The 144,179-nt window shown below is 41.6% G+C and overlaps 3 protein-coding genes across 5 annotated transcripts; 2 read left to right on the top strand and 1 right to left on the bottom strand.

Moving 5' to 3' along the window:
- Nucleotides 1-42,847: 42,847 nt before the first annotated feature.
- On the top strand, nucleotides 42,848-69,746 carry CTSO (cathepsin O). 3 transcript variants are annotated; one of them, XM_038755141.1, is made up of 8 exons: nucleotides 42,848-43,039; nucleotides 51,656-51,764; nucleotides 53,965-54,104; nucleotides 55,251-55,418; nucleotides 56,264-56,385; nucleotides 63,066-63,229; nucleotides 66,156-66,248; nucleotides 67,897-69,746. In XM_038755141.1, the coding sequence occupies exons 1-8, from the start codon at nucleotides 42,863-42,865 to the stop codon at nucleotides 67,929-67,931; spliced, it is 1,008 nt and encodes a 335-aa protein (XP_038611069.1). In that variant the 5' UTR covers nucleotides 42,848-42,862; the 3' UTR covers nucleotides 67,932-69,746. The 3 variants fall into 3 exon arrangements, with proteins under 3 accessions (XP_038611069.1, XP_038611070.1, XP_038611071.1); XM_038755142.1 differs by lacking the exon at nucleotides 55,251-55,418; XM_038755143.1 differs by lacking the exon at nucleotides 67,897-69,746 and having other exon boundaries at nucleotides 63,119-63,229; nucleotides 66,156-66,241.
- Nucleotides 69,747-72,040: 2,294 nt separating this feature from the next.
- TDO2 (tryptophan 2,3-dioxygenase) lies at nucleotides 72,041-88,871 on the bottom strand. Its single transcript, XM_038754958.1, has 12 exons — nucleotides 88,775-88,871; nucleotides 88,397-88,490; nucleotides 86,878-86,968; nucleotides 86,002-86,072; nucleotides 83,721-83,848; nucleotides 80,923-81,109; nucleotides 80,072-80,179; nucleotides 77,340-77,451; nucleotides 75,940-75,997; nucleotides 75,016-75,095; nucleotides 74,398-74,488; nucleotides 72,041-72,582 (listed from the first exon to the last, which is right to left on the bottom strand). The coding sequence occupies exons 1-12, from the start codon at nucleotides 88,807-88,809 to the stop codon at nucleotides 72,429-72,431; spliced, it is 1,209 nt and encodes a 402-aa protein (XP_038610886.1). The 5' UTR covers nucleotides 88,810-88,871; the 3' UTR covers nucleotides 72,041-72,428.
- A 19,156-nt stretch (nucleotides 88,872-108,027) lies between these two features.
- ASIC5 (acid sensing ion channel subunit family member 5) lies at nucleotides 108,028-135,619 on the top strand. Its single transcript, XM_038754957.1, has 9 exons — nucleotides 108,028-108,324; nucleotides 114,412-114,649; nucleotides 115,931-116,056; nucleotides 121,907-122,056; nucleotides 122,689-122,836; nucleotides 124,607-124,663; nucleotides 126,249-126,417; nucleotides 131,466-131,557; nucleotides 135,256-135,619. Exons 1-9 carry the CDS (start codon nucleotides 108,032-108,034, stop codon nucleotides 135,444-135,446), a joined length of 1,464 nt encoding a protein of 487 aa, XP_038610885.1. The 5' UTR covers nucleotides 108,028-108,031; the 3' UTR covers nucleotides 135,447-135,619.
- Nucleotides 135,620-144,179: the final 8,560 nt, after the last annotated feature.

Raw genomic sequence — 144,179 nt, 5'->3', positions numbered from 1 at the left:
TCTTCACTGATTCATTTCTCATCTACTCACACTCCTACCCCCACCACTACTGTCAATTCAGCCCTTCTGCTAATGCTTTTTCAGCACTTGTGCCATTCCACTTCAGCACTTCCAGACCAGTTAACACTTGGGTACTTTCTTCCCTTATGAACTTATTTACATATCTTAAACCCTGTGCCTACTTTGTGCTCCCTTCTTGAGGGCAGCAACTGTGACTACTAACCATATTGTACTAGATTCTTAGCATAGTGCTCTGCACTTAGTAAACGTTCAATTAAGTACAATTTAGTTCAGTGTCATCCCTTGATTTGATATCCTAACTATTGGTCATTTTGTGTCACCAATTTAACAATACAAAAATACATCTCACACTTTTTTTATAGTATTTGTTAAGCAATTACTATTTTCCAAGCACTGTACTAAGCTCTAGGGTAGATATTATTTACATATGTTAAACCCTGTACCTGTGCCCACTTTGTGCTCCCTTCTTGAGGGCAGCAACTGTGATTACTAACTGTATTGTACTCTGCACAGATTCTTAGCATAGTGCTCTGCACTTAGAAAATGCTCAATTAAGTACAATTTAGTTCAGTGCCATCCCTTGATTCGATATCCTAACTATTGGTCATTTTGTGTCACCAATTTAACAATACAAAAATACATCTCACACTTTTTTATATTATTTGTTAAGCATTTATTATGTTCCAAGCACTGTACTAAGCGCCAGGGTAGATACAAGCAAATCAGTTCGGACACTGTCCATGTCCCATATGGGGCTTTCAGTCTTAATCCCTGTTTTACAGATGAGGTAACTGAGGCACAGAGAAGTTAAGTGACTTGCCCAAGGTCACAGAGCAGATGAGTGGTGGAGCCAGGATGAAAACCCAGGTCCTCTGGCTCCCAGGCCCTGCTTTATCCACTAGGCCACACAGCTTCCCCTAGTGAGATTCCTTCTGTATCAATCTGTGATTCCTTTAAATATAGGCATTTCACTCATTCATTTATTCAGTCATATTTATTGAGTGCTTACTGTGTGCAGAGCACTGTATTAAGCCCTTTGAAGAGCACAATACTACAGTTATCACATTCCCTGCCCCCAACGAGTTTAGAGTCTAAAAGCAGGGAGAGTGATCAATACAAATAAAATTACAGCGTGGCTCAGTGGAAAGAGCATGGGCTTTGGAGTCAGAGGTCAGGGGTTCAAATCCTGGCTCCGCCAATTGTCAGCTCTGCGACTTTGGGCAAGTCACTTAACTTCTCTGTGCCTCAGTTGCCTCATCTGTAAAGTGGGGATTAAGACTGTGAGTCCCCCGTGGGACAACCTGATCACCTTGTAACCTCCCCAGCACTTAGAACAGTGCTTTGCACATAGTAAGCACTTAATAAATGCCACCACATAAGTGTTGTGGGGCTGGAGGCGAGAAGAGCTAAGGCGACGCAGAAGGGAGTGGGAGATGAGGAAAAGAGGGGCTTAGTCTAGAAAGGTTTACTTTAGAAATTTACCTTGGTCCCTTCTACACTTGTGGGGCAAAAAGAGGCTTGACATTTTAATAATCACCTAATTGAATATTTAGGCAGAGTTAATGGCTCTATATTATCAAGAAACAATACATTAACTCAGAAATCAAGACATTTTAAACAAAGTGCACCTTTCGAAGGTCACCTACCTAGCAGCTTTGGCACTGTAAGGAGCTGTTCTGAATGCCACCTGGATGATTTTTGTTTATCTAAGAGATATTTTTCTGTTTCCAAGTACTCAGAAGCAGGTTGGCGGCCCCAGCAAGACTCCTGAAAAATATGGCAGTGAAGACTGCAGCAGTAACTATGGCAACCACCAGCTGGGTTACCCTACTGTGCATAGGCACTCTGCTGCAGACACTTTGGCTGTAAACAGATTCTGCACATATAAAAAGAACCTTTGTGTTCACTTTACAAGGTGCCATGCCCCTGCTTTTTTAGTCACTTGAGACATTCCAGGCTCTAATCAATAGTATTTATTGAGTTCTTACTCAACACAGAGTACTCTAAGCAGCTTTTGGGAGAGTACGAGAGAGGTAATGGACATAATATCTGCCCTCAAGGACCTTACAATTTAGCAGAGAGGTACCAAAATAAATTATTGTTAACCATGTTATATCTTTGTCCTCCCTCCTGCTTCTTCAATCTGAAGTAGTTGATGTCTGTATGCACTAGCTCGTATGGATTGGATCTCTTACACTTCTGCTGTACTCTCCCAAATAACTTAGTATTCATTCATTCATTCAATTGTATTTATTGAGCGCTTACTGTGTGCAGAGAGCACTGTACTAAGCGCTTGGGAAGTACAAGTTTGCAAAATATAGAGACGGTCCCTACTCAACAGTGGGCTCACAGTCTAGAAGGGGGAGACAGACAGCAAAACAAAACATATAAACCAAATAAAATAAATAGAATAAATATGTACAAGTAAAATAAATAGAGTAATAAATATGTACAAACATATATACATATATACAGGTGCTGTGGGGAGGGGAAGGAGGTAAGGCGGGGGGATGGGGAGGGGGAGGAGGGGGAGAGGAAGGAGGGGGCTCAGTTTGGGAAGACCTCCTGCAGGAGGAGAGCTCTCAGTAGGGCTCTGAAGGGAGGAAGAGAGCTAGCTTGGCGGATGTGCGGAGGGAGGGCATTCCAGGCCAGGGGGAGGACGTGGGCAGGGGGTCGACAGTGGGACAGGCGAGAACAAGGCACAGTGAGGAGGTTAGCGGCAGAGGAGCGGAGGGTGCGGGCTGGGCTGTAGAAGGAGAGAAGGGAAGTGAGGTAGGAGGGGGCGAGGTGATGGAAAGCCTTGAAGCCGAGGGTGAGGAGTGCCTGATGCGTAGGTTGATTGGTAGCCACTGGAGATTTTTGAGGAGGGGAGTAACATGCCCAGAGTGTTTCTGCACAAAGACGATCCGGGCAGCGGCGTGAAGTATGGATTGAAGTGGGGAGAGACAGGAGGATGGGAGATCGGAGAGGAAGCTGATGCAGTAATCCAGTCGGGATAGGATGAGAGATTGAACAAGCAGGGTACTGGTTTGGATGGAGAGGAAAGGATGGATCTTGGCGATGTTGTGGAGGTGAGACCGTCAGGATTTGGTGACAGATTGGATGTGAGGGGTGAACGAGAGAGCGGAGTCGAAGATGACACCAAGGTGGGAGGGATGGTAGTGCCGTCAACAGTGATGGGAAAGTCAGGGAGAGGGCAGGGTTTGGGAGGGAAGATAAGGAGTTCAGTCTTGGACATGCTGAGTTTTAGATGGCGGGCAGACATCCAGATGGAGATGTCCTGAAGGCAGGAGGAGATACGAGCCTGGAGGGAAGGAGAGAGAGCAGGGGCAGAGATGTAAATTTGGGTGTCATCAGCGTAGAGATGATAGTTGAAGCCATGGGAACAAATGAGTTCACCAAGGGAGTGTAGATAGAGAACAGAAGGGGACCAAGAACTGACCCTTGAGGAACCCCTACAGTAAGGGGATGGGAGGGGGAGGAGGAGCCCGCAAAAGAGACTGAGATAGTATAGTATAGTATAGTATAGACCTATGTACCCAGCAGGGGCACAGTGAATATTGCGGCTGATTGATCAGAATTGTAAATCCTAATTGATGACTGTAACATGCCGTCATTTTCATTGTGATTTAATTCTACAGTCAGCCAAAAGTATTCATTGAGAGCTCAGTGAGTCAGCACACTAGGCTACACTATAAGCATTCCATTTAGAAAGGGTCTCTCAAATATCTATTTTTTTTCTAAAGAAAGGAGTATAAGATCAATCATCAGAAGGTGATTTGTGGAGAGAGGAAATGCAACATTTACAGCTTTGCTAATCAAATTGGTCAATTGCTTTGTTAGCCAAATTCATCTGAATCTCATCAGCCCACCTGCACTTATAAAAATGTAACCTGCACAATTTGTGTTGAGCTAATTGGTTATCAGTTGCCTATTCTTACCTTTTTTATATGGTATTTGTTCCGCTGGCCTCTCAGGGTTGCACCTGGAGAGTTTCCAGTTCACTACCAGTCTCTACTATGGAAGGGAGAGTCAAGCAGAGGCATATTCATTCCATTCCTAGATTGGGCAGTGGCTAGCCAGTGGAATGCAATCTTCTCCCAGTCAAAACTCACCAGTGCTGGGCAGCAGCGGCATGAGTGGAAACTCAGGTTTATTGCGCGGAAGGAGGCAATGGAAAACCGCTTCCGTATTTTTACCAAGAAAACTTTATGGATACACTACCAGAATGACTGCAGATGGAGGTGGGGCTTTCTGGGAGAGATGTGGCCATGGCATCGTTATGGGTCGGACATGGTTTGACAGCATCAGACAACCACAGCAACAATAATTTGTTCAGTGCTTACTATGTGCCAGGTACTGTACTAAGTGCTGGGGTAGATACAAGCTCAACAGGTTGGAAACAGTCCCTGCCCAAATGGGGTTCACAGTCTTAATCTCCATTTTACAGATAAGGTAACAGGCACAGAGAAGTGAAGTGATTTCCCCAAGGTCACACAGCAGACAACTGTGATTAGAGCTCATATTCTTATTCCCAAGCCAATGTTCCATCCAATAGGTCATGCTGCTTTTTAAAAGGAAAGCTGAGACCCTGAGAAGTTAGGTGACTTGCCCAAGGTCACACAGCAAACATTTGGCCGAGCCTAGATTAGAACCCAGGTCCTCTGACTTCCAGGCTTATCCTCTTTCCTCTAGGGCATTCATTAGCTTCCTGGATAGCCTGAAAAATGATGAATACTGTAAACCTGGGAAAATTGCTTCATGCACAGTCAACAGGAAATTTTGTCTTGAGACCTTTTATTAAGTGTGTCTGTGTCTTGCACAAATACCGCTTAACAAATACCATAATTATTACTGTTAGTAGTAGTAGTAGTAGTAGTAGCAGTATTCCTGAGAGTATGAGGGGTAATCATTAGTTCCTTTCTGAATCTGAAGATAGAATAAGGTCTCTCTCTGTATTTCCTGGGATTGCTTGAATTAGGAGATCAATGGCCCGATCAGAAAGAATGCTAACAGTTATAGGTAGATATGTTTGTCAAGCACTTATGAGACTGAACTTGTCTTCTTTATGGAACAATCTGATTTTATAGCTGGGTTGGTATTTAGTTATGGGGACAGTTGCACTAATGCAACATAGAAGTAAGGCAGGGATGGCCAAAGATTTGACCGAACGTTCTGTTTTCCTGGCAGGAATTTCCCCCTTTCTCTCTCAAATCACCAGAATCTCCACTTGGAGAGACAGAAATCTGATTTCATCAGTCTGTTCCTGGCAATGAAAAGCTTTTTATATGAAATAGAAAAATTTATTGTGCAGACACTAATAGAAATTCAAACCTTAAAAGGCTCTATTGGATAGAAAGTAGAATCAAGTTAATTAAAAGGTTTCTAATGTGGTAGCATGATCATCTCTCTCTAGAGTTAATTAACCATTCATTACCATTTTCCCCAGTTGAAAGAGGCCCTAGTACAACTCTAGGTACCTAAACATGGAATTATGCTATTCAATTTGGGTCTTTCTAAAAAGAGAGAAGTCACTGAGTTTATTAGTTGGGGAGAGGGGTTTTTTCTGGAGAGGATTCCTACTTTGGAAGAATTATTCTGGTTTCAAATTATTGAACTGTATTGAAGCAGCTGATTTACATTAACAACAGTTTACATAAGTATATCACAATTGTGCATGCCACTAAATTAGGGGAACTAGGTGCTGACCTCAATACTCCTCATGAAGACTCAGTTTGGTTGTCTGTTGCTCCTCCCCAACCAATCAATGGGATTTATTGAGCACTTATATGTGCAGAGCACTACACTAAGTTTTGAGGAGTGTACAATACAACAGAGTTCGTGAACATGTGTCCTGTCCAGTCCTGTCAATCAAACTTGAGGAAGGACTGGGCAACTGAGAAATCTCTTCACTTCTCTACATTCCCAAGAAATGCAGTTGGTTCACAGTTGGTTAAAAAGCTTAGCCACCTGGCCAGAGTATCTAAGAACTGAGGTGACTTGGAATAATTCAGGTTCACCAAGGGCTCAGGGTAGCTTCCAGTCTATCCAAACAGGGCAGAAGGCAATAGCCTTCCCTCCTCAGCCATGACCGTAATAACAGTGGTATTTGTTAAGAGCTAACCAAGTGTCCAGAACTGTAATAAGCACTGGCATAGATACAGGATAACTAGGATGGACACTGTCCCTGTCCCTCATAGGGCAGACAAGCAGTGTTGTCTAGTGTTGTCATTAATCTGCCCCTTCCTCTCCATCAAAACTGCTACCATATTAATCCAAGCACTTATCTTACCCTGCCTTGATTATTGGATCAGCCTCCTTGCTGACCTGCCTGCTTCCTGGCCCTTTCCACTCCAGTCCTTACTCCATTCTGCTGCCTGAATCATTTTCCTTCAAAAACGTTCACACCATGTTTCCCCACTCCTCAGAAAACTCCAGTGGTTGCCCATCCACTTCCACATCAAGCAAAAACTCCTCACCACTGGCTTTAAAGCACTTAACCACCTTGCCCGCTCCTAACTCACCTCACTACTCTCCTCCTACAACCCACACTTCATTCCTCTGGTGCTAACTTTCTGTACATTGATCTCGTCAATCTCGCTGCAGACCTCTCGCTCACATCCTACCTCAGGCGTGGAATGCCCTCTCTCCTCATATCAGACAGACAATTGCTCTTCCCCCACTTCAAAGCCTTACTGAAGGCAGGTCTCCTCCAGAAAGCCTTCCCTGACTGAGCCCTCCTCTCCTCATCTCCAACTCCCTTCTGCGCCGCTCATACTCGCTCCTTCATTCATCCTCTTCTTCCTCATGGTGTATATGTATATATCTGTACAAATCTGTAATCTATTTATCTATTTATTTATATTAATGTCTGTCTCCCTCTCTAGACTTTGAACTCATTATGGGCGGGGAATATGTTTGATGTTATACTGTACTCTCTCAAGTGCTTAGTACAGTGCTTTGCACACAGTAAGTGCTCAAATATGATTATTAATAATAATTATGGATGGAGCGCAGGCCTGGGAGTCAGAAGGACCCGGGTTCTAATCCCAGCTCTTCCACCTGTCTGCTGTATGACCTTGGGCAAGTCACCTAGTTTTTCTATGCCTCAGTTACCTCATTTGTAAAATGAGGATTACTACTGTAAGTCCCATGTGGGACAAGGACTGTGTTCAAAATGATTAACTTGTTTCTACCCCAGTGCTTACTTTATTTCCTGTCACATAATGAGCATTAAACAAATACCATAAAAAATGGAGCTCACAGTCTAAATGGGAGAGATAACAGGTATTCAATCCCCATTTCACAGATGAGGGAATTGAAATCCAAGACGTTTTTGATTTGGCAAGGTCATATAGCATGCAGGTGGCAGATCTTGCATGTGTTCCTGAGAAGGAGAAGGGAAATTAGAAGTCAGGCCGGAAGCGAGAAGGACAAGACAGAAGTGAGAAGGAAGAATTAGTATTTTAATTCAAAGATGCTGTTGAAGTAGTGGCTGTAAACATGTGCCAGCTATATGTAGATTTGTCCAAAAAAAAAAAATCACCTTATCACTGATTGCCGCCCACTATGTTATTCTGTTGGCTGCTAGCTTTTTCCAGTAGCTCATGGCTCTATCCTATTGTTTCATTCTCACGCACTCCCAATTTTATACCCAGCTTTCCCAGAAATGTGACAAGAGCCTTAGATCAATTGTATTTTCAGTCAAATTGTAGTAGTAGTAGTAGTATTTGTTAAGCCCTTATTATGTGTCAGGCACTGATCTAAGCACTGGGGTAGATGTAAATTAATCAGGTTGGACACAGTCCCTATTCCACATGGGGCTCACAATCCAAGTAGGAGGGTGAACAGATTCTGAATCCTCATTTTACATTTGAGGAAACTGAGGCACAGAGAATGAAGTGATATAGCAGACATATGGTAGGGGCAGGATTAGAACTCTGAAGACCTGGGATTAGATTAGTTTCGGCATGAGTAGAACCCAGGTCCTCTGACTCCCAGGCCGATGCTTCTTTCCAATATGCCGCACTTTTTCTTCAATTAATAAATTAAATCAAATCAAAAGTATTGACTGATCGCCTACTATGAGCTAAGCAGTGTCCTAAGCAGTAGGAAAGTACATGAGTGGTAGAAGGCATGAAATAATTTACTGTCAGAGGCAGAAAAACAAAAATAGATATGAAGATGAGTAAGTGCTTTAAGAGTAGGGTAGTTAGTCTATCATACTTACTGAACACTTACTATGTGCAGAGCACTGTACTAAGCACTGGGGAGAGTACAATGTAACAGACATATCCCCTTCCCATGTCTTCATCATCTTTTTACAGATGAGGTAAATGGGGACCAAAGAAGTTAAGTGATTTACCCAAGGTCACACAGCGGACAAGTTGTGGATCCAGGATTAGAACCCAGGTCTTTCTGACTCCCAAGCCTGTGCTTTAACTACTAGACCCACCTGTTGGGGAGAACAGTGTTGCAGAGGACATGAAGTGGGAGGAAACTCTAGGAAGTAAGAAGGTGAAAGCAAAAGGATGAGAATAAAAAGAATGAGGCCTTGTGTGACCTTGGCCTCTAGTTAGTAAGCTCCTTGTGGGCTGGAAAGGTGCTTACCCATTATGTATTACTGTACCCTCCCAAGTATCAGTAAAGGGTTATGCACACAGTTCACACAATAAATACCATTGATTGACTGAAAAGGTTAGCTTGAGAGCTTTGGGTGTAAGAGGGGGTTAAGTGATAGAATTTCTTATGGAGGCTGGGAGTGCTACAGTAAAGCATCAATAACTGAATATTCTCTGGTTCCTTATTGCCCTGGATCACAAACTAAGGAACTGAAATGGATAAAAGGATCTCTCTAAGTGCCAAACCCACCTGTTCATAAACCAGCAGGCCTGCTCCCTGGCCATATGAGGAGAGAGTCAGACTTAATCATCCTCCTCAACTGTGAAGGGGACAAGTTTGGCCCTGTGGCACTGCGTTGGGCCAAAGCATATAAACCCACACAAATCACCACTGCAATCTTGTTTATGGTGCTTTTGCCCATAACTTCCTGTACCTGAATGTGCAACCCATTTGAAATAGGGAAGATTCAAGCTCAATATTTCTCTTCTACCATCCTTTCCTTCAAGATAGAAAGGCAGCCCATTGACAGAATTGCAATAAACCTAAATATTATGGACTTGGAAAAGAAAATATAAAGAGTTTAGTTTTGTGTTATATTAGGGCATACAGGAAAAAAAGAGCAATGCTTTCAGCTATGAATGCTGTATTGATCACAAAAGACATCAGAATCACTAGCCAGGAAATAACATACGCCATCAGTTTGTCAAAACTACAATAACTCTAAATAAGGGAAAACTGATGGAGAGCAACAGTATTAAAAGACCATACAACATCTAATTAACACTCAAACATATATTCCTTGTGAACCTAATTGGGTAGCTGTCAGTATTTTGTTTTGTTTATTAAATGTCTCAATTTTAATTCTTTCTTTTATCTTTAATTCACTTATTCACCTTGACCTGTAGGACATATTGTCTCAGTTACTAAGTGAATTTTTTCATGTTGTGGACCTTCAGTGAGAAACAAATCAAAATCACTGCATTTTAAAAAATTGTTGACAAACTAATTTGTATGTTGATGGGATTTCACTATTTTCATGTGAATAACTCATATTTCTTTATTTATCTGTATTCTCTTGTATGTTCTCATATACTTTCTTCCTGCTTTTGGAACTTTCCTAACTCAAAGACATATGGTACTATTTCACTTCTCTGGGCCTCAGTTACCTCATCTGTAAAATGGGGCTTGAGACTGTGAGCCCCACGTGGGACGGGGACTTTGTCCAACCTGATTTGCTTGCATTCACCCCAGTGCTTAGTACAATTCCTGGCACATATTTAGTGCTTAATGAATACCATTATTATTATTATTATTACCAATGATAATAATGATGGTATTTTGGCATAGTGGTTAGAGCATGGGCATGGGAGTCAGAAGGACCTGGGTTCTAATCCCGGCTCCAACATGTTTCTGCTGAGTGATCTAGAGCACGTCACTTAAATTCTCTGTGCCTCAGTTACCTCATCTATAAAATCAGGATTAAGACTGTGAGCCCCACGTGTAACGGGGACTGTGTTCAGCCCAATTATCCTCTAACCATGATTATCATTATTATTATTATTAAATAGTCTCTATGGCACAAGGACTGTACTAAGCATTAGGATAGATAAAGATAAGCAGTGTGGCCTAATGGATAGAGCACGGGTCTGGGAGTCCAAAGGATATGGGTTCTAATCCTGCCTCTGCCACAAGTCTTCTGTGTGACATTGGGCAAGTCACTTTACTTTTCTGTGCCTCAGTTACCTCATTTGTAAAAAAAAAAAAAAATGGGGATAAGAGTGTGAGTCCCAGGTGGGACAGGGACTGTTTTCAACCCAATTACCTTGTATCTACCCCAGTGCTTAGTACAGTGCCTGGCACATAGTAAGTGCTTAACACATACCATAATTATTATTATGATGATGATGATGATAATCAGACTACACAAAGGCCCATGGGGGCCTCAAAGTCCTTGTTCTTGGGACCTTACAATCTATTGGCAGAATATATTTTTTTACAAGACAGAATACAATCTTAAACAATGTGGTGTGGATGAGGAAGGCTGGCGTTGGCATAAACAGACTGTCTACCTGTAAGTAGTAATAAGATTTGGGGTCTTACGTCTTGGGCCCAGGTATAGAGTTTTGTACATAGTATATTGTCGATGAATACTACCAGGGGCAAAGTGGACTTCAGAAGGCAACTCTGATTTCTGAAATGTCTTTCTTAGCCTCACCATTAGAGTTCCTTTTGGGCATGGAATGGTTCTTTTCTCTCTGTGGCATCTTTCCCAGGCATTTGGAAGCTTGCCTAGTGGATAAAGCCCAGGCCCGGGAGTCAGAAGGACCTGGGTTCTAATGCCAACTCCACCACTAGTCTGCTGGGCAAGTCATTTCTCTAGGCCTCAGTTACCTCGTCTGTACAATGAGGACTGAGAATTCATTCATTCAATCATATTTTTGGAGCTCTTACTGTGTGCAGAGCCCTGTACTAAGCACTTGGAAAGTACAATTCGGCAACAGAGACAATCCCTATCCAAAAACGGGCTCTGTGAACCCCATGTAGGACATGGACTATGTCCAGCCTTGTATCTACCCCAGTGCTTGAGAAGCAGCGTGGCTTAGTGGAAAGAGCACAGGCTTGGGAGTCAGAGGTCACGGGTTCTAATCCCGGCTCCACTACTTATCAGCTGTGTGACTTTGGCCAGTCACTTAACTTTTCTGTGCCTCAGTTACCTTATCTGTAAAATGGGGATTAAGACTGAGTCCCACGTGGGACAACCTGATTACCTTGTAATTACCCCAGCGTTTAGAACAGTGCTTGGTACATAGTAAGCGCTTAAATACCATTATTATCATCATCATTATTATTATTATTACAGTGCCCTGCATATAGTAAGCACTTAAATACCATACAAAATGGGTGCTCAATAAATACTATTACAATCAATCAATCGTATTTATTGAGCGTTTACTGTGTGCAGAGCACTGTACTAAGCACTTGGGAAGTACAAGTTGGCAACATATAGAGACAGTCCCTACCCAACAGTGGGCTCACAGTCTAAAAGGAGGAATCTAATACCATTGTATTCTCTCCCCTTTTACCTCTTTCCAGGTCATTCTGAGTGGAAGCTGGAAATCCAAATCTTTCAGGATAGGGAATCTGTCAAATAACTCTGTTGTACCCTCCCAAGCCCTTGAGGCATGTCTCTGTGCACAGTAAGTGCTCAATAATTGTGCCTGATCTTTTGATCTTATCTTCAGGAGCCCTCTTTGTATTTTGTTTACCTGGATTACTCCCTAGCAGCAGAAGAGCTGAGATTAAGGACAATACACAAGACTGGAATTTGAGCAAGTGCTAATTTTCTTTACCAAATCCAAAGCCAACTAACAGCTTACTCACCCATTAAAATGCAAATCTCAAGCTCCCTGAAGTAATGTGCTCTGCTTTGCCAAAGAAGTCCTGAGTAGAACTAAAGTGATGTTTCCAAGTTTGGAGACAGAAATATCTATAAGAGTTTGACGTTGAAAATCAATCGATCAATAGGATTTATGGAGGGCTTACTGTGTGCAAAGCATTGTACTAATTACAAGAAGCCCATTTGAAAGTACAAGAAAACCTAAGAATGCTGCATTTTTTTTCAAATTTCCACTCCTCCCTTAAGATTTACGACCTCTCCCTATCATCAAATCACATTTAATAAAACAAGAGATACACTTCAAAAAGTACCTTTTATTTAAGGCCTCTCTGTGGTAATCATGAATTTCCTGGGGAGGGTTCTGCCAGAAATAACCCTCCCCAGGAAACACATGGTAACCACAAGGAGTCCATAAATAAAAGGTACTTTTGGTGCCTTTATTTAAGGCTAGTGTGTCAATGTTTCTCTCTCCTTTCCTCTTAACTCTGCAAGCAACAAGGCAGAGCTTCCACGGGATAGCCGTGAGATCGCTTTCTTGGTAAGCAAGAAATCATTTTAAATGTCTTAAGCTTTTGACCTCTGGTTCCTGGTGAATAGGTAAAAGGAGAGCCGTGCTTTGTGAGCAGGGAGAAAGGAAAGTTCCGTGAGGGACCAAATCCTCAGGCAATAGAATGATGCACAATAGAGCCCTGCAAAACATACACTTGGAAATGTCACGCCACCAAAAATGAGGAAACAGGGTCAAGACATTTTATGTGAAAAAAGAATACACGTTCATTCATTCATATTTATTGAGTGCTTACTGTGTGCAAAGAGTACACAGTGCAGAGTACTGTGTACAAAGCACATGGGAGAGTACAATACAACGATAAACGGACACATTCCCTGCCCACATCAAGCCTACAGTCCAGAGATCCGTTAACAGCTTTAGATCCGTTTCTATCGGGCGCTGCACAACCCTAGAACAAGTAGAGTTGGGTTTTGCATTCACAGCTCACGGGGCAAAAAAAAAAAAAAAAATAGGCAGTGGTGTGTACAATGCGTAGAGTTTGAGTTCCTTCTCAAACCTAATGAAGCTTAAACCATGTTGAAACCTTGCAATAGTGTAGCAACTATCTGCTGTATCTTCACTTATTTGCAAAATAGTTACCTTGACTCTCTACTTGGGCATATCATTTCACTTCTCTGTGCCTTAGTTACTATGTGCCTCTGCAAAATGGGGATTAAGAGTGTGAGCCCCATAAGGGACAGGGACTGTGTCCAACCTATCTTGAATCTATCCCACTGCTTAATACAGTGTCTGGCACATTATGGGCTTCAAGCACACAGTACAGTGTTCTGCACACAGTAAGTACTCTATAAAGAAGCAGCACAGAGAAGCAGCATGGCTCAGTGGAAAAAGCCCGGGCTTTGGAGTCAGAGGTCATGGGTTCGAATCCTGACTCCACCAATTGTCAGCTGTGTGACTTTGGGCAAGTCACTTAACTTCTCTGTGCCTCAGTTACCTCATCTGTAAAATGGGGATTAAGACTGTGAGCCCCACGTGGGACAACCTGATCACCTTGTAACTTCCCCAGTGCTTAGAACAGTGCTTTGCACATAGTAAGCACTTAGTAAATGCCATTATTATTATTATTATAAAGACGATTGAAATAATGAACAGATTTCACTTTGAAAAATTGCTTAAAAGCAGCATGGCCTAATGGAATGCTCCTCCTTCAGAGGAGCAGCGTGGCTCAGTGGAAAGAGCCCGGGCTTTGGAGTCGGAGGTCATGGGTTCGAATCCCGACTCCCCCACATGTCTGCTGTGTGACCTTGGGCAAGTCACTTAACTTCTCTGAGCCTCAGTTACCTCATCTGTAAAATGGGGATTAAGACTGTGAGCCCCACCTGGGACAACTTGATCACCTTGTAACCCCCCAGCACTTAGAACAGTGCTCTGCACATAGTAAGTGCTTAACAAATGCCATTATTATTATTATTTTATTATTTAAATAGCACAGGCCTGGGAGTCAGAGGACCTGGGTTGTAATTCCAGCTCTGCCATCTGCCTGCTGTGTGAACTTGGGCAAGTTGCTTATCTTCTCTGTGCCTCAGTTTCCTCATGTGTAAAGTAAGGTTTAAAAATACCTGCTCTCCTGTCCACTTAGACTGTGAGTGCCATGTGGGACTGGGACTGTGGCAAATCTGATTATTTTATATTTTCCCCTGACTCAGAACAGGGCTTAGAACAGCTGTAAGTGCTTAACAAGTAACACAATTTATTTTTAAGAAAGATACAATAAAATCAACACCTTGATGGTTTGAAGAGAAAGAGGACTTTCCCCTTCAAATTATCAAAACCTAATCCAATGCCAGTAGATGTACCACTTTTAATAAACTGTTTTTCATTCAGCAATGGATACACAACACTCTTTTATAGTCCCCTGTTCCTTGGATTGGCTGTTTCATCCTTCAGAAACATTTCACAAGGTAAAAGCCAGGAAGAATATATGCATTTGAGTTTGTTTCCTTATTGCTAGCCTTATTAGGCTTTTTACCTCCACTTAAGATTCAAGATTAAGATTTAAGATATTTTCATTTCCTCCCTTTCTGTCTTAACTTTTTGCCTGCTTTCTCATTCTTTCAGGATTGTCCCTCTTCCCCTCATATCCTTGCACTCTACTCTCCCTCTGCTTCCTTCCTCTCACTTTTGTCCCATCTGCCTTCTTTTTTGTTCCACCTTTGTACATCCATGTTCCAACAAATTCTCCTCCTTGTCCTCTGCAGGGGAAGAGGCAAGGATTGAAGGTGGATTTCAGTCCTTGCTACTGCAGAGTTGTTGCTGTTGCTCTGACCTTCCCATCCCTTGTCCTGACTACCATCTTACTGTCAATGCTGCTCTCCTCGAAACAAGCAGGACTTTGAGTCTCATGTGGGACTGTGTCTAACCTGATTATCCTGTATCTACCTAAGTGTTTAATACAGTGCTTGGCACATAGTAAGCACATACAAATATCATTGTTACTCTCATTAGTAACAATAGTAATAGTATCAATTATTAATAGTAATTAGTATTGTAATTATTATTATCCCACAGATGACCATAAAGCAAATAGCCAGTGCCAATTTCAGGTTCACCCAGTAGGCTGGAAAATATAATTTCTTTGAACACATTTAATTTGGCTGTATCATAGGTGCCTTGAAAAAAAAGAGCCTGCAGATGCTCTTTGCCAAAATACTATATACATATTTTGGACCAGATTAGTGAATAATTTGTTAATGTATACTTTGCCATTGCTAGTAAAGGCCTGGTCCAACATTTCACCCTGAATTAGAGTCCATAAAACAAACAGCACTAATAAATAGAATGGTGATGCCTTGGACAAGAACGATATCCATCTAGTAGTCATAGAAACACCTATAAAAAAAGTTATGCCATTTTAAAGCTAAATGTAGTAGCTCTCCAGAAAACCAAAAAAAAAAAAACCCAAAAAACAACTGAAGCTCTTAGCACATCCATCTATTACACAACTGTCCCTGCAGGGCCCGCGCATCACAGGATTCCTGTTTGAACTCGAAGACATTTTAGGTTGACTAGTAATCCAGCATTGTATTTTGTAGGCTTAAAGATTTGCTCTATGATGGCTAGAGTTGAAAATGAAATCACAGACAACCAAAAGTTGGCATGACAAAGCTTGACTCTCCCCTCAGCTCAGGGGAGAGCTGGTGAGAACAAATGGGCCAGGCTGTTTACATTAGCGAGACCCCCATTCGATGACAGATAGGAAATTAGGAGATCAGTGGGCATGCTGTATAAATACAAGACTACCCCATCAAGTCCTGGGTTCTAATCCCACTCCGGCACCTGTCTGCTATGTGACCTTGGCCAAGCCATTTAACTTATGGGTGCCTCAGTTATCTGTAAAATGGGGATTGCTTTTGTGAGCCTCATGTGGGACACGGACTGTGTCTAATCTGATTAGTTCATCTCTAACCCAGGCCTTAGTAAAGTGCTTATTATGTTCCAGGTACCGAACAAGTACCACTTAAAAAAAAAAGTCTTGGATGACTGGTCATTTCAAGAAACATTGATTTACTTGGTCCTGGCCTTGATTTGTCTTTGCAAAGTGACAAGGACCTACCTAGGACCCTAGAGTGGAGCATACACAAATTAGGACAACCCCACAAGGACCCTAGGAGTCCATCCTCAGACAAAACCATGATCTGAGAAACAGTGATAACTCCAACCACTGGATTTCCAAGTGTTTTTTGCTGAGGGCACACACAGCAAATGAGGATTTTCCCCCTGCTCCCATACCACTCTCTGTGTGCAATGAAAGCCCAGTTTTAGGCTGCCATATCAACTTTGATTTGAGTGACCAGACACAGGTTTGCTTCCAAGTGTCTAGGAATGTGCTTTCATGTGCACAGTGGAATCAAAACTCCCTAAAATTATTGGGTCTCCAAATCACTCTAATTGACAACCACAATTCTAAAGTAATACAGGACCAAATTCTTAAATTCTTCCCCTAGATGCAAACACGTGGCTACAATTGAGCTCCCCCCCCACCCGCCCGCCCCCCGACGCTGGTCCCCAGACTATTCTTGACTGATGGAAACAATTTGACCTCCAGAAGGTGATTTGGTAATATGCGGCATCTGGATGCATTTTAATGTACATTTAGTCCAAGTCTACAAAACGACAGAAAAATTATTAAGAAAGGATTAATCTGGTGCAAACAAGCATGGGTGGTACTTTCTTCATGATGCAATTGGATCTGTCTGATAAAAATGTTTCATTAAAATATTTGCTCTAAGTCAATGTGTTGAAACCAAGACCAAACTAAGACATTTGTCTTCGGGTCAGATCAGTCCAAAGGGGTCTGTTAAGCCAGACCCCCTCTGGGATATCACACAGCCCCTGTCCCCCAGCCTCCCAGATAATAGGATGGTGATTGCTTAACAGCAATGCAGGCAGTCTGATGATAGTTAAGTCTCCTGCCCTAAGTAGATCTCTGGCCAGGGTCAGTGTGATTGGCCCAAATGTCAAGGTATACTCTAAAATATCTCTTTAGCAGATATCTTCTGGATCCACCTGGGAATTCCCCTATGTATCCCTTCCCTAAAACACAATCCAGGGGCAGAGAAAACATGAATATAAGTGACTAGCAACTGATCAGTATTCTGGGGCTTGCCTCTCATTTTAGCCAGGCTATTTTCTCCCAAGCAGTCACGGGAAACTCAATCCTGCACTCAATGCCTCAGGCCTCAGTATATTCATTCATAAGCAGTGTCCCAGGTAGGAAATGGAGTGAGAATGTTAGAGTTTTATGGCTTCACAGACTTCAATGGAGGGAGGTGTTGCTTCCTTAAATGACTTGGCCATTCAATCAGGACCTGATAATGGTCCAAATGCACTTCAGCAGGCAAATGAGTGCCCTGGAGTCTGTCTAGTTGTTAGGAACTATTACACCAGAGTTTAAAACAGAAAATTCAATTCAACATATTTAAGCCAGGAAGCTAAGCAGGGAAAATTGCCCAGTTTCCAATTGAAAAGGCTGATCAGGCATCTAAGAAAATGGTGCAACTTATTGGCCTGGTGAAAAGCCAATATGACCTGCTTCAAAATCTGCAGGTTTGGGATGTCCACTGAAGTTAACTTTGGTTTGGTAAGGCAGATCAGGGGATATCCCAACCTCCTGCGACAAAGAATGGGGGGCTGAGATTTACACACACCTTCACAAGTTACAACACACAACTCAACATGTCCAAGACTGAACTCCTTATCTTCCCTCCCAAACCCTGCCCTCTCCCTGAATTTCCCATCACTGTTGACTGCACTACCATCCTTCCCATCTCACAAGCCTGCAACCTTGGTGTCATCCTCGACTCCGACTCTCTCGTTCACCCCTCACATCCAATCTGTCACCAAAACCTGCCGGTCTCACCTCCGCAACATCGCCAAGATCCACCCTTTCCTCTCCATCCAAACCGCTACCCTACTCGTTGAATCTCTCATCCTATCCCGACTGGATTACTGCATCAGCCTCCTGATCTCCCATCCTCCTGTCTCTCCCCACTTCAATCTATACTTCACGCCGCTGCCCGGATCGTCTTTGTGCATAAATGCTCTGGGCATGTTACTCCCCTCCTCAAAAATCTCCAGTGGCTACCAATCAACCTACACAGCAGGCAAAAACTCCTCACTCTTGGCTTTAAGGCTGTCCATCACCTCGCCCCCTCCTACCTCACCTCCCTTGTTTCCTTCTACAGACCAGCCTGCACCCTCAGCTCCTCTGCCGCTAACCTCCTCACTGTGCCTCGTTCTCGCCTATCCTGCTGTCAACCCCCGGCCCACATCCTCCCCCTGGCCTGGAATGCCCTCCCTCTGCACATCCACTATGCTAGCTCTCTTCCTCCCTTCAAAGCCCTACTGAGAGCTCACCTCCTGCAGGAGGCCTTCCCAGACTGAGCCCCCTCCTTCCTCTCCCCCTCACCCCATCCCCTGCCTTACCTCCTTTCCCTCCCCACAGCACCTGTATATATGTTTGTACATATTTATTACTCTATTTTACTTGTTCCTATTTATTCTATTCATTTTATTTTGTTAATATGTTTTGTTTTGTTGTCTGTCTCCCCCTTCTAGACTGTGAGCCTGCTGTTGGGTAGGGACCGTCTCTATATGTTGCCAACTTGTACTTTCCATGTGCTTAGTACAGTGCTCTGCACACAGTAAGTGCTCAATAAATACGATTGAATGAAATGAAGTTACAAGTAGAGTGGCCACAGAACACGTGCCACCTTGCCACCTCCTACATAGATAAAGATGTTTATTGAGTACGTACTGTGTTCAGAGCACTGTACTAAGTGCTTGGGAGAGGACAACGGAATTAACAGCAGATTTCCTGCCCATAATGAGTTTACAGCCTGGGGCGGGGGGGGGGACGACAGATTAATATGAATGAATAATTTATAATACATAATTTAAAGATCTAAACATAAGTGCTGTGGGTGATGGGACGAATATCAACTGTCCCAGCATCACAGATGCACGTGTATTGATCTGCAGAAGGGAAAGCGAGCTGGGGAAAAGAGGCCTCTTGGAGAGATGTGACCTTAATAATACCTTGAAGGTAGAGGGAGTGGCCGTTTGGCATATATGGAGGAAGAGGGAGTTCCAAGCTAGAGGGAAGGCGTGGGAAAGGGATTGGAGGCAAGAGAGACGAGATCAGGGCACAGTGAGTAAGGTGGTGCCAGAGGAATGGAGAGTGCAAGCTGGGCTGGAAAAGGAGATCAGTGAGGTGAGGTAGGATAGGGCAAACTGATTGAGCACCTTAAAGCTCATAGTAAGGAATTTCTCTTTGATGTGGCAATGGAAGAGAAACCATTGGAGGTTCTTGAGGAGTGGGGAGACACAGACTGAACATTTCTGTTGATAAATGATCCATGCAGTAGAGTGAAGTATGGATTGCAATGGGGAAAGACAGGTGGCCAGGAGGTCTGCGAGGAGGCAGATGTGGCAGTCTGTGTGGGATAGGATAAGTACCTGGATCAAGATGGTAGCAATTTGGATGGAGAGGAAAGTGTGGATTTTAGCAATGTTGTGAAGGTAGAACCAGCAGGATTTGGTAACAGATTAAATGCTCTGCACACAGTAAGTGCTCAATAAATACGATTGAATGAATGAAGACGAGTTGAAGACAAAGTCAAGGTAGGGGCTTGTGAGAGAGGGAAGATAGTGGTGTTCATTCTTTCAATCATATTTGAGTGCATACTGTTGTGCAGAGCACTGTACTAAGCACTTGGGAAGTACAAGTTGGCGACATATAGAGACGGTTCCTACCCAACAATGGGCGCATGCATATATCTATGTATACTCGCAAACACACACACACACACACACACACACACACACACACACCACAACCAATACTATTACTAGTTATAGCAGCACTAATAATAATAGCATTAAATACCACAATTTTAAAATACCCTAGATAAAAACCCTTATGTATTTTCCTTAGGGGAGTGACAAGTGTTTGCACTTCATTCCTGGACACATTTTGTTTCCCAAGAACTGTGAGTATATGTCTTTGCAGTCTGTGAAATTCCAACATGATGTGCAAGGCTCAGATCTCCCTGATCTCAGTGGTTGACATCATTATCACATGGCAACAAGTTGCTGAATGCACGATGCTCTCCATCTTTCTGCTTTTGCTATGAAATCATATTTTCTGAGCATTCTGACATGGCATGAAGTAGACAGGAGTGGGAGAGAGGGAGACAAGGAATAGGGTGAAGAGAGGTAGGGAGAGCAGGGACAGAGACAGAGACTGAACAATGCATAGTTGGAAAGTGGACAGAGAGGTACAAAGATATTTCAGTTTGGCCTGCAAAGACACAATGGGAGTTTGGGGATGGAACTCCGCAAGGGATAAAAGAACTGGGGAAGATTAGACAACACCTGTATGGTATAAAAGAAAGTGGTTATGAGAAGGTGTCTCCGCAGATAGGTGGAACTTTCCCCAAAATGGCCAAACATTCTGCCCTGTGGAATCAATGAGCTCTGTATTAAGAGTTTGGGAGAATAAAACAGAATTAGCAGACATGTTCCCTGCCCATAACGAGAGTAAAGTCCAGAGGGTCCAATGTCTCAGAAAAGGATGTGTGCATTTTCTATTAGGTTTTCCAGTCTCCAGCTAAACCAGTCATAGTTCAAAATGGTATTAATCCTTGTGAAACCCTCACAAACATTCTTCAGAGCTTTGGGTGTTTAAAAACAGGATTTCACTCTGGCCTTAGCAGGTAGGACAGGGATTATCCCAGAGTCTTCAAAATACCGAATGTTTTTGAGGACCTAAAACACACCTTCGGGGAACTTAAGGTTCAGTTAAACATTTCTCCTCTCACGATCTCTCTCACTGTGCTGTACTGAAGGATCTGCTGCTCGGCAAACAGGATGCTTCTACCTTCTGCTGGAACCAAATGGCACCTTTGGCTGCCAGTAGCCCAGGCAGATCAACTGTCCAGAGACGCCTACATTGGTGTACCTAAGAAGCCAGGAAGCTACATCTTCAAAAAGACTTCTCCATACATCTAATTGGAGGCTTTGGATTCTAAATTGTCTTGGAAAATACTGGACAGATGGGTAACTGACCACTTCTCACTGCCTCTTCAGGCATGGCTTAAATCAAATGGAGTTTTCTTTACAGATTTAGTGCAGCTTCAAATGGCACTTGGGAGCAGGTGGACAGTTACACTAACTGATTTGTAGGGGAAAATCACCTTCAGCATAGAGAGAAAAGACTCCATGTCTTTGATACCCAGGGGCATTTCAAAATGGACTTGCAAAGACATCTTGCTGTCAGCTAAAGAGAGCCTAGGACTTGGCAAGGAGCTCTAAGGTTGTTTATTTACTAGTTGGACTGGCTCCCAAAGTCTTTAAACAGCATAGATTTCTGTTCAGAAGAAATCAGCTCCAAATGGTAATGTCATTACAGCTAAATGCATATGTGGTCCTCAACTTGTGAAACAGCAAATTTCCTGGGTGCAGTAGGAAATAACCCTGTTTTGGATCCCACTGGAGAATCAGAGAGGAGGGCTGAAAATTACTCCATAATAAACAGGAATTTGCTAAGATTCATGTTATAAAATGAATTTGGATAAACAAATTCACTTGATGGTGCTTGTGAAATTTAATCAAATCATTAGTTTAAAGCCATATTATGTTTTATCATAATGGAGTGGCTTTATTGCTTCGGAAACAATGCTAAACTAAGGAAGCAGATGGATAAACTAGAAAAATCATTCTAAACTTAGAGCCTTGCTTGGATTTCCCAAAATGCAAAAGGCAAAATACGCACACTACTGGATTATCTGTTTCCAAATTATTCTTACAGAGTTTCTGTGGAGATATGATTACTCAAACTACTCAGTTCCTGCCTAGAGCCTGAATAAAGTTCCTCTCAACCAGCATCCTTTGAAATGGAAATTGAAATATAGGATCCAAAACCTAACACCAGGAGCAAGGAGCAAAAGCAAAAAGAAAAGAAACCAGTCATATAAAGTGGTAACTTGTCAGTAAACAGAGAAGAGTCTGAGATGAATCCAGATGGCTAAATGCCATGAAAAACTAACCGAATACTTCATTTCCAGTAGAGAACCAGAATGTTCAGTGATTATAATGATGTGTTAACATCTGTCTGTGAATATCATCTCTCTGGTACCAGAGCGTTCTGCACAACTAGGTGAAAATTCTTAAGAAAAGACAACACATTATTTTTATTAGGGAAATGATGATCTGACCACATAGTCTTACTGACAGTTTTACACTGATGGGCCCAACATTTAATACACCTTAAAAGAATGACTTTCCTAAGAGATCAGACTTCAGAAAAGCAGTCACTCATAAATATTTACTATCTAGTATAGTTCTGTTACCTTGCCTGTCACAGAACAGCCTCCATCTGTTGGAACTCTGTTAAATCCATAATTCTTCATGTATGACATTTTAGTGATATTGCCATATGCTCACTATTATTATCTGCAAATCCTTGTTAAAGAAAATTGTTTTTGCCATTTGGAAACTATGATTTTTAAAATATGAGAAACTAATGGCATATTGAATTGAAATGTGCATTCAGTGTATTATGTTAGGGAAGCAGCATAGCTCCAGCGCTTAGAACAGTGCTTTGCACATAGTAAGCGCTTAACAAATGACATTATTATTATTATTAGTGGAAAGAGCATGGGCTTGGAAGTCAGAGATCATGGGTTCTAATCCTGGCTCTGCCACTTGTCAGTTGTGTGACTTTGGGCAAATCACTTAACTTCTCTGTGCCTCAGTTATCTCATCTGTAAAATGGAGATTAAGACTGTGAGCCTCACGTGAGGCAACCTGATAATCTTGTATAATAATAATGATGGCATTTGTTAAGCACTTACTATGTGCCAAGCACTGTTCTAAGCACTGGGTCTACCCCCAGCACTTAGAACAGTGCTTGGCACATAGTAAATGTTTAACAAATACCATTATTATTATTATTATTATTATTATTATGTTTAAGTGAATACACTGTTACGCTGAAAGTTGCTACCATTATTTATCAAAGCATATATTGAAGGTTCCAAACTGGATCTTTCTGGGCCAAAGAAGCATCTCAGTGGGATCTCCATCCTGGTAACATTCACACCGTGGCTTTGGTTTGACTTAGTATCACTGTTCTTGTTCCTTTTTATAACTCATTTTCCACTAGTACTTGTAAACCAGAGACACACTGGCCCAACTCTCCCTGCTTGGATGAAAGAGAATGACCTGATGAACACCTTCTGGCACAACCAAGGTAGTTGGGGTGACAGTGATGATGATGATAATAATAACAACTATTTTGTGAGGCACTTGCTATGTGCTAAGCACTAAGGTACATACAATTAGATCAGATATAGGCTGTGTCTGACGTGGGGCTCACGGTCTAAGGCAAAGAATCCCTATTTTTACAGATATGGAAACTGAGGCATAGAGAAAGTAAGTGACTTGCCAGAAGTCGAACAGGAGGCAAGTAGTGGAGTTAGGGTAAGAATACTTGGGTCTACTGACCCCCAGGCCTGTGTTCTTAATACTAGACTATGCGCCTAATGAAGAAAAGAAGGTAAGAAGAATCACAGACTGACTCCCTCCCCTTTACATTCTTTACCTGCACTTTTCTTCCATTCAGATGTCTCCCAGTATCACAACTCCAGAAAGCCTTGTAAAATGGGCCAGGTCAAGTCATTCCATAGCTTCATATACTCTCCTCCCTGGAGTCTTTTCTCTCAATAGATGAAAACCTAGCAATTGGTCTCTTCCAAGGGAGCCAGTAGAAGGGAGTCTTTCACTCTTTGTCACAGGCAGGCAGAATGTCATTCTTAGTCATTCCTCATCTAATTCCTACTCCCTTTCTCCCCTCCAGCTGCCACTTGCACGTCCATCAGATCTTTTAAACGTCCATCCTTGGGTAGTTTCTATGCCTCCCTTCACAGGGCAGGCTTAAAAAAATAAAGAGCTTTTTAAGGCAGATTTGAGTGAAGAGGCATGGCTCCAGCCCAATTGGGAGTCACAGGGAACTCATGGGAAAAGGCAAGCACACTAGGGATAGTGGCATGAGTGAGTATACATGCAACATGCATAAAAGAAACTCTGGGAATCATGGAACCACTGGGAAAAAAACAGGGAGAATTTAAGAGGGAGTCAGAAGATAACTGTAGACTCTAAGCGCCTTGTGGGCAGGGAACATGTCTACCAACCCCGAGAAGTAGAGTGACATATTGGAAAGAGCATGGCCTGGGGGTCAGGGGACTTGGGTTCTAATCCTGGCTACACCACTTTTTTGTTTGTTCTTTTTTCATCTGCTATGCTACCTGGGCAAATCACTGAACATCTCTGTGGCTCAGTTACCTCTTCTGTAAAATGGGGATTAAGACTGAGACCCCCATGTGGGACAAGGACTGTGTCCCACCTGATTATCATGTACCTAGCCCAGTGCTCAGTACAGTGCCTGGCACATAGTAAGTGCTTAACAAACACCATTAAAAACAAAAAATCCTCTGTTGTACTTTTTCAAGCTCTTAGTACAGTACCCTACTTACTACTGTGTAATAAGCACTAAGTAAATACTATCGATAACTTCCCTCTCCCTCCAGACAGGCAGTTGTGTTATTCCTAAAGTCCTCAACCCGGGACATTTATAACTAAGACTAATTGCACTTACAGTGTTTCTAAATTTATAGTGTTTCAGGTTTACAACATGTTGGCTTTAACTTTACAATAAGGGCCTTCATTATGGCATAACACCAGGGGTATGGGTGAATGGGGCATGGGAAAGTGTCAGAGACTGGCCAGAAATCAGGAAACAATTTTACAAGCTGTAGTGAGGGGAAGGAAAAGGGAATGAAAACTTGAAAGAGGGTGGGAGTGGAGAGGGAGAGGCCAGGAGACAGAGAAGAAGGAGTGACCTGACTGCCAGGTTGAGTCACCAGTGAAGGTCATGTCCACTTCACTTCTAATGAAAGAAAAGTTGGCTAACATTGTGGAACTTAATATAATAACATTAATACAGTTATGACAGGGAAAACATCTACCAACTCTGTTGTATTGCACTCTCCTATGCTTTTAGTATAATGTCCTGCACAAAGTAAGCACTCACATACTATTGATTGATTGTATAATTCTAGGTTCTTTTGGTAAAGATAGGGTATTCAACCTGAACTCCAGAGTCAATGAATCACTTATAATATTGTTTATGGAAAACTGATTCCAACTTATATCATTTCAATTTGACACATTTTTCAGGACCCAACTGTGTCATAAGTACAAGGACGATTTGTTATGCATTTGTACTTTGCAGCCAAGGAAAATTACACTGGATCATTGATGATTACTCTGTTCCTGAACCAAGCCAGTTACTGAACTCCCTTATGTGTGAAACTGATACAGTGTTGATCTCTCACACCATTCCTAAATGTTCTGACAATTCCTTCCCCAACTGAGGCCCGGCCAAAGATAGTCATGACCTTGTCTTATAATAATAATAAAAATTAAAATAATGGTATTTATTATATGTTCATTAAATGCTAAGCAGGGGAGTAAATTACATGGTAATAAGATCAGAGTACCTGTCCATCTAAGGATCACAGTGTAAGAGATAGGAACAACAGGAATCTTATCCCAATTGACAAATGAGGAAACCATGGCACAGAGAAGGTGAGTGACTTGCTCAAGGTCACACATTAGGCCAGCAGCAAATCTGGGATTAGAATTCAGGTCTCCCAACTCCTAGTCCCATGGAGACCTGCGTTCTAACCTATGTCTGGACTATGCTACCACCCCGGCTCCTTTTCCACAATCTTCATTTGTAGGGGATATGGGGAGGGAGGGCAAAGAAAAAGGGAAAGAGAAAACAATAGTAAAAAATAAAAAAACAAAAAGGTTTAGCAACCTTTAGGGCAAAATATTAAAATACTAACCTCAAATACATCTATGACACCCTATGCGGTTTGCTTCTTAACTTTCTATGTCAGAGAAGCAGTGTGGCTCAGTGGAAAGAGCATGGGCTTGGGAGCCAGAGGTCATGGGTTCTAATCCCAGCTCTGCCACTTGTCAGGTGTGTGACTTTGGGCAAGTCACTTAACTTCTCTGGGCCTCAGTTACCTCATCTATAAAATGGGGATTAAAACTGTGAGCCCCGCATGAGACAACCTGATCACCTTATATCTCCCCCAGACCTTAGAACAGTGCTTTGCACATAGTAAGCGCTTAACAAATGCCATTATTATTATTATTATTATTATTATTATTATACCCCTGGCTGTGGACAGGTGTACTGTCATTCTATGAGGACTGAAGGGGACAAAACTCTGTAGTAGGCCAATTTACTTGAATTCTACTCAGACTTGTTTCCTGCAGAAGTCTTTTTTCCCCACTACCTCAATATCACTCACTTCTGTTTAGTGAAAAGAAGGAAGATATTAAGATAACTCAAAAAACATACTCTCCCAAGAGAATCAAACTTCACTGACTGTTAGATAACAGCATCCTTGTAAGGTAGGGATGTGGGAGTTCGAAGATGAGGAAAAGCCCCTCCAAATAAGGAAATGCAGCATATTTTTCAGTGATTTATGGAAAAATTGCTTCTTGGGGGCAATGGTTCTTTTACATAATCTGGATTTTTCAAATAAATGTAACTTGATATTCTGGGAACAGCAATTTCAGCCAAAATCTGGGCTGAATGACACACTTGGGCTGAAAATGATTTTTACAAGGAATTCTATCCTCAAATATAAAATAAAGTTTTTCCTCTCTCCTCCCAAATGGCAGCTACAGTTCTTTCTAGGGCAAACATAATGATTTGAGTCTTTGAAAAGGGCATGGACCTAACTCCTTAAAACATATCGGTGGAATGGCTTTTGAAAACACTTACCAGCAGGAGCCTGTGATAATTTAACTACCTTATTTTAGTGTTGCTAAAACTCAACCAGGCTTGGGTTATTTTTGTTGGTTCTCTGGAAATAAAAAATGTTCACAAAATTTGATGTGCGAAATGACTATTCATTTTGGGTAATGAAAAATGTCTCCGATGTTCTGGGCATTTTGCCTTTTAGTGCAATAAAATAATTGGCCTTTGATTTTGGCTCTGAGGTTTTAATCAGTGTAGTAACTTGGAATTCTTTGCTTTATGTATAATACATATTTATTTCCTAGTTAAAAAAAGTAAGAGTCATTCCTTCTAGGAGCTTTCTTGGAGGACAAAGTGACCTTGAGATTCACACACAGCAAAAATCTATCTTTATCAGCTGGTCTGCCCCTGTTCAGTACTGATATGCAGCAGGTGCCATATGTTCAGGAGCTTTATTCTAAACACCTACACTTCAGCCCATGGCTCACAAGTGGCACCCATTTTTACAGGGACTTGCCAAAGGAACTTAATAGCTCTGGAATCAAAGGAGGGCTCAGTGAACCCCCACAAGGACACACTCTAGGAATTTCCCATTGCCATAAAAATTTCCAACTGGCATCATCATATCATGTCATATATGTTGCCAACATGTACTTCCCAAGCGCTTAGTACAGTGCTCTGCACACAGTAAGCGCTCAATAAATACAATTGATGATGATGATGTTGTGTCATTGGTATAATATGTAACATAATGTATAGCTGCTGCTTTTGGGTCGGCAAAGAAACATCCAGTGTCTGAGACTATTGCCAATGCCTACTCTGGTCCCTTCCTAAACCAACTAATTGTCTCTTTCTGGAACTGACTATGTCTTGATACAGCTATGGTGGGCAGAGGCACAATGATGGAAGCATTCTTTTAATGTAATTCTATTAGGAAAAGCTATTCATCCATTTATTGAAGTCATTGAAATTTTATCATTAATACAAGACCCATATAGCCTTTTTCCCCCCCTAAGTCAGTCCCTGAGGCATCTTCTTTCCCCTGATACTTAGAAGACACATTTTTAAATATTTTATAACATGAAGAATTGAAAAACACAGCATTCCCCATTGTTTAGAAGGAACATGAAAATAATAATAATAATGATGGCATGTATTAAGCACTTACTATGTGCAAAGCATTGTTCTAAGCACTGGGGAGGCTACAGAGTGATCAGTTTGTCCCATGGAGGGCTCACAGTCAATACCCATTTTACAGATGAGATAACTGAAGCACAGGGAAGTTAACTGACTTGCCCAAAGTCACACAGCTGACAATTGGCGGAGCTGGGATTTGAACCCATGACTACTGACTCCAAAGCCCATGCTCTTTCCACTGAGCCATGCTGCGTCTCTAATGAACTTTTTCCGCATCTTGGCTTGTCTTCAAGGATAAAATTGCCTTGTCAGGTTAAAACATAATGTAGAAAAACAATTCTACAAAAAATGAGCTCTCAGATAATTCTGTTCATGTTAACTTTTCCTCCCATCCTAATCTGACGGACAAATGTGCCATAAAAATAATTCAAAGGTCTGATGATTAATGTGATGGTGATCCAGCACCAGAGGCCTGTGGAGCGTAAGTTCCTTCTTGTTAGGTGTGAAGCACTTTTGAAAGCTGGTCTTATTTTTCCAGGCCAGAAGCATGTCTTTTATGTAAGTGAATACATCATTAGGGAGTTCAACACTCCTTTAACCACCTTATAGAATTAACGGTGCTGTTCTATATGCTGGCTTAATCAACTGTAGAGCCTGGAGGTGGCTCAGAATTACCCAGAATTTCAGGCAGGTGCTGAATTGGGCTCATCAGAGTCCTCCAGTCAAATCCATGCCTCACTGAGCAGATCGGAATTGGAGAAGCCCTAGATATGGGGGAAAAATCGAGGATCTCAGGAGAATCTGGCAGGATACTGATGGAGAGAGATAGAAATAATCAGCATGAAACCAGAACCCTACAAGAACCTCAGACTCCATCAGAATTCCCAGGAAGGAGGGAGAAAGGGGTGAGTCAGAAGATCCAACTCTCCGCTCTGACCAAAGATTTTTCCCAGATCACGAGATGACCAAGGCTGAAGTGATGTTTCTTCAGCAGTTGCAGTTCTACATAGATCAAGCTTGCCAAGCCTAACCCCAAGCCCCTACATGTCCTGAGCATCCTGGAAGCAACCCCAGTGCAGGGGAGGGAGGCGAGGCCTGCTGGGACAAGGGAAAGTTATCATCATTTTGGAGTACTGTAAGATTTTCCACTCAGAGACGCCCACCACTAAGCATTGATGTGGCTTTGTGAGCAGCAGCTCTTCGCTCCATCCTTGGCATATCCCGGCCATTCTCCCTGAGAGACATGGCCTGGGGATAAGTCTTAATTTTGTTCTGGTGCTTGTCAGGGCACCTATGTGCAAAGCCCCATTATCAGTGCCAGAGCCTCAGTACCTCTGGGCATAGGCCTCCGGCTTTCTAAGGTCCATACCCAAAAAGGTGCAGTCATTCGTCTTAGAAAGAGCACATTGTTCCCTAGCCTAAATGCCTCGCCCATCACTTGGTCTCAGAAACCCAAACACCTTCCCCTCCCTTCTACTCCCCTGAAGAGCTTTCCAGTTGGACCAAGTTCATTCAGTGGCAGAGCTGAGCGAGGCGGGGGTAGTCAATATGCAGTCAGGACTGCCCACCTTGTACAGGGAACCAACAGAGGTGGAACAAGCGTTGGCAGCATCTGTACAATGTGGAAGACTGAGGAGAGGAGGAGTGATAACCTTCCCAACCCGGAGGACTTCTGGATGTCCTTACATGTTCTTATGACACCCCAACCCATATGCAAAAAAAAAAAATCCAACAGTCAGCCTTGTAGTATTTATTGAGCACTTAGAGTACTGTACTATGCACTTGGGATAGTACAATAGAATTGCTAGGAACTATTCCTGCCCTCCAGTAGGTTACAGTCTAGTGGGAATAAATTACAAATCGGAAAAGGAAAAGAGTTTGAAACAGGTACACAAGTCCTACTTGGGAGGTAGAAGATGGGGGGGACGAGGGGGAGAGGAAGGACTCCATCTCCATCTCCCTCTCCATCCCCCCCATCTTACCTCCTTCCCTTCCCCACAGCACCTGTATATATGTATATATGTTTGTACATATTTATTACTCTATTTATTTATTTATTTATTTTACTTGTACATATCTATTCTATTTATTTTATTTTGTTAATATGTTTGGTCTTGTTCTCTGTCTCCCCCTTTTAGACTGTGAGCCCACTGTTGGGTAGGGACTATCTCTATGTGTTGCCAATTTGTACTTCCCAAGCGCTTAGTACAGTGCTCTGCACATAGTAAGCACTCAATAAATATGATTGATGATGATGATGATGATGATGGGGAGTGAATACCCAAGTGCTTACACAATGAGGAAGTGAGAAAGGAGTTAGGAGTGGTAAAATGAGAGATTAATCGTGAAAGGTCTCCTGGAGTAGATATGAATTTAGAAGGGCTTTGAAGATGAGAGAGCAGTGGCCTTGTGAACATGAATGGAGAGGTTTGTGGCCCAGTGGAAAAAAGTACAGGCCTGGAAATCAGAGGACCTGGGTTTACAGGCCTGGAAATCAGAAGACCTGGGTTCTAATCCCAACTCCAGCACTTGTTTTTCTGCATGATGTTGGGCAAGTCACTTAACTTCTCTGGGCCTCAGTTACCTCATCTGTAAAATGGAGATTAAAGACCGGGAACCCCATGTGGGACATGGACTGTGTCCACCCCAGCACTTAGTACAGTGCCTGGCACATAATAAGTGCCTTATTAATAATAATAATAATAATATTGATATTTGCTAAGCACTTACCATGTGCCAAGCACTGTTCTAAGCGCTGGGGTAGATACAAGGTAATCAGGTTGTCCCACATGGGCTCACAGTCAATCCCCATTTTCATATTTTACAAATACTATTGAAAAAAGGAGGGCATGAGCAAAAGGTCAGCAATGAGAGAGATGAGATGAGGCACAGTGAATAGGTTGGCTTGAAGAGTGAAGGGTGAGCTGGGGTGCAGTGGGAAAGGAGCGAGGATAAGTAGTATAGAGTTGAATGAATATCTTGAGGACAATGGTAAAATGATGGTAAGGAGTGTCAGCTTGATGCAGACCAACCATTGGAGGTTTTTGAGAAGTGGGGAGCTGTACACAAGTGGCTTCTGTGCTGAGACAAAGAGGAAAAAGATTAGAACACCACCAAACTCCTACTCACTGACAAAAGGGTTCACTGGGGACTTGCGGGGTAGGGTTTTATGTTATGGTATCCAAACACAGAATACTCTTTGAGGCAAGTTAAACACTAATGGTTCTCTGAAATTCCAGCACCCCCAAGGCAATGTGTAGCACTTCCCTTTAGACCACATGATTATGATTTAGAAAATTTATGATTAATGCTCCCCTGTGGATTTAGAGATGAGCTTTGTTCTCAATGAGCCACAGAGACCAAGAAAATAATCTGAATCGACCGATCCCAGGCTAAAAGCAGAGTTCGGCATGTGTTAAGTATATGGAATGCCTTAATATTACCCTCCAGCAAAGAAGACATTGTAAATGGTCTTGAAGCCACAAAGTACTGTTCTAGTTGGCAGAAATCCCCTATTGGCCTGCAATATGTTCTCAATTTTCTTCTTTTCACACTTGTAGTAACCCTGGATTCACCACAGGCATCCAGATATTAGTGATGGTGACTATTGTGAGGGTGATTTCATATTCAGTTACCTACCTAATGGGAGCCTGTCCTTTGGCTCTAACATGCAGAGGGGTCAGGGAGTACAAACTGGAGATTCTAGCCTATCTATGCAGTACTCATCATCGTCATCATCATCAATTGTATTTATTGAGCGCTTACTGTGTGCAGAGCACTGTACTAAGCGCTTGGGAAGTACAAGTTGGCAACATATAGAGACAGTCCCTACCCAACAGTGGGCTCACAGTCTAAAAGGGGGTGATCAGGAAGATTTCTCTAGGGAAATCGCAGAATAATATTGGTTGGGCATGAAGACAAGGGGAGGGACGCAGCTTGAGGACCAGGGAGTGCTGCAGCCAAATCATTTTAGCAATGCACTTCCATTTCTTTTTTTAAATGGCATTTATTAAGCACTACGTGCCAGGCACTGTACTAAGCATGGGGTGGATACAAACTCATCAGGTTGGACACAGTCCATGTGCCACTTGGGATCCACAGTTTTAAATCCCCATTTTACAGAGAAGTTATGTGACTTGCCCAAGGTCACAGACCAGACAAGATTAAAACCTAGGTCCTCTAACTCCAAGGCCTGTGTTCTTTCCACTAAGTCCTGATGCTTCTCATAGATATGGTCCTACCCATGACTCCTCTGAGTCATTCATGTGATCTGTTTTTTGTAGATGAATGATGTTAGCACCAAATCCTTTCCTTCCAATGTGTGCTTGGGGAACATTTCCCCTCTCACACTCCGATTCCTATTATCTTTTTGGCCAGTTCCCTTCTCCTCAATTGGGGAGACTAGCCCGCTCTGATTCTAATTCAGTTATTAATTCAATTGTATGATGGAAATGATGTCTCCTGTGAAGGTCAAACAATTTAAATAATAATAATGATATTTACTACTATGTGACAATCACTAGGCCAAGCACTGGGATAAATACTACACAATAACAGATCAGATAAAGTCTCTGACCCTCATGAGGTTCAAGGTCTAAGGCAGAGAGGAACAGGCATTTAATCACCATTTTACAGATAAGGCAACTAAAGCACAGAGAAGTTAAGTGACGATAAGTCACAAAGTAGGGCAAGTGGTTGAACCAAGAAAACCGAGAATGTGCATGAAGGAATTGATTATAGTATCAGTGGTTTGTGCAGGGGCACTCGTACATATTCCTGCTGTGGGAGTCAGAGGACCTGGGTTCTAATCCTGCCTCTGCCAATTGTCTGCTGTGTGACCTTGGGCAAGCCACATCTCTGTGCTCAAGTCCCCTCATTTGCCAAATGGGGATGTAATTACTGTCTCCTTCCTACTTAGAAAATGATCCTTCTGAGGACCTGATTATCTTGTATCTACCCCAGCGCTTCATACAATAATTGGCACATAGTGTTTAACAAAAACTGCAATTATTATTATTATTAGTTGAATTCCCACTGGGGCAAGAGGCGGGCTGAGCTAGTGGGTGGCATGCAACTAACACAGAGAATAATAAGGTTGGCAGAAATCCTGAAAAAGTCATATAATTCATTCTTCCGCAAAGAGGACATTTAACCATACCAGGCCGATGATCTCTTTCCTGTTTTTAAAGAGTTCCAGACGAGATTTTGCATCCTCCCTCAAATAAAAAAAAATAAATCCATTCACTGCAGCATAAAGTCCACTCCCCTACACTCCTAAATTGTCCCAATATCATCACTACTAACTGTGCCTTCCCATAAAGCCTCTACATAATCTGGTCATAGGAACTATGTAATTAACTAGTGATTCACTGGCATGAATACGCGTGGACTTTTCTAATTGTAATTGCTAAAGTCGCAGGATTTGGCAATGGGTCTTTAAAGATCTTTTGCTGCCCTCAAGTGGTAAAATTGCAAGTATTTCCTTTAGACCAAGATTGTCTCATAGGAAAGAACACTTACACTGAGCAATAAAAATCAAATCTCCTGTCTTAAAAATAAATGAGTTCAATTCTCTAGCCTAATTCTACAATCTTTCATCCCCTCCTAGATATTCTCCCAGCCTTGGTATAATTGACATAGTAATCTCCTAGCTCTCTTTTCACCTCTGTTTCCTTCATTACCTCTTTTTTTTCCAATGTATTTATTAGGTGCTTACTATGTGTCAAACACTATGTGCCGGATTAGATACAAGACAATCAGACCAGATACAGTCCCTGGTCTACACGGGGCTCATAGTCAAGTAAGAGGGGGAACAGGTATTGAATTCCCAGTTTTTGCAGTTGAGGAAACTATGTGTCAAACACTGTTCTATGTGCCGGATTAGATACAAGGCAATCAGACCAGATACAGTCCCTGGCCTACATGGGGCTTATAGTCAAGTAAGAGGGGGAACAGGTATTGAAGTCCCAGTTTTTGCAGTTGAGGAAACTGAGGTATAGAAAAGCTAAGGGACATCCCCAAGATCACACAGCAGGTAAGTAGTGGAGCCAGGATTAGAACCCAGGTCCTCTGGCTCCCAGGTTTATACTCTTACCTCTAGGCCATGAAGCTCTTGGGAGTCAGACATCTTTGAGTTCTAATGCCAACTCTGCCAAATGTCTGCTTTGTGATCTTGTGCAAGTCACTTAAATTCTCTATGCCTCAGTTCCCTCATCTGTAAAATGGGGTTTAAGGCTGTGAGCCTCACGTGGGACAACCTGATTTACCCTAGTGCTTAGAACAGTGTTTGTCACATAGTAAGCACTTCACAAAATCCATAATAATAATAATAATTATTATTATTATTCACTTTACTGGGTGCCTGGCAGGGTTCAGTTCTGGGTTCTCTATTGCTTGGAATAGAGAACACGCACATATATACATGCCTATGCTCATTCCACTAGGCCATGCTGTGTCTCATATGTTTCAACCTGGTATCTGGTTGGAAATGGAAACTTTCCACCTTAGCCCAGAAAAATGATGGCTGATTAAATCTCTACCTTTGTACATTCTCCAGAAAGTAGTTTGCTTCCTCCTACCAGTGTTTCAGGGGGGATCATTCTATGACCAGGAGTTATCTCAGACTGATCATCAGTGATATTTATCATCAATGGTATTTAATGAGTACAACAGAATTGGTAGACATGCTCCCTGCCCACAAGGAGCTTTCAATCAAGACTTCTGTCTTCCTAATGCATTTCCTGCTTTGTGCTACCCTCGAGTCTCCTATTGCCTATGTCCCTGCTCTGTATTGCTCCTCATTGACAATTCTCAAACATGATTGATTTCAGTTTCAGTTTGATTTCAGTAAAAGCTACAAAGACGTTGAAGTCTTACTCTTGTGAGACTGGGCCATAACTATTTGTGAAAAGTGGCAAGGCATAATCACATGCCATGAAGTTCTTTAATTCAGCTATACTATCAGCATTTAAGTAACACTCATTACATTACACTTTCACTGGGTAGAACATGTTAGAGTGATTGGCAACAGGATGCCCCAAAACTGCTGTGTAGTGAACTGAAATAGGTTAATTGTGAACTGGATGATCAGAAGAAACATTTTAAAGTAAAGCAAATTCCCAAGTGGCAGGGCATTGCAGTGAATGGTTGGGGCCAGCAGTGGAAGGCAAATAAGCCTTGGCATGCAGCAATCCGAAATAAGATGACTCTGGACTGGAGCAGAGCCATCAGAAGATCATGATTACAAGAGGGAGAAGTGAAAAGAACAGAAAGGTTCTGAACAACAACTGGAACAGCATTACGAGGAGCAAAGATTGCACGCCTAAGACATGGATGAGTTCGGAAGAGAGGCATAAGTGTCATCAGGCACAACTGTATACACCTTTAAAATTTCACAGTCAGTAGTGTAATCTTAGAACCTGGAAGATAGTGATATATACACAACTTGGCCAAGACATGTCTTGGCTAAGAATTTGGCTAGAATATAAAGGCCAAATTTGGGCACGACATGACATGCATATGCATGCAACCTAGAACATAATAATAATAATAATATGCATTATTTCAAGGTTCTGCAACTATGCAATCCCTGGTCTATTGAAGAACAAAGAACTAAGAAAATCAAATAAAGATTTGCCATCATTCCTTGAAACTTCATCCCTGGTTTCAACATTGGCAATGGCACCCAGGAGGCTTCTTACAGAAAGAGGTTGAATAGTTCTACAGAATATCATACTGCTACGCAAAGTGTTGTAAAATAAAGGACATATTCAGGAGTCTGGCCAACAGACAGGCAATTCAAAAAGTATTGATTAATTCTCCTCTATTAGCTCACCGTTCCATAAAAATGTCAAGTGTAATACTCTGCAAAATGACTGAAAGACAGCAAAATGGGCTTTGCCGTAGCTGTGAAGTTTCAAGAAACTGTGAATGGTAGTTTTTAGTTCAGCCGCCTAGCTTTTCTAAAGCTCTTTGGCCTGTTTTTGGCCATGAGAGTGCTGACATGGTTTTGTTCAAGTAGTTAATAATGATTTTAAGACAAACACATTAGCTCTGCCTTCACAGCAGATCTAATATTGCAAAGTTTAAATGTTAGCTTATTCACATTTATTCAAAGTTACTGAGAAAGGAAAAAAAAATGCAATTGCCATGGAGATCACTCAATGTTTCAGGTGTTTCACAAAGCATTTTGTTCCATAAACCATTTGGAGAGAGAATGGGGCCATGCTTTATAGCTTTTCATTAATTTTAGTTTCTTTCCTGGTTGCCACTTTGTGGAGTTACCATATTTTCCTTTGTTTTCACCTTATTTTATTTTTGGCAGCTACTATTATAACACTTCACCTCCAGCTGAGAAAGTAGAACATGTCGAGTCTACTAAAGCTTGAACATATTCCACCCATTAGCAATGGCTGTGCAAGCAGCATATCACCTCTTCTGGCCAAGAAGCCTATTTCATCATCATCATCAATCGTATTTATTGAGCGCTTACTATGTGCAGAGCACTGTACTAAGCGCTTGGGAAGTACAAATTGGCAACATATAGAGACAGTCCCTACCCAACACTGGGCTCACAGTCTAAAAGGGGGAGAACATGGTTTAACATGGTTGCAATGGGAATTCAGTTGGTTTTAATTACGGCTGCAGTGGTAATTCGTGTCACGGAGCTCTCTTCAGTTCACTCACTTCAACTGAAGTCACTTCAGTTCTCTATGCCTCAGTTGCCTCATCTACTCGGAAGTTAGTGGCTGTCAAAGTATCCGCGGCGTGGCCGTTTTCACTGATCAGGGTGGTGGTGTTCCCCTTCTCACAATTATTCTGACAAGTGCCTTTGGTGCAGGTTACTTTGCAGATGCTCGGAGTAAAGACCACCTTGATGCGGCCAGTGTGGTTACCCAACTGAAAAGGGGATACAATTTGATCCGGACCAATTCTGAGAGGCAGGGAACCTTCAGTGGATTGTTCTCCCGAAATAACTTTATTTACACGTCTCTTGCACTGCAATTTTATATTATATAGTTGCATTTCTTACTCTGGATTTATATTGTCAAATACAAAATTCACAATAATGAGAGATCAAAGACAATCACCATGACTGAAGCTTTAAATATATTTTCATGACATTAGTAAAAGTTTCATCTCCACCTAAACCAGGATTACCAGCATTCACAGTTCAGACAATTAATTATTTGAACGGACTATTCCCCTTCCCATCATACAGAAAGAGAGAGACCTTTCAAGGATAGACACATTTGGTTTAATGTTTTACCTGAATAATGCTTCTTACAAAGTCAGTGTAAAGCCAAAAATAGATTTAAGAATGAAAAATACATTTTAAGGCTCAAAAACCCCCACAAACAGCAATTTATCTAAATGTATCTAATTTATGAAAAGCAACCCTTTTCATCTGCAAAGGGCTGAGGCCTAAGAAAATAGGCCTGAAAAACAGTGTGGCCTAGGACAGAGCATGGGCCTCGGGGTCAGACTGACCTGGGTTCTAATCTTTACTCTACCATTTTGCTGTGTGACCTTGGGCAAGTCATTTCATTTCTCTAACTATGCCTCAGTTACCTCATCTGTAAAATGGGGATTAAGATGGTGAGCTTCATGTGGGACCGGACTACCTTGTATGTATCCCAGCATTTAGTCCAGTGCCCGGCATGTAGTAAGTACTTAAATATGATACAAATAGATTAAGAACACTTCTGTACAGTAAAATTATGATCAAAATTAAAATTATATTATACATTGAATATATGAAGGAGTAATAACTGTGTAAGTTTCCAAAATGACTGCCACATTGCACATACGACATTTAAAGGCTCATAAAGACAATAAACCTTCAGTAGCACACTTTCACAGCATGTTTGGATAAAATACACTCAGAACATTTTCCTGAGAATGTGTATCTGTGTGGATACAACATGAAAAACTGTTACAAGAGAAGACTGTGCACATGTGTGCAGTGCTGGTAAAGACATGAGTATTACGATATTCCTTAATGTGAGGCTGATCAAGAATGTGACCCCTATTTTAATGGAACTATATCCTTTCACTTTCAGAAGAGTTCCAAATTATTTTTATTTACTTTTGTACCTGCTTTTCAGGTAGATAATCCCCAGATTGAATCATCTCACCTCCACAATAATTGGGAGTTGGAAGGAGACTATAATGAGTTTAGGTAACTGGGAGAAAAATAAGCCCTGAAGTAGATGAAAATGGTAGCAGAAAATTTGCCAAAAAGTACAAGATAGGAAAAAAAGAAGTGAGTCTGTTTTTGATTGGATTTTTATTGAATAGTGACTGCAGCCCCAAACACAAGCAGTGAATATAATGCGAAAAATTTGTCTCTACAGTCACATAATAAGAGTTGTAATACTTGTCAAATGCAGACTATATGTTAAGCATTGTACTATAAGCTAGGGTAGAGTACAAGATGATCAGTTTGGACAGAGCCCCTCTCCCACAGCTCAGGGCCTCAGTTTCCTACATCTGCAAAATGGGATTACACTGTACCTCCTTCTTTCCTTTCCTCACAGAAATATTGTGGGGAAATAGGTCAAAAGTATTTTGGAAAAAAAATCGTACAAATTGTAGGTATTACTGTAATTGTGGTTAATTATTTTCACTGTAGAAAGGTCAGTGGGTGAGGATTCAAGATTCCTTCATTCAATTGTATTTATTGAGTGCTTACCATGTGCGTGGAGCATTCTACTAAACGCTTGGGATTGTACAACAAGCACATTCCCTGCCCACAAAGAGCTTACAGTCTAGAACACAAATAAATAAAATAAGCAGCGTGGCTCAGTGGAAAGAGCACAGGCTTTGGAGTCAGAGTTCATGGGTTCGAATCCCGGCTCTGCCAATTGTCAGCTGTGTGACTTTGAGCAAGTCACTTCACTTCTCTGGGCCTCAGTTCCCTCATCTGTAAAATGGGGATGAAGACTGTGAGCCCCCCGTGGGACAATCTGATCACCTTGTAACCTCCCCAGTGCTTAGAACAGTGTTTTGCGCATAGTAAGCACTTAATAAATGTCATTATTATTATTACTTAACTTCTCTGTGCCTCAGTTACCCCATCTATAAAAATGGGGATTAAGATTGTGAGCCGCCCGTGGGACAACCTGATCACCTTGTAACCTCCCCAGAGCTTAGAACAGTGCTTTGCACATAGTAAGCACTTAATAAATGCCATCATTATTATTATTATGTACATAAGAGCTTTGGGGATGGGAACGTGGGGGAGAGCAAAGAGAACAAATCAGGGCAACGTAGAAAGGAGTGGGAGATGAGGAAGGGTGGGACTTTAGTCTGGGAAGGCTTCTTGAAGGGGCTGTGCCTTCAATAGGTAGAGAAGAACTGACTTTGAAAGAGGGAAGAAATCTTGAAGGCCAAAAAAGAGGAGAAATCTCTAAAAAAGGAGACTAATGTAAGCAAGCAACTTGAGGGCAGGGATCATTCTAGAGAACCCTCCCGGGCAATTAGGAGAGTGTTCTGCACAAAATAAGTGTTGTCTGTTTGTTTCCTATTCACTGCTACTCCATGCACATACTCCTCCAGAACGCGCCATAATCCGCAACCTTTCTAATGGTTCTCCCGTTATGGTTGTTATGGTCCTTATTCATTCATTCAATCGTATTTATTGAGCACTTACTTTGTGCAGAGCACTTACTAAGCGCTTGGGAAGTACAAGTCGGCAACAGATAGAACCGGTCCCTACCCAACAATGAGCTCACAGGCTAGAAGGGGGAGACAGACAAAACATTCATTCATTCATTCAATCGTGTTTATTGAGCGCTTACCTTGTGCAGAGCACTGTACTAAGCACTTGGGAAGCACAAATTGGCAACATATAGAGACGGTCCCTACAGGTGTCAATACCATCAGAATAAATAGAATTATAGCTATATACACATCATTAATTAAATAGAGTAATAGTGGCAAGAGCCCAGGCTTGGGAGTCAGGGGTCGTGGGTTCTAATCCCAGCTCTGCCGCTTCTCTGCTGTGTGACCTTGGGCAAGTCACTTAGCTTCTCTGGGCCTCAGTGACCTCATCTGCAAAAGCTGCCAGTCTGTCTCTTCCATGTTTTGCCTGGACTTTTCCTAGCACCCGTGTCTTCTCCAGAGAATCAGTCCTTTTGATTATGTGACACAATGATAATAATAACGATGGCATGTTAAGTGCTTACTATGTGCCAAGCACTGTTCTAAGCGCAGGGGCAGGGTGGAGGGGTGGGGGGGGATACAAGGTAATCAGGTTGTCCCACATGGGGCTCACAGTCTTAATCCCCATTTTCCAGATGAGATAACTGAGGCCCAGAGAAATGAAGTGACTTGCCCAGTCACCCAGCTGACAAGTGGCGGGGCTGGGATTAGAACCCATGACCTCTTACTCCCAAGCCCGGGCTCTTTTCACTGAGCCACGCTGCTTGTCAAAATAAGTACTCCATACTTACACACTGACTGATATTCCTTTTTCTGATCCTCTGGGTCTGCAGCCTCATTCTGAAAAGGGACGGATCAAATCAGCCTTCAAGGCTGTCCATCCCCTCACCCCTCCTACCTCACCTCCCTTCTTTCCTTCTCCAGTCCAGCCTGCGCCCTCCGCTAACCTCCTCACTGGACCTCGTTCTTGCCTGTGCCGCCGGCGACCCCCGGCCCACGTCCTTCCCCTGGCCTAGAATAATAATAATAATGATAATGTTGACATTTATTAAGCACTCACTGTGTGCAAAGCACTGTTCTAATCGCTGGGGAGGTTACAAAATGATCAGGTTGTCCCACGGGGAGGCTTCACAGTCTTAATCCCCATTTTACAGATGAGATGACTGGCACAGAGAAGTTAGGTGATTTGCCCAAAGTCACACAGCTGACAATTGGCAGAGTGGGGATTTAAACCCATGACCTCTGACTCCAAAGCCCATGCTCTTTCCACTGAGCCAAGCTGCTTCTCTAAAGATTCAGTGACCTGCAGGGAGACGACACCCTCCGCCAACCTAGCTCTCTTCCTCCCTTCAAAGCCCTACTGGGACCTCACGTCCTCCAGAAGGCTTCCCACACTGAGCCCCATTTTTCCTTTCCTCCTCCCTATCCCCCCCGCCCTACCTCCTTCCCCTCCCCACAGCACTTGCATATATATTTGTACATATTTATTACTCTATTCTACTTGTACATATTAACTATTCTATTTATTTTGTGATTTATTACTCTATTTTACTTGTACATATTTACTATTCTATTTATTTTGTTGATGAAGTGCCTATAGCTTTAATTCTATTTGTCCGACACCTGTCTCCATGCTTTGTTTTGTTGTCCGTCTCCCCCTTCTAGCCTGTGAGCCCGTTGTTGGGTAGGGACCTTCTCTATCTGTTGCCAACTTGTACTTCCCAAGCTCTGCGCACAGTATGCGCTCAATAAATACGATTGAAGGAGTGAATGAATGAAATGACAGATAGTTCACATTTCCATTTTTTTTCTGGGCCCCAATACAAAGCGAGCTGGCGGCTGGGGGTAGGTCCCGCTATTGACCCCAGACCCACGTCATCCCACGGGCCTGGAATGCCCTCCCTCTGCCCACCCGCCAAGCTATCTCTCTTCCTCCCTTCAAGGCGCTCCTGAGAGCTCACCTCCTCCAGGAGGCCTTCCCAGACTGAGCCCCTTCCTTCCTCTCCCCCTCATCCCCCTCTCCGTCCCCCCATCTTACCTCCTTCCCTTCCCCACAGCACCTGTATATATGTATGTTTGTACATATTTATTACTCTATTTTACTTGTACATATCTATCCTATTTATTTTATCATCATCAATCATATTTATTGAGCGCTTACTATGTGCAGAGCACTGTACTAAGCGCTTGGGAAGTACAAATTGGCAACATATAGAGACAGTCCCTACCCAACAGTGGGCTTTGTTAGTATGTTTGGTTTTGTTCTCTGTCTCCCCCCTTCTAGACTGTGAGCCCACTGTTGGGTAGGGACTGGCTCTATATGTTGCCAACTTGTACTTCCCAAGCGCTCAGTACAGTGCTCAGCACACAGTAGGAGCTCAAGAAGGCCTCCAGGAGGCCTTCCCAGACTGAGCCCCTTCCTTCCTCTCCCCCTCATCCCCCTCTCCATCCCCCCCATCTTACCTCCTTCCCTTCCCCACAGCACCTGTATATATGTATATATGTTTGTACATATTTATTACTCTATTTATTTTATTTGTACATATCTATTCTATTTATTTTATTTTGTTAGTATGTTTGGTTTTGTTCTCTGTCTCCCCCTTTTAGACTGTGAGCCCACTGTTGGGTAGGGACTGTCTCTATATGTTGCCAATTTGTACTTCCCAAGCGCTTAGTACAGTGCTCTTCACATAGTAAGCGCTCAATAAATACGATTGATGATGATGATGATGTTGACTTGTACTTCCCAAGCTCTGCGCACAGTATGCGCTCAATAAATACGATTGAAGGAAGGAATGAACGAAATGACAGATAGTTCACATTGCCATTTTCTGCTGGGCCCTCATACAAAGCGAGCTGGCGGCTGTGGGGATGTGTTGAGGGGGCCGAGACTGTTGGGTAGCGACTGGCTCTATATGTTGCCAACTTGTACTTCCCAAGCGCTTAGTACAGTGCTCTGCACACGGTAAGCGCTCAATAAATACGATTGATTGATTGATTGAGTCTGCCGGGAAGCGTGTGGGCCTCGTCTCTCCGCCCCGGGAAGGGGCGGAGCGGGGAGGCCGAAAGAGGAGGAAGCCGGGCGAGGACGGCGGCCTGCTGAGGCCCGATGGCGGCGGCCTGGCCGGGGCTGTGGTGGCTGAGGCGGTTGGGGCCGCTGCTTTGCTGCTGCTGCTGCCTGCCCTCAACCAACTGCACCGGGCCCAGCCGTCACCGGACCCAGGACCGGCCCGCCACCATCGCCAGCCAACGCGCCCCGACCAGCAACCACACCGCGGCCTTCCGGGTACTGAGGGCCGGGATAATAATCGAATCATCATAATAATGACATTTGTTAAGCGCCTACTATGTGCGAAGCACTGTTCTAATCAATCAGTCGTATTTATTGAGCGCTTACTGTGTGCAGAGCACTGTACTAAGCGCTTGGGAAGTACAAGTGGGCAGCATAGAGAGACAGTCATCATTTTGTTAGTATGTTTGGTTTTGTTCCCTGTCTCCCCTTTTAGACTGTGAGCCCACTGTTGGGTAGGGACTGTCTCTGTGTGTTGCCAACTTGGACTTCCCAAGCGCTTAGTCCAGTGCTCTGCACACAGTAAGCGCTCAATACGATTGATTGATCATCATCATCAATCGTATTTATTGAGCGCTTACTGTGTGCAGAGCACTGGACTAAGCGCTTTGAGCGCTTACTGTGTGCAGAGCACTGGACTAAGCGCTTGGGAAGTCCAAGTTGGCAACATAAAGGGACAGTCCCTACCCAACAGTGGGCTCACATCATCGTCATCATCAATCGTATTGATTGAGTGCTTACTGTGTGCAGAGCACTGTATTAAGCGCTTGGGAAGTACAAATTGGCAACATATAGAGACAGTCCCTACCCAGCAGTGGGCTCACAGTCTAAAAGGGGGAGACAAAACCAAACATACTAACAAAATAAAATAAATAGAATAGATATGTACAAGTAAAATAAATAAATAGAGTAATAAATATCTACAACATATATACATATACAGGTGCTGTGGGGGAGAGAAGGAGGTAAGATGGGGGGGATGGAGAGGGGGACGAAGGGGAGAGGAAGGAAGGGGCTCAGTCTGGGAAGGCCTCCTGGAGGAGGTGAGCTCTCAGTAGGGCCTTGAAGGGAGGAAGAGAGCGAGCTTGGCGGATATGCGGAGGGAGGGCATTCCAGGCCAGGGGGATGACATGGGCCGGGGTTCGATGGCGGGACAGGCGAGAACGAGGCACGGTGAGGAGATTAGCAGCAGAGGAACGGAGGGTGCGGGCTGGGCTGGAGAAGGAGAGAAGGGAGGTGAGGTAGGAGGGAGCGAGGTGATGGACAGCCTTGAAGCCCAGGGTGAGGAGTTTTTGCCTGATGCGTAGGTTTATTGGTAGCCACTGGCGATTTTTGAGGAGGGGAGTAACATGCCCAGAGCGTTTCTGGACAAAGACAATCTGGGCAGCGGCATGAACCCTTCTGATCTCCCATCCTCCTGTCTCTCCCCACTTCAGTCTATATACATCACTCTGCTGCCCGGATTATCTTTGTACAGAAACGCTTTGGACATGTCACTCCCCTCCTCAAAAATCTCCAGTGATTGCCTGGCAACCTATGAATCAAGCAAAAACTCCTCACTCGCGGTTTCAAGGCTGTCCATCACCTCGCCCCCTCCTACCTCACCTTCCTTCTCTCCTTCTCCTGCCCAGCCCGCACCACCTCAGAACTGTACCTCGTTCTCGCCTGTCCTGCCGTCGCCCCCGGCCCACGTCCTTCCCCTGGACTGGAATGCCCTTGCTCCACACATCTTCCGAACTAGCTTTCTGCCTCCCTTCAAAGCTCTACTCCAGGAGGCCTTCCCAGACTGAGCCCCCCTTTTTCTTCTCCTCCTCCCCTTCCCTCCCACTGCCCTACCTCCTTCCCCTCCCCACAGCACTTGTATATATTTGTACAGATTTATTACTCTATTTTACTTGTACATATTTACTATTCTATACATTGTTAATGATGTGCAAATAGCTATAATTCTATTTATTCTGAAGGTTTTGACACCTGTCTACATGTTTTGTTGTCTGTCTCCCCCTTCTAGACTGTGAGCCCATTGTTGGGTAGGGACCGTCTCTGTATATTGCCAGCTTATACTTCCCAAGCGCTTAGTACAGTGCTCTGCACACAGTAAATGCTCAATAAATACGATTGAATTGAATGAATGCTTGACACATGGTACGTGTTTAACAAATATCGTCATTATTATTATCATTATTATTTACATCTCCCGGGAATGCTGCTTCTGCCAAGCACTCGGTAGACTAAAGGGAAGCTACAGCCGTTTCCCTAAAGGGCTACATTCACCCCCGCCCCCTCCCTCCATCAAAAAAATGTTTTGGCCCATCTAAAAAAGGCTCTGGTTCAGCTGAATCGACACCCAAGTTCTTCTATAATAATGATAGTATTTGTTAAGTGCTTACTACGTGCCAGCACTGTTCTAAGTGCTGGGGTAGATACAAGGTAAGCGGATTGTCCTAAGTGGGGTTCACAGTCTTAATCCCCATTTTACAGATGAGGTACCTGAGGCACAGAAACTTGACTTGCCCAGAGTCACACAGTTGATTAGTGGCTGAGCTGGGATTAGAACCCCGACCTCTGACTCCCAATTGCATACTCTTTCCACTAAGCCACACTGCTTCTCGCTGTGAGATCCTACCCCGGAAAAGGCTCATGTACAACTGAAATGTCTGTACTTACTAAAATACCTCCCTGGCAGTAAAAGCCATGGTTATTTCAGGAATGGCATGATATTTTAGAAAAGAAAGGGACTATACGAAAAGGAAAAGTTTAAATGCATTCTACCCACTTTCATAGAATTTAAAGCACTAATCACCTAACATGAACTTACATCAAACATTCTTGTAAGGGTGATCAGAGGTATTTAAGCATGTATTTTGTGCAGACACTGTATTAAGTACTTGGGAGCAGAAACAGGCATTATTATTGATCATTTGAGAGCTTACTATGGTAGATCACTGTACTAAGTGCTTGGGAGAGTACAACAGAGTTGGAAGACTTGTTCATGCCCTCAACAAGGTTACAGTCTAGAGAGCAAGGCAGACATTAATATAAATTATGGCAGAACTAACAATCCCTAACTCTTCCAGGTCACACTCCAGACCTCCCTGAAGGACACCTCATGTTACAAAACAAACAAATGGGAGTTTATCACTAGTGTTACTGCATACCCTCTTATGGAATACTAGGCACTCTGGAGAATTAAAGGAGCAAGACAATTCCTGTCCTCATGGAAGCTTACAAGGACAGGCACATAAACATAATGGGCAAGGGACAGAATTCAAAAAACAAGATACTGGATGATACAAACAGAAACAAATACAACTTTCAGAAATATGTAGCCTAATATATTGCTGTGGCCTTCAGTATTTTTGATGTCCCAGCAGCTTCAAAACACCAAGAAAAGCAGCAGTATACTTCCCTTAGAGAAGCTGCGTGGTCTAGTGGACAGAGCACAGGGCTGGTAGAAGGTCCTGTGTTCTAATCCCAACTCTGCCATTTATCTCCTGTGTGACCTTAAGCAAGTCACTTTACCTTCTCTATGCTTCAGTTACCTTATCTGTAAAATGGTGCTTAAGGCTGTGAGCCCCAAGTGGAACATGGACTGTGTCTAACTTGATTAGCTTGTATCTACCCCAGTATTTAGTATAGAGCCTGGGGTAGATATGTGGTAGCATTTAATACCATAAAAAAAAATTAAAGAGAAAGCATATCTTGGGCCTGAAAAATTCTGGTCCAGAACGCAGCCCATGAGTTAGGGTAGGAAAGTTATTTTCTCTCTAATTCCCCAAGGGTTTTTCAGTATTCAGCAGATATGTGTTTCAAATCCCAGGATTTTCCACTAACATTTCCTTTCAACAGAAAAAAAAAAGCCTAGAGTATTGGATACCAACCACTTCCAGCCTGTTAAAGAAAGCCAAAGAGTGAATGTCACCCACAAAACTGAAGTGAAGAAGGCCAAAGTTGCAAGAAAGATTCCACAGATAAGAATGCTCTCTGTATCTTAAAAGCTTTGTAAAGAAAAGTCAGAGCCCTACCTTCGTGAGAGCTTCAGTCCGTGTAAATTTGGTGCAGCCATCAGCACACCTGCCCCTACTTCCTGTGCTTTATACTTTAGTGTTAGTTAAAGGGGCAGTACTGATATATCACCCCACCATCTGCGATGGCTACTAAGCACTAGTGATTCCAATTGGAGAAGCAGCCAGGCCTAGTGGAGAGAGCACAGGCCTGAAAGGCAGAAGGATCTGGGTTCTTTAATCCCAGCTCTGCCAGTTGCTTGCTGTACGACCTTGAGCAAGTCTCTTAACTTCTCTGTTTCTCAAGTTCCTCAACAGTAAAATGTGGATGTCTATTCTATTCCCCCTGCTGCTTAGACTGTGAACCCTATTTGGGATAGGGACTGCGTCCAACTTAATAATAATAATAATAATAATAATATAATAATAGCATTTATTAAGTGCTTACTATGTGCGAAGCACTGTTCTAAGCACTGGGGAGGTTACACGGTGATCAGGTTGTCCCATGGGGGGCTCATAGTCTTAATCCCCATTTTACAAATGAGGTAGCTGAGGCCCAGAGAAGTTAAATGACTTGCCCAAAGTCACACAGCTGGCAATTGGCGGAGCCGGGATTTGAACCCATGAGCTGTGACTCCAAAGCCCGTGCTCTTTCCACTGAGCCATGCTGGTAGGTAATTTGTACCTACCCCAGTGTTTAGAACAGTGTTCAACACATAGTAAGCATTTAATAAATACCATAAAAAATGGCCCTCCAGCTCTTATTTTCTGACATTCTATTATGCACGAGGACACCCAGGAAACTGTCTAATCAAGTCCTTGGGAAAGAAAGGGAGGGGGAAAAATGGGAAGGGAAAGAAAGGAGGAAGAGGCTTAGAATAAGAGATGGAAATAATTTGGAGGGAGAAAGGGATGAGGGAAGGTTATCTTCACCTGTGCTAGCCAATTTCAGCCCCTCATGGATAGGTCTTTTGTTTTAATTAAAAACTAGAACAGAGTTCCATTCCTAATCTTCTCACATTGTTCCTCTTGGCAGCTATGAATGTAGTAAGTTAGGGAGAAGTGGAAGATTAGCGTCCCCCAGTTTTTGGGTGTTTGTCATAGAAAATCCCAGAATACTGTGGATCAAACTGACTGTGTACTGAGCATGCTGCAATCTGGAGATGGAAGTCCAAACATTTAGATTGAGTAGGAGCTGCTGAGGGTTAGTTCAAGTTTACCTGGGATTTCCAATTCTAACCTGGCCAGTGTATTAAAGTAAATCATTCATTCAATTATTAAATCAATCATCGGTATTTATTGAGCTCTTACTGTGTGCAGAGCACTATCCTAAGCTCTTGGAAAAGTACAATACAGTAGAGTTGGTAGATGCAGTCCCAGCACAAAAGAGCTTACAGTCTACAGGGGGAGACACATTAAAATAAATTATAGTTAGGAGAAGTAATAGAGTACAGTGCTGTTTCTCTGAGATGACAATGAAAAGAGTGTGGATAGTGGGAATGAAGGAAGGCCTCTTGATGGAGATGTGATTTTAGGATGCTTTTGAAGGTGGACTGTCACATGTGAAGGGGAATGTGAAGGGAGGAGTTCCCGGCCTGAGAGTCCTGGACTTCCCTGATTAAATAGGTTGTATGGCCAGTCTGCCCATGGTCAATCATTGCTATATTGTACTCTCCTAAGCACTGAGTACAGTGCTCTGCATGCTGCAAGCGCTCAATAAATATGCCTGAATGAACAAATTAATGAACACACTTCAGGCATTGCAGTTTTATCACTGAACAGTAAGGCTTTTTACCGATGGCATTGATTTAGAATGCAGTAAGGTCTCCTGTGACACAGGAGTTGCATTCTTAATGAGCCCGATGTTAAGGAAATTTCATTTTTTAATACTCCCTCCCCCTCTCCACCCTAAGCCATGTCAGACTCCTCTTACATGCACTTAGCTGTTACTTCTGACACCTCATCACATTTGGTCCAGGCGACAAACATTGTCAGAAGAATGTTCCTTCTATGTTTGCATTCTATCCAAAACATGCAGTGAAAATCTTCCTCCTGATAGAACTAACTGTACATTGAATTTTTATGGCATTTTTTTTCTCCAAACGTTTTTTCCCACCACCTATCTTTTGTGTCCTCAGTACAGTGCTGTGCACACAGCAAGCGCTCAATAAATATGATTGAATGAATGAATATCTGTTGGGGGAGAGAAGAGTTGAGAAAAGAGGCCCAGAGTGATTGAGTGACTTGTTCGTCATGTAGCAGGTCAGTGGCAGAGGCAGGACTGGATGCCGAGTCTCGTGTCCATTAACCCATGTTACCTTTCCATCTTAAAAACCTTTGAGAGAATTCAAAGTGATTTGGTTTCCATTTAAATTAAAAGTATATTAGTAGCATGAGAACGCTCAAAGGTCAGTCTGCAAATCAGTGCAAGAGCCATTTACCAGTATGACATTTAACCTTGCCAGAAACACCTTTTTTCAGGCTTCTCATTATTTTAGTTCTCTCACACTCTAGTAATAACTCTGGACAACTGATCCTGTTTTCACAGCCAAGAAACTCTCACAGAGTTGTAAGAACACTCTGACCCCTGTCAAAACCTATAGTAATGTTAGTAACATAATGGAAACAAGAGTCTGTACAACACTTAACATGGTTTGGATGCATACATAGGTGGATAATTTCTATGAAAAAAGCCTAAACATTTTATTTGGCCCCTGTGGGTGAGTTTTCCTTTACAAGGGGTAGTAGAGCAGGGGAAATCAGGACCATTTCAGATACAAGTTAAATGCTCAATCCCACTCCCATAAATTATGTGCAAGGAATTGATCATTCTTATGATTTTGAAGCAGTGTGGCCTAGTGGAAAGATCCTGGGCCTATGAGTCAGAGTACCTAGGTTCTAATCCTGGCTCTGCCACTTCTCTGCTGTGTGACCTTGGGCAAATCACTGTACTTCTCTGTGCCTCAGTTCCCTCACCTGCAAAATGTAGACCATAAACTCGTAGTGTGCAAGGATTATGTCAGTTTATTGTTGCATTGTATTCTCCCAAGCGCTTAGTACAGTGCTCTGCATACAGTGAGCACTCAATAAATACAATTGACTGACTGACAAACTGGGGATTCAATTCCTATTCTCCCTCCTATTTATACTGTGAGCCCCTTGTGACACCTGGTGATCTTGTATCTACCCCAGCACTTAGTACAGTGATTGGCACATAATAAGCACTTACAAAAAATACAATTATTAATACTATTGTATATCATCATCATCATTTATGTGGTGTGGCTAAGAAGGAAATTATTGCTTCTTTACGTTCGTGAAATTGTATTCTTTTTGCAGCCAACAGAATTGCTTTGAGACTAGTGATGGTGGTATGTGATCCAGATAAGTTGTTCTGTCTAGCTTGGGTAGTGGCAGCAACAGTTATTCTTTTCTTATCCTGATTATGCATGCTTAAAGGAGGTTCTTCTAGGAAACTGCAGTACGACATCTGCCCTTGTTTGAAAAATATCAAGAACTAACACCCCATCTTCCCAACCAAACCATTTCCTCCGTATGACTTTCCCATCATTGTTGACAACACCACAGTCCTCCAGTCTCCATATTATAGTGTGACCCCACATATGTGTAAATACGTATGGAAAAGCAAGGAAGTTGTAAATGCTTTCCTTAGGTTCCAGCCATCAGCAAGACTGCATTCGTGAGTATGAGTGTCTTTGAGACAGAATCTCTTACACATTTATACACTTTGCCTATCTTTTCTAATAATAAGTGTGGTAATTGTTTGGCATTTACATTTCAGAGAAGCAGCACTGTCTAGTGGCTAGAGCACAAGCCTGGGAGTCAGAAGGACCTGGGTTCTAAAGCCAGCCCTGCCACTTGTCTGCTGTGTGACCTTGGGCAAGTCACTTCACTTCCCTGTGCCTCAGTTACCTCATCTGTAAAATGGGGATTAAGACTGTGAGCCCTATGTGGAATTGGGACTGTGCCTAACCTGAATATCTACCCTAATCTCTACCCTACGCTTAGTACATTACCTGGCACATAGTAAGCACTTAACAAATACCAAAACAAACAAACAAAAATTACTATGCACTAAGGACTGTACTAAGCACTGGAGTATATACAAAATAATTAGGTCAGACACTGTCCCTGTCCCTCATGGAGCTGATGCTCTAAGGGGGAGAGAGAACAGGTTTTTATCTCCATTTTACAGGTGAGAAAACTGAAGAACAGGGCAGTTAAGTGACTTGCACGAGGTTACATAGCAGGCAAGTGGTGGAGTTAGGATTAGAGAAGCAGCGTGGCTCAGTGGAAAGAGCACGGGCTTTGGAGTCAGAGGTCATGGGTTCAAATCCTTGCTCCGCCACTTGTCAGCTGTGTGACTTTGGGCAAGTCACTTCACTTCTCTGGGCCTCAGTTACCTCATCTGTAAAATGGGGATTAAGATTGTGAGCCCCACATGGGGCAACCTGATCACCTTGTAACCTCCCCAGTGCTTTGCATGTAGTAAGTGCTTAATAAATGCCATCATTATTATTATTAACACTCAGGTCTCCTGATCCCCAGGCCTGTGCTGTTTCCACTAGGCCACACTGCTTCTCTCGTTTTTAACCCTCAGTCATTGACTTTTTTCCCAAGCACATAGATGAAGGCCTTGTGCCCGTTGGGCTCTCAACAAGAACTGATGATGGGGCTAATGAATTAGGCCTTATAAGTCGGAAATTTATTTTCCAAATGGATAGGATGGATGTTTGAAAGCCAATTGTCTTAAAAGTATGTAAATGCAGCAGTTAATTATATGAATATGTTTTTTTTGTGTTTTTAGGAAAGTCTTAGAAGACATATCCGCCTGAATTCATTATCATTACACGACAACACCACTGCGTCTTATGGAACAAATCAATTTTCACATCTTTTTCCTGAAGAATTTAAAGGTAAAGCCTGATATGACTGGTTTTCTATTGTTATTGTATCGTTCCTTAGATCAAGAATTAATTGTGGTATCAAATAAGTACTCATTATGTGTCCAGCACTGTACTAAGCACTGGGCCAGATAATAATAATAATAATAATTGTGTTAATTGTTAAGCACTTACTATGTGCCAGGCACTGTACTAAGAACAGGGGTGGATACAAGATAATTAGGTCAAACACAGTCCCTGTCCTAAGGGAGAGAGAGAGCAGATATTTAATCTCCATTTTACATGTAAGGGAATTAGAGTACAGAGACCTTAATTAACTTGCCCAAGGCCAAACAGTAGGCAAATGGCAGAGCCAAGACGAGAGCTCAGTTTTCCGCACTCCCAGCCCTGAGCCCTTTCCGCTAGGCCAGGTTGCTTTCCCAGATACCATGGATAACATTGACTACAAGTGTTCAGTTGTCAGTTTTTAAAATTACAGCTCAGTCAATTAAGCAATGTTTTTTTTGAGCGCTTACCTTTTGTAGAGCACTGTCCTAAGCTCTTGGGAGAGTATGGTACCAAAGAGCTAGTGGGCATGTTCCCTGTCCACGAGGAATTTACAGTCTAGAGGAGAGACATTGAAATAAATTACAGCTATGTACACAATTGCTGTGGATCTGAAGGTGGGGCCCTCCCTCTTCATTCCCAACAGACAATTACTCTCCCGTTCCCTTTATTCACAGTACATAAGTGCTGTGGGGCTGGGAAGTGAGATGGATAAAGGGAGCAAGTCAGGGAGACACAGAAGGAAATGGTATTCTAAGCCAGAGGCAGGACGTGGACGATAGTAGACGAGGGTCTGTGCTGGTGTGTCCATTTTAGGTTGAAGCAGTTTGGCTGCCAAATCCCGTAACTCCCAAATAGATGCAGTGTGGGTTAGTGACAAGAACATGGGCTTGAGAGTCAAAGGATGTGGGTTCTAATCCCACCACTTACCAGCTGAGTGACTTTGGGTAAATCCCTTCACTTCTCTGTGCCTCAGTTCCCTCATCTGTAAAATGGGGATTAAGTCTGTGAGCCCCACGTGGGACAATCTGGTTTCCTTGTGCCTACCCCAGTGCTTAGAACAGTGCTTGGCACGTAGTAAGCGCTTAACAAATAATGTTATTATTAGTGAGAGGACAGAAAGAATGAATTGCTAGAAAGCTGTAATGATGGGAATTAAAAGTTCATAGGACTAAAATGTGCCCCTAGTCCCTTAACTAGTATTTCGTTGATAAGGGGGTGAAATATTGTATTCCAAATTAGGGGCAATCATTGAGTGATTTTGTTAATCATTCAATCATATTTATTGAGTGCTTACTGTGTGCAGAGCAGTGTCCACTTAGGCCATCATCTTCTAGGTTCTGGCTGTATATTTTGATAAATTCAGGTATGCCACAACATATTTTTTCAACCTGCATTTTGGCTAGAACGCTACTAGGGACTAGGGAACTTCAGGCTGCTTGGGTTCTGTTGGAACATGTTCATTCTTTCAGTTATTCAGTCATATTTATTGAACACTTACTGTATGCAGAACACTGTACTTAGCGATTGGGAAAGTACAACAGTAAACAGACACATTCCCTGCCCACAGCGAGTACATTTGGACATATGTATGATGTTGGAGTGGATGAGGACGACAGAATGAATTTTTCTAAATTCAAGATTTCGCAAGTTACCCCTCACACTGAAGGAGAAGAGTGTACTAGGAAAACTGTTTTTTACCTTCAGCGTATTAGCAAATAAAGAGGACTGGGACAGGTTTGGTTTGAGTGTAAGGACTGTTCAGTAGATTCAATGTATGAATGTAATTATAAATTCCATGTGTAATTCCCCCTTTAATTCTTAAAACATACTTATGCACAGCTGTACCCATAAACCAATCATACATGAATCACCTCACCTTTCTCAACACCTGTTCCCTCTTTATGATAAAAGCAAGCTCCCTACCTTTTCAATCAATTAATCAATGTGTTTTTTTTTGAGTGCTTAGTATGCAGAGGATTATACTAAGTGTTTGGGAGAGTACAGTATAACAGAGTTGGTAGAAACGGTCCCTGCCCATAACTCTTTACCAGCAGGGTACAGAGAGGATTTATGGAGTCAATACTAGCAAGGGGAGTTTGCCTGAGAAGCCCTTCTGATGGGGAAAAAAAATAGTTTTATTCTCATTATATGTGTTTGTGTTCAGCTATTTATTTAAGAAGCAAAACTTCCAAACTTCCCAGATACTCAGAGTCTCAGGAGACATCTATAAAGCCAATGCCTTTGCCTATAAGATTTGACTGGAGGGACAAGCATGTTGTAACACAAGTCAGGAACCAGGAGGCGGTAAGTCTTGGATGCTTTTTCTTAAAGCGGTCAGAATTTTGTTGTTTACTGATTCACCCAGGCAAGACTGAAAATACCTGTGTTCCTTACATCATAGGTTCAAAAAGAGTTTGCGGACATTTGACTCTTCAAAAGTCTGAAGTACCAGAAACTTCAGTTTTTAAACTGACCTCACATTCTGGTTAACTCAGTGGAGTGTCATCAACATGCCACTTCTGACTCCCAACCCCATGCCTTTTCTTCCTAGAGGAAAGACTTATGCCCATATTTCTAATTTGAGATTATTTTTTGATTCCAATCATTTTCTTAAACTATTTGTGTGCGTATTTGTGTCCTTCATGTTTATAAATAATGCTATTGATGATAAGATCCTTTTCATGTTTGCAAGTGTGACAAAAAATACCAATGTGTGGACACTATACTCTGACATGTTGATTACATGTAAGGATAGAGACTCTTCACAGCAAATCCCAACTCTCTGCCCTACTACTATCATCACACTCTGCCTCTCAGGTAATCACCCCTGAACATCAGTGGGATCGTCTGGGGTCCAACCAACCATCCTTTCTCCCGAGGCTGGCAGCGGGAATCTCGGAAGACCGTTAGCCCCATTCCACTCCCTCAACTTCCCAGCCAATGCGTTCCCCTAGCATCCAGAAGCCACCTGTACTTCCTACCAAATCCAGACACAGAGGTTCAGCACTTAACTGGGTTTTGATACAAAAATAGAAATTGTATAATGCTTAATGCTTAATACAGTGTTCTGCACAATGTAAGTCTTTAGTAAATAACCTTTATTAAATAATCTTAATGAAAATTCAGATATCAAGGACTAAAAAAAAAATCCCTCTCATCCAATCTGCTTTTCCTTGTCCAATAACACATTCCCCTCCAGTGTTAACTTTCTGCTCACACCTTTCAGTTCTTCCCCTCCCTCTTCCTCCTCTCCTACTTCCTTGCAAGCATCCTATTGCATGTGGGTTTTCCTGGTCCATTCCCCTTTGTCTTTCTCAGAGAACCTGATGGCTGTGAGAACTGCTTCAGTGCAGTGGGGATGCCTTGTAATACTGATGTAAGGGAACCTTTCCCTCAGAATGTACAAAAGGTGAATCATTTGATAATAAATCACATTATTGTAAATTTCAGTGTGGAGGATGTTGGGCCTTCAGCATTGTAGGTGAAATAGAATCTGCCTATGCCATCCAAGGGAAGCCACTCGAAGAGCTTAGTGTACAACAGGTGATTGACTGTTCATACAACAATTACGGTTGCAATGGAGGCTCTACTATCAACGCTCTGAACTGGCTAAATAAGGTGGCTTTTTCAGCATTTTTATTTTTCCTTATTTTCTCCTCTTACGTGTTTTGATTTACATTATTTGAGTACTCCCACTATGAGTCCGCAGTCAGTTAACATTCTCTGATAATGCAGGGCTTATACCTGGGAAGAACCATGGTATTAAGGAAAACTCATGTTGCAGTATGCACATCTTGACCAACCTGTACGATCGTCTCCTCTAACAGCATATCATTCTATCCAATCAATCGGTCAATCGGTGGTATTTATTGAGCACTTCCTGTGTAGAGAGCACGATAATAAGCACTTGAGAGGGTGTAGTTCATTAGAGTTGGTAGACGTGATCCCTGCCCTCAACAGACACAAGTGGTTGGAGAACATTACCAACAGTGTTTTATACATTGGAAGTATGCATTACGGGAGAAATAAATTTAGTAGATGTATTTTTCTCCATGGTACATTCTATATGATACAGCCATTAAATAATACAAGGAGACCCTTTGATTGTGGCCAACTTCCCTACTCTTTAAGACCCATAGTAGACTTCCATAACTCAGCCATAAAGGGTAGAAGCAGGTCTGCTTTTGCCACCCAGTGAGATCGATTCTCTTGCAGACAATTGTTCCCAGTTATCAGGATGGACGGAAGGATAGGCAGTTTGTCAAGGAAGCGCAACACATTAGCTTTGTTTTTCCCCCTGCCAACCCAGAGGTGCATTTGGACCACTGGATTCACCCACTGACACCAACAGCCCAATGCAGCTTCTTTCCAATGCGGCAGTTCATCAGGGAGAAAAATGTGTCAAATGAGTCAAAACCCACTTAGACTGTACATCAACAGTGATTGTCTTCTTTTTCTTCAAGACGCAAGTAAAACTGGTGAAAGATTCAGAATACTCTTTTAAAGCTCAGACTGGAATGTGCCATTATTTCTCTGGCTCACACTATGGGATTTCAATCAAAGGTTATTCTGCATATGACTTCAGGTAACTTGTTATTGACTTTTCTGTTAATTATGCTGTTCCCCCTATTTAGAGACTATAATTGTCTTCGGTCTATCGACCATCCAAAGGTAAGAACTTTTTATTGCAGCCACTCAATTTATTAAATGAGCTGATTTTAAACTGATTTGAACTAACATCACATCAAATATTTATTGAGCATTGAGGGCATGACATTGAGGCATATTAAATATTTTTCATTTAGCGGTTTGAGTAGTGAGGTTCAGTAAATGATTTGAAAATTGGTGGTCAGGGAAGTGTAGGGAAAAAATTTGAAATATATCAAGTAAATATAATCAGACATGAAATGAAGAATATAAACCTTTTACTGCCGCTTGTGAAGGTTACCGATTCTTGATGGTCTTTCTTTGGGCAAAAAAATTCTTTCTATAGGTGCTTTTCTTTATTTTCTCATTTAGTAGATGCTCCTTTAAATTAATAGGAGTTAATACAAGAAGTAAAAACAGTCATTGTACAAATGCCACAGAAAGATAGGGCTAGCAGACCTGGATCAAGTGAAATAGTGTCTGTTTACTGCTATGGCGTACTCTCCCAAGTGCTTAGTGTAGTGCTTTGCACTCAGTAAATGTGAATGAATGAATAAATGAATAATAATAATAATAATAATAATGATGGCATTTGTTACGCGCTTACTACGTGCAGAGCACTGTTCTAAGCGCTAGGGGGAGGATACAAGGTGATCAAGTTGTCCCACGTGGGGCTCACAGTCTTAATCCCCATTTTACAGATGAGGTAACTGAGGCTCAGAGAATTTAAGTGACTTGCCCAAGGTCACAGCTGACAAGCAGCAGAGCCGGGATTCGAACCCATGACCTCTGACTCCCAAGCCTGGGCTCCTTCCACTGAGCCACGCTGCTTCTACTAAATAGTAGAATACTAAAATAGTCTTGCAAAACCTCCTTTGTGGAAAACTCACCCCATAGTACTCATTCTGACACTGACACACACTCATAGACTGGTTTTTTCTGACACCTCATTGTGCTCTATCCAAACCAGCTATCGTGGGACAGACATCTGTCTATTTCCTAATAACATTCAGCCCAAATGGGTAGCGAAAGCTTTATCATTCACATTAAAACACAAACTCAATGTCAGATGAAACATTTTCATCAGATTTCTGCTAAGGTCTTATCTAGTCCATTTACAAATGACAAAACTCACTCCCCCCCCCCCCCCCCCCCCCCATGGTACTTTCATTTGGTATTCCCCAGCATTAACAAATATCGAGAGCAAAAATGATCCCTTGCAGCGATGTCCTTTATCTAATAGCTCCTTTATCTCAGTGTGTACCTCATTACCCTCAAAGCCAGTAGCAAAGCATAAAGACAGAAGAGTGGAACTGGAAGGCTGTTTTCTCTGGACAAATCACTCCATCGCCATCATTTAGATTGATCTTGGGCAGGATTTATAAGATACAGTCAGTGAGGCCCTCGTGGCTAGCAGAGAACTGTTCTTGCAATCCTAATGGATATTCCCCAGATCCAACAGTAGAGAAAAGACTATGGCAATTTCTGGACACGAGAGAGCACCGTGCACACAAGAAGACGACCATGCACAGGCTTGGGTCAAACAATGGATACTTTCATTTCCTGGGGTTCTTGATCTGTAGGGCTAAGTCACTCTGACACCAAGCCAAATCCATTCTGGTTTGGACTGAGCTGGAGCAGTCTTCCCCAAGCCACCTACGTGTGTCATTTAGAGTTCCAGATTTTTTTTTCAAAATGGCAGCACTGCAGTGCCTCTTGGGATGTGAAATCTCTCCCTACTCCAAAATAGTTTTTTTTTAATTCAGTCAGTGCCTGCATTTTTATATAAACGTGGCACATGTAGCTGCTACTTTTAATTTCTAAGCAAGGATGCAAACTGAACATCTGACCATCGGCCAGCAGTACAGAGACCCTGTTTAGCGTTCACAGTCTTGTAGTAGGTAGCAAGTCATCCTGTTTTATACCATATGCCTTTGTGTCTGGTATTTTGATTTTCAGGGCCAAGCCTACCTCTTAGGTCCTGGCACCATGTTCTGTGGCTTAGCAGTGACAGCCAAATTCAGAGGGTCCTGGAAAGGGAACTCAATGACTCTGGAACAAGAGGGAGGGTTTGGGATCACACCAGAGAAATGTAGGTCAGGTGGTAGAATATTTACTTACATTGATTGGATTCTATATTTCATTTTCTAACGTGTGCAGGCAAGGCCACTTAGCAGGAAAATGGTCATTTGTCTGGCTCTTTTTTAAAATTTGGGGTAAGGTTAGCTGGACACAAATTTTGACAAAATTACTGGGTTTGAACTGGCCCGAGCAGAATTCTAACAGCCAGCTGTCTTTTCTTTACAAAACAGACCACCCTCTTGAGAAATGAGGAGTTCCCAGCACATCACTTGAAAAACAAAATATTGTCAAAAGTTTGAATTAGGTGGGTAGTAATTGCAGTGCTAGTAGTTTTAAAGCAGTAGTACTGGTGACATTAGTTTCCAGGTTCCCATAGCATAGCTCTGCTTTTGATGGTAGACATGGGTGTAATTCATTCCAGTTGGATATCTTCCTTTGGTATGATAGGGGTTTGGATCAGGCCTGAAGCAAGGCCAAGGGAACTGAAATCTTTATGGAAAAAGCTCTTTTGGGCCTGAGCCAAAGTCAATTTAGAGGTACCTTACATAGCCCAGGTGGCTCAACGATGGATGTTAGGGGGTAGGTTCCATGGAAATACCATTTAAAATGACAAATACCATTTTTAAAAAAGGTAAGTATGAGGGAAATTGCTGATTGAGTGCCTTAACCAGTGGTCAGGAGTTTCTGTTCAATGCAGATAGGGATTTATAACCATTTGAAGTTTCTGAGCAAGCAGTGGGTAAATGTGAAGTGTGGCATTTAGATAAATGATCCAGGCAGCAGAGTGAAGAATGGACTGGATAGGGGTGAGACTAGAGGGAAGGAGAGCGGAGAGGAGGCTAAGAGTAGCCAAGCCTCCTGAACATAACACAACATAATGGTTGTTTAGATGGGAAAGAAGGGCAGATCACAGCATGACTTAGAAGAAAGAGCACAGGCTTGGGAGTCAGAGGACATGGGTTCAAATCTCAGCTCCTCCACTTGTCTGCTGTGTGACCTTGGCAAGTCACTTAACTTCTCTGTGCCTCAGTTCCCTCATCTGTAAAATGGGGCTTAAGACCATGAGCCCCACATGGGACAAACTGATTACCTTGTATCTACCCCAGTGCTTAGAACAGTGCTCGGCACATAGTAAGCACTTAACAAATACCATAATTATTATTATTTGTATTAGATTCTGGAAATATTGTGGAGGAAAACCTGACAGGATTTGGCGATAGATGTTAATATGAGGTTTGAAAGAAGGAGGAGTCAAGGATAATGCCACAGTTATGGGCTTCAGCAATTAAAAAAGGATGATGTTGACATCAACTATGATGGGAAAGCTAGGTAGAGGAGAGATTTAAGAGGAAAGATGTTTTAAATATAAAATGCCAGGTGTGGTATTGGATTGATACAACTTGGGATGCTGGGATTTAATCAAGTAAGACTTCACAGAGGAAGTGTGATAAGGGTAGAGAAGACAAATATACATTCAACATAAAAACGTATGAAATAATGTCAATAACAAGAATGATTTGGAGGGATGGGGTGTATTGAGAATGAGATAATATTTAGTGTAGCTAGGTTTTCATTTTGGAAATTCAGGATGCCTGCTGCTTTTTTAAAAAACTGAATTTAAGTGCTTACTATATACCAGGCACTGTACTAGACTCTGGGGTAGATATAGGATAATTGGGTTGGATTCCACATTGGGGTCACAATCTTAATTGCCATCTTACAGATGAGGTAACTGAGGCATAGAGAAGTTTAGGGACTTGCCCAAGGTCACCCAGCAGAAAAGTGGCCGAGCCAGTATTAAATCCCAGGTCCTCTGATTCTAAGACCCATGCTTTTTCCACAAAGCCATGCTGCTTTCTAGTATCAACTGCCATCTTCTTCTCCTGAAGAGGTGTAGCTTGTGTCATTAAAATCATGTTCATTTAGAAGTCCTCTCTCAACCAATGTTTCCTGTAAAATAAGACTTAAATGGGTGTGATGAGAAATAGACCCTCTGTTCTGTAAATTTTACCCCAGGTCTTTAAATTGAATGTGGAAAGACTTTTCCAAGTATACGACCAGGACATATTTGTTCGCAGTTCTTTGCAGAACAAACATTCTTCATGTGATTTTGACAAACAGTGATATTGACCAGAATTTGCAGAAACTTGTTTCGTTTTCAAATACCAAAGTTCATTTTCTAACAGTGCACTACAATTTGTATTCCTGTATTTTTCTTTTTTTATCGTGATTTTCAACTTGCACTTAATTGGTATTCAGTCTTCATAAAATTATGGTTTTAACATATGCAAACATTTCCCTGTCTCTGTTGCTCTTTAAGGAATTATAAATGTTTGCATTTTGGCAAATAAGCTGGAAATGTAGTAGCAGAATCCTACTTCCCCAAGATATTCCAGTCAGCAGTTCTTTTGCTGATTATTTTTTAAATGATCATTTCAAAATAATTTTTTAAACGATTATCCCTGGTTAAGACCAGATCACTTCAAGAAGAAAAGTAAGTTAGTAAAAAAAAGCCAAGGTCGCAATTTCATTTCAGTAATTCAAGAAACCAATCTCCAGTTTCCAACCTTTTTCTAGCCAAACCATCAAGTAGATCAGGGTGAATTTGTGGCTCAGATTTTTGAAGAGTGTAAAAGCTCATTGTGGGCAGGGAAGTGTCTGTTTATTGCTGTATCTTATTCTCCCAAGTGCTTAGTAAAGTGTGGTGCACACAGTAAGCGCTCAATAAATATGACTGAAGCTAATTGAACGTTTTGAATGGTTACATAACAGGTACGTGTAATTTATTCATGACAGAAATTTAGGGCCTTTTTGGTGCTTGATAAGCACCTACTATGTGTCAAGCACTGTTCTAAGCGCTGGGGTAGGTACAAGTTAATTGGGTTGGACACAGTTGTCGTGCATGGGGCTCACATTCTAAGTAGGAGGGAGAACAGGAGAACGGAGGCACAGAGAAGTTGGGTAACTTGCCCAAGGTCACACAGCAAGCAATTAGCGGAGTGGGATTAGAACCCAGGTCCTCTGATTCCCAGGCCCATGCTCTTTCCATTAGGCCCTGCTGCTTCTCAAGTTGGCCAGAATTGCTCCTAATTTCCTTGCATGATTTAATTTTAGTAATAAACTACAATGGCAATTGTAGAACAGTATAGAGTTTGGTCTAATTTTGCTTTCCCTCCACTCCCTGACCTCGATCAATCATATTGATTTAACACTAACTGTGTGCAGAGCACTGTACCAAGTGCTTGGGAGAGTACAGTACAACGGTGTTGGTAGACATGTACCCTGCCCACAAGGACCTCAGGTATTGTAGGTAGAGAAGCCGCGTGGCTCAGTGAAAAGAGCACGGGCTTTGGACTCAGAGGTCATGGGTTCGAATTCCGGCTCTGCCACATGTCTGCTGTGTGACCTTGGGCAAGTCATTTAACTTCTTGGAGCCTCAGTTACCTCATCTGTAAAATGGGGATGATGACTGTGAGCCCCACCTGCGACAATCTGATCACCTTGTATCCCCCCAGCGCTTAGAACAGTGCTTTGCACATAGTAAGCGCTTAACAAATGCCATTATTATTATTATTATTATTGTGGTCTGGAAGGGAGATGATAATGATGATGGTATTTGTTAAGCGCTTACTATGTGCCAGGCACTGTCCTAAGTGCTGGGGTGGATACGAGCAAATCAAGATAGACACAGTATCTGTCCCATGTGGGGTTCACAATCTCAATTCCCATTTTACAGATGAGGTAACTGAGACACAGAGAAGTGATGTGACTTGCACAAGGTCACAAAGCAGACAAGAGTCTGAATGAAGATTAGAACCCATGACCTTCTGACTCCTAGGAGACAATCGCAGGCACCATGTATTTTCCCCTTCTTCAACTGTTGCTTCATGAGTTGCACCTGCTGCCACTCTGGCCACCTTAGTGCCTCAAAGGTGGAGCAAACTGACCTCAGAGCAGGGGCAGAATCAGCCCAGTATAAATTAGTCCCTTAGTGGCTAGGGCTCTGGAGGGATGACTTCCAGTTGTCCACCCCATCCAGTGTTTTGTCAGAACACTCCCAGGATCAACAAAGGCCAAAGATGCCTCTGTACTGGATCTCTTTTGTTTGTAAACCCCAGAAAAGCAGGGATCAACTTTTGAATATTTCATTTTGCTGTCCTATATAAGTACTAGTATAGTACAGTTTAGATCTTTGAATAATTAATAAATATGCCATTTTTGTCAATTTTCTTCACTGTTTCTTAGTGCTATAATTACCACCCATTTCCTCTCCCCACCTACCAATATTCTTGGCTGTGTATCTGTCCCTCCATGATCCTTACTTTTTACGTGAATGAGATGCAGTCTGTCTCCCCTCTAGACTGTGAGTTCCCTGTGGACAGAAAACATGTCTACTGACTCTATTGTATTTTACTCTCCCAAGCACTTTGGTGCTTTGCATTCATTAAGTACTCAATAAAAACCATTGATTGAATTGTGGGACTTTTAAAATTCTGTAATCATATTACAAAGCATTTCTCCTTTTTTTTTTTATAGTGGCCAGGAAGATGAAATGGCTAAAGTGCTTCTTTCTTTTGGTCCTTTGGCAGTGATAGTGGATGCTGTGAGTTGGCAAGATTACCTAGGAGGCATTATACAGCATCACTGCTCCAGTGGAGAAGCAAATCATGCAGTTCTCATCACTGGCTATGATAAATCAGGTATGTTATTTGAAAGATTCACAGGGTTGTTTCCTGGCTTTTACTCTGCTTCTTCAACGGCTTCCATTTGTGAGAACATGGGAAATACTACTTTCTAGAAATCCTCATTTAGCCTTTCCCTGCTTCTTAGTAAGGTAAATGTTAGGTTTCACCTTCTTTACCTGAAAAGCAGCGTGACTTAGTGGCAAGAGCATGGGCTTGGGAGTCAGAGGATGTGGGTTCTAATCCCAGCTCTTTCACTTGCCTGCTGTGTGACCTTGGGCAAGTCACTTAACTTATCTGGGCCTCCATTACTTCATCTGTAAAATGGGTATTAAAAGTGTGAGCCCCACGTGGGACAACCTGATTACCCTGTATCTGCCCCAAGGCTTAGAACAGTGCTTGGCACATAGTAAGTGCTTAAATACCATTATTATTATTATTATTATATGGTAATAGGAATAGCATTGACTGAATATCCGCTGGGCACAGTGCACTGTACTAAGCACTGGGGAAGTACAAACCTAGAGGTGACACTTCCCTACCCTCAAGGAGCTTATCTGTAATGGAGAAGGCAGATATAAAAATATTTAAATAGAAAAATCCAAATAAATAATTGCATGTACAATAGAATAAACATACATAAGCCTAGGGATGGGTATAGATAAGTACCCAACTGTTAGAGATAACTGATGAGTTTATACTACTTGGGAACTAGAAATTAATCAGGAAAGACTTATTGGAAGAGGTGAGATTTCAGAGGGCTTTGAAACTGTGGAGAGCTCTGTACTTTCAGATTTGGGAGGGAGTGGGTTCCAAACCAGAGGAACAGCATGAGCAAGTGGACAGAGGAGAGAGAGATGGAACTGACATACAGTTTGAAGGTTAGTTTGGTAACAAAATGAGCAAGTTAAGGAGTAGACTTTAAACTCATTGTGGGTACATGTCTACTAATTCAGATATATTGTATTCTCCCAACTGCTGGGTACAATGTTCTGCACACAGTAAGCATGCAATAAATATGATGCATGTAGGGTGAGATGAGTTGGTGGAGAGCTTGGAAGCCAATTAAGAGGAGATATTGCTTGATAATAATTGGAGTATTTGTGATATGCTAAGCACTATGATAAATGCTGGGATGGGGGCAAAACATTCAGGCCAGACAGTCCCTGTCTCACATGGCCAGGGGTTACAGGAAGCCATTTGCAAGTTTTGAGGAGTTGAGAGATATTTACCAAGTGATCCATGAAGGAAAAGATTCGTGCAGCAGTGTGCAGTATTGATTTTTATGGGGAGAGGATGGCGGTGTTAAAACCAATGAAGATGTAGATGCAGAAGTCTAACTGTTATAGGGCAAGAGCTTGGAGTAGGGTGGTAGCCATTTTTGTGGCGAGGAAGAGACAGATCAGGGGGATGTTGTGTAGGAAGAATTGACAGAATTTGACAGTTGAAAAGTTGAAGAGTGAGGAGTCAAGGATGACACCAAGAGTGTGGGCTTCAGGGACAGAGAGGATGAGTGGTGTTAATGATTGGGATGGAAAAGTTAAGAGGAGAAGTGGATATAGAGGTAAAGATGAGTAGCTCTATTTTAACCAGACTGTTTGAAGTGCTGGTGGAACGTCCAAGTGGAGCTGTCCTGGAGGCATGAGGTGATACAGGATTGCAGGTTAAATGAGAAGTCAGGGCTACAAAGATTTGGAAGTCATCTGCATAGGAATGGTAGCTGAAAACATAGTCATTCATTCATTCAATCCTATTTATTGAGTGCCTACTGCGTGCAGAGCACTGTACTAAATGCTTGATGAGTGGATGAGCTCCCTGAGAGAGCAAGTGTACAGTGAGAAGAGGAGAGAGTACCCAGAAAAGTGCCTTGCAGAGTGCCCACATTAAGAGGATGAGAAGCAGAAAAGGAACCAGTGAACAAAATTGAGAAGGAGCCATCAGAGTGGTAGAAGGAGAACCATGTCAGTAAAACGCAAGTCTGATAAGGATTTCAAGGTAGAGGGCAACGATCAGTGGTCTGTGTACAGCAATGATAAAGTTGTTGGTGATGATTCCTGATAGCCTGTAGAACTCTCTGCAATGTACTAGATTGAGAATCGGGTCTTTTTTTTATTTTCAGGCATCAATTTGTTTATCCCTTCCTAGTGTTCTACCTTCTTTGTATGCATCCCCTAAATCAGTTCATACAAGGAAAACTAAACAGCTGTTTGAAAAGTATAAAATGAAAGTTAATATAGCCCAAATCTTTCCTATCAGTGCAAACATTAGCAACCTCATTTTTTAAATTAACAAAAGGAAACCTGATAACCAGGACTGTTTGTTCCATTTCCACATTTTAAGGCTCAGAAACACTAGGTTGATCACATGGAGCCAGTAGCTTTGCTCTGTATGTTTTCTGATTGGCCTAAGAATCCACATTATTGGGAATCAGCTGTCAAAGATAATTGACAACCCTGGGCTCACTCTCTCACTGGATTTTCAGTGTGTTGGATGCTTTGAGGTTTCCAGGATCAGTAATAAGGCAAAGGGGTGTAGAGGCCCAGAATGTTTTAAATTAGCTAGGTGGATAGGCTGACTGACATAACTCTAGGATTCCTTATACATTCTCTGGAACTTGGTGAGTACTTGGAATTAGGTTTACTCCCTGAAGAAACGTGACTAAATTATTTTCAAAGGCAAATTTCTCTCTCCAAAGACTGCTTGTCTTATATAGGCTCGACTATTAAGTATTATATAAGTATATCGTATAAAGTCTAGTTTATTCTAGCATTTCACCTGCTACATTGCCAACTGTATTGATTCTAAGTCTTTATAACTGTAACAGTGAATATATTTCTCAGGAATACATGTTTACCATAAGTGTCATGTAGTTTGACTGATTTTTCAGAATTCCAACCTCCTTTTCTCTGACTACACAGTTGATGGAGGTCTTCTTTATCTGCAGGTAGCATTCCATACTGGATTGTACGAAACTCTTGGGGCTCTTCATGGGGAGTAAATGGTTACGCCCATGTTAAAATGGGTGCCAATATTTGTGGTAAGTCCTTTTTTACGGCATTTGTTAAATACTTACTTTGTACTATGTGTTCTAGGAGTTGGGGTAGATACAAGTTAATCACAGTCCTTCTCCCACATGAGGATCACTGTCTTAATCCCCATTTTACAGATGAGATACTTTAGGCACAGAGAAGTTAAATGACTTGCCTGAGGTCACACAGCAGACAGGTGGGACAGCTTGGATTAGAAAAAAAGTCCCAAGTTCCCAAGTCCTTCTAAAATTTGAAAGATAGTTCAGGGTTGGACAAGCATATTACATGGATAAATTGAAGCCATGAGAACCTTTGGTTGCTTTTATTTTTTATTTCAGGTAAAAGGATTTTAGGGGCTTGAATCGTCAGAATAATGATAAATTACCTGGATGATTTGTTTCACTTCAGTTATCTACATCATTTACTAGTGAAAACTGGACCTATGTTTCAGGGCAGGCACTTTAAATGAATGTAATGATTTAGAAAATCATATAGTTTGAAACACTCAGCTATATTTCATAAATAGATTGCTGTGGAAGTAGCGAATAAGATGTATTAAAAAATGTGTTTTTATCAAGAATTAAAAGTACATCAAAAAGATCACAAAGACAATGGACCGCTCCTTAAACCAGGCCTCTCCTATGTAAAACCAGCAGACATGGCTGCAGCTCGCACAGTATATATGGAAGGCTCATTCTGTGTCCCACCTCAGCTGTGAGATTCTTAAACTCCCTGTAGGGCAATGTCCTGAAACAGTAAAGCACTTCACAAATACAAGAATAATAATATCAGTAAAAGAGAATTGTTTGCATCTGGATGTGGAATTTTATTTTCCTTCAGCTGTATTGTGCCTTCCCAAGCTCTTAGTACAATGCTCAGCAAACAGTGAGTGCTCAGTAAATACCCTGATAGATTCAGGACTGAAACTAATTTCAATTGACACCAAATTCCACCTAAATGGGATGTAGGGCTGAACTCTGAGTGCATTGAGACCTTCTAGAAACCTGATTCTCATAAGAATTTTTCCATCTAAAGTTACTTAATAATTTATGAGATGCCCTCAGCCTTAAAGGAAACAATTATTCTAAAATGAGCCTGTTTGATGGCCCCTTTCCCAAGGTTTCTGTAGCCTTGTAGAGGTGTAAAGATCCACAAAACCTCATTACAACCAGCCCTCCACCTCAAATCAGCTAGCATAGGTCAGGAGTCTAATCTCAGTTCTTAGCTGTTCTGACATATTGGTTTTATAATTTGGTAGGAAGGGGGAGAGAGGGAGAGGGACAAGTCTCCACAGCCCTGGTCTTTGCTATGAATAAAAGAGAAAATTGATTTTAAAATTGGCTTAATAACTCTGTTTCTGAAGGCAAATTTGATGGACGGACACATTTGATCGTGAAAGTCACTTCAGCTAAGCATTTATGTTAAGTAGCTTTGTTCTTATGGTTATCACCATATCTGTAACTTATTTATATTAGTGTCTACCCTGCCCCCACCCCTAGACTGTAAGCTCACTGTAGGCAGCGAATGCGTGTGTTTGTTATATTGTACTCTCCCAAGTGCTTAGTACAGGGCTTTGCACACAAGTAAGCACTCAATAAATGCAATTGAATGAGTGAATGAATGAACCAAAACTTTTCATGACTTCTTTCTCTTTAGGCATTGCTGATTCAGTTTCAGCTGTGTTAGTGTGACCTGCAGCAAGCAGGTTGAAAGGTCAAATAGAAGCTCTTTGTTGTGCTGTTTTACATCAGTTCATCATGGAGTTTTTTCATTCTCCAGACATAATCATCATCAAATGGTTTGGAGCATCCGGGTGTGCTGACTGTACTAGAAAGCATTAGTATTTGTAAGTAGAAAATTTCTCTGGAGAGAAATAACTGAGATTAAGGGGAGAAACACCAGCTTTTGCTGTACCAAACCAGATGTTTGATGGGGAAGTGGAAATGATTATTTTTGCCTATCAACTATTACCTTGCCTATCCTGTCGCCTTCATGGGATAGGATGGTAAAACAGGTGAATTTAAGGGAGAAAATGCCATTTTGAGTTGGCCATTCATCTAGACAATATTTGAATCTGAAGAACCTGGGGAGGTTTGAAGCTACCATTCACACCTCAGTATGGTCTACCTAGGAAGGCCAAGACTGCATAGGGTTTAAAGTGAAACAGTGATTTAGAAGAAATCCTCCTCTAGACTCTAAGCTTGTTGTGGGCAGGGAATCTGTCTACCAACTCTTCTGTACTGTACTCGCCCAAGTACTTAGTACAGTGCTCACATAGTAAGTGGTCAGTAAATACCAGTGGTTGAAAACTGAAAGTGGCTTGTTGGGGGTAAGAGCTAAACTGCCTAAAACCCAAAATATTTAATGTGAGAGAGATTGGGTGCAGTCCTATAAAAAGGGGTTTGGGCCTGGAAAGATTTCTCAAATTGAATATCTACTATTCCATCTGTTGTTTACCGCCAACAATTTCCTCCATTTTTTCTGTCTTTCACATGATTTCCATTCTCTTATCCTAATGAATTAGCTCTTCTTAAATGGACACCTATCATTTCCTGACCAGTCTCATTTCTATTTATATTCCTTCAAACATAAACTACACTCTGTCTAGGTCTTTTCTAACTTTAATTTTTCTTATTTTTTTGTATCTATGCCCCTGGTATTCCTCTCCTTGTCCTCTTCTCACCTCATTGTTTGTCTCCAACTCCCTTCTCCTCTTGTTTTTGCCCCTCACCTCTCTTAACCTTCAAGCCATAATCAGCTTTCCTTGCTCTTCTTTTGTTTTTCACCTTGGCACTTTTTTTTTTGGTCTTGACACCTGTGTTCTATCTCCTCATTACTCACCTAAATGATTCCCACCTGCTGTTCCCTCATTGCTCTTATGCTCCAGCAATTTGTCTCTTGTGCCAGCTGTCATTCCCTCTACTTGTTTGCCTGCCTGGCTTAGCACCCTTGATTTAGCATAGAAGCAGGGACAGAGAATTTCAGTGATGGGAAGAAAGCATCAGGCACCATTTCTTACCTTGCATTGCTGAGTTGGGAGAGCAGCTGCTTCAGCCTTGAGAAAGTGCCTAGGCCAAGTCTAGATCAGTTTAACTGAAAATGTCTAGTAGGAGAAAGGGAAAAAAAAATAATAACACACATCTACTTATGTGTATTACCTGCTTTAGGTTGGGGACTTTTATAAGGCAAGGTTTTGAAGCAACAGTAGCATTCAACAACCGTTTATGTTAACCCCTTCCCTCTTTTATTGTGCATTGAAATCAATAATCAGAAATCACTGGCACATAAGCCCTTACATTACAATGTTAAACACAAACAAAATTCTGTATCTAGATCTAAATACCTGTTTGTTTGTTCACTCACTGTTTCTGTTGATTGATTTTTCTCTTATCCAAGTGCATTTCTTCATTGATTTCTGTAACAGTGTCAACTCAAGCAACCAGTTTATTTAACAAAGAAAATCCTATTTTCTAACAAGTATCTTTATAATTAAAAGAATATACCCATCTCTTTTGTGTAATTTTCATTCCTAGAGTGTAAGGAGGTAGGAACAGTATAATTATACACAAGTTGCTGGACAGCCAAAGAATCTTCATCTTAAAAATTCCTAATCTCTGGAATATCCTATTCCAAATGAGGCTCTCAAAGGACATAGCCTAAATTGAGTCATATGTCCTTTAAACACTTTACAGCTTTTCTCTCTATATTGTACATGGACAAATAAATATGTTTTTTGAAATGAATGCAGGACAGAAAAAGCAAAGAAAGGTGAAGCATTAAATACCTTTATCTCTTTTTTTATGATATTTGTTAAGTGCTTACTATGTGCCAGGCACAGTACTAAGCCCTGGGGTAGATTCAGGCTACTCAGGTTGGACACAGTCCCTGTCCCACATGGGGCTTACAATCTTAATGCCATTTTACAAATGTGGTAACTGAGGCACAGAGAAGTTAAGTGACATGCCCAAGCCCACACAACAGGCATGTCAGAGCCAGGTTTACAACCCAGATCTTTCAGGCTTCCAGGCTGGTGCTTTTTCCGTTAGGCCACGGTGCTTCTGACACTATTAGTTTACACCAATCTCCAAATGATTTAGATTAAAGTGTTCAATTTACTTTATTATTCTCTTTCCTTTGCTAGAATAGCATTTCCTTCAGACTTTCCTTTGTTCCAAATGAATGGTGGACTGTTCAACAACTTTAGAGCTGCATTCTCTGTTGTCTGCGCAGTAGCGAGTGGTCAAGCATAGGCTAGGGGCAGACAGAAATTTTCTTGGATTCGGTGAGTAGTGAAGTGGAACCTAGTCCTAAACTCTCATGTCACTTGAAAACCACTTTAGTGTTCCATCCATCACATTGCCTGGCTTTGGGAAATGGTTTCAAAACCAACCAAAGGCTTATAAAACCCATTCCAAGGCATTTAGGAGGGCTAAATCAAGAGCAGGCCTAACAGGGAAGGATCAGAGCTGTGTGAGGCCTTTCTGTTTCCTTGGCCCAGCCGGGGGCCTGAGGAGTTGCTGAGTTCAGGTAGCACACAAATCCTATGCACCTCCCATGCTTAACTTCTGTCTCAAAAGAACTTCCTTTTTACCCTCTCTAATGCAATCCATTAGGTTATGACATTGCAATTCTCACCAAACCTAAGCAGCGTGGCTGGAGAAGCAGCATGGCTCAGTGGAAAGAGCACGGGCTTTGGAGTCAGATGTCATGGGTTTGAATCCTGGCTCCGCCACGTCTGCCGTGTGACCTTGGGCAAGTCACTTAACTTCTCGGAGCCTCAGTTACCTCATCTGTAAAATGGGGATGATGACTGTGAGCCCCACGCGGGACAACCTGATCACCTTGTATCCCCCCAGCGCTTAGAACAGTGCTTTGTGCATAGTAAGCGCTTAACAAATGCCATTATTATTATTAGTGGAAAGAGCTTGGACCCGGGAGTCAGAGGACCTGGATTCTAATCCCAGTTCTGCCAATTGCTTGCTATGCTACCTTGATCAAGTCACTTCTCTGTCCCTCAGTTTCCTCAACTGTAAAATGGGGATTAAATCTTACTCTCTCCTAGACTGTAAGCCCCATGTGGAACAGGGACTGTATCCAACCCGATAAGCTTGTCTCTACCCCAGTGCTTAGAATAGTGCTTGACATGTAATAAGTGCTTAACAAATGGCATAAAAATGTTTAGGTAGTAGAAAAAGTAACTATTATGGGGAAAAACCACAGGCGATAAAGGCAAACGGTCAATTACATAAAAGAGTAGAAAGCTTAGGTCTCCATTTGCTGGTAGAGTCTTCATCCCCAAACTTCCAACCCCTAACATTTTTGATTGAATGACTAAAAAATTCTGTGTCTGTGTATTTGGGTGTTCTTACAACTCACCACTGAATGGCATCCTTTTGAATTCTACTGGAACAGCACCCATACACAAAACTACATCTTGCACAAGACTACCATTAACACAATGTACTCTCCCAAGCTCTTACTATAGTGCTCTGCACACAGTAAGCACTCAGTAAATATCATTGATGATGACCTTGGAAGAGACAACATTGACCAAGCACGGACATTAGCCACTTATCTATATCCTCCAGCTGAACCTGTAGGTTATCTTTTCAGGGCAGGGGTAATGACCACTGATGTGTTCCAATGACAATATTACATAATAGTTTCCCCAGAGAGAAGCTTAACTAATTCCAGTCTGAACTACAGAGGAACTAAGTGGGAAGGACCTCACAACCCCCATTTTTAACCCAGAAAGAGCTAATACCTAGTATTTACCTCATTCCATAATAGGAGGCACAAGGAAGAAAATATAAATTGTTTTAATATTTTAATGACAAAGTCAAGTGCTTTGCAAGGTGTTTAAAAGATTCAATATAATGACAACTTTATATAAGGTTTATACAATGACATAATATTTATATACCTATTAAGACACAATAATTTTACATGTAAAATTTCCTATGTACAAAGTTTAAATTTGACATAATATTTTAAAAATCCATCTAACATTACTAAATTGAGGTAAAGATATTTTGGGAATTTTTATTGGTGGGTTCCTAATGCAACATTGTTATGCACAAATATACACATATATACACACACGTACAATGTAACATATAAAGATACTTGCAGATTTTAATAGGTTGGAACAACCAAAAGTTCATTATATACATACTTCAAAGATGGTTTTATTCAGAGTCATCACTGCTGAAGTAGGAACTATCACAATATTCAGCCATGTAGAGGAATTTATGAATGATCGGATTCATCCTTGGTATCCAGTGCCTTGGCACTAGATATGTTGAAAGGTTAAATAGATCCACAAATACCTTGTATCTGTCACTGGGGAAAAAAAAAAACAGAAGCAATAAAAGTTCTATGATTTAAATAGGGTAAAAAAGGTAATAATTGATTCGCAAAATGTTTATTGATTTCCTAGTCCACTGTTGTTCCACTGAAACTAACTAACTAACTAAGGCCTTTCACCACTAGCTAAACTAAAAAGACCGTTTCCCATTCTTAGAGCAGTGATCGAAGACAGGTCAGGGACTATTACTTCCTCCCTTGTTCCACCATTAAGTGGATGACTGTTAATTTATCTAGAACCGTTACAAAGGAAATGGATATATGTCACTTCCCGACTCTCAAGAGGTTCTAAAACATTAATGTCCAAACAGATTTCTGAGTTCCTCGAAAGCAAACAATCCCCAAGTACTATGTAAGCTCCTGCGGGCAGGGAGCAGGTCTACCAACTCACTGTATTGTACTCTCTCAAGCACTTAGTACAGTGCTCTGCACAAAGGAAGCTGTTGATATATACCATTGATTGATATGTATAATTTCCCTTTTTGGTAGGTGGAAAATAGCTCCTACCAATAGCACAAGTGAATTCCATTGCCCACTACCTGACAATGAAGTATTAATTTCAGGACTTGGGTATGTTTGCTACCTATATAACATATGCTTCATATATAACATGTTTCATACAACAATTTGAACCCACAACAAACAATTCAAGGGCTGATTATCCAGTTAGTAGACTGACAATAGCCTGCCCTCCTCTTCCTTAGCCTATACTGTGGGTCATGTTTTGGCCATTTTGTTCCTTAGTGGCACTTAATTTAGAGAGTAACAGAGTCTGCCGGGGAAAAAAAAAATATTCCACATTGAAAATTCAAAGCCAGACACAAAGCTGTATTTGTATTAATGATGGAAGCTTCTCATCCTCCTTAATTAAAAAAAATCTGGAATTTGTAATAATAGTTTCTATTGTACAAAAGATTTTAGATTATCAACATATTTTAATGTTCTGTGGGTTTTTTATTTGTTCCTCCATCACTATAGAGCCTTGAGAGTTGGCTGCATTTTTGAAAACTTTTGGAAATGAAATAGAGATTTCAGCTTCTCTAATAGAGATAACAGTGACAATAAGCCCATTTCTACGGTGAGCCAGCACCAGTAAAATTGTCTCTGGAAGTGAAGCAGTGCGGCCAAGTGGAAAAAGCCCGAGCCTAGGAGTCAGAGGACATGGTTTCTAATCCTAGCTCTACCACTTGCTTACTGTGTGACCTCGGGGAAGTTAATTAACTTCTCTGTGACAGTCTGCTCAACTGTAAAATGGAGGTTCAGTAGGTGCTGTACCTTCCAGTTAGACTGTAAGCTGCATGTGAGACAGAGTTTGTGTCCAACCTGATTAATTTATGTCTACCCCAGCACTTAGAACTGTGCTTGGTACATAGTAAAAGCTTAACAAATGTCTTAACTAAATGTATAAAAAAGTGAACTGAGTTCTTATTAAACCTTTCAGGGTCCAGGCTTGGGAGAGCTCATTAATCAACTGGTACTTCAGAATAGGCCATCAGACCATCAGACCAGGCCAATGTTTATGAATTCTACTTATGATGGAGTTTTCCTTGCCAGATGATTTCCAAGAATTTCTTGTAAATTAATGTGATAGCCCTCTTAATAGTCATTGTCCATTTTTATAGTGTTCTGAAAAGTAACAAGTCTAAGTGAGATTCCTAATGAGAAACTGTTAGTTTCTGTCATAAGGTCTCGAGAGAACTAGTGAATCTGTCCCCTTTGGTCCCCTCTTCTCCATGTATTTTTTTCCAAGTTGAGCTCAGGAAACTAAAAAGGATCATTTATGATACTTACCTCACCGTTGAGCGTAAATATTGGTAGCCAGACGATCCTCCAGTACCAGCTTTGCTACCAATCATTCGGTGTACCATACACACATGGTTATCTACATAAACACATTCAGTTCAATGGGTTATTTTCTTCCCCTTCGTTAATGACCCCAAATGTTAAAAACAAGGCATTGTTGCTCATTTAATGCCAGACAAGCAGAGGGCCTCAAGTTCTCATATAATGCAACCACATCAGAAATATATGCTCCCCAACCCCTAAGATTCTTATTTTGATTCAAGTCCTGCACCAGGGAAATGTGGGACCACCCCCGCAAACACACACACACACTCTGTCTCTCTCCCTCCCCAACATCCTCCTTCTAAAATGGTGAAACTTCATTTTTTCTAAAGGAAATCCTTAGTTGTACCTTATATACTAATGAGTTCATCATTTTTCCCAGACATAAAATGTGTCTTTTTCTCTTTAATTCATAAAAGAATCACTAAAAGTTTACAGTAGGCTATATACCTAAATTAGGCACCACTCTGAACCAGTTAAGGCCAGCCAGGTGAGTATTTAATCTTTTGCAAGTGTGATTTTTGCAGACACATAGAAGAAATGGAAATATTGAAGTGAACTTACATCTCCATTTTGTCATGAGGGTATCTATGTCCATAAGGTAAGTAAGCAGCTGGAAGGGAACCTGGAATCTTGGTTCTTCTCTGAAAGCAAATTAACAGGATACTCAGAGAAAGGCTAGTAATGCAGACTCTCAACATTTTTCGTAGTTGGTTATAAACTCACAGGAATGACATTAGAAGTGATGCTCAAAATATTGTAGGAAACAGCCATTAGTACCATCATTAGTTGCTGTGACTGAATTTCTTTTTACCCCACCCTTTCCTCACCTTCCATCTCACTCCCCAAACTGGTGTAGAAGAGTTCAATACTGGCAACATGCCTGGAATATTGAATGTATTTCAATATCGATCATGTATTTTAGGGTTTTTGGACAGGGCCTAGTGGAATTTCTCTTTACTTTGACTCTTAAGCCATGAGAACTGATAGAGCATGAGACAGTTTCCGAATTATTCAGTACAGTAATCACAGGGCTTTACCAAATTCCCAAAGTTTAACTATAGTTTCAGTTCCACGGCTCCATGTGACACAATGACAAAAAATCATTTTTAGAAAACACAAAAGGGCATTTTAACAGCTGCATTTCACTTTTTGAAAGAAACACTTGACCTCATATTTATTATAAGTAATTGTCAGGTCCTATTGAAGTGTAAAGGAATCAATTCAGGATCAATTAGGTCAATTTCACCATTTCAGGGTAAATCAAGTTACGTAGAAAATTTGGAATTTCTATCTGAATGGAGCAACTTTCCACAAGACTTCTGCTTCTAATGGCACTGTCAGTAGTAATATCAGCATCAGCAGGAAATTTGAAATCTCTATTTGAATGCAGCAACTTTCCACAAGACTTCTGCTAGTACTGTCAATAGTAATGTCAGCATCAGCATTTACAATTTAGCCTGGTAGGATGCCTAAATATTTCCTTACCTGTAAAAGTAAATCATCAGTGCACCCTGCAAGGCTTTGTATGACAGGCGTCTTTCACCTGGCAGATAGAGAATGGATTTAACTTTAGTGTTTATAAATCAGATAAAATGCAAGGTATAGAGAGTATGGATTATTTCAAAAATAATAATTTCTAGAAAAAGTGAAAATTATCCCAGTTTAAAATTATCCCAGCTTTCTTTCACCTGGCAGATAGAGAATGGATTTAATAATAATGATGATGATGATGATGGCATTTGTTAAGTGCTTACTATGTGCAAAGCACTGTTCTCAGCACTAAGCACTGTTCTAAGCGCTGAGCACTGTTCTAAGCACTGATAAATCAGATAAAATGCAAGGTATAGAGAGTATGGCTTATTTTAAAAATAATAATTTCTAGAAAAAGTGAAAATTATCCCAGCTTAAATACCCATTTGGTAACCTACCATTATTTTTTGAAAGCTTTAATTAAAAAAAGAGGAATGACAAAATACCTATATACTGTAAAGAATCATATGCATTATCAACGTCATTGTAGCTGAAAATACATCATTATTACCTTTTATGAAGAGTATTCTCAGTTATTTTTTTTCTAGAAAATTATTTCAAGCTTAATTGCTCCATTGAATACAGTCAAAAGGGGGTATTGAAAGAAATTGTGTTTGGCATAGCACTTATCCAGTAATTGTCACTTTCCGGTGACCCCCTTGGAGATTTCAGAAATTTATTTTAGTTTCTGTCTCCTCCATTAGACTGGAAGCCCCTTGATGGCAGGGATCTTGTTTACTAACTCTACTGTACTCTAAGTGCTTAATATGATTATTGTGGTATTTGTGTCCAACACTGTTCTAAGCATTGGGGTAGATACAAGTTATCAGGATGGATGCAGTTCCGGTCCCACGTGGGGCTCACAATCTACGTAGGAGGGAGAACGGGTATTGATTCCTCAGTTTTCAGTTGAGGAAACTGAGGCACAGAGACATTAAGTGACTTACCCAAGGACACACAACAGGCAAGTGCCAGAGCTGGGATTAGTAGTGTTCTTCACCAAGTAGGCAATCAATAAATACTTTTAATAAATTGATAGTGGCCAAACAAGACAGAATTTTCACAGAGAAATGGGATTAAGAGATATTCATTGGATTGAAGAAGAAATGATAGGAAGAGGGACAATAAGACATTTCAACCCTTAATTGTTTAATAAACATTTTTCCTGGTTAAGATATTGAAGTAATTTTTTGTGATCTATACCTAGGAGCGATTTAAGAAGGAAAATTTATCTCTCAATTTTCTACTATAGGCATGTCTATTTTAATTCCCTGTATCCCAAAGTTTGTTTTGATTTAGTTTATTACAGTGGTACTGTTCCAGGAAAGACGCCTGCAGAACTGGGAGAAACTCACCTTTACTCAGAAGATGCTCGTGACGTTTCTCATCAAACAAGGACAGAAGCAGTTTTTTTTGTTTTTGAAGTTCAGCCAGTTGGTCTTCTTTTTCCTCTGATTCTTCTTCAGTCTTTGAAAAAGAAAATATTTTTAACAAAATTTAACTGCTCAGATTTTACCCTGGAGACCTTTTTGGGGGCTGTGAATCAATCAGTGGTATTTAGCGAGTGCCTACTGAGCACTAGTTACCGGACTAACAACCTAAAGAAAACGTTCCCTGCCCTCAAGAAGCTCAAAATCTAAAAGGGGAGAAAATACAAAAATTCTAGATAGTGTATTTAGGAGGATATATTAGGAAGTAGTTTGTGAATATAGGGATGAAATAGATTTTACATGCACACACACACCCACACACTCTCTCAAGCGCTCTCTCAGAATTGGGTCTAATCCCAGTTTTGCTACTTGCTGGCAGTGGGAATTTGGACAAGTCACACAACTTCTCTGCCTCAGTTTCCTCAATTTTAAATTGAAGATTAATAACTGTTCTCCTTCCTATTTAGGACTATGAGCCTTATGTGGGACAGGGACTGTGACTGGCATGATTATCTTGTATTTATCCCAGTACTAAACAAATACAGTCATGACTATTATTGTAAAGTACACAATATGTAGGAGTGGGTTTGACTACCGTCTTGCGAATTACTCAGGAAAGGCTTCCCTTATGTGGTGGGATGTTTTGAGGGTTTTCTCAACTCAACTATGCCACTTGTCTGCTGTGTGATCTTGGGCAAGTCATTTAACTTCTCTGTGCTTCAGTTTCCTCATCTGTAAAATAGGGATTAAGGCTGTGAGCCCCTAATTAGTTTGTATCTGCCCTAGTGCTTAATACAGTGCCTAGCACATAGGGCTTAACAAATACCATTAAAAAAAGAGTTGGTGGAGAACTTTGAAGCCAATTTTTAGAGGTTTTTGGTTGATGAAGAAGGAAATGAGAAGATGCTGGAAGTTTTTGATGGGTGGAGAGATGTTGGAGGGGGACCTTTCAGGAAGATTATTTGTGTATTATCAAGTAGGAAAGATTGGAGCTGGAGACAGGGAGACAAAGGAAGAGAATAATCTAACCCCAATATGACAAGAGTGTGGACAAGGATGGAAGCTATTCTAGTGAAGAGGGAGGAATGGATTTGGGCTATGTTATGTGAATTCTTAAGGAGACATCACTGTTCATTTACAGTGAATCCAGTGCAACAGTTTTCCCTGCACATCCTATGTGTATATATTAATTGGAGATTAATTCTTATGAGGAGGGCCCCATGACAAATCATTTTGATGTTCTGCCAGCTATATTTTAAATTTAATAATTCCTCTTTCAGCCAAAATGCTAAAAATGCTAAAATTGCTAAAAAATGACTTTTTAAAAAAGTACCTATAGATTCTCTGAAATCACATCAAAACTAGCTGTCAGGAAACAACAACTTGCAAATGTAATAATCGAAATAATCTCATAAGAAGTTGAATGTGACACTGGATGTGTCACATTTCATCTGAATATAAGCACTCAATTTCAAATATTTCCTAGAACATTTCAACCCACGCTTTTTCCTATGAATTTTTGTACCTAAATTTAAGTTTTCTGGCATGGTGATAATAATAACAATGATGGCATTTGTTAAGCACTTACTATGTGCCAAGCACTGTTCTAAGCACTGGGGAGATACAAGGTAATGAGGTTGTCCCATATGGGGCTCACAGTCTTAATCCCCGTTTTACAGATGAGGTAACTGAGGCACAGAGAAGTGAAGTGACTTGCCCAAAGTCACATGACAGACAAGTGGCAGAGTCAGATTAGAACCCATGACCTCTGACTCCCAAGCCCGTGCTCTTTCCACTGAGCCACACTGCTTCTCTGACATGTTTTGCCCCAGTGGAAAGAATGCTGCTCTGGGTATCAGGAGACTTGGGTTCTAATACCAATTCTGCTGTAACATGGACAAAGACCACATGCACACTTTGTAACTGATCAGTCGTATTTATTGAGTGCTTACTGTGTGCAGAGCACTGTACTAAGCTCTTTGTAATGTGCTATACATCCTACTTGCTCATTGCAGGCCATGTGCGTATATAACTATAATTCTATTTATTCTGATGGCATTGACACCTGTCTACTTGTTTTGTTTTGTTGTCTGGCTCCCCCTTCTAGACTGTGAGCCTGTTGTTGGATAGGGACCATCTCTATATGTTGCTGATTTGTACTTCCTAAGTGCTTAGCAAGGTGCTCTGCACACAGTAAGTGCTCAATAAATACGATTGAATGAATGGTAGGGGCAAGAGTTCTAGTCACACTGCACAAGCCACTAGCATTATAATCAATTCCTCTGTGCATGTTCTCACCCCTGAACTTTCAAGCCCCCAAACTCATCTGCCACGCCTAACAGGGTACTCAGTCATCTTCCCAACATAGTTATCACCCCAGTTGGAGCAATTGGGGTTATTACATTAGAACAGAAGGTATCATCCTAATGTCAAATGGGAATTGGAGCTACCCTGGTTATACAAAGGCACAAACCTATGTTGAAGTGTTTCATTTATACCACTGTTAATTCTGTTACTTTCTATAAAAAAGCTGCTTAAAGACCAGGAGGAAGCCTTCAAGCTGATGGATTTAAGCAATAGGAATTGTCATGGAAACAGAAAACGGTTAAAATATACTGCGATTATTTTCTTCTTATGGTACTTCCTAGCATACCTACCCGAAGCATTATGAATTCTTCTTCAAGACCTTTGATAATATTTTTTTCAAATTTTCCCCAGAAGTTAAATCCGTGTGGTTCCAGTCCCGGTGTTCTTTCCAGCCATGCCTTAAAGTCAAGTCAAGTCTTATACATTTTTGTCTTCCGTATTGTAAATTGCAACAAATACAATTAATTTCTACAGAATTTGAGATAATTTGAGATAACTGTAAATAGTCCATTTCAGGATGCTACATGAAAAATAGACTACCAAAAGAACACTTAAGATTCCTACTTCTTATTCCCTCTCAATCACCCAACAAATTGAACTGTCCAGATAGATTTCATCCACGGTAAACACACCTAATAATTTGGTTTCATTTATTTCCTAAGACAGGGACATGTAAAGGAAAACTTCTGAATCTGAGATCTGGCTCATTACATTGAACAACATTAAAAACAAGGTCAAATGAAAAGGTTGCTTGAAGTCTACCTAACTTCTAGATGTGGTTTGTTGTCATTTTGGTTTGCAGAACAACACAATTGTAACTCTGATACTCTAGTATGTGAACTTTTAAAAACTAATAGAAAGCATTTATTTTCCTCAATACCGATTAACGTATTACTCAGATCAGTATGGCTTAGTTCTTTAAGATAATTGGAAAAATATTTAATTAGTAAACATAATGAGCTTTGGTGATATCCCCCAAGTTTTCTACAGAAACTGTATCATGTAATATTCAGAAATGTCATTAGGATGTAGAATGGAATTGTGTGACCCTTCACAGAGGAGTTTTCACTAAAGAGATATACTACCTCACAGGCTCTTGAATTAATTTTTAAATTCAAATTAGAAAAAAAAAAGGATGTACCTCTACCAGCTGTAGGAGTGTTGGTTCCTGCTCAGACTTAAGGAGCAGTTCATTGTCTTCTCCTTTGAAGTTATCCCGGTAATGTCTTCTATTATAGGGGACTCTCAGACTTTGAAGAACACCTATTTTATTTTCAAGTAGTCGAAACTGCAGACTCTGAAACCCTGATGCTGGAGACAAGTAATCCCTTAGAGAATCAATGAAACGGAAAGAGAGAGAAACAGAATGATGAGTTATGGAGGGAAATGTTGAAATTAACTTCCCTGGAGAACTTTAAGAACAGGACAGAGACCTATTTATCTGGCCCAGAAGGAGAGAAGGCATCTGTCCTCCTGAACATTGAGAAGCAGCATGGTCTAATGGATAGAGCATGGCCCTGGGAGTCAGAAGGACCTGGGTTCTAATCCTAACTCTCCCATTTGGCTGCTGTGTGATCTTGGGCAAGTCACTTCATTTCTCTGGGCCTCAGTTATCTTATCTGTAAAATGGGGATTAAGACTGTGAGCCCTTTGTAGGACAGGGGCTCTGTCCCTGACTAATTTCTATCTACTCCAGAACTTAGTACAGTGCCTGGCATATAGTAAACGCTTAACAAATACTATAAAAAATCCTTTCCAGTAAGCCAATGAATCTTCTGGTTTGAACAATGTAATTCTAAAATGCAAAGGAACTATTTTGTGAAGCTAATGGGGTGGCCTCATGGCATTTACTGAGTTTGAGAAGGGAAGGAATTCTGACAACAATTTGGGAATATGCTGGAGAAATGGTCCCTGGTTTTGTAGAAATAATCCATGTCCCCCAAAGAGACTGCCCTTCCCTCCCTTCTCTGATAAAATGCCACGTGACTCAAAATAAATAATCCAAGTGGCTGATTGTGAGTTTAAATGCTGGTATGCTGGTTCTTTTCTAGGTCTGATCTCATACAGGAGCATACTTGAAAGTTAGAATTGGGCAATTACCTAGTGAATTCAGAACTGTCAAGATAATCTGGATAAATGAAGCATTACCCAAATATTTAGACTTGCAATCTACACTGCTCCAAATTTGCTTTCAATCTCTACACTTAATTACTTTTGTAGCTTTGGCCATTGATTATAGCCTTTTACTTGACATCCAATCTCTTACTGAATCTATGCTAATCATTTCTTATTTTCCTAAATGGTTTCTTCAATAGATAGTTGAATTTTGGGTATGATTCAGGGCAAGTCTGATGTTCAGCATTTAACCCACTCCTTCATTTAAATCACATTCTCTGTCTTTGGCTGTGTAAATATCACAATCCATTAGGAAAACACTTGCCACTATTTCTGCCTTTGGATGGATTTATATATAGGTCCAGTAGACCCAGGCTAGGGTGGCAAAGTTAAAAGGGGAAAAAGATTTGCATGTGCTGGGACACCCTCCCATCTTCTACTCCTCCCTAATTCCCCCACCTTTGGTATTAATGAGTCTACTACTTTCAGCTGCATTGTCCAGCACTTCCTGCTCTTCAACCCCTCCCTCACTCCCCCCCCACTCCCCCCGACTCTTGAGGAGGTCTCTGTAAGGCCCATGTTGGTTCTGACTGGCTTTTAGGCCACCATCTTCCTTGGTGCCAAATCCATACACACTAGTGTGAACACTGCTGTGGGCCTGCAAGTCTCAGAGCAGTCCCCAAACTCAAAATAGCTGCAGTGTGATATATCAGACCGCCAGCAAACTAAGTCCTGCATACTCCAAAGCAACTATGTCATGACCTTGCCCTTATTTTAGAGGGGATGCCGTGTGACTTGATGGAAAGAGCACACACCTGGGAGTCAGAAGACTTAGTTCTAATCTTGCTGTACGTCTTTAACTGCTGTGTGACTTTGGACAAGCTATTTAATTTCTCTATAGCTCAGTTCCCTCATCTGCAAAATGGGTATTCAACGTCTGTCGCCGTCCCCCCCGGACCGTGAGTCCCATGTGGGATCTATCTTGTATCTACCTCAGTACTTATTACAGTGCTTGTCACAGGGTAAGCACTTAACAAATCCTATTATTATTATTATGATCACCTCCAAGAATCCAACCTCTCATTTTCAAGGTAGGGGATTGAATTATATCAATAATACATGGATCAACAACTTGCTTGGAAATGCTACAACTCTTAAGCCCGAGGTGGTGGTAATAATAATGATAGTAATAATAATGGTACTCGTTGAATGCTTACTACGTGCCCATCACTGCAGTAAGCACTGTGGTAGGTACAAGATACTGGAGCTCACAGTCTAAGTAGAGAGAGAACAAGTATTGAATCCCCATTCTGCAGTTGCGGGAACTGGAGCTCAGAAAAGTTAAGTGACTTTCTCAAGGTCATACAGCAGGTAAGTGGCAGAGCTGGGATTAGCACCCAGCTCTTCTGATTCCCAGGCCCGTACCCTTTCCACTAGGCCATGCTGTTTCTCTAAGGTGGTAGGTCTTCCAATTATTTTCTTCATTGTTTTCAAACTGCCATATAGATTCATATTGGAGATAACTATGCCATTATGATTTCTACAGGTAAAATGCTCCAAACACACTCTCACAAAAGGATTTTATGTAGGCTAAGGTTTCCAAAGGCCTGTGAGAACATTCCTTCATTAATTCTGTAAAAGCTTGCAATTAATTAGTGACAATTATTGAGGACTTACTGTATTTAGAAAAATTCCCTGGAGTATGGTGGCAAAGGCATCCATTAAGATGGCAGCTCTTGCATTTTCTCACCTCCTGTCCCCTCCCTCTCTTTCTGCAAGGTAATAAGTTCAAATACCCACCGAGTTGAATATTCCAATCCATACCTAAAGTCATAGAAGTCCAAGGCTGTCATAGTTTCCAATACAGAAAACTGTTCTACCAGTAATTTAAGGATGACTGAGATCCGATGCATCCGCGTCACAACTTTAAGCATGTTCCTTTCATCTCTCACCTATTGGTTTAAAAAAAAAGATGAAAAGAACATGCCAAACATTCACCTTCTATAGGACTTATATTGGAATAGTCGCAATAATGGGCTTCCTGGGAATAGTCCCTTCAGCATCAACATAAGTATCAACTTCTTCCATCTCTCCAAATCTCTGACACATCAGGCCATCAATATCCCGATAACTTGCTTTAGGACCCTTCAATAACTCATTTGGCCCTGCTGTCCAAATATCTATGTTCTGAAGAACAAATCCAAATCTTTTTTGCTAACACCTCTCATTTTCAAAACATGTCACATCCACACTGAAATGAAATTCACCCCCGAAACTTATTCAAAGATTTCTGCTTGAATTATCTAAATCCAGAATACACAGGTTTGTTGAGTTTTAGAACCCACTACAATGTGTACCATTTCAGCATAAGGTCCAAGGGGAGTTGAGCCTAAAATGGACCCTACTTGGGAAGGGGAATCTCTTTCTTTAGTATCCTCACAGGGCTGAGGGAAAGAAACCTCAAAGCCAAGCAGAGCTGGGGAATGAGTTCTCTTCTCCCTTACTCCTTTACAATAAAGCCCTGGTTTAATTTGAGGGCTCAATGGAAGCCTGACTGGCACCGTAAAATTCAGAGCATGGCCTGCAGACCCCAAAATTTTTAAAAATATCTCCAGGTAATATCAACTTCTTAAAAATCAGTCAATACTCTGCCCTTCTGTGAATTCAGTTTTGAGGTAGTGGTGCTTTAGTGCATTCTGGGACACATAATCTTTTCTTTCTAATATCCTTCCACTCCCTCAGTACTGACTGCTGTCAGAAAGCACTTAATCCCAGAAGTTATTTCAGTTCCACCATCTCTGAGGGTTTATTTTGCTGCCCTGGCCCAAATCTACCTGAGGCTTGCTATGGAACACCAGACTCAAGACTCAATCAATTCCACTCAGAGCTCTACTTAGTGGCTCTGATTTTACTCTGTCTTGCAGGGCCACATTTCTAGAAATTCAGACTGTTGTAAAAAGGTCCCTCTGAATTTGAATCTCTTCCATTTGGCCTATCCTGATTCAATTCCATACCACTTGGAATTGGAGAACTTGGTACACACCCACTTCCTCCCTTCTCCCCAGAAGCACATATATATGTATATATATATATATATATATATATATATATATATATATATAGTTTTTTAAACATTGTTGCTTACCCCTGCCAGTAACTTTACTGCCTTTTAGTGTCTTTCTCCCTTACTAGATTGCAAGTCCTTTGAGGGCAGGGATCCTGTCTACTTACTCCACTGTATTGTCCCAAGCATTAAGTACAGGGCTCTGCACAAAGTAGGCTCTTAATAAATACTATTGATCAATTGAATGAGGTCCCATTGCCATGGCAGTTGGATATATGATTGGTATTTGTTGAAAAGAAACCATACAGATGTGGAAACAGTACATGGAACTGCTCTGCAGAAGCAAAAGGAAACAAATCAATTCAAGAACAGCCGAGAAGCTGACCTAGGCCTCTACTTTGCTACCTTTCAATCAGTGGAATTCATTGAGTGCTTATTGTAAGCCCTACTGTGTACTAAGCACTAGGGAGAGTACAATATAACAGCATTGCTAGAAATCACTAAGTGCTTGGGAAAGTACAGTACAATAGAATTAGTAGAAATAAGCCCTGCCCTAAAGGAGCTTACAATCTACTTATTACTTATAACTTATTACTATTTATTATTTAGTACTTCTGAGTCCTACAAAGCACCTTAGGGACCTTGACATAGGGTAACTTTTACAGCTGCCTAATTCACAGGAAGAAGCATAGGCCCTATGAGAATCTCATTCAAGAAGTGGCCTTTATTGGTTAACTAGGTTAGTGTTCCTGTCCTTCATTTCAATAGCATACCCACTAGGGAGGGACCAAGATTTATATTAGATTTTATGAAACAACAGAATCTCTTATCACTACTCTGTAATCTAAATGTTATGTAAGAAAATGTAACTTATTACAACTCTGTTGAACTCTTCTGAACACTTAGTGCAGTGCTTTGCACACAGTAAGTGCTTAATAAATACTATTGAATGCATGAATAATTTAATTCTTATTATTAATAATAATGATCCCTTGCCCTTGCTCACTAAACGTACATCCACCTTGGAATACCAGTACTTACATGGCCATTTTGAAAGATCTCCCGGACAGAATCTAACTCCCACAGTATTTGTTTAAACCAGAGTTCATATGCTGTAAAAAGAAGACCTTGGTCACCGGTAAAGTCATCATCCTCTCCCTGGCTATTTTCAGAAAATGAAAATCTAGAGATGCAACACAGTCTAGTAGTTTACATACATACCCAAGAGGTAGGACCTGTTAGTTACAAATAAATTGTGACTTGATTCATATCCAAGGCCACAGCCAAAGAGATGAGGGACATGAGGCAGAAAGTGAATGAGGGATGGGAGACAAGATGGGGACGGAGGGGCTTGTTTATCACGTTTGCCTTAAGAATATAAAGTGAGATTATAAAAATGAAGCAGCAGGTCAATGACCTACCTTTTGACTTGTTTTAAACATTCGTAGTATGAATTCATTATGACAGTGGGCCTGGAATCCAACCCTCTCACTTTACTGGGGAAAACACTGGTTCACTTTTACACTGCTTTGTCTCAGAAGGTAGCCCTACCCAGCCAATATTTCAAGACAATAGTAGAAGGTATTTTCCAATCCAGCGCCGGCAAGCCGTTTGGGCCAGTGGATAGGGCACAGGCCTGGACGTTGGACGGGCCTGGATTCTAATCCCAGCTCTGCAAATTGTCTGCTGTGTGACCTTGGTTATGTCACTTCACTTCTCTGTGCCTCAGTTACCCCATCTGTAAAATTGGGAATAAGACTATGAGCCCCATGTGGGAGATTGACTGAGTCCAACCTGATTAACTTGTATCTACTCCAGCACTCAGTAGAGTGCCCGGCACATAGTAAGCACTTGAAAAACAGAATGAAAAACAAGTATGAAAAACAAGAATAATAAAAAAAAACCTCTGCAACTTACCTTGATGGGTAATGATAAAAAGATGCTCATCATGGATCTTATTTCCTTTCCTTTCACTTTGTAGTTCTTGAGCATTCAACACTTTTTCCAGCTTTAAAAGAAAGATTATGGAAATTACTTCAGTGTGCCCGAATTTGCCTTCGGATAGGTTTGTCAGGAGAAGGGGTGAGAAGGTAGCTGTGGGGGAGTATTTGCAAGATGTAATGTCACTTGTAAGTGATATTATACATCTTAATTAATTAGCTTATGGTGATTAGAGAGTTATCAGCCCCAGGAACTGGGCTATCATCATCATCAATCGTATTTATTGAGCACTTACTGTGTGCAGAGCACTGTACTAAGCGCTTGGGAAGTACAAGTTGGCAACATATAGAGACAGTCCCTACCCAACAGTGGGCTCACAGTCTTAAAGGGGGAGACAGAGAACAAAACCAAACATACTAACAAAATAGAATAGATATGTACAAGTAAAATAAATAGAGTAATAAATATGTACAAACATATATACATATATACAGGTGCTGTGGGGAAGGGAAGGAGGTAAGATGGGGGGATGGAGAGGGGGACGAAGGGGAGAGGAAGGAAGGGGCTCAGTCTGGGAAGGCCTCCTGGCTATGTAGATTTGAACTGTTGTTGCTGGGATTGAACGCATAACAACCTATACCATCATTTGGAACCAGTCCATTTTTCCTAAAGAAATGTCTTGAAAGTGTCTCAGTTTCATTCACTCATACAGGGGGACCCAAAATCTTGTAAATTTAGTGCTCCCTCCCACAAAACGGTGGAAATAGCAGAGTTGGTATTGTTCACCCAATATATTCTTGCATACCTTATTTGCAAACATTCCTGTTGCTTTTTTATTATTCAAATGTTTTGAAAACTTGGGCTGATACTGCAACAATGATAACAAAAAAATTAAGAAATTTCTCAATATTGTAGGCTGTACCTTAATGCCATTATCAGAAGTCAATACATTCAAAAGGCCTTCTTCACACAACTTATGCAATGCCCATGGAATGGGCTGTATTTCTGATCCTTTTGTAACCTTCAGCTCAAAGCCATAGGTCCCTTGTTGCTTAACAGTTTGCCCAGAAACAACTATCCCCCCAGGATCTAAATGAGTTCCGCACTTCCATTTTGGCTGATTCTCGCTTTGGTCCGAAGGCATGGATGTTTTCTTTTCAAAAAGATGCTTTCATCTCCCTGATGCTTAATGTCGATTCCCACAGCTGTGTGGGATCAGTGGGATAGATTGCTTTGTATTTGTTTTTCTAATTTCAGATCGTAACATTAGTCAATTCCATAAAGTTGGAATAAATAAAATGAGTGTCCAGAATGTGACTCTGTAGGCGGGTATAAGTATTGAATCCTGGAGTGGTAGAGGAGCAAGCCCCAATAGAATAAAGCGAGGTATGGCTCAAAACTTGATTCTGGGTTTGGATGGCTGCTAGAAGGCAGAAAAGAAAATAGCAAGTCAGACATAGGCTGTGCAGTAAAATAGTTCAATCCTACCACTTACGTGAAGGTAGCTGCCATAGATAATGCCTCCTTTACTGGCTTTATTCACACCTTTCTGAGATTCGTCTTCCTCACAGTCTTCTAAGGACAGCTTACTAAAAGCATATTTAAGGATCAAATGAGAAAAAAAAAAACATGAGAACTTAAGACGAGAGATTCAAACAGTAATATTTTAAAATTCAGCCACTGCTAGGATTTGCAGTGAGTTTGTTGAACAAGGATAGTGAAACAGACAGAAGAAAATCTAGAAATATATTAATGCAGACATTCTGATGGGTACCTTTTTCCTGTAACCTGCCATGGAGTTAATTCACAGAATCAGATACAGAAATCGTCTACAAATCCTAGCTCTATGTGATCATTGTAAATCTCCACTTACCCTGCCTTATTTCCTATGAAAGGGCAGCCACTCATGATGATGTCTCAGTCAGATAAGCCTCTGAGAAGTAGGTCTATGTTTCCTCATTGACTTTCCCAGGTAGATTCCAACTGCCCTTTATACACTCTGCTTACATCACACTAACCAATCACCTTCTTATTTACTCCATTTGCCCAATGCTGCTGGTTCAATAATAATTACAGAAGCTGATTTGACATCAACTTCAGAATGGATTTGTTTTGACGGCAGTTTATTTCAAACTTACAGATAATCACTCTCCCCACCTTCAAAGCCTTCTGGAAGGCACGTCAGGGAAGGCTAAGCCTTCATTTCCTCTTTTCCCACTCTGTTATGAACAAATGTCCATATCTGCAGTTTATTTATATTTATTAAGGTATGTCTCCCTCTCTAGACTGTAAGCGCGTTGTGGGCAGAAATGTGTCTATGTACTCTCCCAAGCACTTAGAACAGTGTTTTGCATATAGTAAGCATTCAATATGATTGAATGAATAAATACCTTCTGTGCTGCCTTTTCACCCTTCATTCATCCCTCCCTCAGCCCCACAGCACATATGCACATACCTGTAATTTATTTATTTATATTAATATCTGTCTCCCCTTCTAGACTGTAAACTCACTGTGGGCAGGGAACATGTTTACCAACTCTGTACAATGTACTCTCCCAAGCACTTATTACAGTGCTCTGCATATAGTAAGCACTCAATTGATAGGATTGATTGATTCAAACAGTGAATATAGTGCTGTAGATTATATTGCTTTGGGGGAGGGATACAAAAGAGCATTCAGTGAAGTTTTCTCCTGACTTTTCCCTGAGCAGCTAACAAGAAAAATGGGGAGTGATCATTCATTCAATCATATTTATTGAGTGCTTACTGTGTGCAGAGCACTATACTAAGCGCTTGGGAAGTACAAGTCAACATATAGAGACAGTCTCTACCCAACAACGGGCTTACATAGTAATTATATATACCAGTGCATAAACCCAGAATTAGATGTAGTGGGAAGGATGTGGGAGACGTGAAAATTCAGAATGGGAACTCTTGAAGCAGGAGTCTTTAAAAAAAATTGTATTTATTAAGTGCTTACTATGTTCCAGGCACTGTACTAAGTGCTGGGTAGATACAAGCTAATCAGACTGCACATAGCCCATGTCCCACATGGGGCTCACAGTCTTAATTCCAATTTTACAGATGAGATAACTGGGGCCCAGAGAAGTTAAGTGACTTGCCCAAGGTCACACAGTAGACAAGAATCCAGGTCCTTCTGACTCCCAGGATGGTGCTTTTTCTACTAGGCCATGCTGCTTCTTGAGTCACTCTTCGGAGTCATTCTTTAGTCTCTTCAGACTGAAGGAAGTGGGTTGCGAGTCTAGACACGTCCTTGTGTGGGTAAGTCATTGGAAGGGAGCCAAGTACCCAATTAGCAAAAGGAATCCCCTACATCAAACTACCAAAAATATCTAACAGGGTGGATTTTCTTGAATTATCAGAGCAACAGATGTCACAGTTTGTAGTAACATTGGTCTCAATAAATGATATACAAGAGAAAACAGTATGTAGACCTAAGTTCTTGCCATTAAATGACAAGTAACAAACCTAGATTAAAACAATTGCCTCCAGAATAAATGAATTCCAACTTCCTTCTGTTTTTTCTATAGTCATCCACAGAATGTAGCAGGATTATCCAGAGTCTGTAGGAAGAAAAGTGTTTATGTGGGATTCTCACACTATATATTGAAGCTGGAGAATGAGAAATAGGCTCGTAACTATCCATTTAGTTCCTCCATTAGATCTGTGTTGTCAAGGGGGAAGCAGCATGGCCTAATGGATACAGCACAGGACTGGGAGTCAGAAGGATCTGGGATCTAATCCTGCCTCTACCACATGTCTGTTGTCTGACCTAGGGCAAGTCACTTAACTTCCCTGGGCCTCAATTACCTCATCTGTAAAATGGGGATTAAGATTGTGAGCCCCAAGTAGGACAGAGACTGTATCCAACACAATTTGCTTATATCCAGCCCAGAGCTTAGGACAGTGCCTGGCACATAGTAAGTGCCTAATGAATACTACAATTATTATTTTTATTAAGGAGTGTTTGAAATCATTGGCTCTGATGTTTTTCAGGGCATTCCTACTATGGTGGCATGGCCTTTACCCTACTGATGGAAAGATTATGGGAAACATCCTTCTAGATTCTCCCAGGCCCTAAGGCCTTTCCTAGATTTAGGTTAGAAGTTTGGGGAAGCATAATCACTCCATCAGGCTACTATTCACTTCACCAGGACCCATTATAGAGGATAATCTCCTTTCTGTCAAGACTGATTCATTTTAAAGAAAGTCATCTCTCAAAAAACCTAATAAAGCTTTAGGAGATAAGCAACAGATACACGAAGTCAATATGGAAGAAAAACACAGGATATTTATGAATTTCCAGCTGCAATAGGCAAATTTAAAGACATAATCAGAGAAAAAGACCAAGAAGCTAAACCTAAATTTAGCACATCCAAACACCAAGATACACATACATACCTATATTTCCATAGATTGTAAACTCCTAAAGAGAACAGACATGTCTACTTACCCTATTATAGTCTTCCAAGTGCTTAGTACGGGGCTCTGCACACAAAAGCTTTCAAATACCAGTGATTGATATTATAAGCACATTTCTTAAATAATCTTACAGTCCATTCATTCATTCAATCGTAGTTATTGAGCACTTACTGTGTGCAGAGCACTGTACTAACTGCTTGGGAAGTACAAATCGGCAACAAACAGAGACTGTCCCTACCCAACAACAGGCTCACAGTCTAGAAGGGGGAGACAGACAACAAAACAAAACAAAATTTAGACTTTTCATTAATTCTGATAGGACTACCCTAGCCGTAACCCAAATTAATGAATTTATGTACAAACAACTGCTAGCTAGTTACTGTTTATCATAGTGAAGATGAGTACTATCTACTCATGATTTCCTCCTTCTAGACTGTGAGCCCATTGTTGGGTAGGAACCGTCTCTATAGGTTGCCAACTTATACTTCCCAAGCGCTAGTACAGTGCACTGCACACAGTAAACGCTCAATAAATATGATTGAATGAATGAATGAATGATTTCAGCCACCTGACTCAGAAAAACTCCACTGCACAATCCTAGCACTTCCTCTGAGATGATGTGTTAACAACTTGCCTGCTGTGTGTCTTGGGCAAGTCATTTAACTCCTCTGTGCCTAAATTTACTCGACTGCAAAATGGGGATTCAATACTTCCCAAGTACTTAGTACATTGCTCTGCCCACAGTTAGTGCTCAATAAATACAATGTTCTCCCTCCTACTTAGATTGTGAGCCCAAGGTGGGACAGAGACTGTCGACCTGATTGACATGAATCTACCCCAGTGCTTACAGCAGTGTTTTTGACACATAGCAAATGTATAATAAGTACCATGAAGAAAAAAAAAACAGACTAAATGTTTTTGCAAAAATATTTAGTTTCTGAATGATCCCTTTTTTTAAAAAAACAAACAGGAAACAAAAACATCTGATGACATAACACCAACACCCCATTTCTGCCATCAAGGGCACAGGTCATGTTGAATAAACACTAAGCCCTTAGTAAATACTTGATGATGAATCCCATTTCTCACACTGAAATCAGCATTCTTACACAATTCCAAGGGCCATTCATGGTCTAGGGTTCAGCTTGGGCTGCTACTTTTTCAGGTTGTCCCAGGATGAATAGCAAGAGGAGACACCACCAAAATCCAAAACCATCTCTGTGTCAACTGGTGGTGAATCCTGTAGAATCTCTGATTACCAAGGCATACCCTCAGGACCAGAGTTGTTACACAATTGATTTAACCTTAACTGTGATAATACAGTTGATTCAAATAATAGCTTTGTAGGCTAGGTATTCTACTGCCCTTGTGTGAATGAAAGATTCATAAGGACATATTACATTACCTGTGTTAAAACCCATTTTGCCCATTTTGAAGGTGGAAAATCATCTGGCTTTGATGCTGCAATAATCCCAAACTACTCGCCCCATTCTGAAAGTCTAAGCAAGGTCATGGAAAAAATGGCAAATCAATACTTTTGTTCTTCCCAGCATGAGTAGATGGATGCATTCCAAAAATGTTCTGTTGCGCAAAGGGTTCAAACAAACAATCTCTGATAGAATACGGGGGTTCTTTGAACTTTGTCAGGTGATCTGCGGAGAGATTGTCATGTTGGGTCAGGATTTAGAATTATACAAGCCAGATGGCTTGCCCAGTTAAGCATTAACGGAGTCCTTCCCCTCTCTCACCTGAAATTGTAATGTTTTCATATCCTGCTAGTTGCCACGGGGTTATTTAAAACAGAGCCCACCTACGAGATGGGGGCCGGGGAGCTAAAATGTCAAGTGGAATCCACCCATCAACTGAGCCAATGAGAGATCTTAGCCAGTCTCACTTGAAAGCTGTTGTTTAACTGTTTAAAAGTGGTAACTCTGGGGCAAATCACGCACAAAAATCCCTTGTATTAGCTAGAACTAGAAATATAACAACAATAATAATAATGTGGTATTTGTTAAGTGCTTACTATGTGCCAGGCACTATCCTAAGCGCTGAGGTGGATACAAGCAAATCGGTTTGGACACAGTCCCTGTTCCTTGTGGGGCTAACAGTCTCAATCCCCATTTTACAGATGAGGGAACTGAGGTACAGAGAAGTGAAGTGATTTGCCCAAGGTCACAGAGCACAGAAGTGGCAGAGCCAGGATTAGAACCATGACATTCTGATTCTCAGGCCTGTGCTCTATCCACTACGCCATGCTGCTTTGGAGCATGGCCAATGATTAGATCAAACAATGACTTTCACCAGCCCAACGTCAAATCATCATTGATTTATACTGGATCCATTACTCTGCCCTACGCACCATGAAGGTTACACAGAATAAAGAGCGGGCACTTTTTCTTTCCCTTCCAGCACTCACACACACACATCAGACGTAATCACAGAGTGAGAAACAATGCTCAAGGCCTTGCTCACTGCAAAATAGTGACTTAGGTCCTGAGAGAAAGGAAATGGTGACCAATTTTTAATCCACCCATTGTTTTGCCACAATGGGGTTGGGCTTCATCTCTGCTCCTTTGTAACCACACACATAGTCGTTGCGCACCTGTAGCCCTGAAGAGTGGGTTCCAACGGGAGGACTCCTTAAAAGGAACTTGCAGAAGTTGGTATCTCCTAACTTCTCTGTGTGGGAGTCCTCTCTACCCTCCACTCTGTTGTCACTGACCCATGTAGATATTTCATGTTGTAGAAATGATAATAATAATAATTATGGTACTTGTGAACTGCTTACTATGTGCCAAGCACTGTTCTATGCACTGGTGTAGATACAGGTTAATCAAGTTGGACAGAGTACACATAGGGCTCACAGTCTTAACTCCCATTTTACAGATGAGGTAACTGAGACCCAGAGAAGTTAAGAGATTTTACCAAGATCACACAGCAGATATGTGGGGGAGCTGGGATTAGAACCCAGGTCCTTCTGACTCCCAGGGCCAAGCTCTATCCACTAAGCCATGCTGCTTTGGCACTGGTCGTTTGATTCTATCAGACATTGCCTTTACGACTTTTCCTTCCTCTTCCCAACAATTTTTCACCCTCCTAGTTTCTTTGCTCCCGCATTTCTGTTTGGTAAAGAACAATGGTGTTAGCATCTATTGAATTTCACCTGCATTCCTGGAATCATACATCTATGCCTTCAACGATCTGACAGTGCTTTTCTTGTAAAACCTTTTCAAACTACTGCTGAATTCACCTTTTAAAGTTGAGGTCAGGGATTCTTGCTTCAATCTTGCTGAGAAACAGCATTGCCTAGTGGAAAGGGCACAGAAGTCAGGAGACCTCGGCTTTGCCTCTTGCCTGCTGATAACTTTGGGCAAGTCACTAAACTTCTCTGGGCCTCAGTTTCCTCATATGTGAAATGGGGATAAGATGCCTGTTTTTCCTCCCCTTAGACTATGAGCTACATGTGGAATAGACTGTAAGTTCCTTCTGTGCAGGGAACACGTCTGCCAACTCTGTTATCTTGTACTCTCCCAAGCACTTAGTACAGAGTTCTGCACAGATTTAGCACTCAGTAAATACGATTGATTGTATTTGGGCTAAAAATCCTGTACCTACCCAGGATTTGGCAAAGCGTTTGGCACTTAGTGAGTGCTTAACGATAACACAGTTATAATCTGATGTCCATAGTGGATTCAGAGTTGTGACCAGGACAGTGTGGGTGGGCAGGCTGAATTGTAGCATACTGAAGGTCTCTTTTCTGTCAAAGCTGTGGCTCTGAAATCCTTGCACGGATGTTACAGTTAGCTTGCTCCCTCTGGTGTTTTAGAAGAAAGAAAGCATTATTTACAGAATAAATTAGTCACGAGAACTCATCCCTTTCACTATGTTCTAGCCATAAAGAGGTGAGTGCAGCAAATATTCAGATTAAAAAAAAATTCCACTATTAAAAAGCCAAGATGTTATGATCACTCAGAGATCTTCCTCCGGGATGTGCTAAATGATTAGATTACATTCATTCTTTCAACTGTATTTATTGAGCACTTACTGTGTTTAGAGCACTGTACTAAGCGCATTTCTGGTTGTACCTCTAAGCTTACTCATAATAAAAATCCAGAAACAAAGGTCACACTCTTTTTGAGTTATCTGCTTTATAGGGCCCAGATTCCCTGACATGTTTCTCCTTTGCGAAGAGCAGCATTCCCATCAATGCAAATGGCAGTTCTGTGCCCAGGGAAACAATAAAGGAACTGATCCTACAATCCAATTTTAATTAAAAAACAAATAACCAAATACAAACATTGAGCACAGAACCTATTTATGCAATTCATAATAAATGTTAGCATTGCAACATTTATGAATGGGGACCATCTGGGCCCAATGCCACAGTCTTAGGACATAAGGCCCATCCATCATCAACGAACTCAGCAGCCCTCAGTGAACCTGGATGACTGGCCCAACAAGCCCTGGCCAGAGTTTGTGTCCTGGCAGTACCCCCCACCCCATCTTTCCTACCTCCTGTGTTGCTACTCAAATACTGCTGGAGCCACTCTGGGCTCCTTGTCACAGTCTCCTTTCTGATTCTGCCTCTGCCTGAATGATACTGTCCCCTTCAGGGAGGAGGAACCAGGAGAGGTGTTGGGACATCAGAAATTTGGGGTCCAACACACACTCAATGCCAGCTCCACCACATGTCTGCTGTGTGACCTTGGACAAATCAACTTCTCTGGGTCTCAATTACCTCATCTGTAAAATGGGGGTAAAGACTGTGTGCCCTATGTGGGACAGGGACTCTGTCCAATCTGATTAACTTGTATCTACTTCAGTGCATAGAACAGTTCTTGTCACATAGTAAGTGGTTAATAAGTACCATAATTATTATTATTATCATTTTTACAACATGAAATATCTATATTGGTCAGTGACAACAGAGTGGACGGTAGAGAGGATTCCCACACAGAGAAGTTGATACCAACTTCTGCAAGTACCAACTTCCGCAAGTTCCTTTTGAGGGATCCTCCTGTTGGTACCCATTCTTCAGGGTTACAGGTGCGCAATGACTATGTGCGTGATTGCAAAGGAGCAGAGATGAAGCCCAACCCTTCAAGCCAGCAGTGGGTTCCCAGGTCAGAAGCATTGCATCCCATCAACTGTGACCACTGTAATTTCGCGTTATCACAGGAATGACTCTACTGCTGCAGCTACCATGGTAACTAGGAGGGTTGGGTGGCGTTGGAGGCCAGAACCAGGCTCTCTGTGCCTTCCTCAGGCCTGCACCAAGCAGAGTAAGGAGATTGGCTTACATCAGGCTGAAGAAATTTCATAAGACGGAGTAGTGTAAGGAGGAAATAACCTAGCTGTCATTAACAAGGGAACATAGAATACTTTCACTGCAGATCACAGGACAAAACATAGGGTGGGAGAACCAAGAGTGCCCCAAATCTGAAGGTTATGAGAATGTGTTGGTGCAGGTGAAGAATAAAAGAAGTCTCTGAAACAGAGAGAGATAAATTGTAAAATAAAGTGTTGTTAGACTACCAAGGTCACTCTATAGGAATGTAATGAAAATGGACAATTAAAGTCTATTTATCCAAAAAGCCAGTCCAATGGGCACCAGAAATACAGTCAACACCACATATTGCTGTATGACCTAAGCAATTATTAAGGATTAAGAATACAGCCTTGCCTATCCCATCACTGAAGTCAAATCTGAATGCATCTAAAAACGATCTCTGTTGAGAGAACAGCGATCTCCTTCCAAAACCGAGAACTGAGGCCCAACCACTCTTCCAGGCTGTCTGTACTGGGGTGAGACTTTAACTACATGATCTACAAGGGCTTAGGAATCATCTCAGTACCCCTGAAGCCTTGTGTCAGTGAAAAGTCTGGTCATGATGAGAGTTGTGGCACTCAAGTGGTCTCTTCTGGCACTGTGGGCCCATTCTGCTCCCTCTATCAAAAAACCCAACAGGAAAGAATAACTCTCTTCCCTCACTGATCAAATTCTGGCAAAGCAGGGCCCAAGATCCAATCAGCTCCAAACCACTGAGAGAAAACAAGTTGCCTTAAGCTAAAAAATCAGTGAAGAAAAATGAGACAAGTTTTGACCAGATGTTTAGGACCCGACTCTAGTCTTGACTGCCCCAATTTGCCCGGCCCTGCCCTGTCCTTTCCCACCCACTCCAACCAATCGCATAACCTAAACCATCTTCTACATGACAAATAGAATCCTCTCATCCCCAGCTCCCAGCTGTAGTCCATTCATCCAATTTCAAAAGCACCATGTGAATTATGTCCTAATTATGTCCTCTACTGAGCCAGCTTCCCTTCCAGAACGTGGAGAGATATTATATAAACCTGGCACAGAGTAAGCGCTTAACAAATCCATAATTATTATTATAAACAAATCCATAATTATTATTATATAGTGGGATGCATCCTACCTCACCTCACTACTCTCCTCCTACAACCCAGGCCGCACACTTCATTCCTCTGGTGCTAACCTTTTCACTGTACCTCGATCTCATCTATCTCGCTCCCCACCTCTTGCCCACATCCTACCTCGGGCCTGGAATGCCCTCACTCCTCATATCAGACAGATAATTGCTCTCCCACACTTCAAAGCCTTATTGAAGGCACATCTCCTCCAGGAAGTCTTCCCTGACTGAGCGCCCTTCTCCTCTTCTCCCATTTCCTTCATTGCCCTTCATACTTGCTTCTTCATTCATCCTCTCTCCCTTCCCCATGGTGCATATGCATATATTTGGAATTTATCTATTTATATTAATACCTGCCTCCCCCTCGAGACTGCGAGCTTGTGGTGGGTAGGGAATGTGTCTGATCCATCATCAATCGTATTTATTGAGCGCTTACTGTGTGCAGAGCACTGTACTAAGCGTTTGGGAGGTACAAGTTGGCAACATATAGAGACAGTCCCTACCCAACAGTGGACTCACAGTCTAAAAATGTTTGATGTTATAATGTACTCTCCCAAGTGCTTAGTCCAGTGCTTTGCACACAGTAAGTGCTCAATAAATACGATTAAGAATAATAATGATAATAATTTGATGCCTATTGTTCCATAGGGGACTTGTTTTCTCAAGCCCTACTTGATGCTGAAAATTCATTCATTCAATCATATTTATTGAGTGCTTACTGTGTGCAGAGCACTGTACTAAGTATTTGGAAAGTACAATTGGGCAAATAATAATAATGACAGTAATGATAATAATAATAATGGTATTTGTTGAGCGCTTTACTATGTGCCAAGCACTGTTCTAAGCGCTGGACAATCCCTACCCAACGGGCTCACAATCTAGAAGATGTGTTGTAGAAGGAGATTGTAGTGACTCGTTCTCTGGGTTCATTCTGAATCAATCAGTCAGTCATATTTATTGAGCGCTTACTGTGTGCAGAGCACTGTACTAAGCGCTTGGGAAGTACAAGTTGGCAACAGATAGAGACAGCCCCTACCCAACAGTGGGCTCACAATCTAAAAAAGCCAGCACGGACAACTTTCTGTCTCGACTGGGCACAGCCTGGAAGCAGGTGGGAGACGGAGGGTTCCCATGACCTGGAATTGTAGGCAGAGTCGTCTATGATTTCCTGATAAAATGGCTTTTACCTTGAATGCATTCCTTCTCAATGCCAGCTGAGGGCTCCGTTCACAACTCTTTTTTTTTTCATCGTTCTTAATTCCCCAAAGCCATCAGTGCAAAGCTGGAAATATCACTGCAGATATACTCTATTGAGTCCCTTAGTGCAGATTTTCTCGGCAGTATATGTTCTGATGTGTTATTGTTTTTCCCAATTTAAAACAAGCCCGCCTGTTTCCAGGAAAAGGACCCGTTAACATCAACAAGGTGACTTTCTTGCTAAAATCTTGTCTGCCACACTTTGATTCAACTTGATCACAAATGTTGTGTGATGGAATATTGGATGCATTATTTGCTTATTTTTTTAAAATAGACTAACAGTCCTACATCTTACAAAATAAACTACTTGGGTATTCCCTTCTAGCTCTAACCTGCCCCAAAAGAATTAAAGTTTTCTGAGGGGCAGATTTGTCATTTTACTCTTCATAGGAATTTAGCCTAGTGCCATCTCTTAGCTTTTAAAATATATTTTAAATAACTATAAAAATAAATTAATAATAATAATAATGGTATTTGTTAACTGCTTACTATGTGCAAAGCACTGTTCAAAGTGCTGGATTATTATATTTTGATGATTATATATGTATATATGTTTGTACGTGCTTATTACTCTATTTATTTTACTTGTACATATTTATTCTATTTCTTTTATTTTGTTAATATGTCTTGTTTTGTTGTCTGTCTTCCCCTTCAAGACTGTGAGCCTGCTGTTGGGTAGGGACCGTCTCTATATGTTGCCAACTTGTACTTCCCAAGTGCCTAATACAGTGCTCTGCACACAGTAAGTGCTTAATAAATACAATTGAATGAATGAATGAATGAGGCATTTAGAATGGCCTAGTAGAAAGAGTACAGGGCTGGGAGACAGGAAGCCTGGGATCTGTTTCTTGTTGTGCACCTGCCCTCCTGGATAACCTTGAGGAATTTACATAACTTCTCTGGGCCTCATTTTCCTCATCCATAAAATGGGGATAATACCCCCCCCCCCAACTCACATTGAGATTGTGAGGGAAAATTGAGATAACTGTTGAGATACTGCTTTGAAAAAATGCACAGGGATTGTCACTCTTTATTGCAGTATTGTACTTTCCCAAGAGCTTAGTTCAGTGCCCTGCACAGTAAGCACTTAATAAATAGTATTGAATGAATGAATGAAAGCAATGTAGCAGAGACGGGGCATTAATTATTCTTACGATGATGAAGTTACTGTGAAATTGACCCAGCACGCCTCATTTTCTCTTCTGCCGAGAAAGCGATGATATGGTAGGACATCAACAATGTTGTGACATCTTTTTCTACCACTTTTTAATTTGTATTAGGTTTCTATACTGAGCTTCACTTAACCATTTTTGTCCATCATCCATTATTAAAAACATATAAATGATCACATTCTCTGGCATCCAGAATTGCAGTGCTCCTGAGAAGAGCTCTCTCTTGAAAGTACCAAACAAGAGTAAATTCCAACACATTGGTCACTGTGTCTCAGGTGGGTCAAATTTTTCAATTAAATTGATATGAGTACCTTGTATTATTACTGAAATCCCATTGAAAATGTGATTTTGTCACTGATAATTCTCCCCATATTTGCAGTTTTAGCCTATGGGGATGACTGGGAAATTGACTTCTTCCCAAGCCCTATTCTGTCTGCCAAAAATACTGAATTGTACTTCACTGGAATTTCTAAACAATATCATCAACAATTAAGAGCCACTGGTTAGCCCGATAATTTCCCACTCTAGCCTGGAGTGGGAAATTATGATTTTGGCACATTGCTGTGCTGTAAAGGAGAATGCATATTTAAAAAGTGAATCATCAAGCTATTGTTTGTTGATCAATAAATTTCCTTTCCTGCGTAATGGTGCTGTCCTATTATTATGACCCACTACTCAGTTAGCAATAATTTTGTACTTTAGCTCCCAGAACATGTGATTTAAAATGGCAAAGCATAGCAACCCAAGCATTTAAATGGCCTTGGGTTAAGCAATCACCACCCCTCTTTTCTATAAAAGCCACAAACAAGCCATGATCAACAATGAAAAGTGACACCTTGCTCCTTCTTGCTGATATCCTAATGGAGCAGCTTGAGAAATCAAAAGTGTATGCTGAAAGAGGTAGGTCAAAATATTATATTGTAGCAAGATATCCATAAGCCAACCTAATTTCAGCACCTTAGTAATCATTAAGAAAAGCTCTTTTCATTTGGAAATTTGATTCAGTAGTCTCTTGAGTACAGATAATCATTTTTGTTCGTTAGAGGAAGTATTTTGTATGTGGGAGTCACAAAATGAAATAGTTAAGGATGTCTTATCATGTAACCTTACATGATGTCCATTTTTTCTTGGTAGTGTTAGGTAAATGTTGAATGTTTTCTAAATGTTTTACAACCTTTCAATTTTCCACACAATGGTCAAGATTCAGTAGTAAGGCACCTGGTACATTAAGTAGGGGGGAATAGTCAGGAAGATTCTAGATCTTTGATTTTTCATCCTCACGTATTATTCATTAAATAATTATCTAAATTGAGTAAACAATACAACCTATGTCAAACAACCCCCAAATCCCTTGGTACTATGGGAAACAGCTACATGAAAACAATAATAATTGATGACAGTGCCATATTGAAGGAAAAGAAAATCATCCCTGGAGATGATGCATTTATATTACAAATGGGAAATTGTAGTTTGAAAAATACAACTGATAAAATCCAGTGCAAAAGGGCCCAGTCCATTCTAGTTCCATAACTCATGTCTGGGATCTGGAAGACTTCAATTTGGCCAAAGGAAATATCCTCTAGAAAGGACAAGAACCACTCAGAGATTGTATTTGTGAATTCTGCCAAAAATGGGCTGTTGATTAGCATTTAGGAGTCATTTTTGGGTCACATCACAAAATGGTTAAGATGGTATCAATTGTTAGGATGGTTCATTTTACTTCCTTCTCATTCATTTTGATTAATCCCCAAATTGATTTGCTAGTAGGGACTGAGCCTAAAATGGGTTACTTATGTTTTCAAGTCAATGATAACTATAAAACCCTTTGAAATACTCAGGAATGAGGGGATTTATGGATATGTTTTCATTATTTTTATATTCATACATATATATGTCAACCAACAATATATGGTGGTATATTGGTGGTATAATGTACATATTTACTATTCTATTTATTTTATTTTGTTAATATGTTTTGTTTTGTTGTCTGTCTCCGCCTTCTAGACTGTAAGCCCACTGCTGGGTAGGGACCGTCTTTATATGTTGTCAACTTGTACTTCCCAAGCACTTAGTACAGTGCTCTGCACACAGTAAGAGCTCAATAAATACGATTGAATGAATGAATATTCCTATAATTCCAACAATTTTCACCATTCAAGAGTAGATTTTTTCTTATATGCCTGTTCTATTTATCTGCATAACAGATGTTCAAGTAGTTTGAGGTAATAAGCACTGAGTATTAATGAATGCTCTCCCAAGTACTTAGTATAGTGCTTTGCACAAAGTAAGTGCTCAATAAATACAATTGAATGAATAAATGAATTGCTTGTCCTTTGGACATGCATTCATTCATTGACATAGAATGATAATAATAATAATAATGGTATTTGTTAAGCGCTTTCTATGTGCCAAGCACTGTTATCATTGTTATTATTATTATTATCATCATCATTATTATTATTATCATTATCATCATCATGGTATTTGTTAAGCTCTTACTATGTGCAAAGCACTATTCTAAGTGCTGGGGTAGATACAAGGCAATCGGGTTGTCCCACATGGGGCTCACATTCTTAATCCCTATTTTACAGGTGAGGGAACTGAGGCACAGAGAAGTTAAGTAGCTTGCCCAAGGTCACACAGCAGACAAGTGGAGGAACCGGAATTAGAACCCACATCCTCTGATTCCCAAGCCTGTACTCTTTCCACTAAGCCACCCTTCTTTTCACTAAGCCATGTAGTTTCTCAAGAAGAGGGCCTTGATTTTACAGAGCACTTTAATTTCCAAATCATTTCTGTCCTCCCAACATTCCTGTGAAGTAGGTAAAGGCCGATTTTATTATTCCCATTTGTAGAAGGGGAAAAACCCAGGTTCAGTGACTGCCTCAAAAATCACACAGCAGGAAAGTGTGGCAGAACCAGATTCCTACTGTACCATGCCAATCAGAGACCTGAAGCCCTGAGAGATTTAGCCATTCTACAACATTTTTTTTTTCAGGCCATTGTGGGGACCATTTTCAGAAACAATTTTACCTGCAAAGTTTATTTGGCTCTGCCTCCATCTGTCACTCCCTCCCGCTAAGCCAATCTTTGCCACCTGATTATCTGGTTTTCATCTGATCTGACTGTCACGTATTCTACCCCAGCGTTTGGCACATAGTAAGCACCTAAATACTTCAATTAACAATTTTCACCTAATTACTGCTAGGAGAAAATTGAAATGAGAAACCAGGTCCACCTGCCAGTAGCATATACAGTCAGATTTCCCCCTCAAGCACTGGTTGCCTGAGAAACCGGACAAAGAAGAAATGCATAGGAAATCATCAGAGAATTGTTTTAACCCCATACCTCAATTTCCATTAGGCCCACTCTGATTTCTCTCTTTTCTTGTAGTGAATTTGAAGGTACTCGGGACCGGCCTTAGTGAGGTGCAAGCATTCATCTTCTCCCAAAGGGAAGCTGTTTGTACCTTCCTTTTCAAAATGCTGCCCAAGAATTTCCATTTTTAATCATGTGATCATTCAGACTATTAAGACCAAAAACATGCCAGAGTACAGACAAGTGATACTGGGATAATAGAAATTTTATCTATATGGGAAATTACCTTTGACCTTAAAATTAGATATTGAAGAACACTGAGAAGCAGCATGGGCTAGTGGATAGAACACAGGCCTGGGAGTTACAGGACCAAGGATTCAATGAATCATATTTATTCAGCACTCACATGTGCAAAGCACTGTACTAAGTACTTGGGAGAGTACAACAACAAAAAGACACATTCCCCGCCCATAGCAAGCTCCCAGTCTAGAAAGAATATCGACAACACGCTATCCAACCTTGGCTTCAAAGACTCCGTCCTCTCCTGGTTCTCTTCTTATCTCTCTGGCTGTTCATTCTCACTCTTCTTTGCGGGCTCCTCCCCATCCCCTTCCGTAGGGGTTCCTCAAGGATCAGTCCTTGGTCCCCTGCTGTTCTCAATCTACACTCACTCCCTAGGTGAACTCATTCACTCCCATGGCTTCAACTATCACCTCTATGCTGATGACACCCAAATCTACATCCCTGCCCCTGCTCTGTCTCCCTCTCTCCAGGCTCGTTTCTCCTCCTGCCTTCAGGACATCTCCATCTGTATGTCTGCCCACCATCTAAAACGCAATATGTCCAAGACTGAACTCCTTATCGTCCCTCCCAAACCCTGCCCTCTCCCTGATTTTCCTGTCACTGTGGACAGCACTACCATCCTTCCCATCTCACAAGCCCACAACCTTGGTGTCATCCTCGACTCCACTCTCTCGTTCACCCAACACATCCGATCTGTCACCAAAACCTGCCGTTCTCACCTCCACAACATTGCCGAGATCTGCCCTTTCCTCTCCATCCAAACCGCTACCTTGCTGGTTCAATCTCTCATCCTATACCGATTGGATTACTGAATCAGCCTCCTCTCTGATCTCCCATCCTCCTGTCTCTCCACTTCAGTCTATACTTCACTCTGCTGCCCGGACTGTCTTCATGCAGAAACGCTCTGGACATGTTACTCCCCTCCTCAAAAATCTCCAGTGGCTGCCTGTCAACCTATGAATCAAGCAAAAACTCCTCACTCTCAGCTTCAAGGCTGTCCATCACCTCGCCCCCTCCTACCTCACCTCCCTTCTCTCCTTCTCCAGCCCAGCCCGCACCCTCCGCTCCTCTGTCACCGCTAACCTCCTCACTGTGCCTCGTTCTCACCTGTCCTGCTGTCGACCCCCACCCCACATCCTTCCCCTGGCCTGGAATGCCCTTCCTCCGCACATCCGCCAAGCTAGCTCTCTTCCTCCCTTCAAAGTCCTAGTGAGAGCTCACCTCCTCCAGCAGGCCTTCCCAGACTAAGCCCCCTTTTTCCTCTCCTCCTCCCCATCCCCCCACCCTACCTCCTTCCTCTCCCCTCAGCACATGTATATATTTGTACAGATTTATTACTCTATTTATTTTACTTGTACATATTTACTATTCTATTTATTTTGTTAATGATGTGCCTATAGCTTTAATTCTATTGTTCTGACTATTTTGACACTTGTCTACCTGTTTTGTTTTGTTGTCTGTCTCCCTTTTCTAGACTGTGAGCCCGTTGTTAGGTAGGGACTGTCTCTATATGTTGCCGACTTGTACTTCCCAAGTGCTTAGTATAGTGCTGTGCACACAGTAAGCACTAAATGAATACGATTGAATGAATGAATGAATGACTGCTGTGTGACCCTGGGCCAGTGACTTAACTTCTTTGTGCCTCAGCTGCCTTATCTGTAAAATGCAGTTTAAAAGTCTGTTCTCCCTCCCTCTTAGACTGTCAGCCACATATGGGGTGGCAGGGACTATGTCCAATCTGCTTACATTTCATGAATCGCGATGCTTTGCACATAGTAAGAATTTGACAATTACCACAATTATCATTAGTGTGATTGAAAACTGGGTTATACTTTTTTTTAAGCCCATATGCCCTGTTCACAAGTCACAGGTGAGTTGCCCTCTGGAAGTTGAGGACATAGTCTTGCAAACACTTGTCCCCAGGACAGTTCAGAATCCTCGAAAACCTGTTGGTTTTTTTTTTTTTAAATAAACAGAAGTGCTAGTGAAACAAAAGCAGATTTTTTAAAAATCTCTAAAAGGTGCTGGCTGATATGGAAGCTATATTAAGTCTAAGGGGGCATGGTCTAGAAATTAAGGGGGACTAATACATTTGTTATAATAGATAACTCATTCCAGCTTAATAAAAAAAGAATGATAATAATTCTTCACCCGACTAGCGTGTCTCATAGAAGCAAAAGAAGAGCTTGGCATGCCAGTGGGAGAGATATGCCCAGACCAGGAGAAGACTCTTATTCATTCATTCATTCAAACGTATTTATTGAACGCTTATTGTGTGCAGAGCACTGTACTAAGCACTTGGGAAGTATAAGTTGGCAACATATAGAGATGGTCCCTACCTAACAACGGGCTCACAGTCTAGAAGGGGGAGACAGACAACAAAACAAAACAGGTAGACAGGTGTCAAGTCATCAGAACAAATAGAATTAAAGCTAAATGCACATCATTAATGAAATAAATAGAATAGTAAATATGTACAAGTAAAATAGAGTGATAAATCTGTACAAACATATATACAGGTGCTGTGGGGAGGGGAACGAGGTAGGGCGGGGGGATGGGGAGGAGGAGAGGAAAAAGGGGGCTCAGTCTGGCAGGAAGATAAAATGGAGGTAGTGTCCAAATGGGGCCATTCCATAATTGCCTAGTTATGGAGCTGGGCCATGCATCTCTGATGATGAGGAAGTGATAGAACTCAAACAATCTCAGTGAAGGGAGAGCCTTAATAAACACCCGAGACAGAGGAGCATCAGTGGAGGAGGGAGGAGGTGGGAGGGGGTGAGGGCCTTAAATAGTCCCTGGGTACACTGACAGGTAGGCAGAGCTCCTCACTGCAGTCTCAAACTTAGAAATCATCTTTCTCTCTTCATCCCTTCCTCCTGAATAGATATCAACATTCTGGGACCTTTCAGTATGAAGAAAATATATCAGTGGTATTTATTAAATGTTTCCTGCGTGCAGAGCACTGTACTAAGGACTTGAAGAAACCCTGATTATCTTTATTCTACCTCCCTCTTAGACTGTGAGCCCCATATAGGACAGAGACGGCATCTGCCCTGATTATTTTGTACCTATCCCAACACTTAACACAGTTACCACTTAATAATAATAATACTAATAATATTTAGTTTATTTATTTAGTCTATTTAGTTACTATGTGTCAAGAACTGTTATAAATGTTGAGGTAGATACAAGTAAATCAGGTCAACGTAGCCCCTGTCCCACAAGGGGCTTGCAGTTTAAGTAGGAGGGAGAACAGGTATGAAATCCCCATTTTACACATGAGGAAACTGAGGCACAGAAAAATTAAGTGACTTGTCGAAGGTCACACAGCAGGAAAGTTAAAGAACCAAAATTAGAATCCAGGTCCTCTGACTCCCAAGCTGGAGAAGCAGCATGGCTTAGTGGAAAGAGCATGAGTTTCAGAGTCAGAGGTCATGGGTTCTAATCCCCGCTCCTCCACTTATCAGCTGTGCAACTTTGGGCAAGTCACCTAACTTCTCTGCGCCTCAGTTACCTCAAATCCCTTAAAATGGGGATTAAGACTGTAAGCCCCACGTGGAACAGCCTGATGACCTTGTATCCATCCCAGTGCTTAGAACAGTGCTTGGAACATAGTAAACACTTAACAAATACCATAATTATTATTATTATTATCCATTAGGCCATACTGCTCCTTCATTATCTTAAAAGGGAAGGAAACTGAGTCTTGGCTTCACAACATCACCGGGGAGGAAGTCAATCCGAGTTAGTCACTGCTCTATTACTAGATAAGCTTTCACATCGTTTGCAAAAGTCATAAAGTTTGAGAAAATGTGAGGGCTCCCAAATTATGTTCTGGTCCTTTTTAATTGCAAATGTCATTCCCCATACTAGATGTCATGCCCTCCTTCTCCTCTCCACAGCATTAGGTTGAAACAATGTCCTCCTTCCCACTCACTCTATCACTGAGTGACACCTGGTAACCACAGAGAAGAGGTCTGTGCTCTCCAGGTGATAAATTGTTCCTGCCCCCCGATAGGGATGATTTATATTTTGATCCCAAGAAATTATCTCAAACTTTTATCAGTCCAAACTTTGATTTTGTCCCTTGGTTCTTGGGTATAAAGTATATTTGGAGTTGGGGGGATATTTTTACATCGCTACCTGTATTGATCACTTTGGGGTTTGCTTGTTTTAATAAAACTTGAAGGATTTCTGAAAAAGATGCAGCTTTACCTTTCAAAGAAACCACTGCCGTCTCCCACAGACAGGAAGAAATTTGACCATGACTTTGTCGTGTCCACCTCATTCCACGGGGTCCACAACATTGTCCGAACCAGAAGCAAAGTTCGGAAGGTGATTTGGCTGTCGGTGGTGCTGGGCTCGGTCATTCTCGTCTCCTGGCAAATCTACAAAAGCATCATCAACTATTTGAACTGGCCCACCACCACATCCATAGAGGTTCAGTTTGTGGAAAATATCGAGTTCCCGGCTGTGACGTTTTGTAACTTGAACAGGTAAAGTCCCTTTCTCTGAACTTTGTGACTGAAGTCTATCTTTAGGATAGAAGACACAAGGAAGTATTGAATGATTTTTTTTTAATATCACCCTATAAGTCTCCTCTTTGTTCTTGAACTCCCTCAACCCATTTTCAGGTTAGTGGCTTCTTACGGTCTGCTTTGAGAGTTGATGGTAACTGTGGTAATTGTGAAGTGTTTGCTGTGTGCCAAGCACTTTGCTAAGCTCTGTGCTACATGTAAGGTAATTAAATTGGACAGTCTCAATTCTCACATGGAGCTCATGGTCTAAGAAGTAGGGAAAATGGGTACTGAATCTCCATTTCACAGTTGAGAGAACCTAGGCACAGATAATTTAAGTGACTTGCTTAAAGTCATCCAGGAGGCAATTGGCTGTGATGGGATTAGAACCCAGGTCACTTTCCAGTGGTTCCCTAACCCCTATCCTAAAAAATCCTCCATAGACTACCAGCACTTTCCAGCTATTGCACCATTTCCCTCTAACCATTGCACTCCAAACTCCTTGAGTGTCTATATCCACTGCCTTCTGGACAAACTGCAATCTGGCTTTTTGCCCCCTTCACTCCATGGAAACAGTCCTTTCTAAGGTCTCCAAAAGACCTTCTTTTTGTCAGATTCAACAGCCTCTACTCCATTCTAAATCTTCTTGATATTTCAGCTGTCTTCAACAGTGAGGATCGCCGTCTTCTTCTTGAAATATTATCTAACCTTGCTTTCACCCACATCCCTCTCCTATCTCTCTGGCTGCAGTTTGTTTTGCAGACTTCTCCTCTGCCTCCCACCCTCTGTGGGGGTCTCCCAAAGGTCAGTTCTGGGGTCACGTTCTATTCTCTGTATACACCAACTCCTCCAGAAAGCTCTTCACTCTCACAACTTACACTACCATCTCTGTGTGGGTGATTTCCAGATCTACTTCCCTACAAGTTTTGCATTTCCTCCTGCCTTCAGGACATCTGAATTCCTTCCCCCTTCCTGTCTGACAGACCACCACTCTCCCCACCTTCAAAGTCAACCTCAAATCACACCCTCCTCCAAAAGGCCTTCCTGACTAAGCCTTCATCTCCCTTAGTCCCTCTCCCTTCTATGTCTCCTAGGAGCTTGGGTTTGTACCCTTTAGGATATTGATATTCACCCCACCCTTAGTCCCACACCATTTATTTACATATCCTTATATCCTGACATTTCCCCTATCTCTTAATTCATTTTTATGACAGTCTCCCCCACTAGACTGTAAACTCCTTGTGGACAGGGATCGGCTTTTCCAGCTATTGTACTGAACTCTCCAGAGGGCATAGTAGAGTGCTCTGCACACATTAAGTGCTTAATAAATATCACTGATTGATAGGTGTCTTAACTTCCAGGCATGTACTCTTTATACCAGGACATGCTGCTTTCTCAATTTAAAAGTTCTTGGCTTAAAGTCAGCAGGAAATCAATAGTGTTCATATTTCTTCCTTTGTGTCACTAAACACATAGTATTTTTCTGTGAACTGAAGGCCTAGAACTTGGGAGCTGAGAAAATATTTTCAGTCATCTTTTAACTGTTTGGAGTTTTCCAAGCACTGTGACAAATATCTTTAACTTCAATTATTTTCTAAAGTAGTAATCAATCAATTTTTTGAGTGCTTACTTGGTGCAGAGGACTGTACTCAGTACTTGGGAGAGTTTAATAGAGTTAATAGACTATAAGTTCCTCAAAGGCAAGGATCATATCTACAGCATGGCAGAGGGGATAGGACACGGGCCTGGGAGACAAAAGGACCTGGGTACTAATCCCAGCTCTGCCACTTGTCTGCTGTATGACCTTGGGCAAATCACTTCACTTCTCTATGCCTCAGTTACCTCATCTGGAAAATGGAGATTAAGACTGTGAGCCCCACATGGGACAGGGACTGTGTCCAACCTGATAAGCTTGTATCTATCCCAGTGCTTAGAACAGTGCTTGGCATATAGTAAGCAGTTAAATACCATCATCATTATTACAGTGCTTGGCACATAGTAAGCACTTAGCGAATACCATCGTTATTAATGATTCTATTGTACTGTACTTTCCCAAGCACTTAGTACAGTGCTTTGCACACATTAAATAATTAATGCCACTGATTGATTGATTAGACTAATTATAGTTGTAATGGTATTTATTGAGTGTCCACTGAGGCCAGTACACTGTAGTAAGTGCTGGGAATATTTATTTATATATTTTATTTGTACATATTTATTCTATTTATTTTATTTTGTTAATATGTTTTGTTTTGTTCTCTGTCTCCTCCTTCTAGACTGTGAGCCCACTGTTGGGTAGGGACCGTCTCTATATGTTGCCAACTTGTACTTCCCAAGCGCTTAATACAGTGCTCTGCACACAGTAAGCGCTCAATAAATGCGATTGAAGGAATGAATAGCGCAACAGACGTTCAAGGCATTTTCCCTGCCCATAGAAGATTATACTCTCATTTTTATTTATATTGCAGCCTTCACAAATACACAAAAATGAGTGTAACTTTTTTTCCCAGTGGTGTAAAGTTATTAAACTCAAGATTCACTTTAAAGCAAATAATTTTCAGTTTTAGTTATTTTATTTTAAAGGAAAGAGAATGAGATAAGGTACTAGCACCTGGAGGAAAGATAAATACTTCAGTAAAATGTAGCTACAAATTTGGGGGATCATGAATTGTTTTAGGCTTAAAATAACGGTAGTAATACTTAAGAATAATGAGCAGATCCCAACAGGCATTTTGAAAGAGAAACTAAATAATTCTCATGTGATTCACATTTTGGGGATTTTTTTTTTCTTAGTTAAAATTGATAAGAGGACAAAACACATTCTTCTCCTTTCAGGAAACATGTGAATAAATATCCAGATGAGAATGTTTTGAATATGTTATTCTTAGCAGTAAAGAGAGGTATTTTAATGGAAAAGCTGGAGAGAAAATCCTTCAACAAAAGAAATTACACATTTCCATCTCCAATGTTAAAATGGCTCATAGAACGATCAGCCTTCCTCTTGTCTAAATTAAAATTGTTTTTGTGCAAGCGTATTAGCCACAACCACCGCTGGGAATAGGAGTATCGAGATCCTAGTACGGCGTGGCCTAATGGATCGACTACAGGCCTAGGAGTCAGAAGGACCTGGGTTCTAATTCCAGCTCTGCCACATGTCTGCTGTGTGACCTTGGGAAAGGTATTTTACTTCTCTGTGCCTCAGTTCCCTCATCTGTAAAATGGGGATTAAGACTGAGAGTTCTATAGGGGACAGGGACTGTGTCCAACACAATTATCTTGTATGTATTCCAGCATTTAGCACAGTGCCTGGCACATAGTAAGTGCTTCATAAATACCACAATTATTATTATAAGTAAATAATAATAATAATAATGGCATTTATTAAGCATGTACTATGTGCAAAGCACTGTTCTAAGCGCTGGGGGATACAAGGTAATCAGGTTGTCCCACGGGGGGCTCACAGGCTTCATCCCCATTTTACAGGTGAGGGAACTGAGGCCCGGAGAAGTGAAGTGACTTGCCCAAAGTCACACAGCTGACAGTTGGCGAAGCCGGGATTTGAACCCATGACCTCTGACTCCAAAGCCCAGGCTCTTTCCACTGAATCACACTGCTAGGGCTGCCAAATGGGGAGATAGAGAGCGACCTATCTCCCTGGTTGACTATCCTCTCTTGGCCAACCATAACCTTTGACTAAGTGCTTAGTACAGTGTACTAAGCTTAAGTGCTTAGTACAGTGCTAAGCGCTTAGTACAGTGCCCTGCACACAGTAAGCACTCAATAAATACAATTGATTGATTGATTGACTATATGCCAGGTATTATGCTAAGCGCTGGGGTAGAATCAAGCCAATTACATTGGGCACAGTCCACATCCCACATAGAGCTCACAGTCTCAATCGCCATCTTACAGATGAGGTAACTGAGGAACAGAGAAGTTAAGTAATTTGCCTGAGGTCACACAGCAGACAAGTGGCAGCGCTTGACTCCCAGGCTCATTCTCTATTCACTAGCCATGCTAAACTGCACTAAGCACTTTAGATTACAAGATAATCATTTCAGAAACAGTCTCTATCCCACACTGGGCTCACAGTCTAAGAGGGAGGGAGAACATATATTATCCCCATTTTACAGATGAGGAAACTGAGAAACAGAGAAGTTAAGTGACTTGCCCAGGTCACACAGCAGGCAAGTGGTAGACCCGGGATTAGAACCCAGGTCCTCTGACTCATCTCTCCCCCAATTGGGTGCGCTCTCACTAGTCTCCCTACCTCTAGGCTACCACCGCTGGGTTGCTTCTGCCACATTTCCTAGTAAGTTCTGAGGAGAGAAGCGGAGAGGCAATTTCACTAATCTGCCAACTCTCAGCTCCAATCCTCCATTCCATATTCTGCCCCGGGAACAAGAGTCAAAAATGAGCCCAAAACTGCCTCTATCTCATCCACTGCCATAAGCCAATGCTCACAATTGACAATTCTGTCCTCTTATCCAGCCATGGTGCTGTGCCTTCAACATTTTGGTTTTGTTTTTTTTAAAATGGAAACTTTATGCGCTTACTATATGCCAGACACTGTTCTAAGCCCCTGGTTGGGGTAGATGCAAGGAAATCAGGTTTGACAAAGTCCCTAGGGTTCACAATCTTAATCCTCATTTTCCAGATGAGGTTACAGACACAGAGAAGTTAAGTGACTTGCTGAAGGTCACACAGCAGACATGTGGTGGAGCCAGGATAAGAATCCAGGTCCTTCTGACTCCCAAGCCAATAGGCCATGCTGCTTCCGATTTAAGGGAGAAACCAACACGGCAGACGTTTGACTGGGGGACATTTTATATGTAATATATGCTCTTAAAAGGGACTCGATCCAGGAAACCAGTCTGGCCCAACAGTTTTCCACTCCTATCCCTATTATCCTTCAGTGGAAATAAAAAGCGCAAACAGCAGCAAAGCAATGTATGACACCTAGATTGGTATGTGGAAAAATAGCTTGAAAATAATGGAAAGAGTAGCTGTGAATGTCCTCTAATTCAAAATAAAGTTTAAAACCAAGAGCGACAGCATTTTACTGAGTTACAGGGCACTGCAGATTTTCCCATCCTCTGTTACTAAAATTTTTATAGATTTGCTTACTGAACTAGTGGTGCTGTATCGTACTCTTCCAAGTGCTTAGTACTGTTCTCTGCACACAGTAAGTGCTCCATAAATATGATTGATTGAAAAGCAGCATGGTCTAGTGGGAAGTGCAAAGGCTTGGGAGTCAGAGGAACTGGGTTCTAATCCTTGCTCTGCCACTCACCTGCTGTGTGACCTTGGGTAAGTCATTTGCCTTGGAGAAAGAAGGTGAGAGGAGAGTCACCAACTCGGCTACGCTTTCTATGCCCAGACGTTGGTAGTGGTAGTACAGTAAGAGCTATAAATTATTAAAAAAAAGTCCAACAACATACTGTCTATCCTGGTCACCTAAAAACCCTGGAATGACTTTGCCTTGAGTGGAGTGCATTGTTTGAGTTCAAATCTCCTGAAAAACATTCTTCTAGCTAAGAAAACTCAATATACTGGACTGTTTAAATACTTGGCCCTTTCTCCTACCTCTCCCTACTCCCACCCCAATAATCACCCTTTTGAATTTGAGGGAAATGATTTAAAAAAAATTGGAAAGGAGACTATCTCTGTCCACATTCAGAAAAGAATTCTATGCCTTCTGGAGGTGGAAGGAGAGAATTAAAGGGTGTATTACTGGATGGTGGCTAATTGTGGAAATCCAGCCATAGAGAGATTAGGTGATTTACCCATTCACCTTGTGAAAATGACATGAACCAAGATCTTAAAAGACAACATAATTTACTAGCAGCAGAGATTAGAATATCAGTAAAGAAAGGGATGAAATAGGTTTTTTTTTAGTCAAAAGGAGAAAGGGAAATTCTTGATAATTTTTCCCAGAATTTTAAACATAACGTGCCTCACAGTTTGTGTGATTGTAGCTACAAACTACATCATGGTAAAAATTGACTTTAAGAAATAATGAGAAACATAATTCTAAAAGTCTCATATTCTGATTCTCTTCTCTAGGTTCCAAACCCCCGCAGTTGCCAACCTCAGTATCATTTTTTTCATATGGAATGTGGTATCCAAAGTTCTTCGTCTTTTTGAAGTTGACCAAAACTCTACATTTTCTAAAGAGATTGACAATTTCCTTAAGGGTAATCAAGATTTCAGCATCAAAGAGTTCATCAAGAGTAAAGGATTTTATCTCAACAAGAGCACTTTGCTAGAATGTGACTTTTTTGGCAAGCCCTGTTCCCCTGAGGTAACATTTTTACTTTTATCCAAAGACTCTTAGTATAACTCAGTTGCATTAGGAGTTCACAAAATAGCGATTCCCAAGAATTCACATAGTTCAATCTTCCAGGGAGCCTGGAGGAGTGAAAGCTGCTGAGATTAATTTTGCTTCTCTAGTTAAGATCAGGGATAAACTAGAGAAGAGTGTTCCCATGAATGGAAAGCATTCACCCGCAGTGGATGAATTTGCCCTCCTCTGAGCTTAAATGAAAGAATTTCTGAAAATGGAGTTCATACACCCAGAAAAGGTAATTTTCCTTGCCTTCACTCACAACTGGCTAACATGATTTTGGGACTGTGATTTCAGCCAGAATGTGAACTGAGCTGATTGCTGTCCAAAGCGAGTCAGACTCACCCAGGAGTTCTACCTCTTGGACCAAGCAGTTTAGGATGAGTCCCTGCCCGAGATGAGTTAACTGCATTCTGAATCGTGCTATGTTAGTCACACCCAAGGCTTTGGGGATGGTTGTTGCTTGATTTCCCAATTCAGTCCTATAATTGCCTATGCAAAGGTGTCACTGGAAACGTGGGCATAAAAGTAAAACAAATTCCAAGTTAACCAAGAGCTTCTTGCCCACAAAGTTCAAGTGTAAGCCCTCTTCTGCCCAAAGCTAAAATAATGTAGGAATCCTAGGTAGCAGTGGGGCTAGTGCTAAGAGAAGATACAGCTAATATAATCTTTTGTCCAGCATTATTATGATTTGATAAATGTTGAATAATATCCTTGCCTGAAAGTATGCTTTTTAAAGTCTGGAAACGTATTTTGGAACAGAGTCAAAATCACACATAAGCATGTAGCAAGGAAATTCGGAGGTTTCTTGATCCAGTCTAAAAATTAGAGCTTCCATTCAAAATTTGCAGACTCCAGCCAAATTCCATGTCACAACAATATTACAGGAGATAATTATTTCATTTTCTTGATATAAAATTAAATATTTAGATTTTGAAATGTATTGCATGATTTAAAACATTTCCCTATTACCACAATTTTTCAAAGCCATTCAAAGAAAACCATGGTTTTATCACATACTAATTCATCAGTCAAATATGATCAGGCATATGAGACACTGAATGCGTATTTCACCAAGCCTAAAATATGACTCTAGATGGCTAGATAGTTCATTCTCCTGAATGTCTTGGATAATCATTTGGAGGTACCTTAGGGGTCTGCTGTTTTTACATATTTGGAGGTTTAAAATTTACAGGTGAACATTATGGTTATTTAATTTTTTTGTTTTTCATGTTGGAGGATTTTGAACATGTCTTCACGGAATATGGAAATTGTTTTACTTTTAATCATGACAATAATGTAACAGCAAAGAGAAAAGTGAGCGTCTCTGGAAGAGGCCTAAGTTTGCTTTTTGATGTCAATCAGGTATACAAATTACCATGAATATTTCTGCTTAACTTGAGAGATGGGGTGGAAAAAAAAAGGTCACCCAGCTCCTGAATTGCAGCTAACATGTTTGGAGATTGGATAGAGGTCTTTGGGAAGGATTTAGGTCCTTAACTGGGGAAATTAAATCTTGGCTTATGTGGCACAGAGGGATCAGGTATCTTTTTAAATATCATTAAATGCTCAAACAACCATTTATCTTGGAAGCATAAGGGCTCATGTTTCACTCAGTGACCAGAGAAAAGAGAGAAGAGATTTTAGGAGGTCTGGGAAGGGGACAGGCTTCAAAGAGCTACAGATCCAAAAGCCACCATTTTGGGTCTTCTCAGACTTGACTGAAGACTGTACGGACTTGTAGGAGACCCAAGATGAGAAAGGCTTGGAGATCAGTTCAAAAATCTGGAGGGGAATTTGCCTCCATGAAATCGATACCTATACTTTAAACTATTTTCATTTCTTAGGACTGGGTATTTTTTACATTGGCAGCAAGTGGGGTTCACTGAAGGGCCTATTCTCTAGCCTTAAAACCTACAGGAATATGGCTTTAGCAGTAGGGTCTAATGAAACCCACTCTATAAAAGACTGAGAAAGCATATTTTGGATAGAAAAGACTCAAAATAAACACTTCCCTAGTACATTCTGTTCAGAGATTAGTTATTTTCTGGCTACAAGAAAGATGAGACGCCTTAACAGCAGTGAGGAACATTGGGAATGTGTTAAATTCTTCCCTCTAGCACTTCAAATGCTCGCTCTTTTTGTTTACCAGGGAGTAAAGCACTGTACTTTAAAAAAAATGTCAACCCTAATGCCTGGTGCTTAACAGGGAGGTCATGGAATATAGAAATTTTAAGACAAGAACAAAATACTATTTTGTTCTACATTAGTCAGGAAGTGTTATTCAGACAGGAAGCAACGCATCTTGGCTTCTCTCTGATTTTCTAAATAGCAACAACCACCTCCTTGCTTTTGTGGTCAGTATCTAGGCTGGGTGGTGGCTGAATATATTTTCTCTGGCTGCCTCTCCTGTCCCTTGCACCCTCTTTGAAGACTTACTCAATGTTTCTTCCCTTCCTTCCTGAGCATCTACACTTACTGAACTCTTCTAGCATGTGAGGCAGGAGGAGCATTAAGGGGATAAGCTGCTTCTGTGGGAGGCTCCAAACGGTATCCCAGTTTTCAGAAAGGGATATGAATCAGAAAAGTAGACATGGGGACTTACACTTTAGATGTTGAAAAAGAATGTTAAAAAAGTCCTCATTTAATAATATTCTCTAACAAAAGAAAAAGAGCAGAATAAGGAACTCAGCGGTTTGTAGAGTTGGAATCACTGTTTATGGGTGTAGTCTGGAATTTCCTGTTTCTGCTACTGGCTTAAAGTACTTCCCTTCTGTTAATAAGGGGTAATTGAATAGGCCAACCAACACACAAGATGGATCATTGCAACCACTCCACTGAGGGATTGATTATAAAATCAATAACCATATTCCCAAGAGGGACTTGTTTGACACCAGGGTCAGCTGCCACAGATTTTATGCTATCATTATCAATTTATTTCCAGGTCAGTCAATCCATCAATAGTGTTCACTGAGCCCATGTTTGCAGACCATCTAGTTTGTCAGAGTAAGTCACACAGACCGTACTCCATTGGAGAGTACAGTCTTACAGGAAGATGGGAATGGGGGGAAGGTGTCTTGAGGAGTAGAGAGACATGTGCAGAATGGTGCCTTGGAAAAATGATCCAGGAAGTAAGAGTGTGTGGCATATAGGCTGAAGAGGGGAGAGGCTGGAGATTGGGGGACCAGTGAGGAACTGATTCAGTAGTCTTGCTGGGTTAGGATGAGCTCCTGGACCAGTGTGTTGGCTGTTTTGATGGAGAGGAAGGCCCTGATCTGGGAAATATTTTGCTCTACAGTCCCCCGGATTCCACATTAAATGAGATCAGTCTCCCCCTCTAGACTGTAAGCTCACTGATGGCAGGGAATATGTCTGTTATATTGTTTTATTGTACTTTTCCAATAGCTTAATAAAGTCCTCTGTACACAGTAAGCACTCAATAAATACAACTGACTGACAGACAGAGATAATGGGGAAGGGAATGGGGTTAAGTAGTAGACATCCACTGGGCCCTCTCGTGATCAGGTCCCTGGAACTGGGCTAACATGATGTGAGGGGGAATTTTTGGGGAGAGAGACTGGGGTAGGGAAATTTCCACCCACATTCTAGCCAGCGCCATTCTAAGTAATGATTCTGGTTCTCCTGATGGGCTGCAGCTTTGGATCCTCTAAAGCCAAACAGGGAAACATATAGGAATAGGAAAATGGTCTCTCTGCCTCTCCTCCCCCGCAATCTCCCCTATGTGAAGGCTCTACATAGCTCCCCTGAACCCCACCACAAGCAGAGATCTCTATGTGATTCACTGAATAGAAGCAGTTACAGTCTGCATGTTGGAAGAGGACAAACTTTTCAAGATAAACCATGAACCCCTTGTAGGTGCCACCCTGCCCCATTTCCCTTTCCTCACAACATCCTTATTGGAATTGGGGGTGGGGGAGGAGATGGCACTGACCATTTTGTACCTCCTTCTGGTTCACCCTTTGCATGCCCCATCCTTGGGGGTGGCAGTGGTAAGGGGCCATAGACTCTGCACTCCATCACCCCAGGTGCACCCCACCCCAACCCCACAGCTGTGGGGCCCAAGATCTTTGGACAACTTGTGATAGACTCCATTACTGGTCTCCATTTGTAGAACTGCAGGCAGACAAATTGGGCTGAGCCAGACTCAAACAGCCCCCACCTTCTTCCTCTATGTCTCTCAACGAGGGAGGAAGGGTGGGAAATGCCAATTTATATGGCTTCCTAACTGGCAACTCCACCACTAGGATCCTGCTGGAGACTGACAAACTACAGGCTACATGTTTAGCCTCAGCTCCCCCTCATTTACAAAGCCATCCAGTTGCACAGATTATTTTCTTTTTAAAAGGTGTTTGGGTGCTTTCTTGTTCATTAGAAGGAAGCAGCTTGGCCAGCTGGGACTCCAGATCTCTGGTGAGGGCCAGGTTCTGCATACAAAGGGCATTTACTGCCCTATTGTAAGCAAAATGGTTGCAATGCCCGTAGAGGGGCTCCACTGCTGAGTTTTGTAAAGGAGACTGTGCCTGGAGGAGACACAGGTAAGGTTCAGTTCCAGCCTAAACTGGAATCACTCTGAGATTCCAGCAAATCCCTTCATTTTGTGACTTTGAGCAATAATGTAATACAATCTGGAAAATTGGCTACAAAATACTTACATGCAAATCTCCCTTGAGCGTGTGCCTGGAAATAAAGCTGCTCTATCTGCATTTGCAAGGATCACAATAAAAGCAAGCATCATTTGGGCCTGATGCATGCTCAATTAACTTTCTAAGAATGGGAAGGGAGCTGAGTGGACATTTAATATTCCCCATACCTTATCCACCCTGCTTTCCGGAAGAACCACAATTAAACCAGACAGAGTGCTTAAAAGCTTAAAGCTTTCCTAAAAAAAGAATTTCACTAACACTTTCCGGAACTTACCCCAAACCCTGACATTTTTGATTTATAAAAATGAATCGTTAGACTTTGCCCAAATTCCTCACATTTAATTTTATCCACTATAGAGGTTTTAATGTTTACTAGTACCAAGGAATTTAACATTCATTGCTGTGTGACTTTAAATATTGAATCACAATAACTTTTAAATCAAAAGATGTAAAAAAAAAAAGGTTACCATGAGCTTTAGAAAATTATTTACCAGAGACCTACAGAATTGTCAGCCTGATGACTTTGGGCAAGTCACTTCACTTCTTGGTGCCTCAACTGCCTCATCTGTAAAATGGGGGTTAAGACTGTGAGCCCCACGGGGACAATCTGATTACCTTGTATCTCCCCCAGCGCTTAGAACAGTGCTTGGCACATAATAAGCGCTTAACAAATACCTTCTTTGAGAAACAGCTTGGCTTAGTGGAAAGAGCCCAGGCTTGGGAGTCAGAGGTCATGGGTTCTAATCCCGGCTCTGCCACTTGCCAGCTGTGTGACTTTGGGTAAGTCACTTCACTTCTCTGGGCCTCAGTTACTTCATCTGTAAAATGGGGATTAAGACTGTGAGCCCCATGTGGGACAACCCGATTACCTTGTATCTACCCCAGTGCTTAGAACAGTGCATGGCACATAGTAAGCGCTTAGCAAATACCATCATCATCATTGTTCTGCAAAATAAGGTATTATGATATTAGTCAGTGCCTTGGTCAGTTGTAAACATTTGAGATCATTGGGTCCAGAAAAATTATTAGGCAAATAAAGATTTGTGAAACCCTTAAGCTGAAGACTCTGGTTCACTTGAGGACATCTTCTTCCTGGGAAAATAAATCTCATTCCTATTTCCAAACTCACCCCGGGAATCTGCAAGTGTATGACGTTCGAGGAGGCTGCCCTCCTATAGGCTGAAATCACAATTGCAGTGAAGGAACATGAAAAACTGTACTAATGGTTTCTCAAGAAGGTCATATATTTAAACACTTTCTCCATCAGACAAAAAACTACTGCTAAAATGGAGTTCGAGGGACACAGCCCTCTAGGTCAACCACAAGACACATAACAAAATAAAACAGAATCGAACCGAAGGCCAAGTCTACATAACTAAGGCCAAGTAGAGGATGGAGAAAAGGTACCAGCCACCCATATACTCACTTCTTGCACTCCATACCCCAGCAGGAACAAGACAGTACGAGTGCCATTGCATGATCCACTAACATAGTATTTTTTGAGCACTTATTGTGTGCACAGCACTGTACTAAGCACTTGAGAGACTACAATGTAACAATAAACAGGCACATTCCCTGCCCGAGCTTACAGATTGTCGGGGTCAAGACCAAGGTGCATCCATCTTTCTTAACTCAAAGACACCATCATCACATCATTGGGTAATCAGCAGGAGGAGCATATGAGATTCACAATTTAAGGGGGAGAGGGAACAGGTGTTTAGGTCCCATTTTGGAGATAAGGAAACTGAGTCATAGAGAAATAAAGTGAATTGCCCGAAGTCACACAGCAGTGATAGAGTTAGGATTAAGCTTCCATGCCTTTGCTTCTTTCCACTTGGCTATACTGTGGTGAAAACATTTTTGAACTTTATTTTTCAAAAGGTACTAGTTACCCACAATTAGAGATTTACACTTCACTCTAGTGCCAACCTGTATCTCACTCATCTCTTTCACCATCAACTTCTTCCTCATGCCACTTCCTCCTTCTATGTATCTGACAGACCACTAGTTTCCTCATTCTATGAAGCCTAAAGCAACATCTAAAGAAGGCCTTCCCTGAAAACCCCTCATCTCCTCTTGAATGCCTTCCCTGATTAATCGCTCGTCTCCTCCAGAAGGCCTTCCCTGATTATTGTCTCATCTCCTCCAGAAGGCCTTCCCTGAGTTCTCCATTTTGCTACCCTCTTTGCCCCACTGCTGCATCACCTACGCTCTTGAGTCCTCAACCACTAACCACTTAGGTAATCACCCCAAACCCTCCTCACCAAAGCACTTAGGCACCCATCTTCAAACTCTGCTGCTTCCTCCACCCTGTAAATTATTTCTGTGTCTCTCTCCACTACTAGATTGTAAATTCCTTGAGGGCCAGAGATCATGGCTACAAATTACTGCACCCAAACACTTAGACCAGTGCTCTGCTCAAAGTAAGAACTCAATAAATACTGGTTGTTTTAACTCCTTGAATATAAATTAAAACAAATATGAAAACTTAATGTCACAATTTTGGTATCATGGTTTCATATTTAACTGTGAAAAATCATGTATATCTCAGGCAGAATTCACCGATGACCCAGCTTCTGGTTTTACTGATGCTGGAATAACCTTTGTCATCCATTCGACTAAGGAACCACCACAGTTTGATGGTTTAGGTTTGTCGACTCCTGTCGGAATGCACGGCCGGGTAACTATCCGTCAGCTGAAGGTAATATGCTGCAGGGGGGCTATTGATCAGTGTCAGTATTTGTGTATACAGAGCTTGAGAACTTCAGATAGAACCAGAAGTAGAGGACAAAATCCCTTTCCCTCAAAGAGCTTAGCACAGAGGACACCTCCAGAGATCACTTGGTGAATCTCTTCTACTTCCAGGCACAATGGCTCTTGACGTTGGAAATGGCCACCCCTCTGACACAATGATCTATTCAGGAACTCCCGCAGTTTCTATGTATGGTGAATGGTATTCTGTATCTACATGGGAAGAGGAGACAGCATCAATGGAAGTGGTAGTCTTATCAAGATTAAAATTCTTAGTTTTTCCTCTGTAATGAGGAAAATGAGGGTGATGGAGTTTCCTAAGAAGTTGGATTTAATGGGATGCTGTCCTTTATAAGCACTATTAACCTAAACTGTTATGAGCAAATCAATGTCCATCATACTCCCTCACCAGGGATTTTAAATGCGCTCCTCTAAAACGTCTTCCTCCAGGGGTGCCAGTTGAGCTGTCACTGACCATTAAACATTCTTCTGCACAGTCTGTTGTCTTCAGTCTTTTCAAGCGCCTTGTACCTGCATGCCACGAAGCAAGTTTATAAAACAGTCTGTCGTTGTTGTCTCCAGACAATTATCCAGGAATATCCTTGGGGAGAGTGCAATCCCAGCATGAAGCTCCAGAATTACCAGACTTACAGCACCTATGGTTGCCTACAGGAGTGCAAAGCTTGGAGGATAAAGGAGGCATGTGGCTGTTTGCCATTTCTCCTTCCAGGTAAGAACTGAACAACCTGTCCTGAAAAACCTGCCTCTGACACTACCACACAGTATTTGATCCCAAAGTGGTTACTGTCCAATCAGACAATCAATCAGGTATTTATTGAATGCTTGCTGAGTGCAAAGCACTGTCCTAAGGACTTGGGAGAGTACAATATAACAGAGTTGGTAGACACATTCCCTGCCCACAAGGAGTTTACCATCTAGAGAGCAAGACAGACATTAATATAAATAAATTATGGATATGTACATAAGTGCTGTGGGAGGATGAATAAAGGGTGCAAATCCAAGTGCAAAGGTAACATAGAAGGGAGTGGGAGAAAAAGAAATAAGGACCTAGCTGGGGAAGGCCTCTTGGAGAAGATGTGCCTTCAGTAAGGCTTTGAAGGTGGGGAGAGTGATCATCTGATGGATATGAAGAGGGAGGTCATTCCAGGCCAGAGGCAGGGTGTGGGTGAGAGGTCAGTGGTGAGATAGACAAGATCTAGTTTCAGTGAGTAGGATGGTATTAAAGGAACAAGGTGCAGGGGCTGGGTTGTAACAGGAAATCAGGGAGGTAAGTTAGGAGGGAGCAAGGGGATTGACTGCTTTAAAGTTGATGCTAAGGAGTTTCTGTTTGACATGGAGGTGGATGATCAACCATTGGAGGTTCTTGAGGAGTGGGGAAACACGGACTGAACATTTTTGTAGAAAAATGATCTGGGCAGCAGAGTGAAGTACGGACTGGAGTGGGGAGAGATAAGAGGCAGGGAGGTCAGCAAGGAGGCTGTCCACGTAAAGAACAAGTGCTGCTTTGTCTGTGGGCTGCTAGGGAGAAAAATTAGGGACAGACAAGGAGACTTTACATAGTCTTTGACTAGAGTTAAAACATTACTAAGAATAGGCTGTCAGGACTGGCATAATACTAGTTATTTGAAAAGGAATTAAAAGAATCATGACTTTGCATATACAATTGGGTAAATCTTACAGCCTCAAAAGTAAAGTTTTCACCCTTCTAACACCAAGAAAAATGATCCCCTATGCCCAGTACCGCTACTTATAATTCTGTACAAACCATGCAAGTCAGGATGAAATGATTTTCCTAGCTTAGCATGGCTTTGGGGGGGACCAATTTCCTATATGATCCTCTGGGATTCCCTAAGGTATTTTTATTTCTGTTCCATCTAAAGACTTCCACATCAATTAACACATTGAATTCTAAGCCTTACAACATTTTAATTATTGGATTTTTTTTCAAAGCCACAAATGAGTTTTTATAAATAAGGTGCCTGTGTGCATTAAGGTGCATTAGATGGGGACAACCAATGAAAATTGGTTGACTGAGACTGAGCCCCCTCCTTTCTCTCCCCCTCTTCCCCCTCCTCATCCCCCCCACCTTACCTCCTTCCGCTCCCCACAGCACCTGTATATATGTTTGTACATATTTATTACTCTATTTATTTTACTTGTACATATTTACTATTCTATTTATTTTATTTTGTTAATATGTTTTGTTTTGTTGTCTGTCTCCCCCTTCTAAACTGTGAGCCCGCTGTTGGGTAGGGACCGTCTCTATATGTTGCCAACTTGTACTTCCCAAGTGCTTAGTACAGTGCTCTGCACACAGTAAGCGCTCAATACCATTGTATGAATAATGCAGAGACATTATTGGTATGTTTTCCGTGGATTTATTTTAGTTTATTTCATTTACTTCTCCGTTAAAGAGATCATTTTCTACTGATGTTTTCGTTGCATAATACAGGGATTTCCATTTATTTTTATTTTTAAGGAAATGGGTTAGAGTGTGATCTACACAAATTTCACAGCTGCGTTTCCCCTGTACTTGGTAAGTAGCTGTTAAATTTATTGTTTTGTCTACAGGATCTTCTCTGAAGTCTGAGTCATCCACAACTTTAAATTATCCCAAGAAATCTCAGAAATTTTCCAGGATATTCTAATTAACAAAAAACGAGGACAAAATAGAATGTAGGTAGGAGCCTATCATTTTCTTGAAATAAAAAACAATACCTTATCTAGAAATAGTTTATGAACATTTTCTCTTTTCTTGAAATGAAGGCACACTAAGTACCGCTGAGTGAAATGAAGAAAGATTTCTAGCTTATTTCCAGGATAAAGGTTTATAATAATACCATGTTCTGCATGAACAAGAGTTCAATAAGAAACAATCTTAATCCTTTTGATCCCTTTGTTGATTTTGTTGGCAGTGGGGGATGGTGCGGGGTGGGGGGGAGAGCTAATGGCAGAAGGTGGGGGGTATAACTAGGGACAAGGTGGAGGGGAGACTGAGTCAGTGGAAAGGGAAAGTATTTGGCGGAGTGAAGGGGCAGAGCCAGAGCCAAGGGGAGAGTGGGCAAACAGACCTGATGATCGGGGCAGCAGAGGTGCTGGTACAGTATGGGGTGAACACAACGTATGGTAAGGCGGGACAGAGCTGGCACTGAAAGGAACAGAGTAAATTATAGTCACCCTAAATAGTCTTTCTGAGTAAAGAACTCACTGATTCCTTCCTTCCCCTCCCCTCCCAATTCCTGTATCCCTGGCTCTAGTCATGCCAGAGAACTCACTTCCACTTCTCAGCTGTAATCCAAAAGAAAAGAAAATAGAACATGTTAGCATTAGTAAGTAGAAAAGAGTTACCAAAAATCGTTTATCAAAAGCTTCTCATGAAGGACTTTAAGTTTGAGAAGCAGAGTGGTGTAAAAATAATAATAATAATAATAACGTTCGTATTTGTTAAGTACTTACTGTGTGCCAAGCACTGTTCTAAGCGCTGGGGTAGATACAAGGTAATCAGGTTGTCCCACGTGGCACTCACAGTCTTCATCCCCATTTTACAGATGAGGGAACTGAGGCCCAGAGAAGTGAAGTGACTTGCCCAAAGTCACACAGCTGACAAGTGGCAGAGTCAGGATTTGAACCCATGACCTCTGACTCCAAAGCCCGGGCTCTTTCCACTGAGCAACGCTGCTTCCCCAGCATGTAGTGGATAGAGCATGAGCCTGGGAATCAGAAGGATTTGGGTTCTAATCCCAGCTCCACTAATCAATCAATCGTATTTATTGAGCTCTTACTGTGTGCAGAGCACTGTACTAAGCGCTTGGGAAGTACAAGTTGGCAACATATAGAGACAGTCCCTACCCAACAGTGGGCTCACAGTCTCACACTACTTGTCTGCTGCTTGGCCTTAGGCAAGTTGCTTCACTTCTCGGTGCCTCAGTTACCTCATCTGCAAAATGGGAATTAAGTCTGTGTTCAACCCTATTATCTTGTACCTACCCCAGTGCTCAGAACAGTGCCTAGCACATAGTAAGTGCTTAACAAATACCATTTTAAAAAGATGACTTCTAACTGCCCTCCGCATGCTTCACTAGGAGCTGCTCTTTTCAATAGTATCTTTTTGTTCATTTCAGATAATATTGAATTAATGGGACTATGCACAATGGGAACTCACAATTCTAGTTGTCCTGTTCCATGTGAAGAAACAGATTACCCAGCTTCTGTCTCCTACTCTACTTTTCCAAGTCAAAATGCCTTGAAATATCTTTCCAAGAAGTTGAACAAAACTCAGGAATACATCAGGTGAGAAGCAGCGTGGCCTCATTGAAAGAGCACAGGCCTGAGAGTCAGAGAACCTGGGTTCTTATCCCAGATGCACCATGTATCTGCTGTGTGACCTTGGACAAGTCACTTCTCTACTCTGTCCTTCAGCTCCCTCATCTGCAAAATGGGGATTCAAGTTCTCCCTCCTACTTACACTGATAGCCCCTTGAGGGACCTGATTATCTTGTATCTACCTCAGCACTTAGTACAGCACATAGTAAGCACTTCAATATCACAATAATTCAATCATATTTATTGAGCACTTACGGTGTGCAGAACACTATACTAAGCGTTGGAGAGTACAATGTAAAAATGAACAAACATATTCCCTTCCCACAATAAGCTTACAGTGTAGAGGACAAGCTTATTTATTATTATTATCAGGTAATCTTACTGGTGTTGTAATTACTAATATTTACAATGGTTTATTATCTTGACAAAATTTTCAGACTTACAAAAAGTTATGCATTCTGAACTGAGTAGGTCATGATTTACAACATCAAGAATATGACATAAAAATAATAGCTTCAAAATGACAAAAGTTTCTTGTTCAGAGGTTAGTGCTAAACCACTGTTCTGTTAGTGTAAACATTAATTATTACTCAATTTAGAGTCCAATAAGTACTAACACCTTGTTTGGTCTTCAATCAATCCCTTACTACGTGCAAGGCACTGTACTAATCACTTATCTCTTTTCATTTATTTGTAAAATATATGCAGTTATCTACTTACCAGTTGGCACCATCCGCAGGTACAAGCTTTGAGCAAATGAAAGTTCAGCATTATGAACACAGAACTCTGGAGATGACTTCTCCCTTTTAGACTGTGAGCCCACTGTTGGGTAGGGGCTGTCTCTATATGTTGCCAACTTGTACTTCCCAAGCGCTTAGTACAGTGCTCTGCAAACAGTAAGCGCTCAATAAATATGATTGATTGATTGATTGATTGAGTCTCATCCTGGTTGCAAGGAAACCAGAGTTCTTTAGGGCCCACTTAAGTAATCATGAGGGTGCCTTGATTGCTGAGTGGAGTGGGTGTGTGAGGTCAGGAAGCGAACAGATTGTAAGTAAACAAATCTTGATCTACCTCCAGATGCACAGAGTCTAAAGTGATCCTCCTAAACATAAAAATAAACTAACAAATATGAAGTGAAATTAGTGAATTTGTGAAGAAACAACCTTCAAGAGCAGTTGGCTTTTGCTGGATTTTAAGTTGACACGGGCTTTTGGACTGCTCAGACTGAAAGATGAGTGAGTTTGTGCTGGGGGAGGTGAAAGAAGCGGGCTGAGAATCAGAGAGCTGAAGAAATAGGGGGCAATGGTTTTCACTGTTGTTACAATGGAGACCTTGAAACTAATACCATGCACCCACTTAGACTATCATCTCAGAGTAGTTTCCCACCCAAAGTTTTCTGGGTGTGTGTGAGCGGAGAGGGAAACTAGTGCATGGAGCCTAGGGAGGGAATTAGCAGAAAGTCAGAGGTTCCACCAACTTCTAAACATGTTATCAAAGGAATCTCTCTGCCCTGATAAATCCACTCCAGAGGGAGAACCACTTAATACAGTGCTTACATAAATACCAATGATTGGTTGAACCATTAACCATGACTGGAAGAAGGCATCATCAGGAGAAGGTCAATGAATGTCTGATTCATATCAGCTGAAGAAGGTTAAATGCTTGCCAGTGTCTTGGGTCTTGAGGAAATGTAGGTGTCATATTCCACATACCTCCACCACTTGTCTGCTGTATGAGCTTGGGCAAGCCTCTTAACTTCTCCGTGCCTCAGTTACCTCTTCTGTAAAATGGGGATTAAGACTGTGAGCCCCACATGGGTCCAGCCGATTACCTTGTATCTACCTCAGTGCTTAGAACAGTGCTTAGCACATAGTAAGCCCTTAACAAATACCAGAATTATTATTACCTAAATTTAGAAGAAATCTAATCCCAAATTTTATCCCAAGAAATGGTGGATGGACCCCCTTCCCATCCCCACCCAAGGGAAAGACTAATTCATCCTGAAGTTTTGAGAATTGTATTCTATGCTGGCAGAAAATTGGCCCTCATGATTTTTTAAAAAATCCAACTATCAGTACTCCTGAGTTTCCCTTCTCATCAATTCACCGAAAAAGAAATGTGGAACAGCCTGATAGAGATAATAATAATACAAAATTTTGATCCAGGGTTTGAGCAGTTAAGATGAAAATTGCCAGCATAGCTAACATCTGGCTCCCCAGAGTACTAATAAAAGGTGATAAGTGTGGCCCACTTTCCTCAGTCCCACCCAAATATGAGTCCTGCATCTGGGGTTTGTGGGGAGAATTTCATCTTCTTGTTTGAACCCTCATGTGACTTTGTTATTTGGGCACTGGGGCAAGCTTATGGTCCTGTTGGTCCCAGAGTCCCAGGGAGGCTCCCTCCAGGATACCTGGACAGTCTCCCCCATGACCATCTGGGTCCTAATCTTCATGTCTGCTGTGTGACCTTAAGCAAGTCACTTCACTTCTCTGGGCCTCGGTTACCTCATCTGTAAAATGGGGTTTAAGAGTGTGAGCCCCATGTGGGACAGGGACTGTGTCCAACCTAATTAACTTGCATCTACCCCAGCGCTTAGAACAGTGCTTGGCCCATAGTAAGATCTTAACAAGTACCATTATTATTATTATTATCATTATTATTATTATTATCACAGTGGCCCTGCAGATCTCATCCAAAGTTAGTCCCAGCGGAGCCAGTGCTATGGCACCATGCTATAATAATAATAATTATGATGGCATTTGTTAAGTGCTTACTATGTGCAAAGCACTGTTCTAAGCACTGTGGAGGATATAAGATGATCAGGTTGTCCCACGTGGGGCTCACAGTCTTAATCCCCATTTTACAGATGAGGTAACCAAGGCACAGAGAAGTTAAGTGACTTGCCTAAAGTCACACAGCTGACAATTGGTGGATCAGGGATTTGAACCCATAACCTCTGACTCCCAAGCCCATGATCTATTCACTGAGCCACGCTGCTTCTCTAGTTGTACCTGCTCCAAGGAGGGCATGGAGGGAGTGAACCTGGAGAGCCTCATGGCTTTCACGGTTGGTGGAAACTTGAAACTGGCTCTGGCTGGGACATCATCATCAATCGTATTTATCATCAATCGTATTTATTGAGCGCTTACTGTGTGCAGAGCACTGTACTAAGCGCTTAATAATGGCATTTATTAAGCACTTACTATGTGCAAAGCACGGTTCTAAGCGCTGGGGAAGTTACAAGGTGATCAGGTTGTCCCACGGGGGGGGGGGGGGGGGTCACATTCTTAATCCCCATTTTACAGATGAAGGAACTGAGGCCCAGAGAAGTGAAGTGACTTGCCCAAAGTCACACAGCTGACAATTGGAGGAGTTGGGATTTGAACCCATGACCTCTGACTCCAAAGCCCGTGCTCTTACCACTGAGCCACGCTGCTTCTCATAATGATGGTGGCATTTGTTAAGCACTTACTATGTGCCAAGCACCGTTCTAAGCACTGGGGGGATACCAGGTGATCAAGGTTGTCCCACGTGGGGCTCACAGTCTTCGTCCCCATTTCACAGATGAGGGAACTGAGGCCCAGAGAAGTTAAGTGACTTGCCCAAGGTCACACAGCTGACAAGTGGCGGAGCCGGAATTCGAACCCATGACCTCTGACTCCCAAGCCCGTGCTCTTTCCACTGAGACACACTGCTTCTCTAAGCAGACCATCCTGTGGAACTCGGGACAGAGATCCAGACCTGTGTGGCTGCATGATCTGCTTCACTGACTGAGGGACCAAAAAGCATGAATGACCTGCAGGCAAATTAAGTGGACTGTGAAAAGAAAGGATGTAATATTATTAAGATGTTCTGATTCCCAAGGCAACATTATTATTTATTTCACTTAGGATACTGTTTTATTACTTGCAAACACCACCCAGCCTTGAGATTGCCCAATTAAGCAGAAAACATTCTTGTGTTACCCAGAGTCAAGCCTATGGGAATTATGTAAACCTAGTAATGAGTAATTCTGAAATTTATACCCAATGTGGGGGATATTGATTTCTTTCAATGAGCAAGAGGAAAGCTAGCTATTTATGGGCTTCTTCCCAGGTTATGTTGAAACTGTGTGGGCTGACGCCAGGAAACATTATTAATAGGACCCATTAGCGAGGGAGTTACCACGGACACAAGAAATTTTCAAGCAACCTGGCTTTCAGAAGAAAATGCCTGTAATGTCCATGTTCCCCTTCAGCAAAAAGAAAATGATGACTGGATTGTAAATTCCTGGACCACAGGGATTGTGTTTACGAACTTTACTATATTATACTCTCCTAGATGCTTAGTACAGTACTCTGCTCACAATAAGCACTCAGTAAATACCATTGATTGATCAGTCATTTATAATGAGGGTCCAATGGAAAGCAATCATCATTAAACAATTTTTATTGAATGTGGACTAGACACTTCAAAGAACAGAATAAAGACATGGTCCCTGCTCTAAGTAGAATTCAGTTTTTCAATGTAAAGCCTTTGGCTATTTTGTAATCGATTGGTTTATGGTAGAATTCTTGAGCTCTTGTGTGACTACCGTGGCCTAGCAGAAAGAGTCAGAGGGCCTGGGGTAATCCTGCCATCGTCCCTTGTCAGCTGGGTGACCTTGGGCAACTCACTTAACTCTCTTTGCCTCAATTTTTTCATCAATAAAACACAGGAAAAAAAAATTCATATTTCCCCTCTGACTGTGAAGCAAGGATTGTGTCACTTTTGATTACTTTGAATGTATTCCAATGCTTAGTACAGTGCTTGGCATATAGTAAGCACTTAACAAATACCACAGTTATTATCACACATATTTTATGAGAGTAATCAACTAGACCTGTCAGAGTTACAGTTGGTCTAATTTTTAGTTGCAAAAATACCTGCACTCCTAAGAACAAATGCATGTCTTTGAGCCTGTCATGGTCTATTAGAAATAAAGAATAGGACTGAAAAATTTTGAGCTGAGTTATCTCTGTTATTCTTTTTAGGCAGAATCTTGTACATATTGAAATAAAGTATAATGATCTAAACTACAAGATGACCCAACAGCAGAAGGCAATGAGCATGTCTGAGTTGCTTGGTAAGTGCTAGCTAGTTTGTCCTTTCTTTTTTGGCTCTGTTTCATTCTATTCCTTTCTTCATTCATTCAATCGTATTTATTGAGCGCTTACTGTGTGCAGAGCACTGTACTAAGCGCTTGAGAAGTCCAAGTTGGCAACATATAGAGACAGTCCCTACCCAACAACGGGCTCCCAGTCTAGAAGGGGGAGACAGACAACAAAACAAAACATGTGGACGGGTGTCAAGTCGTCAGATTCAATACCTGTTCTCCCACCTACTTAGGCCGGGAGCCTTAGGTGGACAAGGACTGTATCTGGCCTGATTAACTTATATCTACCCAGCGCTTAGGACAGTGCTTGACCCATAGTAAGTGCTTAACAAATTCCTTAAAAAATGAAAAAAAAAATAAAACAACACTGCAGCTGCCAAGCTTTCGGATCAGCTCCTGGACCAACAGGGTTGGGGTGATGGGCTTCCAGGGTTCTGGCTGGGGGTGCCACCAGACTCTCCAATTTCTCCCCCTCTCCCCAGGACCCCCTCCCCTCTGGCTTCCTCCAACCCTGAGCAATAACCCAACCCTCATCCCCAGCCCTGAGCAGCAAATCCACCCCGTCCTTCCCTCACCAAGCAACCCCCAAACCCTCCCCACAGAGTAGTGCCCCTTCCCCTCCCCAAGAAAGACCCCGGCCTGCCATGTTACCTGGTCTCCTTGGCACCACTCAGAGCGATGGCCTCCCCAGAACAGAGAGCAAGTCACCCGCAGTCGGGGCTTCCCGGGCGGCAGTAGAAAAGCAGGTTTGACGGGCGGCCTGGCATGAGCTCCAGGAAGTCACGGAGCAGGCTCTGCTTGGCCCGCTTAGGCTCTGGAATCGGGGCCATTGTGTCACCCCTGACTGGGCAGGGTACCCAACAGGCGGTATTTATTACACTATTTATTCATTTATTTTATTTGTACAGATTTATTCTATTTATTTTATTTTGTTAATATGTTTTGTTTTGTTCTCTGTCCCCCTTCTAGACTGTGAGCCCACTGTTGGGTAGGGACCGTCTCTATATGTTGCCAACTTGGACTTCCCAAGCGCTTAGTACAGTGCTCTGCACACAGTAAGTGCTCAATAAATACGATTGAATGAATGAATGACGGGGCGGGGAGGGGAAAGGGATGTTTCCTTCCCGCTCGGGCACAGGTGCCTCAGCCAGGTTGCAGAGCTGGGTGGCATACCACAGCTGGTCCTCCCGTGTGGGAAGGAAGAGGAGACGGGGAGGGAAGGTGTCACTCTCTGGTGGCAAACCACCAACCCCCTTTTTTTTCATGTCCACCAACTCACTCTCCCTCCACCCCAGCCCTAAAACAAAAGCAGCATGGCCTAATGGGAAGCACTGGCTTGGGAGTCGGAGGATGTGGGTTCTAATCCCAGCTCTACCACTTGGTCTGTTTCTAGACTGTGAGCCTGCTGTTGGGTAAGGACCATCTCTATATGTTGCCAACTTGGACTTCCCAAGCGCTTAGTCCAGTGCTCTGCACACAGTAAGCGCTCAATAAATACCACTGAATGAATGAATGAATGAACCCTTTTTGTCGCTATCACTTATCTACTCCATCGCTTAGAACATCGCTTGGCACAAATAAACCAAATAATGCATTTAGTTTTTCCCACTTTGGGAATGAAATCTTTCTAATTCCACGACAAAAGTGCACATATACACACACTCTATCTCCCCACCTCTTACACAAACCCCTCATACCTCCCATTAAGGTGCTGACTGACAAAAACCTTCAAAGTCATTGACAGTTTCAGTCCAAGAGGGTTCCAAGGTTTAGATGATCTAAGCATCGGTCTTCACCAGCAGAAACACAGAACAGGTAGTTGTCCCAGAACTAACCTGAGTCCAACTGACTCTCAGTTGGTTTCAGGACTTGGTTCAGTCATGTGATCAAAATCCTAATCAACAACCAGCCAATCAGTAGTATCTCTGGAGTATCTACTGTGGCACAGCACTAGTCTAATTGATTGGGAAAGTACAATACAATAGAGTTGGAAGACACGATCCCTTCTCATAAGGATTTTGAAGTCTACAGGGGGAGATAGACATTAAAATAAATTACGAGGAGAACTATCCAAATCCACATCAACTCCTCTGTCCCTTTAGCCCCTAAGCAACCAGCTATCCAAATTCTTTCCATTCATAGATGTGGTTTGCTTATCATGGTCAAAATTATTTTACAGTGGTATTTGTTAAGCACTTACCAAGCACTGGGGACTTCCTCACTCCCTAGTCCAGAGTCACGAAATGCCAATGTGCCAAGGGCCAACAAATAGCTTCACTGACAGGACTGAAAGGAGAGAGGTGGGGTCCCAGAAAAGGCAACCCCTACCAATTGGCAGTCCGGATTATCATCAACTTTACACTCCTTAAAATTGGTTTTGCACAGTAAGGGCAAGGATCTACTAACTTTGTTGTACTATCCCAAGCACTTAGTACACTGTTTTGCACAGTGTAAATCATCATCATCATCATCATCATCGTATTTATTGAGCACTTACTGTGTGCAGAGCACTGTACTAAGCGCTTGGGAAGTACAAATTGGCAACATATGGAGACAGTCCCTACCCAACAGTCGGCTCACAGTCTAAAAGGGGGAGACAAAACCAAACATACTAACAAAATAAAATAAATAGAATAGATATGTACAAGTGAAATAAATAGAGTAATAAATATGTACAAACATATATACATATATACAGGTGCTGTGGGGAAGGGAAGGAGGTAAGATGGGGGGATGGAGAAGGGGGCGAGGGGGAGAGGAAGGAAGGGGCTCAGTCTGGGAAGGCCTCAAATCTCAATGAATACCACTGATGGCTTGTCTTTTTGCTACATTCAGTATTGCAATTATTCATTCACTCAATCAGTCGTATTTATTGAGCGCTTACTGTGTGCAGAGTACTGTACTAAGTGCTTGAAAAGTACAATTTAGCAACAGAGACAATCCCTGTCCACAACGGGCTCACAGTCTAGAAGGGGGGTGACAGTTATCATGTCAATCAGTTGTAGTTATTGAATGCAGACTGTGGCAGAGCACTATACTAGGTGCTTGGGAGGATACAATAGAATTAGTAGGCCATGATCCTGGGCCCTCAAGAAGTTTATAGTCCAGCAGGGGAGACAGACCTTGAGTTATATGACAGTAAGACGGTAGTAACAGTATATATATTTACATAAGTGCTTAAGAGCAGTTATGAGTACCTAAGTACTTCAGTGGTGCAGAAATCATTTACTTTACCTCCATTTGCTTATCTTTTTTTATGGCATTTGTTAAGCACTTAGTATGTGCCAGGTACTGCACTAAGCGCTGGGGTAAATAGTAGCTAATCAGATTGGACACAGTCCCTGTTCTAAATGGAGCTCACAGTCTTAATCCTCATTTTTACAGATGAGGAAACTGAGGTGCAGTAAAGTTAAATGACTTGCCCAAGGTCACACAGCAGACAAGTGGGAGAGCCAGTATCAGAATGCCCCATGCTCTTTCCACTAGGCCATGCTGCTTCTCTAAGCTTATTATCTGCTTCCAGTGGGCAGGGAATTGCATCTGTTTATTATTCTATTGTGCTCTCTACAGAGTAAGGGCTCAATAAATATGATTGAATGAATGAATGTATCTAATGGGATGAAAGAAGAAACTCGATATGCTAACTTCACATTCTCCTCCTTTTTCAGCCGACATCGGAGGTCAGCTTGGCCTCTTCTGTGGAGCCAGCATGATCACAGTCATAGAGATCCTCGAATATCTACTCACCAATTTCTACTGGATCTGCATCTTGTTTCTGTTGAAGATCCCGGACATGGTCCAGAGGCCCCGCCCTGCTCAGAATCAGTTGGGAAACAAGAAGGGGATCCAGGAATGTTAATGGTCATCTAAGGACCTGAACTCCGGCTGTACAGTGCCGTGGTGCTTTTTAGAGATGATTCCTACACCCTTGTCTCATTTGGTGGGGCAACCATTTTCATGTACTCGAAGGCATTTCATCCAATTCGGTTCTATAAAATAAAAATGGAGAAAAGCCAGTGGTGCTTAACTACACAATGGACAAGTGTCTCTCTTGGATGGTCAAACATTCTCAATCGTAGTTTGCGATGAATAGAAAATCATCATCATCAATCATATTTATTGAGCGCTTACTGTGTGCAGAGCGCTGTACTAAGCACTTGGGAAGTACAAGTTGGCAACATATAGAGACAGTCCCTATCCAACAGTGGGCTCACAGTCTAAAAGGGGGAGACAGAGAACCAAACCAAACATACTAACAAAATAAAATAAATATGAAAAAGAAAATGAGACCAAATATTTGGGTTTCAGGTGCGAGTCTAAAGATTCAGAAAAGGAAGTACTTGATTTGGGGCAAGAAGGCGTTGGGCATAATTATACTAGACAGTATTTAAGGTGGTTTCATTTTAAACCTCGATAAAAAGTTGGGTTTATACTTGAGCTGTTCTAATGTGGACATGTGCCTCGGAAGCCTGCTCACTGCCGATCTGATATTGTAGAATGAAATCTAAAATGGTGATTCCCACTAGTGTAGGTTGACTCCCCTCAGAGTTGTCAGTCTTGCTGGCATTCCGGGCTATGAAATTGATTTCTGCCTCTAGCCCCTGCCCAGGCAACGGCCCGGTGGTATTTACTGAGTGCCCACTGTGTGCAGAGCCCTGTTAATTGATTGGGAGGGTACAATGGAGTAGGCAGACATGATTACTGCCTTCAAGGATCTTACAGTCTCGCGGTCTTGATGATGGAATGTCAAAAGCTACACTGAACTGCAGATAAAATCAACAGATGGTTTGAAATGTAATATATGGAAGTTTTAGTAATTTTAAATTAGGGTTGGCAGTATTTCTTTTCTCTACTTTGGAAAAAGTTTGTCATTTTCTTGAGGAATCAATCAGCCTTGTGTATATACTGGTCTGTTTCTTCAATTAATCCACCAATGGCAACTGTAATTCTGTGTGTTACTTTAGCCCCTGGGACCATTTTCCGTACCGGAAAAGACTAGAATTAGCAAAGAAACAGCAGCCATATACCTGCACGTGAATTCTAAAAATAAAACATCATTAATTCTGAAACTTTTGAAATATAAATGAAATTTTACCCATATTGAAAGAAAAAAACAATGACCCCCAAATTCTAATTCTAACCTGAAAAAAATGAATTTCTTACCTTCGTGCTACCCATCCCAGGGCAAGTCATCTAGGAAATGTTGAATAATCTTTCCAGAATTACCAGGAAAGAGCAGCCCAGCTGAAAGGACAACAGCTTAGCTCATGAGGGAAGTTGTTTCTGGCCTCCCATTGTCCCTGGGACTCGGGAATCTTTCATTCATTAAATCATATTTATTGAGCGCTTACGGCGTGCAGAACACCGTACTAAGTGCTTGGAAAATACAATTTGGTAATGAATAGAGACAATCCCTACACAACAATGGGATCACAGTCTAGAAGCGGGGAAACAGACAACAAAACAAAACAAGTAGATAGGCATCAACAGAACTGAGTACAGGCTTACCAGGGTATTCGTGTTGTATATGACCTCCCACCACAAACAAACAGAAGAGGCACCAGCTCAGGCTTCAGCCGAGCTCATCAAAAACTCTGGTCCAGATCTGGGGCCTACACCGAGCACTGCCGCAATCCTCTAAACTTTCTTCTGAGAGATGCCTATTACATCATCAGGCAGAAACTCCTCACCCTGGGCTTCAAGGCTGTCCATCACCTCGCCCCCTCCTACCTCACCTCCCTTCTCTCCTTCTACAGCCCACCCGGCACCCTCCGCTCCTCTGCTGCTAATCTCCTCACTGTACCTCGTTCTCACCTGTCCCGTCATCGACCCCCGGCCCACATCATCCCCCGGGCCCGGAATGCCCTACCTCTGCCCATCCGCCAAGCTAGCTCTCTTCCTCCCTTCAAGGCCCTGCTGAGAGCTCACCTCCTCCAGGAGGCCTTCCCAGACTGAGCCCCTTCCTTCCTCTCCCCCTTGTCCCCCTCTCCACACCCCCATCTTACCTCCTTCCCTTCCCCACAGCACCTGTATATATGTATATATGTTTGTACATATTTGTTACTCTATTTATTTATTTATTTTACTTGTACATATCTATTCTATTTATTTTATTTTGTTAGTATGTTTGGTTTTGTTCTCTGTCTCCCCCTTTTAGACTGTGAGCCCACTGTTGGGTAGGGACTGTCTCTATATGTTGCCAACTTGTACTTCCCAAGCGCTTAGTACAGTGCTCTGCACACAGTAAGCGCTCAATAAATATGACTGATGATGATGATGATGATCATGCCACTTCCCGGAATATAAAGTCCTGAACCCAAACCTACTTTCTGTAGAACAAACATTTGTATTTGCTAAAATATCCTCCTAAAGAGTTAAGTCCCTACAGACTCTCGGTCTGAGTTTTCCTATACTTCTGAAGAAGCAATATAGCTATTTCTCAATTTTGTGTAGACTTAATTCTTTCACAGTGCAGGGATATTGAACACACAGTGCCTGTGTTTTCTAACACTCAATCAATCATATTTATTGAGCACTTACTATATGAAGAGCACTGTACTTAATGCTTGAGACAGTACAGTATAAGAGATGGTAGACATGCTCCCTGCCCACAACAGTCTCAAGCAAGTGAATCCAAAGCCACTTAGTTTGTTCTCAGAAGCCCTGAGCAATCACTTTTTACTTTGCTGAGATACCCAGACTGCTGCACTACTGAACAAAAATTTGTGTTACTGCTTAAGAAATCATAATGAACCAAACTAAATGCAAAGAACTGGTGGAATAGGGTAAACCCAAAAGAAACTAAAGAAAATAATCCTGATGGGGTTTTGGTCATGAAACAGAAGCTACTGATTTCTCAAGAGTTGAGAACTCTACACAAAGTTTGGCATAACCAAGACACAATGTCAATCAATCTTGGTTCATTTTCCACAGCAAGAATAATAGATAGCAATTGTGTTACATAACCTCGGGAACAGCTATGTAAAGCCAACTTGTTATGTAGAGGATTGTAAATGCCAAAATGCTCATGTTCTCCTCTCCCTGCGGGATGGCACGGGCCTATTCTTCTGTCAAGGCTTTTCAAAGGAAGATACTGAAATTTAAAATCATGTGAAACAAGATGGGCTTTTCAGAAGGCAGGAGAAAATAGGAAATGTTCTCTGTTTGCCAGGCAACTGCTAATAATAATAATGGTATTTGTTAAGTGCTTAATATGTGCCAAGCACTGTTATAAGTACTGGGGTAGATACAAGGTGATCAGGTTGTCCCATGTGGGGCTCACAGATTTAATCCTCATTTTACAGATGAGGTAACTGAAGCACAGAGAAGTAAAGTGACTTGCTCAAGGTCACACAGCAGACAAGTGGGGGAGCCAGGATTAAAACCCACAACATCTGACTCCCAAACCTGGGCTCTTGCCACTAGGACATGCTGCTTCTACAAGCTGCTGCTGCTGCTAGTATTTCCCACCCCAAGAATTTAAAGGACTTGGTAACATGCGCCAGCCTCACGACCACCCCTCTTTAAGGGTTTGCGAAATAACAGGATCACTGTCCATAAAGGTGCAGTTGCTTTGTGGAACTCTTCTTCAACTTTTGAAGCAGCACAAAGAAGCCATCAACTCATGTGAGAGGCCAGGTAGGGGCAGAAACAGGATTTATTGTTATATGGTACTCTCCAAAGTGCTTAGTACAGTGCTCTGCAAACAGTAGGTGCGACTGATAATAATAATTATGGTATTTGTTAAGTATTTACTATGTGCCAAGCAGTGTTCTAAGTGCTGGGACAGATACAAGGTAATCAGGTTGTCCCCCGTGGGACTCACAGTCTTAATCCCCATTTTACAGTTGAGGTAACTGAGGCACAGAGAAGTTAAGTGGCCTGCCCAAGGTCACACAGCAGACAAGTGATGGAGCCGGGATTAGAACCCATGTACTCTGACTCCCAAGCCTGTGCTCTTCCACAAGGCCATGCTGCTTCTTTAACCCTTTAACCCCTTCTCTTCAACTTTAACCCTTCTCTTCACCACTCCCTTCCCTCGTGTGAATCAAAGGAAGACATTAGTGACTGATTCTCTTTTGACATTTGAGTTCTAGAGGTTCCATTAAAATTTCAGGTTTACTTCCATGGCTTACTGCAATAGAACACAGGCTTGGGAGTCAAAACCTGGATTCTAACTATGGCTCTGCCACTTGTCTGTTGTGTGACCTTGGACAAGTCACTTAATTTCTCTGTGCCCCTGTTCCCTCATATGTAAAATGGGGATAAAATACCTGTTTTCCCACCTTTCAATCAATGGCACTTACTATGTGAAGAACACATAGTACTTATTTAGACCATGAGCCCCATCTAGGACCTGATTATCTTATGTCTCCTCCAGCACTTAGAACATTGCTTGACACATAGTAAATGCTAAACAAACATTGTAATAATAATGATAATAATAATAACATTATTATTATAAGACTTAATAGAAATTACCCTTCTGGAAAAGTTCTGGTTTCATGGAACTCCTCAGAATTCTCTCCCTGTCTCCACCCTTGAATTTGAGAAACACAAATGAAGCTGGCTGGGAATGAGATTAAGTGAAGCAGAAAAAGTAGAAACCCAAAATAGAATCTAAAATTGTTCATGTGGGAAAGAACAAAGTTATTTTAATTCCAAACTGGAAACTATATAGATGAGGTAGACAGATGTGGAAGATCTGAGAACTGTTTCATGTGGAAACAGAAGTATTAGACCAACTTAATTTACTCGGCATGTAATGTCACTGCTAGGCTCCAGTGAGCCCAAGAGCAAGTTATTAGTGAACTACAGGAGAAAGCTCACTGAGGCAGGATGTTGTAATTAACTAGAGGGACATGCTTTGGAAAACCAATAAACTTCTCAATCATCTAGAGCCACCTCAGAGATCAGTTCAATAAAGCTCCCAGCCTGCAAACTTTCTGCCAGCAATGGTAATATGTCAGTGGGCCAATCCTTCTGTCCTGTCTTTCCTCTCCCTAGCTGGGAGAAGGGCTCTTATGTATCAATACTACCTCTGTGAGCATGGTAAGAGCTCAATAAATATGATTGATTGATTGATTGATTGCAGCCAATGGGTGCTCAGCTAATATCTTTGGTATTTAAGTCAACTTAGTGAGTTTTTATGATGAAAAAAATACACAACAATTCTCAATATTGAGGAGGCTTGGACATTTTTAAAGCTGTCCAAAATATGTCTTTTCCTTCTTTCCACTTTCTAAAGGGTGCAGAGTTTCCTTGGGTGACTCTACCCCTTGGTCAGTTTTTGCCTGCCAAATGTGTGTGTTGTGATTACGTATGTTTAGTCATTATTCTCAATTCAATTTGGATTTGGATTCTGTTAAATTTTAGGTGGATACTGGAGACTAAGGCTAATTGTCTTAACATTGCTATAGATGCCAAAAGGGATTTGTATGTCAAGGATTTGTTTGACCAGGCATGAGTAACTTGCATTAGTCAACAGGAGTAATAGTTTCAAAGAACCTCTTACCATAAATGTAAAAATTAAAACCAAAATATATTTTTAATTTACACCTGTTTTACCTGAATAATAATAATAAAACTAATAATGGCTGCCCCCTCAGCACTCGTATTTTTTTTAACAACCTGAAAACCCATTCAAAGTAGCCTAGATTTTCTCTGCTCTCTGCCCTGAATAATGTTGCCAAGATTTTTACATGCAAAAATGTGGGTGGCTGAAGGAATGATAATAAGAAGTGCTGAAAATGAAATTGGGACACTTCCCGTGGGTGATACATGAGTGATAGCACAGATCATTACAATGATCAAATTCAGCCTTAACATAAGTGGTTACTTCCTAATATGTTAGAGTTGCATTAAGAAAATTTGAATATTGCTTACCTAAACATTAATTAAGGGCATCTCATGACATCTAAGTGATAAAAGTTTGCACTTAACTCCCAGGAAACTCAACTGCTAAGAGTATCTGAAAATTTTACATTGAAAATAGTTTTTCTGAAGCCTAGGAAAAAGCTATATTACCCTAACTCCCCTTTTCACCACAACTGCAATCCACCTATGGTATGGTAAATCCCACAACACTCAACAAGGAGCTTTAATCTTTCCACTATATCTCTTTAATTTCATGGCTTTCCATGAGTTCAATTTCTACCTCATTTCTTTTATTGAGCCCATTTGCTTGTATCTACCCCAGCGCTTAGTGCAGTGCATGGCACATAGTAAGAACTTAGTACATACCATAACACCATAATTATAATTATTATTACTACTGATTTGTTTACAGATTCACTACATAAGACTAGTTATTGTGAGGGGAGTAGAGGGGACTATTTTTAAAAGTGTGAGGTATGCAAACCCTAGTAGAGAGCTTTAATTTAAACTCAAGATTATCTTTGTTTATCCATAGTCTTTGATGGCCACTAATGGAACCCATCACTTTGAAAATCAAAATTAAAATCCATCCGGAATCAGAATCAGTACTTACTGTGTGCAAAGCATGGTATTAAGCATTTGGAATAGAACAATAGAATTAGTAGACCAGATCCCTGCTTCCTAGGAGCTTACAATTTTACCAGGTGAAAGACATTATAATAAATTACAGGAGGGAAAAAAAGTAATAAAATATATGTACACAAATGGCAGGGATTGGGGGTGAGTACCCTAATGCTTAGATGTCATGGAAGTGCTGAAGTGGCAATGTGTGGTGTATAGAATGGGAAGATGAGAGAGTAATCAGGGAACGCTCCCTGGAGGAAATGTGATTTCAGAAGGATGTAGAATATGGAGAGAGTAGTGGTCTCCTGGATGTGAACTGGGAGGGAATCCTAGGCAGAAGGGAGGGAATGAGCAAAAGATTGACGGCAGGAGAGATGAGAGTCATAATGAGTAGGTGAGCTTGAGGAACAAAGCCCTGACTAAGCTCTCATTTTCTTTTTTCCCCTCCACTTTCTGCATCACCTTGCCTTGCTCCCTTTATTCACCGATCCCTGCCCGCCCAACCCCACAGCACTTAATGTACATATCAATAATTTTCTTTATTTATATTGTCTCCCTTGTCCCCTAGACTGTAAGATCACTGTGGGCAGGGAATGTGTCTGTTATATCATTGTGCTGTACTCTCCCAAGCGCTTAGTATAGTGCTCTTCACACAGTAATTGCTCAATAATTATGATTGATTGATTCATTCAATCATTCATTCAATCATTCATTCAATCGTATTTATTGAGCACTTACTGTGTGCAGAGCACTGTACTAAGCGCTTGGGAAGTACAAGTTGGCAACATATAGAGACGAACTACCCAACAATGGGCTCACAGTCTAGAAGGGAGAGACAGACAACAAAACATGTGGCCAGGTGTCATCAGAATAAATAGAAGTAAAGCTAGATGGACATCATTGACAAAATAGAATAGTAAATATGTACAAGTAAAATAAAGTCATAAATCTGTACAAACATATATACAGGTGCTGTGTGGGGAAGGAGGTAGGGTGGGGGGGATGGGGAGGGGGAGAGAAAAAAGGGGGCTCAGTTTGGGAAGGCCTCCTGGAGGAGGTGAGCTCTAAGTAGGGCTTTGAAGGGAGGAAGAGCTAGCTTGGCGGATGTGCAGAGGGAGGCCATTCCAGGCCAGGGGGAGGACGTGGGCCGGGGGTCGATGGCGGGACAGGCGAGAACGAGGCCTAACGGTGAGGAGGTTAGCGGCGGAGGAGCGGAGGGTGCGGACTGGGCTGTAGAAAGAGAGTAGGGAGGTGAGGTAGGAGAAGGCAAGGTGATGGACAGCCTTGAAGACAAGGGTGAGGAGTTTTTGCTTGATGTGTAGGTTGACTGGTAGCCAATGGAGATTTTTCTGGGGCCCAGTAGGAGAAGAGAGTGGGTTTTTAGGAAGGATAGAGGTACCTTGAATGCCTTAAAGAAGATGAACAGGAGTTTCTACTTGGTGTGGAGAGTAATGGGTAACCGGTGAAGGTTTTTGAGGAGTATAGAGACTGCTTTAGAAAAATGACTACAGCAGATTACCGGAGAGAGGTTAGGCTGGAGGTAGGAAGGCCTCTGCACTCGGGCATTCTGCAATATGACAAAAGCAAGCAAGCAACTAGAAACACTTCAGTCTTTGTTATTGTTTTGCAGTTTGTGTTCTGCAGTTTAGATAGGACATGTCTTTGCCAAAGACGCTTGTGCCAAAAGTGTTTCTGAAATGGGGAACCATATGTGTACTGAGGGGATTTTAAAGGGCCCTGATGATGAGCAAAAGGAGAAGGGGATAGCTCTTCACTACAAGTTTCTCGCTGTGTCCAATTTCCAACTAGCAGCACTGCTCTCCTCGCTCCCTAACCATTTCCTTCCAGAAATTTCCCTACAGAGTTCCCCATGATTCTTGCTTCTGCCTCTTACTATCAGCCCTGCCCAATTTGGACAGACCTCAACTTGGGTGCAGATATCACCATTTCTGAGGTGAGAAAACAAGAGAAATGCAACTATTAATCCCCCTTTCTCCACAGCCTGGAAATTCCCCTCACCAAGATTTTTGTTTGGTGCCTTTTTGGTGGATGAACAGGATGTGGAATTATGGAGTGAGAAAGTTAGTTCATT

This window comes from Tachyglossus aculeatus, chromosome 12 (genome assembly GCF_015852505.1).
Source record: "Tachyglossus aculeatus isolate mTacAcu1 chromosome 12, mTacAcu1.pri, whole genome shotgun sequence".
In the NCBI taxonomy this organism is placed as follows: domain Eukaryota; kingdom Metazoa; phylum Chordata; class Mammalia; order Monotremata; family Tachyglossidae; genus Tachyglossus; species Tachyglossus aculeatus.
Note: the sequence above shows the minus strand (reverse complement) of the source record. Positions and strands in the feature narration are given on the sequence as shown.

Coding starts and splice junctions, on each gene's coding strand:
- CTSO (XM_038755141.1), top strand. CDS start 42,863: ATGGCGGCGGCCTGGCCGGGGCTGTGGTGGCTGAGGCGGTTGGGGCCG. Junction 55,419..56,263: donor CTCTGAACTGGCTAAATAAG/GTGGCTTTTTCA, acceptor TTTTTCTTCAAG/ACGCAAGTAAAACTGGTGAA. Junction 63,230..66,155: donor CACTGGCTATGATAAATCAG/GTATGTTATTTG, acceptor CTTTATCTGCAG/GTAGCATTCCATACTGGATT.
- TDO2 (XM_038754958.1), bottom strand. CDS start 88,809: ATGAGTGGCTGCCCTTTCATAGGAAATAAGGCAGG. Junction 86,073..86,877: donor TTTTATCATTACCCATCAAG/GTAAGTTGCAGA, acceptor TTCTTTTTACAG/CATATGAACTCTGGTTTAAA. Junction 80,180..80,922: donor CACTCCTACAGCTGGTAGAG/GTACATCCTTTT, acceptor CTTGACTTTAAG/GCATGGCTGGAAAGAACACC.
- ASIC5 (XM_038754957.1), top strand. CDS start 108,032: ATGCAGCTTTACCTTTCAAAGAAACCACTGCCGTCTCCCACAGACAGG. Junction 114,650..115,930: donor GCAAGCCCTGTTCCCCTGAG/GTAACATTTTTA, acceptor TTCATGTTGGAG/GATTTTGAACATGTCTTCAC. Junction 131,558..135,255: donor GAGCATGTCTGAGTTGCTTG/GTAAGTGCTAGC, acceptor CTCCTTTTTCAG/CCGACATCGGAGGTCAGCTT.